At 53.5% G+C, this 141,117-nt stretch overlaps 1 protein-coding gene across 2 annotated transcripts; it reads left to right on the top strand.

Moving 5' to 3' along the window:
• Positions 1-40,626: 40,626 nt before the first annotated feature.
• On the top strand, positions 40,627-138,592 carry FBLN1 (fibulin 1). 2 transcript variants are annotated; one of them, XM_072742435.1, is made up of 17 exons: positions 40,627-40,832; positions 57,542-57,647; positions 63,539-63,674; positions 65,716-65,887; positions 69,955-70,014; positions 71,410-71,511; positions 72,091-72,228; positions 73,430-73,567; positions 78,826-78,969; positions 79,776-79,904; positions 80,585-80,710; positions 83,277-83,396; positions 84,161-84,292; positions 85,892-86,015; positions 115,587-115,729; positions 117,688-117,819; positions 137,792-138,592. In XM_072742435.1, exons 1-17 carry the CDS (start codon positions 40,757-40,759, stop codon positions 137,929-137,931), a joined length of 2,118 nt encoding a protein of 705 aa, XP_072598536.1. In that variant the 5' UTR covers positions 40,627-40,756; the 3' UTR covers positions 137,932-138,592. The 2 variants fall into 2 exon arrangements, with proteins under 2 accessions (XP_072598536.1, XP_072598537.1); XM_072742436.1 differs by lacking the exons at positions 115,587-115,729; positions 117,688-117,819; positions 137,792-138,592 and adding an exon at positions 107,919-108,378.
• The last annotated feature ends 2,525 nt before the right edge of the window (positions 138,593-141,117 follow it).

Genomic DNA, 141,117 nt, shown 5'->3' with positions numbered 1-141,117 from the left:
TTCTCTCAGATTAAATCCAACCAAAGACAAGCTCACACAAACATACAAAACATGCAAGCAAACAAGCCGCCACAGGTAAACATCAGTAGAAACCACCATTCAGATTTGATCTCCCTAGAACTTTAGATAATGAAGTTATAGAATATAGGTATTTTTTAAGTCTATTGGTCTTTTACATCCAGCCTTGATGAAGTAACTAGGACTGGACTATCCCTCCTGCTATAAATAACAGAAAACTGGACAGAATAAACATAACAACCATTTTTAGACATTGACGACAGACAGGGCAGGACTGTGATCTCTGGGAGAAGGGGAACAAGGTGAGCTGTACAATTGCCCAGCACTTCTTCCTGAGGGCATCACTATCATTGGCAGAAAGGGGGACCCCAAGAAGAGTAGTACACTAATCTCACTGAGCTGAGGAAGAGCTCAGAGGCAGAGAAGTGAGGCAGCGGGAATCTGTGGAGCAGAGTGACTGTATGACCCAGCAATTCCATTCCTGGTTATATACCCAAGAGAGTTAAAAACATATGTCCCCCCAAAACTTTGTACACAAATGTTCAGAGCAGCATTATTTACAACAGTCAAAAGGTGCAAATGATACAAACATCCATCCACGGATGAATGGATAACCAAGATGTGTATGTATATATACACAACGGAATAGAAGTACTGATACATGCTACAACACAGATGAGCCTTGAAAAAATTACACTAAATGAAGGAAGCCAGACACAAAAGGGCACATATCATGATTCCATCTATATGAAATGTCCAAGATAGGCAAATCCATAGAAACAGAAAGTAGGTTAGTTTATTTTCCAGGGACTAAAAGATTCAAGGTTTCTTTCCGGAGTGATGAAAATTTTCTGAAATTATATAGTAGTCATGGTTGCACAATTCTGTGAATATAATAAAAACCACTATATCCTTTTAAGAGTGAATATTATAATATATGAATTATATCTCAATTTTTCAAAATCCCACAAGATACCACACTACATGGCCACTGGAATGGCTAATATTAAAAAGACAGACTGTACCAAATAATGACCAAGATACAGAGCAACTGGAACCTTAATCCATCACTGGCAGGGAAACAAGCAGTTTTTACAAAGCTAACCATATATTTAGCTATACATTTAACCATGCACTTAACATTAAGCAAAAATGGCCACACATTTACCTCGTGACCTAGCTATTCCTAGAGAAAAGAAAGCACGCATCCACAGAAAAGACTCTTACAGAGATGTTCATAGCATCTGTATTCACAGTAGCCCCAAACTGGGATCAACAACCGGGATGCCCACCAAAAAGTGATATGGTAAACGAATACCCTACCTGTACCACTCACCAGTTACAAGAACAAACCACTAGAATGCCCCCCAAATGGTTGAATCAGAAACATGACCGGTAACATTGTACCAGACCTAAAAAGAGTACATAAATCCAATTCTATATATGTGAAGTTCTAGCATCAGCAAAACTATTCTATCAGTGTTTGCCTGGGACAGGGTGATGACCACAAAAGTCATAAGGCAATTTTTTTGGAGTGAAGGAAATGTACAGGAAAAACAAAAACAAAACAAAAAAACCCAAAAAGACTCTGTGCCCTCACCCGCATCAAGTAAGCAAAGGCAGGGGCCCTAACCCACCTGCTACCGGATTCCGGAGGAATGAGCGGGGCGGCTGTCGGCCGTGCCTCTGTCCACCAGCAGGTGGCATTGTGTCTTGCATGCATCCACCCTTTGCGGGCCATCTTGTTTCCCTGCGTGCCTCCCGTCTCCCCAGGCAGATAGACGAGGCTGGTGCGGAGGCTGTGGGTATAACCCACTGTGACAGACACCTCGCAGTGCTGCTGCAGAGATGACTGATTCCCACGCCTCTTACCTGGCCACAGACCGGAGCATGACGGGTGGAGTCGAGTGAGAGGGCCTTCTGAGCACTTTTTCCCAAAGAGGCTTCTTCCCGACCTGTGATGTGTCCACATGATGATAAGACAATGATGAAAAGAAGCCTGAGGAAGCTGAGAGAGTGCAAGACCATGAACTATGTGGACCTATGTAGCCTTCGTCTTTGCTTATCTCCTGCTCAGTGAAGGTCCAGGTGTCGCCCTACATCCTTGCCCAACAGCCCCCCATGTTCACGCTGCCCCATCCTGGAACCTAGCCACCCATCTGCCAAACCCTGGCAAAGTCAGTTTTGCCCATACTGGGTCTGGTAGGTCCTCCTTCCTTCTTTTCTTTTGCCAAATGAGTGTTGAATCCAAAGCCCCAAGGGCCAATCCCCTGCTAATACTGGTTACGGCTCCAATGTGGACATGGGTGGGAATGTGGGGAGATGGAATGCCTGTGATTTAGTGGGTCTTTTCTTCTTACCAGATGTTCTAGAATGCTTTTGAAACACACTTGTTTTGACAGTGCCAAAACTGACTTCAACCCTATTGTCCACAATTGTTGGGGATGGAGCATTCCAAAACCCATTGGAGAAAGAAGACATAGCTCAGGCCATCTCTTCCACACCAGAATGAGCTGTGAACTCGTGACCCCGTAAAGTTCCCATTGGGCCTCTTGAGCTCAACAAATGTGCCTTTGTTGACTGGATGTCCAGTGGGAACTCGCAGAGCCTGAGGACAGGACTGACCCCTCCCCAGGATGAGCGCTGGAGCCAGCCAGCCACCATTAAGTCTCTCAGCAGGGTTACTCTGTCCTTGGTTTACTCATGTGGAAAGTGGCTCAGAAAGGTCTTTCAGCTCCAGGGTCACCTGGATCTGTAATGCGTGATGGCCAATTTTAGTTCCCAGATAAGGAATGGAAATTTATAGGATAGCATTAACTTTTCCAAGGTGGAGCTGGACCCCAACTCCCAGGGTGCCCAGAAGGAATGGTCGCAGAGCCCCAGGTCATGAGGATGGGTGACAGCTCTCGAAAGTGTGTCTCTAGCCTGACCTTTGGCCTGGATTCCATGCTCAGCATCAAAGGCCCACTTGATAGCTCCACTTGGGTATCTAACAGAGTTAATGCACCCAAACAGAACTCTGCCCCAAACCCGGTCCTCCAAATCTTCACCATTTCTGTCAATGGCAATCCCATTTTCCCAAATGCTCAGGTCAAAAAGTTGGGTCTCATCCCTGGGTTTTGTCTCTCACACATCCCACATCCACTCCATCAGCAAATTCTATTGACTAGATTTCAAAATATTTTCTGACCACTTCTTACTGCCTTCTCGGCCCTTTGTCCAAACTGTTCTCTCCTGGCTGACTGACTTCATTAGTCTCCTCACTGCTGTCCCGGCTTCTCCCTCCATCCACACACATTCTTTCTCAACAAAGAAGCCACAGAGACAAAGTTAAAATGTAAGTCAGGCTGTCTTTTTGCTCAAACCCTCCAGTGGCTCCCAACTCGCTGGGAGTCAAGCCAGTTGCCTTCAAGGCCCACGTGACCCCATTCCCTGCCCCACGTGTCTCTGACCTCCTCTCCTACTGTCTCCTCCCTGCTTACTCTGCTCCGACCACCCTTGTGTCCTTGCTATTCACTGAGCCTGCCAACCTCATTCCTGCCCCAGGCCTCTGAGCTCGGTATTCCCTCAGCTTCTAAAGCTCTTTCTCTGGATATCCACGTGGCCAAATCTATCCTCTCCTTACAGGCTCAGTTCAAAAGTCACCTTCTCAGTGAGGCTCTTTCCTGACTCCCACATCCAATGACAACACCCCTCCTCCAGAGCACTCTTCCCACCCTGCTTTGCTTTTCTCCATGGCATCCATCACCTGATAGGTATGCTTATCATCGGTCCTCACCTGCCACTAGGAGGTAAGTTCCATGAGGGAAGAGGCTCAGCTTTAATCACTTCTATTCCCAGAGCCTTGAACACCACCTGACATGTATTTGTTGCACGAATTAATGAACTGTGTGGTGTGACTTTCACAGCCGGAGCTGGTCCACTCAGCATTCAGGCTCACTCAGGGCATGTCCCGAGAGCAAGTGGGATGAATCCACTGGGGACTCATTTGTGTGATGATTGAGGAGCTGCCAGGGAAACACTCACCCAGGGGGAGAGGACAGTCCCAGCACACAGTGTGTCCTATTTATAATTGCTTTGTTGACAACAGAGAGTTGTGGCTCAGTTCCATGGGACTCCTGTTAGAGAGATAGGCAAGGGCGCCAGGGGTCCAAGGACCAGTGTACCCATGGGCATGGGGAATACCAGGGAGCATGACCCAGAGTGGTACCAGGGAGGCATCCCAAGGTGTCAAAGAGTGTGACCAGCCAGCCTTGGTGGGGAGAACATGACACCCACCTGCCGAGTAGGTGATGAGGTGGTGATGAGGCAACCACAAGAGGTCCATAAGGTGCCAGGCATGGTGGTGGACCCTGGGCTGCAGCAATGAACAAGACACGCAGGTAAGAGGAGTGGAAGTACACAAGCAAACAGACACATGGACAAGATCAACTCAAGTGGACATGAACGCCACCAGGAAAACGGCCACAAGAGCCACTTTGATTTATCCAACATTTTCCATGGTGATGTGGATGGAAGCTCTACAAAAAAATACACTCCTCAGGTGGTCAGATGAGAAGGGTGAGAATCGGGACCCACACAATCCGGAGTGCAGCAAAATGGGATTTACTGGTAGCAAGTTGTCAAGATCTGGAAATCAGGTTCCCCAAACTAATTACACTGACTCACAGTGTCAGAGTCCACAAGTCAAGGACAGCACGGCCTGTCACTCATTCATTCAACAAACTTTGAGGGGGTGCTAATAGTGCTAGATATTGTCCTGGGCAGTGAAATTAAAACAAAAGAACACATAGGCCTGTCCTTGTGGGGCTCACATTTGGGCGGGAGGACGGACAATGAATAAGATGAACAAGTAAATGTGTGAGTGAGGGTAGGGATGAGCACTAATGAGCGGAGAAAGGGGGTTAGTGAGCATGTGTTTGAAGAGGCATTCTGTACTTTTCGGTAGGGTGCCTGGTGTCACTGATGCCCTGGGAAGCAGACTGATGAGGACATTAGTGCACAGGGGTTACTCAGGCTGGGCGGTTGGGATCAGCATGTGTGGGAGGAGGGGGAGAAGACAGGATTGGGCAGGGGGAGAAGCTGAGCTGTGACAAGGCCCGACAAAGACATCAGCCAGCCCTGCATGGAGCTCGGGACACGGACGAGCCTTCAGAAACGTCTAAATTAGGCCTTTATACTTTGTGTGGATCAGCTGTTGGACAAGCCTGCCCCCAGAAGGAGACGTGGCCTTCCTCAGCTGAGACAATTCTCGAAGGGGGCGAGAGCAGCCAGGGTTCAGGTCTTCCATTCCTGAAGAGGAACCTGGGCCATGCATCCCAGTGTCCACTACGCCAGGGAAAGCTTCGGCGAGGAGGAGATGTAGAAATGAGAACCTGAGGGCATGAGGGCCAAAGCCTCTCCAGACAGAGGGGACATCAGATGCAAAGGTCCTGGGGAGGGACAACACTTGGGAGTTCTAGGAGGCTGGTGTGGCTGGAGCTGAGTCAGTGTAGGAGTGGGGGGAAAGGGAGAGGGGAGGAGCCTACAGGCCTTTGCAAGGATTTTAATGTTCCCTGGGAGTAAGACTGGTGATTTGGAGGATTTTGAGCATGGGGCAATTTGACTTGCATGTGGAGACAACTCTGGCTGCTGCGGTAAGACTGGTGTGTGGGAAGGAAACGGAGATGAAGCAGAGGACAGGAGGGGAGCCCACAGGATTTATCCAAGTGGGGGTGATGGTGGCCTGGAGCCAGATAATGCTGCAGACATGGGGAAGGTTATCTGCTTCCTTTTATTATTTTTTTAAGATTTTATTTATTTATCCATGAGAGACACACAGAGAAAGGCAGCGACACAGGCAGAGGGAGAAGCAGGCTCCATGCAGGGAGCCCAATGAGGGACTCGATCCTGGGACCCCAGGATCACGCCCTGAGCCGAAGGCAGACGTTCAACCACTGAGCCACCCAGGGGTCCCAAGTGATCTGCTTATAGACCAACGTACAGATGCAACAAACAGGCATGCCGGCACACGGGTGTGAAGGGGGCAAGGGTGACTCCAAGGTTTGGAGACGGAGCAACTATTTGAAAGGAGTTTCTGTTGCAAAAATCAACACCTTCTCCTGGAACGGCATATTGGGCCGAGTGTGCCACACAGGGCCTGCTCTGGGCATTCAAGAGTCAGCCCTTCTCCAGGGGGCGCCTGGGTGGCTCCATCGGTTAAACATCTGACTCTTGGTTTCAGCTCAGGTCGTGATCAGGGTGCTGAGATGGAGCCCCACGTCAGGCTCAGAGCCGGGTGTGGAGCCTGCTTAAGATTCTTGGTCTCCCTCGTCCTCTGCCCCTCCCCCCATCTCTCCTGCTCTTAAAAAAAAAAAAAAAGAAGAGTCAGCCTTTCTCCAAATCCTCTGTTTCTTCTCCTCGGGTTGTAGATGCTGAGCAACAGGTGGTTTAACCAGTGAAGTGAGAGGGCTGTGCGCTCAAGGGGATCTCACACAGTTGAGGGGTGTGGACAGACCCCACCATCCAGCTGAGTCTCCCCTCCTCTTCCGGGACACCTGTAGGAAGGGCACTGAGAAATTAATGGACTGAGTAGCAAGACCGGCTGACAGACCTAGTAACTATTGCAATTTTGGAGCAGTGATGGCTATTAACTGACGACAGGTCCCAGGTGCTGCTGATACTCCTCTGGAATGCTCTTCGTAATGGAAGGAAATGCTGCATTTCAGTGAAAGGTTGTTTGAAATAATCTTCCCCGTGGATCTCTCAGGATTCAACGGGCCCAGGCGAAGAAGCCCCGTATAATGCTAATATTGCTATTGGGATGCAGACACTGAGGCCCAGAGAGGTGAAGGGCTTTGCTTGAAACCACACAGCGCTGAGCCCGGGTGGGGGACCCGTGCTGTGGGGCCTCAGAGCCCACCTTCGACCTGCTCTCCATCCTGAATTGGAGAAAAGCCTGCTTGCTTGGCTGGTCCAGGCAGGGGTCCATGCAGGATCCCGTCACTCCTGGATCCATTGACTACCAGGCAAGAATGGGCTCCGGGGCTTGCCCCACAGCTGGCAGCATCCCAGATGCTCTTGGGGCCCAGTTCTCTCTCCTGGGCTGCAAGTTGGCAGGCTAAGGGGTAGGTCCTGGGGTCGGGGGGGTCACGGAGCTGTGCGGTCAAAGAAGCACCACTGGGGAAGAGAGAGGTTTTCCTGACCTTGACTCAGTCCCGCCAGGCAAGCAAGCCCCAGAAGGGGGACAGAATTCAATCAGCCTCCTGATTCCTTCCATATGGAAGCGTGCATGAGACCGGGTGGGGAGGTGTCCCCACCGACACAGGAAGGCCTCGGTGTTTGGTTAGGGGCTTCCTCAGTGCAGAATTAGCTACACATAGCCGGTTTTCTTTCTTTCTTTTTTTAAGATTTTATTTATTTATTTATTTATTTATTTATTTATTTATTTATTTATTCATGAGACACAGAGAGAGAGAGAGAGAGGCAGAGACACAGGCAGAGGGAAAAGCAGGCTCCATGCAGGGAGCCCGATGTGGGACTCGATCCCGTGTCTCCAGGATCACTCCCTGAGCTGAAGGCAGACTCTCAACCGCTGAGCCACCCACACAGCCCCATAGCCTGATTGCTTTTGCTTTTCTCCAGGGCTCGCTGAGCCATGCCTGGCTCGTCCACAATTGCACTGGGGCCCCAGAGGGTCCTGGGGGTTCCCGGGGCTGAGGCCCTCCCCGGTCAGCCTGCACACCCTGGGGGAGCTGGATGGAGACACCTGTTGTGTGACGGGACCCCTGTGAAGTGATGGAGTCCAGAGTGGAGACCTGGGGCCTGTGGGAAGACAAAGGTGCACACTGCTGTCCCTCGGATGCGGGTTCAGGCTCTGTCATTTCACGTGACTTCACACAAGTGGCTTTACCTCTGCGAGGCTCAGTTTCCCCAGCTGCAAAATGGGATCATAGCACTGACCTATCTGTCAGAGTTGCCAAGAGGAGTAAGCGGATGAATGTCCCTGGAGGCGTCATCCCACCACCTGTGGCTTATCATTGGCACACAGAAGCAGTCGGAAACTGTGGGTACGTGGGCTGCGGAGTCACATTCCCGGGGCTCAAATAGCAGCTCTGCCTCTTGCAACCCATGTGCCCTTGGAAAAATGACCTTCCAAGGCCTGTTTCCACATCTATAAAATAGAGATAATAAGCATATCATTGGCCCAGAATTGTGGGAACTAAAAGACATGGGTCACTAAAGTGCTTGGCACATAGGATAAACGTCATAAATGTTAGCTATTATTATGTAAGGATATACTTGACTAGTATCCTCTCTCTCTCTCTCTCAAATAAAAATAAATAAATCTTTTAAAAAGAGGATGGGGAGGCGCCTGGGTGGCTCGGTTGGTTAAGTGTCGGACTCTTGGTTTCAGCTCAGGTCATGATCTCAGGGTCCTGGGATCGAGCCCCACGCTGGGCTCCATGCTCAGGAGGGGGTCTGCTTGAGAGTCTCTCCTGCTGCCCCTCCCCCAGCTCTTGCACTCTCTCTCACTCTCTCCCTAAAATAAAAATAAATCCTTAAAAATACGCTGGGGGATATCCAGGGTTTGTGAGCGAGCGCTATATCAGTAACGTCACTGAAAGGGCCCAAACCATTGAATATTATAGATTTTGACCGAAGCAAGGAGAAAGTTCTCCATCCAATTTCAAAACTCTGTAAACACTTTTCCATTTCTGTCTCGGAGAAGCCACCTCTCCTTGTAAGAAGCCCTTGAAACCTTTGGAAGGAAATTTCAAATGAGAAAAACTAGCCTGTCCTGACTTGTGAGGCTCAGTTGTTCCTTTTCTCGGTCAGCAGGTCCTCAGGGAGTACTGTCCATGTGCCTGGCTGGGGACGCCAGGAGACAATGCCCAGGCCCTTGTCCCTACGGGACTCACTGTCGAGGGGCCTCCGGGTACAAGCTCAGACAGACCGGCTGAAATTTCCTGAGTGGCTGGCTGTCTTCCACGCAGAATCTCACCGAAAATGGCCATTCTGGAGGCGTGATCCAACAACCATTTCTTGGAATCGTAAATGTCTGAGGGTTGCTGTAAGACTCTCGATTATCTTGTTTTCTTCACCCATCAGAGCCAAGATTCTAATGCTACATCTGTGTGAGTATCTTTCGGTAATAAGAACCAAATGTTGTCGGTGGGAATGACTGGAAATTACACTGAGGATCAGAATGTGGGGTTTTAGATTCACTCTTGGAAGGCAGTGCTGAGAAACAAACACACAAGACGTTTTCCCTATAAATCACCTCGGGATGTTGCAACACTCGGGTCTCCTGCCTCCTCCTGTCTCCAGGCATCCGGAAGACTGGGGTGAGGCGCCTTGGGGGAAGGTGTCCCCCAGCTGGTAGGAAATGTCCTGGAGTGCAAATAAAACCTCTAGCCCCCACTTCTGCTCTGAGCTTCTTTTTCTGCTACTAGAAATCTCCACTCAGATGTCCCATAGGCACCTCAGACTCAATGTGTCCAAACTGGATCATCATTCCCCCCAGATCTGCTCTTCTATCTGCCAATCCCACGTTGGAGAAAGGTACCCCCTGGTCCTGGTCCTGGGCAGGAGATCTAGGACTCTCTCCTGATCTGCCCCTCCACCACCCATGTCACATCCACGACAACCAAGCACCGGTCCCCTCTTCTCCATCCCCATGGCTCATGTCCTGGTGTGTGTGTGGGGGGTCCTCTTGCAGAATCTGGACCATTACATCAGCCTCCTCTTGTCCATCTCCGACAGCTTGCTCCTGCCCCTCCAGCCGAAGGGATCTTTGGAAGAATCCAGATCCCACTTGGCTGTGGCTTTTTTCAAGACCTGAATCTTTCGATGTCTCCACTTGAATTCCACCTTCTGAGAAAAATGTAAAGAACAACAATATACTCTTTTTTGTAACATTTTTTTTAATCTTTATTTATTTATGATAGTCACAGAGAGAGAGAGAGAGAGGCAGAGACACAGGCAGAGGGAGAAGCAGGCTCCATGCACCGGGAGCCCGATGTGGGATTCGATCCCAGGTCTCCAGGATCGCGCCCTGGGCCAAAGGCAGGCGCCAAACCACTGCGCCACCCAGGGATCCCACAATATACTCTTATATAGAATTTAGTGTAAGGGTGGAAGGGAGCTTCCAGAATGGCCCTGAGAGCAGGACACCCCCATCCCCCTGTGAGACTGTGCCTCTTCCTCCTTCCTGTGTGCTGCATCCTAGATGATGGAATTGATGGTCTGGTCTGGTCTGGTCTGGCACCTACGCTGAGCAGGACCCAAGACGCGGAGATGACCCAGATGGGTGAAGGATGTATAGGTAGGAAGACTGAAAGGAAAGTTTCTAGGAAGAGGGATCAGAGGCAGGCAGAACCAGCTTGAGAAGAACCTTGAGCCCTGAGGAGGCCAAGAGGTTGGGCTGATGCCTGTGGGCTGGGGAAGCCAGCAAGCTTTAGCAAGACGGTGGATGGGCCGAGCTGAGCGGTCGACAGGTAGGCCCAGCCACAAGCTCCCCCACGGCCCCTCTCCGAACATCCATGGCCTTTCACTTGGGTTTTGTGCTTTCGAATCACGAGAGGGGACAGAGACCACTCTGCCCAGGGTGATCTCTGTCTCCCACCACCTCTCACCTGGGGTGGGCTGCCGGGGTCTGGGCCAGCATCTCCCCGGTGCCTCGAGGCTTGCTCGCTGCCAGCCTCCAGGAGCTCTGATGAGTAACAGATTTGTATGATTTGCTTTGTTCCTAGAAGGCAGCCAGGTAATAAATATTTGCTGGGTGAATGCATAGACCCTACCTTCCTAAGATAGCTCCCCAACCAGTCTGCCCTGAAAGGTAAAATTAGGAAGAAGAGCTCTGTGCGGGTTTTGTCAAGCAGAATTGGGATAGTAGTTGAGGCTCGCTGAGTCCCTACTTCGCCCTCAGCCTGGATTATCCCGTGTAATCCGGACGACAGCCTGTGAGCTCTACGCAATGCCCCCGCCCATCTGCGGGTGAGAAACTGAGGCTCTGGTCAGCGACGTCGCTGGCCCACGGTTGTGCCCTCGGTTGGTAGAGCTAAGACCTGGGGGCGGGCAGGCGGAGGGCCAGGAGGACCGCGAGGGCAGCGCTGCCTCTGCGCCCAACCTAGCCAAGCTCAATGCGTGGAGCGCTCACTGTCTTACTCTCCCACCCCCACCCTCGCCCTGGTGAAGGCTTGGGCTAGCTGCCCCCACCGTGCCTGTGAGCATCCTAAGTCTGCCCTCGAGAGAGAGGTTTGCTGAGAAGATCACAGGGATGCATCCTCTGATCTGACGCCAGCCTCCTCCCCCGACAGCTCCCATTGCCCCAAGCCCTGCCCTCTGCCCCCAGCACCTCCCTTGGCCCTCAGGGAGCTTCAAACAGCTATGGGGGGGGGAGAGGCTTCACTCTCCGTTCCTCTAACATACACAGACCCCCCCCCCTTTCCGGGGGCCCCGTCCCCCGGCAGCTCCCAGGAGCGGCCTGCGTTGCAGTCACCAATTTGTCGAACATCCACGGGATCGTTCGCCCGTTTCAGTGAACTCATGATCAACAACGTGTGGTTTTCCTTCGGGAAGGCAGGCATGGGCTCCGGGCCCAGGCGGGTCACAGAACTTCGGGGGGAACTAGGGGGGCTCCTAAGGCGCCCACTTGTAGCCGCCTCGACCGGAGCCCTGGCCTCCTCTGCGGAGCCCGGCCTAATTGGTTCTGCATGGTGTTGTGATGGCCTGTGTCGAAATCAGAGCGAAGGAATTCGGGGGGAATGCTGCTGTCAGAGGCCAGGCTGACTCCCCGCGGACGCTTCTGCTCACCTGGTCCCAATTAGGGGCCTCCCGGTTGTCTGCGCGCCTCCGACCAGATCCTGTCTCTGCGGGCCCTTCGTGGGGCTGTGCTCACTGGGGGGTGCCTGGGTGGCTCAGTGGTGGAGCATCTGCCTTCAGCTCAGGGCCTGACCGCGGGGTCCTGGGATCAAGTCCCTCATTGGGCTCCCCACAGGGGGCCTGCTTCTCCTTCTGCCTGTGTCTCTGTCTCTCTCCCTGTGTGTCTCGTGAATAAATAAATAAAATCTAAAACAAACAAACACACAGACTGAGACAAGCCCCATGGAGCTGAGAACTTGCAGTTGGGCTGCTATACTGGATTTTTCGAGAAGGGACGGAAACTTGCCGAGCCCTGTCTCTCCGCCCGCTAGGTGCCTAGCACCCAGGTTCATGAGGCCGACGCTCCTCAGCTGGATGCTTCCAGAAGTGGCTGCCCGGCTGGATTCAAGAAAGAGCTGGACGGAAAATTTGGGAAGAAGCCGTATTTTCCTGCACGGCTCAGGCACCATTTTTGTGTTCTACAAAAATACACTTTGCTATATTTAGGCAGTGCCATTAACAGGACTCTCTCTCTCTCTCTCTCTCTCTCCTCAAGAATGTTTGTCAGTTTGTTTTTGCCATTCGATATTTTGTCCTGCCACCTGGGGAAATCATCAAGCACTTGCATTCCTGAATCAACTTTTCCTGCTGTTAGCTAATTAAAATAAACCTCTGGCCAGATCACAACCTTCTAGCGGTGTCAGTGGAAAGTACTGGTGCATGTTTTCCCCGCCTGGGGTGGAGAGGTGTTGCTGGAGTTTCTGGCATGTCTGCTGTGTGCCAGGCACTGTGCTGGTCACCATCTGCGCTTTTGGTCACTTGGGGCTCCTGTCCGCCGTGCGTGACGGGAGCAGCGGTCACTGTCGCCCCAGGTTCTAGAGGACAAAACCAAGACCTGGGGGTCAAGCCACAGCTGCGGGGGGCGTGGGGACACTGAGATCGAATGCAGGTTTATTTGGCTCTAAGTTCTGTATTGAACACAACAGTCAGGTAGAGCTGGAGAGACTGATGCTTACGTGGGCACTCGCTCCCAAAGGTCTAAGGACATTATTTTAACGTGGAATTCCATGAGGCATGTAACTGCTCCTGGAAGTGCCCTCCATGGAGGGGGCCCTGTCCTGGGGCTCCAGGGAGTGGCCCTCTCTCTCCCAGTGGTCCCGCACCCCACCAACACCACAGTGAGAAGTCCTCCTGGCTTCTGGCCCTCAGACCAAATGGAAGGGACAATGAAGTCGCCCTCGCTGTTCCCAGGGGCCCCGGGACTACAGTTGTCAATTAGAAGAAGCCCCCAGGTCCTACTCCCAACACAGAGCTTGGTAAGTTGGGAAAAATTGCCTGCTCCCTGGACGGGCGTAGTCCCTTGCCAGCTTGCAGAGGGTGGCATCCGGGCCACCATGCACCCTCAGCCTGGCATCTGTGTGCAGTCAACAGCTTTGCACCGTGCAGTGCTGACTTCCCTGAATAAGGCGGCTGTCAATCACAAGAGCACAGCCACGTCTTCCAGAACCTGCCCTTTTTAATTTTATTTTATTGATTTTATTTATTTATTCATGAGAGACACAGAGAGAGAGGCAGAGACACAGGCAGAGGGAGAAGCAGGCTCCCTGTGGGGAGCCCGATGCAGGACTCGATCCTGGGACCCTGGGATCATGCTCTGGGCTGGAGGCAGACGCTCAACCACTGAGCCACCCAGGCATCCCAGGACCTGCCCTTCGGCCTCAGGGCCTGACAAATGACAACAGAGACACAAGGAAATAGGTCGTGTCGTCCTGCTCTTACAGTGTGCCAGGCACACAATCTTGTTTAGCCTGCGCCACCATCCTAGGAGGTAGGTTGTGTTATTATTTCCATTTAACGGATGGGGACACCGACGATGTCATTGGAGAGTACAGAACCGTGGGTCCAAGGTTCTATTAAAAACACAAATCTGACTCCATGACTGTCTCTGCCCTTCTGGGCATCAGTGCAGCCAAGTCTCCTGGGGCCCCCACACCCACACTGCCCCAGTGGCACTCAGAAAACCCTGTCATAGCTCTGAACCTTGGTATAGGCCGTCTGTCCCCCAGACTATCCCTCTCCATCTGGTCTACCTGCCAAACGCCTCTTCTTCATCTTTCAATACCTATGTCAGGAGTAATGGTTTTGATCTTTTCCAAGAACAGCTCCCTCCTTCCTTCTTCTGGGCCCTGAGCTCCGGCCACACACAGTTGTCCAGGGACGTCTTGCAGCTTCTCTGTGTTCACCGTCCTCAGTCAGTGGTGGGTCCTGAGATCCCGGGCACATCCCAGAGGAGGTGTTGCATGTGTGTGTCTAGGTTCAGAGGGAAGGGCTTGGTCTGAGCTGTGAATCTGGGAGTGAGGGACAAAGAGATGGTAACTGGATCTGCAGGAGAGGAAGAATGGACTCAGGAGAGAGAGTGGGCAGGGAAGAGAGGGGATCCAGGACCCAATCCAGGTCCCACCCGTGGCCAGTGGGACAGGAGAAGCCCCAGGGGAGGGGGTGTCACAGAAGGGACCACCAGGAAGGGGGTGCTGCGAGGAAGAGGGAGTGGTGCCCATGTCGAATGGCCTCCTCGTGGAGGCGGAAGCTTTTTTTCTACCTGCACTGTGCCCTTCCACACACTGGTGCCCTTCCATGCACTAACAATGGAAACACAGAAATACCCATCCAGTTTTCCTAAAGCAGGTGTTAATTTGTTTTCGGGATATCAGGCCACTTTCTGGGAGTTAAACATGGGTGAATGTGTCTGAATGCAAGAGGCTCATGCGGTCCCCAGGGGATCTGTGGCAGCAAACAACTGTGAAGTCAGATGAAACACCCAGATGTGCTGTTCTACTTGGAAGTGGGGAGAAAAGCCGGCTGTGCTCGCTGTGGCTTTGTTTGGCTTTTAAAAACACTGATTGGTCAAAGTGAGTGATGTTTTCCAGATGTTCCCATCTCCTCTAGCCTGGAGTCCGGCTGGCCAGCTGGGCCCCCGCCGTAGGCCTCTCCTTTGGTCCCCTCTCCCGGGCAGCCAGACGGCCTTCCCCGGGCCCACTGCCATCCGCCTCGCTGTGGCTGCGGCTGTGACCTCGCTTCCTGCTGTAAAGGAGGGGTGGGCAGGTGGCACCCATGGGCACTTCCAGCTCTTGTGCTATGCTTGTGTGCCCCCTGGGCTGGTACTCACCTCAGAATCAAAGGCAGGCACTCAAGGACCCCCACTGGGTTAGCAGTAGCAATGACTTTTGATTGAAGAGTGCTTCATAATCTTTATTTTATTTTTAAAAGGTTTTATTTATTATTTATTTGTTTGTTTGTTTATTTATTTATTTATTTATTTGAGACACAGAGAGGCAGAGACACAGGCAGAGGGAGAAGCAGGCTCCCTGCAAGGAACCTGATATGGAACTCGATCCTGGATCCCAGGATCATGCCCTGAGCCACCCAGGTGTCCCCATAATTTTTTTTTAAGATTTTTATTTTATTGTTTATTTGAGAGGGAGAAAGAGAGAGAGAGAGCACATGAGCAGGGAGAGAGAGAGAAGCAGACTCTCCACTGAGCAGGGAGCCGGACCTGAGGCTTAACCCCAGAACACAGGGATCATGACTTGAGCCAAAGGCTGACACCCAACTGAGCCACCCAAGTGCCCCAAAAAGTGCTTCATAATCTTCAGAGACACCACCCACAGGTCTGTCCCGAGCTGCCTGTCCGGCCCCGTCTCCCTGGGCACTGCCGGTGCTGTTCACGGTCCCGTTGCCTTGGTAAACCCACTCCCACCAAAGTCGGTCCCATGCTTGCCTTTTCCTCTGGGCTGCTGTCCTTTGGAATTTATCACACATCGACTTCAATCAATGGATAGTTTTCTTCTTTTAGAGTTAAAAAAAAAACTTTCCTAGATTCTGGTACTTGAAGAAATTAGTGAGACACCTATGTTAAAATTTCTTTTTAACCTTTTCTTTTGAAATAGTCATAGAGTCACAGGAAGTTGCAAAAATAGCACAGAGGCTTTTCTGCTTCTGGGAAGATGGAGTAGATATGCTTTTCCTTATTCCTCCCACTAAGTACAGTTAAAAACTGAACATTTTATACAAGATGATTCTAAACGATGGAGAGAAGCAGGAGGCCGACAAGGGGCCTCAAGACCCAAGAAACAATACGGGTAGCGAGTTCCCTGCATTCTCTTTTGCCATATCCTAGACTTGGAGCCGAGGAAGCTGCCATCTGGAAATGCCAGCAAGCCCAGACAACCAGAAGCCCAACAAAAGCCTGTTCTCTCTAGCCAAAGGACCGAGAAGAGGCAGCCCAGCAAGACAGAAAACTTTTAGACAAAAACTGCCCTACTTTAGCTAAGCGCACAGAAGAAAACATGGCCTTGCGCACACACCCACCCCAGGCTGCAATGAGGGGCCTCAATATCCCCACTGGGCTGGTGTCAGAGATGGCTGAGTGGGGAGCCAGGACTGCCATCCCTGCCAGCTGGTAACGAGGCCCCTCTCCTGTGGTGTCAGTCTCAACGTCTACCCCACCTTGGCGGGGCCAAAAGCATTTTTCCTCCTCCCCATGTGGCTTTTGTCAGAGGAAGCCAAGTAGAGTTAGGACCTTCACCATGTCCCAATAGTAACAGGTCACCCACCCTTTACCCCAACCCGGGCTCCAGGTGCAGAGAGGTAACAAAGCCTCTCTATCCGTCCCAGCCAGGGAGATTTCAGGGGAAGCTCAACAGGGAGCCAGAACGCCTACCCAACCCCCCAGAGGGGATGGGAAGCCTCCACCTTGGGTGTCAATGAAGGCTGAGTGGAAAACCAGGATGTCTATCTCCACCTGGCAATAATGAGGCAGGGCCCCTGCTTCCCCAGCCAGAATGGTATGAGAGAAAGCCAGCTGAAACAGAAGGTTTAAATAAGACCCTGAATTGCATACGTAATATGAGAATGCCCAGGTTTCACTTGAAAATCACTCATCATACTAAGAACCAGAAAGATCTCAAACAGAATGAAAAAAGACAATAAATAGATACCAACCAGGGGCACCTGGGTGGCTCAGTGGTTGGGCATCTGCCTTTGGGTCAGGGCGTGATCCTGGAGTCCTGGGATTGAGTCTTGCATCGGGTTCCCCACGGGGAGCCTGCCTCTCCCTCTGCCTATGTCTCTGCCTCTCTTTCTGTGTCTCTCATGAATAAATAAACAAAATGTTTTTAAAAAATAGATACCAACCCTGAGATGGCAGAGGTGTTACATTATCTGGCTAAGATTGCAAAGCACCTATTGATAAAAATGCTTCAGCAAGCAATTATGAGTATGCTCAAGGCAAATGAAAAATAGTAAGTCTCAGCAAAGAAATAGGAGATAGATGAAGGAAAGAATCTGTGAGGTCCAAATCATCTGATTTGGACAACTGAGGGAGAACAGATTGGAGGGGGGCGGGAATGAACAGAGCCCCAGTGATCCATGGGATTATAACAAAGATCAAATACTGTTACATAAGAGTCTTGGAAGGGGAAGAGAAAGAGGGTGGGGTAGAAATAATAACTGAAAAGTTCCCAAATTTGGCAAGAAATATAAACTATAGCTTCAAGAAGGTGAGCGAATTCCAAATATGATAAATTTAAAGAAATACACACCAAGACACATCATAGTCAAAATTCTGAAAAGTAAAGACAAAGAAAAAATTCTTGAAAGCAGCAGGAGGAAAAGGACATTCTACCTGTAGGGGAAACCATTCCAACAACAGCAGACTCCTCATCAGAAATCACAAAGGCCAGAAGAAAGTGACATGATATTTAACAGGACTGAAAGGAAAAATTCAGAATTCTGTACACAGGGAACGTATTCTTGAAATGAAAGAGAAACCAAGACATTATCAGACGAAGAAAAACTAAGAGGAATTTTTCTCAGCCAACCTGTCCTAAAATATTTGCTAAAGGAAGTTTTCTAAACTGAAAGGAAACAAGAAAATGAAGAACCTTCTAACACAGGGAAAGCAAGCAAAGGGATGGGAAAATACGATGAGTGTTCCTTCTTCTCTTGAGTTTTCTAAATTATGTTTGACACTGAAGCAAAAACTGGCTAATGTGGTTTCAAATATATGTAGAGGGAATATTTAAAACAACTATAAATGAGAGAGAGAGAGTAAAGGAACCTGAAGGAAGGTACAATTTCTACACTTCACTCTGATCAAAGTGAAGTGATACCAATATAGTTTGTGATGAGCCATGTATATATAATGTAATACCTAAAGCAACTACAGAAACAGTTATACAAAGCAATATATTAAAAAACATGATAAACAATTGAAAATGTAACCAAAAAATATTCAAGTAACTCACAGGATGATGGGGGGAAACAGAGAAATGAAAAAATAGAACAAATATAAAAGAAAAACAAAAGGGAGACATAAGCCCTAATATGCCAGTAATTAGATCAAATGTAAATGGTCATTTACCATGTGAAGACCACTAATGGACAGAAATAGGCAATTAAAAGATGAGAGTAGCAGAGTGGATTTAAAAAAAATTTATTTTATTTTATTATTTGAGAGAGAGAGATTGCGGGGAGTGGGGAGCAGAGGTTGAAGGACAAGTTGAGGGAAAGAATCCCAAGCAGACTCCACACTGATCTCAGAGCCCAAAGCAGGGCTCAATGCAGGGCTCAATCTCACTACCCCAAGTCCACAACTCCAGCCAAAATCAAGAGTCAGAGGGTCACCCAGGCACCTCAGCATAGTGGATTTTTTTAAAATGACCTAACTATATGCTGTCCACAAGAAACTCACAATGGTAAAGGCAGGTTAGAATCAAAAGGGTGGAGAAAGATCCTGTAAATATTAATCAAGGAAAGCAGATGGCTGTATTTTTTTAAAAGATTTTATTTATTCACGATAGACATAGAGAGAGAGAGGCAGAGACACAGGCAAAGGGAGAAGCAGGCTCCATGCAGGGACCCCAATGCGGGACTTGATCCCAGGACCTCAGGATCGCGCCCTGGGCCAAAGGCAGGTGCCAAACCGCTGAGCCACCCAGGGATCCCCCAGATGGCTGTATTAATAATATCAGATGAAGTAGATTTCAGAGCAAAGCAAATTACTGGAGATAGAGATTATATGATGATAAAAGGACAGATCCAACAACAAGAGACACCAATTCTGAATGTGCTATAACAGAGTTGCAAAATATGTGAAAGAAAAATGGATAAGATTGAGAAAAGAAATAGATAAATCTACATTTATATATTTGGGGACTTCAACATGCCTCCTTAATGATTGATAGAATAGCCAGACAAAATATCAACAGAGATACTCAATGACACAACTGACCAACAGGAGCTAAACAACATTTATAGAACAGCCTACCCAGCAATAGCAGGACACACATTCTTTTAACTGCCAGGAAACATGCAACAAGACAGACCATATATCCTGGGCCATAACACAGACCTCAAAAAAATTAAAAGAATTGAAGCCATAGGGTGTGTTCTCTAATCACAATGGAAGCCAACTGGAAACAAATGACAAAAAGCTAAAAGGAAAATCTCCAGACACTTGGAAAGGAAACAACATGCTTCTAAATAATCCATAGGTCAAAAAGGAAGTCTCAAGGGAAGTAAAAAAAAAAATACATTGAGCTGAATTAAGATAAAAATATATCAAAATGTGAGAGAAACAGCTAAAGCAGTGCTGAGAGGGAAATTTATAGCACTATATGCATATGTTAGTAAAGAGGAATAACCTTGAATCAATAATCTAGGATTCCACCTCAAGAATCTATAAGAGGAAGAGAAAAAATAAACCCAAAGAAAGCAGATGTAAGGAAATAATAAAGATCAGAAATCAGAAGACAGAAGAAAAAAATTGAAGCAGAGAAAAATCTATAAAACAAAGAGTTGGTATTTGAGAAAATAAAATAACTCAGTAAAACTGACAAATTACAGAGAATATACAAGTTGCCAACATCTGGAATGTAATAGAGACTATCACTCCAGAACCTGCTTTTAAGGGTTAATAACGGAAATATACGAACAACTGTACACAAGTAAATTTGGCACATTAGATGAAAGGGGCCATCTTCTCCAAAAACACATACTAATCACAAATCCTCAATATGAAACAGATCATTTGGACAGCCCTATAACTATTAAGAAAAATGAATTCATTGTTTTAAAATTCTTAAAAAAAAAAAAGAAAAAGAAAGAAAGAAATTTCCAGACCCAGATAGTTTTACTGAAAAGTACTACCAAATGTTTGAAGAAGAATTAACGGGACGCCTGGGTGGCTCAGTGGTTGAGCATCTCCCTTGGCTCAGGGAGTGACCCAGGGATCCTGGGATTGAGTCCCACATCCGGTTCCCTGCAGGGAGCCTGCTTCTCCCTCTGCCTGTGTCTCTGCCTCTCTCTGTGTGTGTCTCTCATGAATATATAAATAAAATCTTTACCAAAAAAAAAAAAAAAAAAGAAGAAGAAGAATTAACACTAATTCTACACAGTCTCTTCCAGGAAATAGAAGGAGGAACACCTCAAATTTGCTTTTTTGAAGTTAGTATTATACTGATATCAAAACAAGGTAAAGGACAATAAAAAAAAAAGAAACAAAAAAATTATGGACCAAATATCCTTCATGAATTTAGATACAAACATCCCTAACAAAATATCCCTAAGTAAGTAGAATTTAGCAATATAAAAAGAATTATACACCATGACACATGGGGTTTATAACACATGGAGTTTATTTCAGAAATGAAATCTGGTTCAATATTTCAGAATCAATGCACAAACTAATGAGCTAAAGAAGAAAAATAATATGATCATATCAACTGATGCTGAAAAAGCATATGACAAAATTCAACCCCATTCATGAAAGAACTCTCAGAAAAAAGAAATAGAGGGCTTGATGAAGAGCATCAACTTGATGAAGAGCATCTACAAAAACCCTGCAGCTAACCTCAAACTTAAGGAAGGGGTACCAGACTGAATTCAGTACCAGACTGAATGCTTCCCCCCTAAGGTCGGGAACAAGGCAAGGTCTGCTCTTACCATTCTCACTCACCATGATATTGGAAGTTCTAGCCAGTATATTAAAGCAAGAAAAGGAGTAAAGAACATTGCAGATTGGAAAAGAAGAAATAATACTGTCCCTATTCACAAATGGCATAATTGTCTACATAGAAAATTCCAAGAAATCTGCAAAAAAAAACAAAAAACAAAAACCCTAGCACTAATAAGTGAGTTCAGCAGTATCTCAGAATACAAGATAAATACACAGAAATCTATTTTTCCTGTGTACTAGCAATGAATATGTGAACACCAAAACTAAAAATACAGTATCATTTATAACCACTCAAAAATATGGAATACATAGGTATACACCTAGTAGAACATATACAGGGTGAAATTTATATAATGCTGATGAAACAAATTACATAAGAGCTAAGTAAATGTAGAGACATACCTTGTTCATGGATTGGAAGACACAACACAGTAATGACGTCAATTCTCTCCAAATGGACATACATGTTTAATGCAAGTCCTTTTAAAACCCCAACAAGATATAGACAATTTATAGATACAGACAAGATTGTTCCAAAATCTATAGGGAAAAATTAAGAAACTCGAATAGAGAAAACAGTTTTGAAAGGGAAGAATAAAGTGAGGGAGAATCCACATACCCAGTTTGAAGACTTATTCTACAGTTAAAGCAATTGAAACTATTTTATCAACAGAGGAAAAGACACATAGATCAACAGAACAGAATAAAGAGCCTAGAAATAGACCCATTCGATTATGTCCAACTGACTTTTGATAAAGGCATAAAAGTAATCCCATAGAGGAGAGATAGCCTTTTCTACAAACGATGCTGAAGCAATTGGACATCCATCAGCAAATTATTTTTTTAACATTTTATTCTTTTATTCATGAGAGACACAGAGAGAGAGAAGCAAAGACATAGGCAGAGAGAGAAGCAGGCTCTATGCAGGGAGCCTAATGTGGGACTCGATCCTGGATCCTGGGATCATGCCCTAAGCCAAAGGCAGATGCTCAACCACTGAGCCACCCAGATGTCCATCTCTCAGCAAACAAATAAACAAACAAACATCAACCTAGGTTTCCCATCCATTAAAAAATTAACTCAAAATGGACCACATTTATGTGTGAACTTATGTGTGAAACGTAAAACTTTAAAATTTTTTCCCCAAATTTTTCTTTAAATTCTAGTTAGGTAACACATAGGGTACTGTTGGTTTCAGGACTGGAATTAAAGTGTAAAACTGGGCAGCCCAGGTGGCTCAGCAGTTTAGAGCCACCTTTGGCCCAGGTTGTGACCCTGGAGACCCGGGATCGAGTCCCGCATCCGGCTCCCTGCATTGAGCCTGCTTCTCCCTCTGCCTGTGTCTCTGCCTCTCTCTCTCTCTCTCTCTCTGTGTGTGTGTGTCTCTCATGAATAAATAAATGAAATCTTTAAAAACTAAATAAAGTGTAAAACTTTTAGAAAAATGCATGGGAGAAAAATCTTTGGGATCTGGGACTAAGCAAAGAGTTCTCAGAAGTGAAATCCACAGCGTTATTCAGTAAAGGGGACGTTCATAAATTTGACTCATTAAAATGTAAAAGTTTTGCTCTGTGAAACATCCTGTTAAAAAGATAAGAAGGCAAGCTACAGACTAGGAAGAAATATTTGCAAACCAACAAATTTGCATATCCAACAAAGGACTAGTATATAGAAGATATCAAGAAATCTCCAAAACCAAAACAAAACAAAACCACCTCAACAATGAACAAACTCCAAACAATTCAATTAGAAAATGAAGAAACATTTCATCAAAGAAAATATACATAAAACAACTAGGCATATGAAAAGATGGTCGATATCCTTAGTCATCAGAGAAACACAGATGAAAACCATAGTGAGATGGTTCAGTACACAGCTATGAAAATGGCAAAAACAACAACAACAACAACAACAAAAATAGTGACAACACCAACTGCTGGTGAGGATGTGCAGAAACTGCATTACTTGTACATGACTAATGGGAACGTAAAATGATATCACCAGTCTGGAAAATCATTTGGCATTTTCTTTAAAAATTAAATATTCAACTACCATATGCACTCCTGCAAGCAATTGTCTTCCTGGGTATTTATCCCAGAGAAATGAAGATTTACATTCACACAAACACCTGTACCCCAATGTTTGTAGCACCTTTACTCTTAGTGGCCCAAATTGGAATAACCTGGATGACCTTGTGCATTCACTGAGCATGTCAATCTGTATGGAGGACCTTTAACAGATTGAGGGGCTCCTTTCCATCCTGAGTTTGCTGAACCTTTTTATCATGAATAGACATTGAATTTGTGAAATGCTTTGTGTGTGTGTGTGTGTGTGTGTGTGTGTATACATATATATATATATGAATGATTATATAATTTATGTCATTTGGTGAATTATACTGATTAGTTTTTAGATGTTAAACATGCATTTCCATGATAACTCCAACTTGGTCATGATGTATTGTCCTTTTTTTATTTTATTTTATTTTTTATTTTTTAATTTAGAAGGACGGAGGGGCAGAGGGAGAGAGAGAATCCTAAGGAGGCTCCATACACTCAGGGTAGAGCCCCAGGCGGGGCTTCTCCTTTTATAATGTCTTCATTTAAGTAGTTTTTTTTTTTATCATTTAAGTAATCTTGACATCCATTGTGGGGCTTGAACTCACAATCCCAAGATCAGGAGTGGCCTGCTCCACCCACTGAGCCATCAGGCGCCCCGATGTGTTAGCCTTTTGATACCCTGCTGGATGTGATTTGACATATATTGTGAAGGATTATTTATGTCTGTATTCATGGGATGTCCAGCTGCAATTTCCTTTTCTTCTATGATTCTTGTCTGGTTTCAGCAAGAGAGTGATGTTGGCCTTTTAAAACGGGTTGAGAAGTATTCCCTTCTCTGTTTTCGGAGTTTGTGAGCAATTGGTGTCATTTTTATCTCAAATGTTTTTAATCTTTGAATCTCCCCTCTAACCATCGGTCCCTCTACCGATATGGTACGTACTCAGCACATGCAGAATGAATGAATTTTGCTTCTGGATCAATGGTTACAAATTGGAATGGCTTCCAGTCTGCACCAGTGAGATCAACAGGTGGAGCAGCTGAGTCTGTAATAGGGAGTGGTGGGGTCTGTGGCTAGAAAGCAAAGCATTCGAGTTCAAACTTTTAATTTTATATGCTTTTAAAATATTTCATTTATTCATTTGAGAGAGAGAGAGAGAGAGAACAAACAGGGGCAGGGAGAGGGAGAAACAAGCTCCTCACCAAGCAGGGAGCCCAATGTGGGGCTTGATCCCAGGACCCCGGGATCACGACCTGACCTGAAAACAGACGCTTCCCCAACTGAGCCACTCGGGAGCTCCACCCCAAATTCAAACTTTTAAAGAAAACTTCTTTGTGGATCTTGGCTGCAGACCTTTGGTTTGCAACCCCTATAAGCAATTCTAGTTCCAGTTTTGCTAAGACTTGGAGACGAGGAGAGAGAGCACTTTGCGAGCCCTGAGTCATACTCAGAAATTAAAAATGTGTACACATGGCTCTGTCTGTTGCCTTCTTTGCACTGTCTCACCCTGTTTCTCTGCCTCACTCCTCTCTCTCTCTTAGGGCCCTGAGATCACAAAGTTCCAATAAAGCATTAGCATGTTTTAAACCAAAAGAGAGGGACATCCTGGCTTCATGCAGCCGCTGCCCAGCAAAGGTGTAGCTACTTGTCCCAAGGTTCAGGCGGCTGGGCGACACCTGCTCCCATTCTCTCCAGTACAGGTCCCGGTAGGAGTCCCGCCGGCAACACGCGGTGTTTGGGCCGCATTTTGTGGCTAGCGGGCCAGGCGTGTGTAAGAGCTGGAGTTCTGGGTTCCCCTGATGCCTCCGTTCCACACCCCCAAGTGTTTGGGGGAGCGGATCCACTGAGGAGTGTTCACAGAACTTGGGGTCATTGGTCCAAGACTGCTGGGGCCCCTCTCCCCGTCTCTCCATCTTCTTCTGAGTTTCACTCCTGGAAAGAGTCAATCAGCAAACTCTTAGTGTGTGTCTGTCTGTCCGTGGGGAGCCCATGTTCTGGGTGCTCAGGGATGAGCCAGACACAGCCCTGCTCTCTCTCTCTCTATTATTTTATTTTTGTTCACGAGAGACAGAGAGAGGCAGAGACACAGGCAGAGGAAGAAGCAGGCTCCATGCAGGGAGCCCGATGCGGGACTCAATTCCAGGACCCCGGGGTCACGCCCTGAGCTGAAAGCAGATGCTTCACCACTGAGCCACCCTGTGTCCCCACAGCCCTGCTCTTGAAGACAGACGACTGTGTCCCGTCATCATCAGGATCAGAAACCATCAAAGAGAAACATAACGAAATAGGCTCACACTCCGTTTTTAAAGGCAAGGAAATCTATCGTACGTGCTGACAATCTCTCCATTCGAAATTGTCAAAATAAAAAACAAGCTTGTCCCCCGAAGGGAGCAGCGTCAAACCCGGGGATAGCGGCTCATGTGGGAAAGCCAGTTCTTTCCCAAACACCCTCGATCACTGAGTGGTTAACTGTGCGGTGTTTTTCAAGGGAGGTTGGGAGGTTCTGGGACAGCACAGAGGTCACACTGGCAGCCCGGCCCCTCCCTTGGGGTCTCAGAGGTGATGTCACCACTTTGAAACGATTTTTTTTTTTTGATCGGCTCTAAAGTCTTACGAATTGTGGATCACCATGAACAAATTTTGACTTGGGTCTCGAAAGTAGGGGTCGTGTCTGGACGGGCTGTTTCATTTTTCTATTAACGTTTAAAAAGTATATTTCGCATTTCCCTGGCTCAGAGGGAAGTCATAAGATCTCAGAATTGCCAACAGATGCTCGCTTTCTAGAATGTGAGCGTGTGGGGAAGTTTTATTAAAGTGATTTTCGTGTGCAGAAAAAGATTAGGCGTGTATAAAACCTGCCATAAAATATACGCTCATTCTCTGGGGGGATGTCTCAGATTCGATTCCAGGGTTCAGTCATGCATAGATGATGATGGCCTTTAATATATGCGCATATTTTTTTCCATTTTTGGTTTTGGGCTTGTTTTTTTGTTTGTTTGTTTGGCCTATGTCCCCGCTGTGACTTCAAATGGCTAAAACTCAAACCTGGGAAACTGGCATTTGAGATTAGGCATAGAATTATACCTCCCAATTTTCTCATGCGTTTTGGATGGCCTCAGCTCCAATGTTCTTGCACGCCAGTAACGAACATGTGCTGGGAGCAGAGCAGGTTGTTAAAAGTGCTTGCCAAATGCACTTCTAAAGCTAACCCCATTAGGGGAAAAAAAAGAAATAGCATTACAGCATATTGGCTCGAAAGCAGTTTACCCCATGGTTGGCCCCCAAATGTTTCTCATTAAGGATCTTCCCCCAAGGGCAGGCCCAGGACTCGTTTCTACCTAATTTCCAGCCCCGAGTTCAGTGTCCAACAGCATTAGGTGCTCAGTCAACATCGGCTAAAAATGGATTCTTTGAAAATGTTCAACACCAAGAGGTGTGTTAAATGGACAGGTCCCCATGGAGTGTGATCCATGCCTCTGGGCAAAGGACACCATACTGCCTTTCATTTTTTTTTTTTTTTTTAAGATTTTGTTTATTTGAGAGAGAGAGAGAGAGTGAGTGGGAGGGAGAGGGAGAGAAAATCTGAAGCAGAGTCTGCACGGGGCGCAGAGCCCGACGTGGGGCTCAATCCCACAACTTTGAGCCGAAACCAAGAATTGGATGCTTGCTTAACTGACTGAGCCATCCAGGCACCCCTGCCTTTCATTTTCTTCTTTTTTTTTTTTAAGACTTTATTTTTATTTATTCATAGACACACACAGAGAGAGGCAGAGACACAGGCAGAGGGAGAAGCAGGCTCCTTGCAGGGAGCCCGATGGGGACTCAAACCCAGGACTCCGGGATTGCGCCCTGAGCCAAAGGCTGATGCTCAACCTCTGACCCACCCAGGCATCCCTGTCTTTCATTTTCAACTATAACTTTTGGAACTCTGAGCAGACAGGGCCTTAAAATCCAAAAAGCTGCTTTGCTCAAAGGGAGGGATTCCAGAGAGGGAAGGAAGAGAGCTCTGATGCTGCCACGTTCCTGGGTAGGGTCTGCGCCCCACTCCCCTTGCCTCTGTCAGGACTTGCTGGGGGGCGACTGACTCCCAGGAGAAGTCTGGGGTAATCCTGAACGACAGGAACCTTGCCTTCTGGGAGGCCCTGGGCTGTGGGCTGGAGGCCGTCAGGAAGCCGGGGCAGGGAGGCTTCTCTCTAGAATGTCCTCTTTTTCTCGGGTTGGTGGTTCTCACCTCTTCTTCAGGACTCCAGTCGGATGTCCCATCTGTGGGGGGACTGCACAGCCCCAGACTGGGTCACATGTCTCCTTTCCTCGTCTCCACCTGCCATGGACAAATCTCTAGGGACGGCAATCCTCTGCTTCACACCGGCCTGTGAGCCCCTCCAGGAGCAACCACGTCTTCGTGTCTCTGGGATGAGCCTGGGCATTCTTCATGTCCCCACTGCTCCTTCCTCGGCCATCCTCATTGCTCGGGGTTGTTGGGAAGATAACGTTTTTCCCCTCCCCTTACTCCCACTCGCAGCTGCTTTTGAGATTTTTATTTACGTTTGTTTTTCAACAGTTGGACCATCCTGTGCTTAGAATGTGGTTTTTCTTTGTGCTTCTCCTGTTTGAGGTAAACTGAGCTCCTTGAAACTGGGGGTTGACAAGATTCTTCCCCTTGCTTTCGGGAAATCCTTGGCCATCATCTCAGTACTGCTCTGCCCCTCCCTTTTTTTCTGGAGCTACAATTACATGTATGTTAGACCTTTTGACTTCATCCCATAAGTCTTTTAGCCTTTGTATTTTTAAAAATCTATTCTTCTTTCTTTCTAGGTTTCGGTTTACATACTTTTTACTGACTGGTCCTTCCGTTCATCTCTCCTGTGTTGTGCTGTGCCTAACCCGTTGTTAAGCCTTTCCATCAAACACTTAATATCTCAACTCGAGAATGTCCACCTGCTTATTTGCTTCTTCCTCTCTAAAGATTCCATTTATGTTGTCATTGTTGTTGAAAATCTACCTTTTGTTATTTGGCCCACATTTTTCTTTATTTCCTTTGGCATTGTTATTTTCAATCCTGTTGTCTAGTTTCAGTATCTGCATCAAGTCTGGTAGTGCATCCTTTGTCCACGCTTTCTCTTTTTTTCACTCTTTTCTGTGTCTTGTGAGTTTTTTTTAAAGATTTTATTTATTTGTTCATGAGAGACACAGAGAGAGAGGCAGAGACACAGGCAGAGGGAGAAGCAGGCTCCCTGTAGGGAACCCGATGTGGGGCTCGATCCCAGGACCCCGGGATCACTCCCTGAGCCGAAGGCGGATGCTCCACCACTGAGCCACTCAGGTGCTCCTACTTACTTTAATTTTTAAAAAATAGAAATAAAATATCTCCTACATAGTTTATCCACATATTTACCTTTTAAAAAATATCATACTTGGGGCATCTGGGTAGCTCAGTCGGTTGAGCATCTGATTCTTGATTACAGCTCAGGTCATGATCTCAGGGTCCTGGGATTAAGCCCCTTGTCAGGCTCTGCATTGGGCTTGGAGCTCAGCGGGGAGTCTGTTGAGGATTCCCTCTCTCCCTCTCCCTCTCTGCCCCTTCCCCTCCTTGTGTTGCCTCTCTCTATAAAATAAATAATATTTTTTTAAAAAAAGAATTCTCTCTCTCCCTCTGTCCCCCCTATCATACTTATGTGAAAAAAACCTAAATATACAATCATATCTATGCCATGACTCCAACTATAAAAATCCACCATAAAATGAACGAGAACTGGAAAGAAACGTGAAAAATAAGCCTAATGGGTTGCGGTGGTGGGAGTGTCTGTTTTCTCTATACTTTTGATTTCCTTTAATGTGATTAAAATGTGGCTTACGGAATTGTTTAAAATATCGTTTTGGAAACCAGGCTTGGGGATGTGGCTCTGCCTGAGGTCTGCTTGCCCGGCAGTGTCCCAGGTTCTTGTAAATGGGCCACCGCCCCTCGGCTCTATTCGTTCTGAGTCACCCGAGGTGATCCCTGCTCTTCCAGAGAAACCCCACGCTTCATCTGACCCCTGGCTTCCTCCTCACTGAGACTCTTTTAAAAGCGGGGGACAATTAACCATATTGACCTGAGTCTCCCATTCATTTTCTGGTGCTTTAGCTCTGGACTCAGAGCCTGGAGAGCCGGGGAAAGGGGAGCAGCAGGCTCGGCCTGTGGCTGGTGGCACAGCATCTGGTGAGCCCCTGGCCTTCCTGAGCCCCTGCTTCTCTACCTGTAAAGTGGGCACAATATTCTTACCTCACAGGATGGTTTGAGGACTCCAGGCCATGCTGTGTACAGCTTGCCAGAGCTTAGCTAAGTCTGCCTTTGAGCCATGGAGTCAACAGGTGGGAACAGAAGCCTCAGGCACAGAGGCTCAGGTCACCAGCAGAGGGACACAGGCATGGCCAAGGCACACTGGGCTGGTCTGATTAGACACACGAGCTAGGCCCATTCATTCATTCCCCACCTTTCCACAGGACACTGAATGTAGCTCAATGCAGGACCAATGTGCACTTTGCCCGGGCAAGCTCTGAGCCGGAGGCCCAGATGAACAAAAGGCCACCCTGCCCTGTGGTGCGAGAGATGGGTGTGTGGTCCACCCAGCCTGGGCTGGTGAGTGTGAGGTTCAGGGGAGCAGGACCGCGGAGGCGCGTCCCACCCTTCCGCCACAGACCACCCTACTGCACCCGATGTCAACCCCAAAATCCCAGGGGGGAGTTGAAGGTGTTTGGGGTCTGAAACATGAGAGCATGTAAAATGTGGTCATAAATGAAGTCAGCCTTGTAAATTGTGAAATCCCAAACACAGGCCGACTCCTTCCATGTCAGGGTAAACACTGCACATTTTATATTAAGACTGAGACTAAGACCAAAGATAAGGTCCGAGCCCATCCCGCGGTGGGGTACAACGCCCCATGTCAGATGCGCCTCCCGGATGGTGAAGCTTCTGCGTGTTGTCAGGACGGGTCAGCAGGGCCACTGCCAAGACGCCTTCCCACGCGCCTGTCCTTAGACTGCCCCCCGGGGACTTGGGGACAGTTGGGGGCACGTTAGAAGGATGAGGATGGCTTTGCCAGGATGGGAGGGCTTTCCCAGGTGAGAGCATGGGCAGCCCCAGGCAAAGGAAGGCTATCTCACATCTGAATGGAAATTCCGTGTCCCCACCTGCCGCCCCCACCGTGCCAGCTCCAGGGAGGTAGGCAGGGTTTTGTCTGTTTGGTTCACTTCTGCGTCTACAACAGCACCTGGCACATAATAGTTGTGCAATAAAATACCTGTTGAGCAAATGGGTGCATGAGCAATCCACTAAGTGTGCCGACAGGAGCGGCTGAAGATAAAAACTGGAGGAAACAGGCGGGACCTCGCGTGGCAGCCTGAGGTCCTGGATGTCATCCTGCAGATGGCGGGGGTGCCAGGGGGGGTGCAGCAAGATCCCTGGGTATTGTCCAACTGCCCAGGCGCAGTTGGGGTGGGGGCAGGTGTGGGGCCGCCGGACCCCGGCAGGGTCACAGCCACAGCCACAACCATGGCAGCCCGCCAGGAGCGCCCAGGGCCTTGGCTGACTCTTGCTGTGAAGTGTGTGTGCGTGCCAGGCTTCTCCTGGCCACACCGCCATGTGGCCACGTGGCGGCAAGAGGACGGGGAAACGAACGGCAGCAAAGCCAAGGGGCGGGAGGGAGGGTGAGGGCCAAGCAGACAAGAGCAAGACCCCAAGAGAGGGCCGCCTGGTGCCCGGGGAGGAGGGCATCGTGCCACCGTGCCGACCTCTGTTGAGTGGCCCCCTCCCAGCCTGCAGGGTTCTAGAAAGACCATATGAGCTGATGAGCCCACGCCCCCACCCCCCCCCCCCCCCCCCCCGTGCCATGACGCTGGCCCTCCGTCACGGCTCCATAAAGACACACTGGGATATTGCAAAATGCGACGGAAATGCCAGGCCACCCGGGGAGGCCAAGGCCTCTGTCCAAACCTTTGCTGTGCTTTCCGCCCCAGGCGCCGCACCCCCAAGTCTTCACCCTCTTCCCAGGTCGGGCTTCAGGGACCTCCATGAGGTCTTTTAAGATCAGCGCTCCCCACACATCCTTCTCCTCCCCTCCTTCTTCTTCTCCATCACAGCTGACACTCATCGGACAGGCTCCCTGTGCCATGCTCGGGTCCAGAAGCCTCATGCGTGTGACCCTCCTTAATCCCCCCAACACCAGCATGAGGGTGATGCCAATATCCTTTATTATAAAGAAGCCACTGCAGCTCAGAGAGGATAAGTGACTTGCCTAAGCCCACCCGGCCAGTCACTGGTAGAAGCAGCATTTAAACAGAGGCCGTGAGGACAACGCTTGCTCATAGCCATCAGGAGGACCTGCTGGGTGCGAGACGGGTGAGTCGAGACAGGAGAGTGTGGTCTCAAACACTGGTGCTCTATGTGTATAGAGGGAATCCTGAAGGTTTTTCCTTTGGGGTTAGCTTCACACGCTTGTCTCCACCCAGGAGACCAGGGGCCGAGGTTCTTGAGAGCCAGGCCCACACCCCACTTGCCCAAATTCACCACGCCCTCTCCTCCCGCGTTTCCTCCTTTCCTTGCACACCTGCCATGCTTCTGTGAGCAGCCCTGAGCCACCCCTCCCTGCAGCCTGCCCCTTGCCAGGCCTCCCATGCCTCTCCCTGGTTCTGAAATGGCTGCTGTAGGTCTCCCCCAAACTACGAGCGCCCCAAGAGTGGTCCTGGCACAGGTCTGTGCTCAGCGTTTGCGGAGTGAATGAATCCCATGCAACGTGGATTGATTCTGAAGTGGCCCTGGGATTGGAGGGACTAGATGGAGAGTTGGTTTTTGCTACGGAATCACCGTGGACTCTCAGGGCATGTCCCCTCGCCCGGGTGAGCCTCAGTTTTCTCATCTGTAAAATGGGGACAATTTGAGGAAAAAAAACATTTGATAAACTGAATTGGGGCGTGGTGGTAAGAAGGGGTGATGGCAGTTCCCAAGCCAGCTCCAGGGAAGGGCTGCTGGGCCCACTCCTTGCTAAGACGGAGACACTCTCACAGCTAGGTGGATGTTTCTCAAGCACGAGTCGATACAAAAGACTGTTGCGTTCCTTTTAGGAAAACACTACCTGCGGAGACTTCTGGCACTGACCACTTGGTTTAGCGGGTTTGCTCTGGTTGCAGAGACCCCGGCCGCCCATCCCCCCTACACGCAGCTGGAACCTAGTGGGGAGCTTTGGGCCTTTAATTAGAACCATTTGTCCTTCCAGCAAACGGCAGGTGACTCGGCCAGCTTAGAGAGAGATGCTCATTGGAGCAGCATGTGCCCTTTGAGCCATTCGTCTGACTTCTGGGAATCTGTCCTAAAGAAATAATCCCGAATATGAAAAGCCTCATGAGCAAATAAACGGTCTTTGGAGTATTCCTTATATCAGCAAAGAAACTGGAATTAACTCAAATATCCAATAGGGGAATGAGTTGTTTCCCCAACTGGTTGGCGTTTTATTGCCCACCGAGGAGGAATGGCTATGGAGGCTTTGTAGCCACACAGAGCATGTTTATGATAGAATGTTAATTAAAGAAATCGGGTTACAAAACTATGTACCCTGAGATGAGCTATGTAAACTATGCATACGAAATACGGGAAACAAATGCACCACAGTTCTACTTGTGTCAGGAGGGTGGGATCGTGAATAATTTTTTTTGCTCCATTTTCCTGGTTTTCTGCAATGTGGTTATAGTTAAAAGTATATTATAAACTAAGGAGTCAAAACAAAGAAACAATGGCTGGTTTTCCTGGGGTGGAGATAGAACTCCTGACTTTGTAAAAACAAGTTCTGCAGAACCACTGGCATGGCTTAGTTTAGATTTTATTTTTCTTCAGTGAAAAAGTAATGCACGTGGAGGATAGAAAAATATTCAGTGCAGAAAGATTGAGGAATGCCACCATCCTAATGGAATGGCGTTTTTTTCTTCCAATATCGCTCCATATTTATACATATTTTAACAAAGCCTAGTGTATTATATACAATATAAATATACAATTTTAAATTCTGCTTTAATTTTTAAAAAAGATTTTATTTATTTGAGAGAGAGCAAGAGAGCACAAGCAGGGGGAGCGGCCGTGGGAGAGAGAGAGGGAGTAGCAGATTCTCCGCTGAGCAGGGAGCTGGGCAGACGGACATGGGGCTCGACAGGTCAGGTCATGATCGCAGGGTCCTGGGATCGAGCCCCACATCCGGCTCCCTGCTCAGTGGGGGAGCCTGCTTCTCCCTCCCCCTCTGCCGCTCCCCCTGCTTGCATTCTCTGGCTCTCTCTCTTTCTCTCTTTCTCTCTGTCAAATAAATAAATAAAATCTTAACAAAACAAAACAAAAAACCCCAAGCATCTCCGTTGCCGCAGTCTTCATCTTTGTAAATTTAAAGAGTTACATGATATTCCATAGCGGGGATTTGTCGCAGATGGACTTAACTCGCTGTCTCCTACACCCTAGTTGTTAGGTTTCCATTTACGCTCATGTTTCTATTATAAAGCTCATGGCCATAAAATATAATTGCACATGATGTGCATAAAGTTGTGCAGACTGGATACATAAAATCTTACCACTTTCCTTTATATCGGCAGCAACAAAGTAGAAGCCACAATGGAAAACATATTCCATTTGGAATGTCAATCAAACATACAAAGCCCTTCGAACTAAAGAAGTAAGGATGTTGTAAGATTTTTTCCTTCCAAAAAATGCAACATGTTAATAAAGGATGCAGTTGTCCAAGAGGAGGGAGTCGAGCGGGGTGTGATTCCCACGCTGCCCACATTGGCTGCTCTCGGGGCGCTAACATACCCTCCTTTCCCTCTACTCTTTCTCTATACATACGACCTTGTCTTTGCTGAACTCAAGCCCGCTGTCTTGCATTCGCTACGAACCCAAGTTCCTCCCACCAGAGGCAACCAAAGTCACGCTCAGGTGTTACATTCAGACACGCCATGACATCGGAGCCACTCTTCCCACTGCCACCGCTCTTAGGGGGATGCCCATTCCTCCTTCTCGTCACAAGCCCAAGTGTCAATCGGGACTCTCAGCTGCCACCAGCTCTGGTCGATATAAATGGAAAGAAGTTCATTGCAACGGTCCTGGGCAGCCTGGGGAATGATCAGGAACAGCACAGACCAAGCCTAGAAGCTGGGCTAGACCAGGGACATCTGGAGGGAAGCCAGGCCACAGCCAAATTCAGGCCACCAAGCCAGTCAGGTGATGTCACCGCCACCCACCGTGGAGCCCCTCAATGCCACGCTTGCTCTGCTGCCAGCATGGAGCCCAGAAATTCCACATTCTTGCTGCTGCTGCTTCTGTCAACAAAAGGGATTTGCCACCAACCAAGCCTCTTTCCGTTACCAGCTCCCACTACAAAGTCTGGGGCGGGTGTGGGTGGTTAGCCCCCCTAGGTCACGAGCCCGCACCCCGGTTTCAAGGAGAAGTATGAGCTTAGGCTCCGTAGCGGGAAGAGAGCAGGTCTGCCTCGTGAGGCTCTTCGGTGGGGTCTTCCTCCAACAAAGAGGGAGCACATGGTCGATATTGTTGTAACCCTGCAACTCAGACTAACAGGGAGGCTTCGAGATCCCCATTCTGAAGCAATGTCTCTGGCAAACAAAGAAAGACATGTGGATCTGTGCTGGAACAAGCAAAAACCCCAACAAAAGGCAATCCAAGTTTCCACCACTGTCCCCAAAGCATCGGGGCAGCTTCTCCAGAACCCAATCAGTTTAACAAGATTTTATTTATTTATTCATGGGAGACACAGAGAGAGAAAGAGGCAGAGACACAGGCAGAGGGAGAAGCAGGCTCCATGCAGGGAGCCTGACGTGGGACTTGATCCGGGTCTCTAGGATCAGGCCCTGGGCCGAAGTTGACACTAAACCACTGAGCCACCCAGGCTGCCCCAGATCCTCTCATTTTTGTTAAAATAAAATGACATCTGCTTCAGCATGTAAAGCTTCCTGCCCGCCACCCCCCTGCCCACAACCGAACCACAGGAGCTCCTTGCTTTTCATCTTTTTGACTATCATTGTTCCTTCTTCCACTTAACTACTTTTAGGACAGCCCAAATACTTTGCCTGGTCCCCCAAAGACAAAATCTCCTTGGCTTTTCTGTTCGCTGGACTTCTTTCCACTTTGGGGGGCACTGCAGCTCCAGTCTTCAAAGCAGAGCACAGCCCCTCAGGACCTATGTGTTACCATATAAAATTAATGATTATGGTTTCATGTGAATTTGCCTTGATCATGCTGATCCACAGTCCCAGGACAGCTGAGGTTCTAGAATGCTCTGAAACATTGTATGCTCCCCCTTCTCCTTCGCCCTCCCTGGCTCCAGTGTCCATTTACGACGTCCCAAGACCATGACAAATACCACCTCTTCCTCACCCCTCTCTCTCTCCCTGTAGCAGTCTGCTAAAGCTGCATAACAAAGCACCCCAGACTGTGTGGTTTGAGCAACAGAAATATATTCTTTCACGGTTCCAGAGCCTAGACCCCTGGGACCAAGACGTGAGCAGGGTTGGCTTCTCCTGAGGCCTCTCTCTTGGAGATGGCCTTCCTCTCATGTCTGCACATGGTCATCCCTCTGTAAGTGCTCCTGTACTAATCTCGTCTTATAAAGACCCCACTCTTAATGGATTGAGGACTGCCCTAATGACCTTGTCTTACCTTACTTACCTTTTTAAAGGCCCACCTCCAAATATGCTCACAATGGAAAGGTACTGGGACTTAGAACTTCAACAGATGCAGATTATGGGGGGCGGGGGAGACCCTAATTCAGCGCCCAACACTAGCCGACCACCTGGCACTGTGCCGGGCGGGCACGGTGGGGTAGTTAGGCACACCTGGGAGGCCTCCCAGCCCTGCTGCTGGTCCGCATGAAGCCGGCAGCTTCCTCCATGATCGTGCCTCGCTCGCTGTGAAATAGGGGTCACACAATGGGGGACACGCCTTCCTCTCGGCTGGCTGTGTGAGTGAAATCAGGTCGAAGGCCTGAGGCTCGCTAGGGCACTGGACGTGTGGAAATTAATATTGTGAGGAGGTGTCATAGGGGACAGAGAAGCATAAGAAGCCCTGGTCAGGGGCTTCCCTGGTCATGGCCTTCCCTGATGACCTGGAGTTGTCACCAGACGTGGAGGCACCCAGCGTGGGCTTCTCCAAGAGCGGTCACTCCCCTGACCGTGAGAGCAAACACGCATCCAGGAGAGCCTTGATTTGGTGCCCCACCACATGGGAGTTCAGGAGAGAGGTGTTTGCTGGGGGCCCCGGGGAGGCCGGGGGTCCTCCGTATCTTGTGTGTCATTATTGGTTGTTTATGTATATTTGGCATAATTGGGAATCTCTGATTTTCTGCAGCCTCATCAAGGGGAAAGGACTGGTTTCTCATTTGTCACTCTAGTCACGCCATTGCCCCTAGGACCTTCCCAGTAAGGAACAGACCCCGGGGTGAGAGTGGAGAAGGGACCCAGAGAAGCTGGGGAGGGGACCCAGGGGTGCAGGTGGTCAAATGGCAGCAGGAGCCTGAGGAGAACAGAGCCCAGGGAGCCACACGGGGTGTCAGGGGCTCTGCCACCTTCCAGGCCCAGAAGCCTGGGGATGCCAAGGGCAGCCAGTGGTTCCAGGGTGGGGCGCCCCTGCAGGAACCACAGGAGGCTTGTCCTCCAGAGTCAGGGCAGCGCCAAAGCCATTTGTTTTCTGACTTGGAGAAAAACAGTCCACATGTGCCAACAATGATCTTTCAAACAAACGGAGAGCGATTTGTTATGGGCGGTGGGGAGCAATGAGTCCTCTGGCTTCTCTGCGATGACGGGAGAAAGCTGGGCTGTCACAGTGGGACATGACGAATGGCTTCCTGCTTGGAGCAGAATCTGGGGTGGGGGTGTCATCTTGCCCTGGCCCGGGGTGGGGGTCAGGTGGAGGGGGGACTACCTGGTCCCTAATCTCCCCAGTGGAACCTCTCTGAAGACCAGTCCCATCTTCTGCAAACTGCACGCAACATCCTGCTTCTCAAGTTTTTTGACTTCTACATAGAGATCCAGAGGGAAAATGGTTAGAACTTAGGGCCAGAAGAAGCTCGTCTCTCCTGATGAAAGGGTGCATGTTCTTTGGTCACAAAACAGGAGTTGTTTAAGTGCTCATATTTTAAATTTTACTTTGCTTGCCCAAAAGTTACTTTGGTTGTCAAGTTTCGGTAGGTATAGGGATTATACACTCCAGGTTTCTGGTACAATTATTCTTTTTTTTAATATTTTTTAAATTTTTTTATTTATTTATGATAGTCAGAGAGAGAGAGAGGCAGAGACATAGGCAGAGGGAGAAGCAGGCTCCATGCACCGGGAGCCCGACGTGGGATTCGATCCCGGGTCTCCAGGATCGCGCCCTGGGCCAAAGGCAGGCGCCAAACCGCTGCGCCACCCAGGTACTGTTTCCAAAAAAGAGAAAGAAAGAAAGAAAGAAAGAAAGAAAGAAAGAAAGAAAGAAAGAAAGAAAGAAAGAAAGAAAGAAAGAAAATTTAAATAAGAAAATTTTCACTAGTAAACACAATATCCAATTTCTTTTAGTTCCCTTTTGATCTTTAGCTACATGAATATAGCTTTTCTAGGGTTGTAATTGCAGGCTGGAGCCATACACTCACACTCAATTTTGTTTTTTGTTTTTTGTTTTTTTTGCTGCTTTTGTTTTGTTTTGCTTGTTATTTTTACATAATATTAGTTCACAAAGATCATATTTCCACTGGGGCATCCTATTCAGTCTTTTCCACAATGGTGCAATATTCTCCGGAACCACGGAATATCGGTAGAGTTGAATCTAATCCTATGCACCATAAATAGGCTATTGTCGGACATTGCATTTTTTTCTAGATCGCTCACTGTAATAAACAATTTTGTTATTACAAAAACAAATGAGCAAAGGTTATGAAAGAAGTCACGAAGAAAAGAAATACAAATGGCTAATAAGCCCATGAAACATGTTCAAGCTCTGGGGTGATACATCAGACAATGATTGATGATATATTGAAACAGTAAGACGCCCTGCGCTCTTGCCCGTGGACAGAGCCCAAATTAAACAAAGATGTTGCTCAGTGCTGGAGCTGTGGTGGAGAGACTCCGGGCTTGGCTGTGTCCCTCCCATTCACAGGGATGTGAATCGGTCCATGTCTGGGGGCAGCAACTGCTCTCCTAGGGCACCCTCTTCTAGGCTAGATGCTGAGCCTACAACATACAGGTTTCTTTTTTTTAAAGATTTTATTTATTTATTCATGAGAGACACAGAGAGAGGCAGAGGGAGAAGCAGGCTCCATGCAAGGAGCCCGATGCAGGACTTGATCCCAGGACGCCGGGATCACTGCCCAAGTGGAAGGCAGACGCTCAACCACTGAGCCACACAGGTGTCCCAAACACGGGGGTTTCACTCATTCATTAAACACTCCCCCCTGACCCCCCAATTTAAATGCCCTGAATGTCCAATCCCCAGGGGAGTGGTGAAGCACTATTCAGGGGTCCGGTGAAGGACTATTTAGGGGAGTGGTGAAGCTAACATGTGTCCGGTGTTCACACTATTCACTCACTAGATGTGTAATAAAGGTTTCTTAATACGACAGGGAAATGTTTGTGCTACAGTGTTGGGTGACACACCGAACCTTGATACAAGTCGCTCTCAGACCAGCCCAGGACTGGGACTCAGCCAGCCTGGTTTCAAGTCCTGGCACTGCCCATCACCTAGTTGTGAGCATTTGACCGGTGACCTCGCCTCTCCAAGCCTCAGTTTCCTCATCTGCAGAAGGTGAGCACTAAGGTCTCCTATGGCTGTCGTGGTAACAAAACAATGTGTCGTGTGCACGGCACATGCTGCACCTTCTCTGAACTATAAACTCTCTCCGGGGTCCTCTTATCCTCCCATGCCTTAAAAAAGAACGAAAGCAAAAACAGAAACACAAATCTTCAATGTGTCTCCAGCTCAGAGCTCCCCACCCACTCCCGTCCAAGTGCCTGCGGGACCCTGCCACGCGCGTGTGCCTCAGACACTGCCCACCACTCAGTCCTGCCAAGTGGCCCAGGGCAGGGAACCCTGCTCATCTGTCAAAGGCCAATCCCAAGCCACCTCTTTTGGGAGGGGTCCTTAGCCTAGGAATTAGCAAGTGACCCCCTTTCGGGAGCATTCTTAGGCTCTCTGCAAACCTCCAACTTAGGTTGGAGGCATCAGTGAAGACGTGCTCAGGCACGGAGCCTGAGCGAACAGCTGGATAAACTGTCACATGGTGAACCCAACCTTGTAACCAACACCAGGATTTACAAAACAGATCCCAACCAGGCCCCCCAAAGGCCCCCTTGTGCTCCCCAAGGACCATCACTCTCCTGACTTCTAAGCCGTTCTCGTCCTTCACATAGACGGAATCATGTAGAATGTTCTCTAGTGTGTGCCTCCACGGCTGCCCAGTGTCTGTCAGGCCCATTCTTGCTGCAAGAACCCCTCAGCACCCACTTCCCAGAGCTGTGTGGCCCTGGGAGGTGCCACTGCCCCAGGATGTTTTCATTCTAGGGCTGGGGATGTCTGGCAGTTCCAAATTAGAAGTTGTTCTGAATAGTGCTCGTGCTGTTATCAACACCCTACTACCTGACTTGCCGTGCACACTTACACCTGTGTGCATTTTTGCTGGATGTGAACGTGGGAGTGGGGTGACCGGATCAGGGGGTCCATACATTCAACTGAGTGGTGTTCTCATGGCTTTCCTCTCATCGCTCCACACCTTTGCTTGTGCTAGTTTTTTGTTTTCTTTTTTAACACAAATGCATTTATGGTCCTACTGGACTAATGCTCCTTGGGTCACCACTGCCTGGTTGCAGCCATGAATTCCCACACAAAGAGGTCACTCCTGCAGGCCCAGCTCAAAGGCTGCTTCCTCTCCTTCCTCTCTGCAAGTCCAATCTCTTCCTCTGCGCTTGGGGGGTGGGGAGGGCTCCTGGGTTCAACGCGTTCCCCTGGGGTTGGGATGCTGCTGCGAGTTCCTCTGGCCGGACGGGCGGCCTCATGAGGGCAGAGCCAGGTGGCAGGACGGCAGGACGCAGCTGGGGCAGCCGGGGGCTTGCAGGCCGCGGGGGCATCCGTGAGCGCAGCGCGGCCCAGGGCGGGAAGCGACCACTTGGGGGTGCGGGGCTTTGCTCGGGGAGCCCCCCTCCCCCTGCCTCCGAGGGACACCGTCCTGTGTCCCCCCCAGAAGGCGCCTGACCCCTGGGGACCCCTCGCCACCTTGGTCCCCGACTCCCCCCACCGCCGCCCTTTCCGCGGAGCCGGGAGGCGCTAACCTTTGGTACCCAGCGCGCCCCTGGGCCGGCGGGTGGGGAAGGGATCGGGTTTCACCGGCGCCTGGGGGGGAGGGGACGGGGAGGGGGAGGGCGGCCGGGATGGGGTGCCCCCCTCCTCGGCTCCCACCGGGGAAAGGTTAGGGGGTCCCCGCTCCCGCCCCCGGCCGCGGCCCCGCGCGCCCCTCGGGGGCCGGGGTGGCTGGGGTGGCGGGGGCCCGCGGGGGGGGGGGGCGGGCAGGGAGGAGGGGAGAGGGAGGGGGAGGGGGAGGGGGAGGGGGAGGGAGGGGGAGGGCGGGCCCCCGGCGCCCCGCGGCCCCGCCCCCGCCGCGCCCTCCTCGGGGCGGGATAATTGAACGGCGCGGCCGGGGCGCAGCGTTGGCTGCGGAGGCCCGGCCGGAGCGTGGAAGCCAGCAGCCCGCCCCGCGCCCGCGCCCGCGCCCCGCGCCCCGCGCCCGCGCCCCGCCTTTGTCCGCCGCCGCCCGCCGCCCGCCGCCCGCCGGCCCCATGGAGCGCGCCGCGCCGAGGACCGTCCCGCTGCCGCTGCTGCTGCTCGGCGGCCTCTCGCTGCTGGCGGCCCGAGGTAGGGGCGCCCCAGCCCGCGAGCCCCGAGCCCCAGCCCCGAGCCCCCGAGCGGTGGGAGTGTTGGGCCGGGCCGTCCTGGGTGCTGCGCGCCGGCCGCGCCCTCCCCGCGCCCCACTCCGGGCTCTGGTCCCAATCGCCGTCACCTGGGCCACTTGTTTTAAAGAAGCCGTTTCCTCCTCCCGGACCCATCCTCCGCCTCCTGCCCCCCCCCCCCCGCCCCCCCCGCCCAGTGCCCACCCATCTTCCCACCGGGGCGACGTTGGGAGGTTAGGGAGAAGCCCTAGCTGGTGGTTGTGAGCCCCTGGGTGCCCTGCTCTGCGGTCGGAGCGCCCCGCGCCTCTGCTTGGCCGCCCCCACCTCCACCTCTCCGTAGGGGCTGTTGTACCCAGCTCGTTGGTGAGAAAACTGAGACCCGGGACAGTAGTTTGTCCAGGGGACAAAGCCAGTCATGGGTTAGGGGGTGGGCTTGAAAAATCAGAAAGGAAGAGCGCAGTCTGCAGATTTTTATGGTGATAGCCAGTGTGGGGAACCTCTGCCTGCCCTCCTGGGACATAGAGGGCCTCAAGACGGGGGCTGGGCAAGGCTACACACAGCTGGGGCTGGGGACAGGCCACTGCCAGACCCACCCACCCAGAGCAAGGGGCCAGAGTGCTGCACCCAGGACTGGCAGCGTGGGGATGGCCCTTGGCCCTTCTTTCCCCCTTTATCCTCAAGGCCCAGCTCCTGGGGGTGGGGGTGGGGGTGGGGTGACCACTGGGCCCTGTGGATTAGAGCCACAGTGGGTGAGCCCGAGCCATGGCCTCTGACCTCTCTGCTGACCTGTGACTCATCACTCATTAGTCAGGCCTCCCTGCCTGGAGGCTTTGTTCTTCCTGGGGCCAGGCCCAGACAAGAGCCCTGACCACCTTCACAATCCCAGATGCTTTATCTCGTGCTTAGTTTTGTTTCTTTGCAAGTCTCCTGTGACCACCCTCCTGCTTGGTCAGAAGGTCACCGGGGAGAGGTTGGGGGCAGAGGGCAGAGCTCTGCAGGGGTTTCTTGGCTTGCTCACTGCTTGCAGTAGGTCCAGGAGCTCTGGCTCTGGGGAGGCAGGCATCTCATGGGGGACATGGCATGGGAGGCACAGGGCTCCAGCTTGGCAGAGAGAGCCATTCTGCCCCCCCCCCCGCCCACACACACACACACTCTGGGCTCACAGGAGGCTTGTTGAAAGAGATGGTGCCTGAGCAGGAGCTGGTCAGGCAGGCAGAGGGAGGAGGGGCATTTATCACAGTGGCTGGAGTGAAAGCCCCAGGGGGGCTCTCTTTGGAGGCCACACAAGACTCTTGTTGGAAGTAGAAAGGGCCCCAGGGCCCCTGTGTATTTTACAGACGGGTAACTGAGGCAGGCCCAGCGAGAAGGCATGGTAGAGAGAACTCTCTCAAGCCTGAGTGCCCCCATCCCCCACCACGGTGCTGTCCTGCCCACTGTGTGAGCAAGTTCCTCTGTGGCCTGGTGGGGGCCTGGCAGCGTCTGCCTCGGAAGGACTCAGGCTGGAGGGGCTCCCATCTTCTTTATCCAGAAGGCCCCTGACTTCAGGCCTCTGTGCTAAAGGAGACCTGCTAAGTGCACACCCGGGCTGGCGTGGCCTTCTGTTTCTTTTGGGGTGGCCCCCTCTTTTGAGTTTGGCATGGTCTGGGGAGAGGGAGCTGGAGCTCATGGGTCTGTGTCTGGAAGCCTGGAAGCTGTCAGGTTCCCTGCGGTGACACAGTCCCACCCCCCCCCCCCAAGGGCCATGGGGGGCATGAGGAAATGTCATTGGAACCGGTCTAGGTCACGGGGAAAGGCCATCCTGTGGGGAGCCCTGTAGCTGAACCTCCCTTGGCCTGGCCCCCACGATGCAACAGGGTGCTGGTCTTCGGTGCCAAGGGACAGTGCCGAGCCACCGCCTGTCCCGTGTCTGTCTGTCCTGTTGGCTTTGCCGATGGTGGGGTGGGAGGGAGTGGAGAGGAGGAGGGCATTTGGGAGAGACAGCCGCGCTTTCTCCAAGACTTTCTTGGCCTCTGGCTGCAGCGGGCAGCGTTTCCGACTGATTACAGAGCAAGGCGCTGGGAGGGAGAACAAAGACGGGAGAGGGCTTGGCTTGGAAGCACATGGCCTGCGCCGCTGCTGGAACTTTCCCAGGCTAGTGGTGGGGGCCGGACAGGCTGGAGTGGGGGTGCTGCTGGAGTGCTGAATGCGTAGAGACGAGACTCGGGGTCCCCCAGGGTGGGGGGCAGCCCTGCAGCCTCTCGTGTGGGGGTGTCCAGGTGACACCTTCTCCTGGCACTGCCTGGGACCCCCCGCTCCCCCAGTGCAGGACTCCGTTTGCCACCCCTTCTGGACAGTGGTGTGCGGGGCCAGGGGGGATGCGAAAGCCTGGCTCCCTCATCTTGGGGTCCCAGCGGGCCGGCACAAGCTTCTGTGGGACGGGAAACAACTTTGCCTGTATCCGGTGGTTTTCTCATTTGTAAAATGAAGATAACAGAAACCTTCTTCGGGGCCTGCCCTGGGGACTGAGGGAGAGACAGGGGGCCCTGCTCGCCGAGGCAGCTGGATTAGTATCACCTGGTATTTGCGTGGCCCCCTCCCTGGGTAAGACAGGGTTCTTTCCCTCCAGAGAGCTCTGAAAGTCCTACTGAATTCCCCGGGACGGCTCGGATCCAGCAGCCGTCGAGAGCCAGAGCCAGAGCTGTGCTGGGGAAGGGGACGCGGGTGGCCTGGGCCAGCCTCCTCCGGCATCCGTGCGCTGGGTATCTGCTCTGTGCCAGACGCTGTTCTAGATCGTGGGGAGACGGCCAGGAAGAGTTGAGGCCTGGCCCTTCTGCCCGAGGGGCTCCCACCCCGCTGGAGGGCCAAGAGTCAACAAGTCATTAGGAACCAACCCCATAGGCCGAGAGGGAAGAGTCAGGGAAGATCTCCCGAAGGACACAGCCTGCAACTGGCAGGTGTAGGAGGAGCTGACTGGGTTTCTGGGGAGCATGGCCAGGAGGATGGTGCTCCGGGCGGAGGGAAGCACACGGGTAAACACCCAGAAGGCGACAGGGCACATGGACACATGTCCTCTTCCCTCCGGTTCCTTTGAAGGCAGGACTCTGAGCAGCAGGCACAGTGGGTGGCACAGCCTTGCGGATAAAGTCACATGAAAACAGGCCCACTAGCATCCCAGCCATCTCGCCAGTGTGTTTGATACAAGGAAAGCCTCGCCTTTGCAGCACATCACATTATAACAATTTGATTAATAAAAGCTTTTGCAGACTCCAGTGTCCTTGTAAGGACCTCAGATGTGGCCACCTAACCAAACGGGGACACCCATGATGTCAACTTTCCTGGGATCGGCGACCCTTCGCCTTCGGCCTGGAGGGAGCTTGGTGATGAGAGGGTGTGGCGGGGCGGCTGGTGAGGTCATCGGCCCAAAGTCACAGCGGGCTGGGCGCTGTAGACTGGCCCTTGTCCTCCTGGGCCGCCTCCCTTAGCCCTCGGGCTGGTCCTCACGAGGCTCTGGGTCAGGATGGAGTCAGGTGCCTGTTGTTCCAGCTGCCTGCGTGTTATCAAGAGGTGGGGGTGGGCCCTCAAAGAGGTGAGGAGACTGGTCCCAATTCCGAATGTGACCCATCCAATGCTCTCTTCTTCTGTTTCCTGAAGTACAGAGTGAGAACACACCCTGCTCTAGGAAATTATTATAGTTGACCTATTTTTACATTAGTCTCTAATTTAGTCCTCTCAACAATCCTATGAGGAAGGTGCTGTCCTTATTTTCATTTTAGGGACATATAAACGAAGGCCCAGGGCAGTTAAGTAACTTGCCTGGGAAACCCAGTGGTGAATGGAGGGCCGGGATGCAGGACCCCACGCTCCTGACTGCTCGGCTGTCTTGCCTTAAACCTAACGGTGGGGGGTGGGGACAAAGCAGGTGGGACAGCACTTGAATCCCATACACAAGTGCATGCGTGATGGGGTCCTGAGGAAGAACAGGTGTTTCCCATACATGGGAACCATAGAACCCTTGCGGGGCTCGTGGCTGGCTTGGTGTAGGACATGATCCCCGAGGTGACGGCACCTGTCTTATTTCAGGTTAGTGGACAAGCCTGTTCTGCCTGTCCTGTCCTGGGAAGCCAGTGGCCGTGGTGGTGGAGGGCTGTTTGCTCCGGTACCCAGCCCAGGGTCTGGCCATAGACCTGCCTCTCCCTTGGATGTGGCCCAAGCCAGGCCCTCCTTGCTGCCATCTCAGGGTGGGCTCAGGAGCCCACCAAGGAACCTATGTTGGCCATGCTCCCCCTGCTTCAGGGGGAGGCGGTGCACGCAGGGATGGATGCCTCTGGCCACAGAACACTGGGTGAGGTCTTGAACTGTCCACAGGGTAGAAAGTCGCCCCTTTCCTGGCATCTTTATAAAGGAAAATATTCTTGGCTGGTCCTGGGTTCCAGACACAACAGGGCGGGCCCGACATCTGGAGAGGACGGCCCTGGAAATTGTTTAGGTCATTTTCCTGCTTAATCTGGCCCCAGGCTTGCCAAGCGATCCAGCCAGAGGGCTCTGCTGACACGGCCAGTGCCGGGAGTGGGGATGCTGGACTCCCGCCCACCCTGTTGCTGACTCTGGGGGGACCCACCTGCCAAGGGCCCGGGTTACTGCTCCTGAGAACCAGGGGCTGAGCCTTCTTTTCTCCACATGGCGGGTCTGTGATGTGTATAGTTCCCTGCACTGCCAGCCTCGGGCCACTCAGGGGGGACACCACGCAGCTGGCAGTCTGGGCCCTTCAGGGGATCCAGAGAACCAGCCTTGGGGGCTGATGGGAGCCCGGGATGGGCTTTATGGTGGGCATTTGAGGAGAATGTGGGAAAAACAGTTTGCCTATCAGGACATGGAAGCCACGGGTCAGCTGGTCCACTCCTTGTATAGGTGGGGGAACAGGCCTAGGAGGAGAAGGGAGGGGATAAGTGGTGTCATAAATCCGCTCAGTTCTTGTCAGCAGATGTTTCCTGAGTGTCCCTCATGAGCCTGGCCTAGCCCCTGAGGAGCTCTTCATAATGCCTCCATCATTTGTCAGTTCTCAGCAAGCTCGAGGCCCCAGGACATGGGACAGACATGGTCCCTGCCTCGTGGAGCTTGTGTGCTGTGTGGGTCTCATGTGGCTCCAGAACAAATGACTGCAAACCGAGCAGCTTAGAGCAACAGAGGCCTAGCCACTCACCGTCCCAGTGGCCACAAGTCAGATATTACGGTGTCTGCAGGGCTTTGTTCTCCACCAAGGCTCTGGGTGGGGGGGGGGGTGTCCATCCTTGCCTCTCCCAGCTCCTGGGGGTTCTTGGTGTGCCTGGGCTCATGGGTCCCTCTTTCTTCACGTTGCTTTTTCTTCTACCGTGTGTCTCTTCTAAGGATACTTGTCATGGGATTTGGGGGTCACCCACATGATCCGGGAGGATCTCATCTTGAGATATTTATTTATTTTTTTACAATTTTATTCAGTTATTCATGAGAGACACAGAGAGAGGGAGAGACACAGGCAGAGGGAGAAGCAGGCTCCCTGTGGGGAGCCTGATGTGGGGCTCAATCCCAGGACCCCTGGATCACGCCTTGAGCTGAAGGCAGACGCTCAACCGCTGAGCCACTCAGGTGCCCTCATCTTGAGATCCTAATTACACCTGCAAAGACCCTTAATCCAAATAAAGCCACATTCCAGGGTTAGGACGTGGATATATCATTTTAGGGGCCACCGTTTAAGGCATCGCACATACTAACAGCAAACCCAGAAACACATGCCCTCCCGGGGCTGTATCAGTAGGAATCAGTGCTGCAATGACCCTGACATGCCATGACGAGGACAGCAGACAAAGGTGCCTCTCAAGTGGGTGGATGGGGAGGTGATACCTAGCTGAGGTGTGAGTGGTGGGGAGCTGTCTGCAAAGACCTGAGAACAGCGTTTGGACAAAAGGAGCAGCTAGCCCAAGGCCCCAGGTGTGATCAGATGTATTGGAGGGACCAGAGGGGAGTGTGTGCCCCTGGGAAAGAGTTGGGGGACCAGAGGGTGGCCGAGATGGGAGGGTCTTAAAAACTAGGATGCAGACTATGGGTTTTATCCAAAGTGAACTAGGAAGCTGCTGGAGGATTTGAAGCAGAGGAGTGACACTGACTCAGGTTTCTAGAAGTCATCTGGACTGCCACTTGGTGAGTGGACTATGGGCAGATGAGTGGGGGTCAGAATAAGCCAGTGTGGGGGCTTCTGCAGGGTCCCCGGCTAAAGCTGCCCTGGGTGGAGTGATAGTCAGGGGGCTGCTGGGAAGTGCAAAGATCTAGGGTGCCTGGGAGCTCGAGTGGACAGGACTTGCATGGGATGAGCATGGAGGGTGAGGGAGAAAGGATGGTTCAGGCTGACCCCGTTACTGTGGTGTGAGCAGAAGGGTGGGTGGTGGTTGCTAATAACTGAGCTGGAGATATGCTTCTGATTTTGACATGGCGTCTCTCTGCAACCTACTCCTGTCATTTCCCCCCCATTATCCATGAAGGGGGATGTGAAGCGACCAAGGCCCAAAGAGGCCAAAGTCGCACACCTGTGCTGCTGAGTTGCACCACCAGGATTCAAACCTGGAAGCATGGCTCTCAAATGTGTTCTTTTTTTTTTTTTTTTTTTTTGCTTTAAAGATTTTATTTATTTATTCACGAGAGACACACAGAGAGAGGCAGAGACACGGGCAGAGGGAGAAGCAGGCTCCATGCAGGGAGCCTGATGGGGGACTCGATTCTGGGACCCCAGGATCACACCCTGAGCCGAAGGCAGACGCTCAGCCATGGAGCCACCCATGGGCCCCCCCCCAAATTGTGTTTAGGAACAGCAGGGCAGCAAACCTCCTCCTCTCTCTTGCTGCCTGGAAGTCTTGATTCTGGAAAGTTCTGCTCCGGCGGCAGCCAGTTTCCTTCCGCGTGTTACCAGAGTGTGTGTGAGCTTTAGAGTCCGAGCCAGACTCCAAGGCCACCTCTGTGTTTGCTCTGTGGCCTCAGGCGACTTGCTTAATCTCTCCCTGACCCCCTGTTTCCTCGAGCTGCCAGGATGCCATGAGATCATTCGTTCTTTTACAGGAATCGATTGAGAGCCTGCTCAGAGGCCGGCGTGGGGCAGGGTGCAGAGCTTGTCCCAGCCCTCGTGGCACTAAGTACACACGCAGTTAATCATTTGTGCTGGTGCTGGGAAGTTCGAGGTGCACAGAGACCATGGAGCATGGAACTACCGTGTGTGTGTGTGCGCGCGCACGCGTGTGGAGGGGGTTAGTTGGGGAAGACTTCTGGAGGAAGAGACCTTTGAACCGACGTGGGTGTGAATGAGCTGGTCCCAGGAAGGGAGCGGACACGGGACCACCCAGCTCCAGCTTCCAAAGGCCAGGTGCAGAGGACACATGACAGGCGGCCAGAGAGTGCAGGGGGCAACCAGGGGAGACGGCCCTGTAGGGTGGGCTGCCGTAGAGACGTCAGGAGGTGAGGACGGCCCCCGTGTCCGCTGCCCTTGGTTGCTCGCAGGAGGTTACTGCCTGGAGGGAGCGATCTGGGAGCTGCCTCTCCTCTCCTTCCCAGAGATGTGCCTTCTGGTCCCTCTCTTGTGCTGCCTCCTGTTGCTGGTTCTCTGCCCGAGACCCCTGTCTGTCTGTGACACGTGCTGTGTGTGATGGTTTGAGGCACCTGCCGCCCTTGTGTGGAGCCCTGAGAGCAGACTCCAGCATCCCCCCCACCCCACCTTCTGGGCCGGTCAGGTGCCCCTGAAGGGGGAGATGGCTCTGTACTTATCCTAGACCTGCAGGGGATGTGGAGGTACCAGGCACCAGACCCCAGTGACAATTACCTGGTGTCTCCCTGGGCTGTCCCTATGAGGACAGTCGCCTCCTGCCTTTCCACCTCTGGATCCCTCTCCCCAAGCCACAGCCTGCACATGGAAGGGTCATAGAGGGGCTTTTTTTCTTTTTTCTTAAGATTTTGTTTTTAAGAAATCTCTACACTCAACGTGGGGCTTGACCTCACAACCCTGAGATCAAAAGTCATGTGCTCTACCAACCGAGCCAGCCGCGGAGGGGCGTTTTGAATGCACAGAGGATGTGGGACAGCATGAGAGCAGTGGCCAAGGGTTGGGGAGGGCCCCTGGCAGGGGTGGGCTGAGCCTTCCAGGGTTTTCTGTTTGGTCGCAGTTTCCTGTTGATGCCGCACCTTCTCCCCCTTCTCATTTATGCACCAGAGCTTGTCACTTTTTTGTTTTGCCAAACAAGACTGTTCAAATAGAAAGCAGAGATCCAGCCAATCACCACCACCACCATTCCATATACATACAGGATGTTTGGAGGGGCAGGGTCTCTGAATAAAAGAAATAAATAAAAGACGGCCTTTTAAGTGGGATCAGGCTGGTTTGTGGGAAACCTCCCTTGGCCATTTCCTTTCTCTCCCATTTTGTTGCAGTCCAGTGGGAATTTTGTCAGACTGGTGTCCATATGTGTGGCGAGGTTTGGAAAGCCTTTGCTTGACTGCAGGCTAACTTCTCTCCACCCAGTTTATAGATGAGACTGAGGCCTGGCCTTGTGCCAAATGAAAGGACCCTCATTAGTGGAGCTGTGACCAGACCCCGGGGCCTCTGCAGCTCCAGCCCTGGGCATGTCCCACCATAACGCCCCACACGAAGCAACTTGGCTTACTTCTCACTTGCTCATGGTCCAGTCCAGCGTTGCCCAGAGCCCCTGTGATGATGACAATAGATGGCAGGCTGACATTCTGGAAGCTTCCACCCAAGGAGCAGTATAGAAGCCCTCTAAGTGTCAGCCAGTATCTGTAGTGTTGGGAAGAACATGCATGTCTTTACCACTCGATGAGAACATGTGCTGCTCTAGACCGTGAGGCACAGTGTGGCCCCGAACACTTAGCATGCCTTTGGCGTCCATCAAAACCACCAGGACTCACAGTCTGCCCTCTAGTCTTTACGAAGCCCTAATTCACCCAGAAGAAGTTTTAGCTGCTGTCTCAGGTGACAGGTGGTATCTGAAGCTGGTGAACCAGCCTATGTCCACATGCTCATCAGTTATTCTGGCAGGTGTGGCTCTTCCCTGAAGGGAGGTGGTGGGGTGTTGGCCACGAGGCGATGTGTCGGTCTGGAGGGGCGTATGATTCCCGTGAAGAAGAACGCTCTTCCCATTCCCATTCCTGGTGCAGTAACTCGTGTGACTGTATGATTCCATTTCGAAGACTCTTTCTGTGGTCTGACCCTGATGTAAGCATTTTGCCTGGATTATCATATCCAGCCTCCCAGCCCAACACTGTAACCTCCCCACTTGACAGGTAGGGAAGAGGAGGCTCAGCGAGGTGGAGGCCGGTCCAGGGCTGGGCAGTTTTAACCCACACATCACCTCCCTTGGAATATCTGAGTCGAAGGCTAATAAGATTTTGCAGCAGAGCTTATTCTTCGTTTATATTTAGTGTAATGCTTTGTGGATCCAATTCACAGTCGGATTACAAGGAACCAGAGGTTAAAAGTGTGCTCCATCGAGCTTCTTCTCAGAAGGGAGGGAAGTGGTCCGAGAGAGAAGATTGCAGACTGCCGGAGGCCCTGCTTCTCTTAAGAGCACCTGCGGCCCAGCATTGGGCATGCATGGGCCTCCAGCGTGGGCTCACCTGAGGGTGATGTCATTGATATTGGCATCGCTCCCAGGAGTTAGGGATAAAAGAAGCCTCATTTGCTCCATGTGGCTGAGGGCTGTTCAGATGTGGTGGGGTCTCTGCATGGGATTTCTGTGAATCGATGTCCTTCTGGAAGGGTTGCCAGCCAGTCTATGACTGCTGGTTGGCCTGATGCTGTCCACCGCCGTGAAATCCTTGATGGTTGGTGCCGGTGAGATGTGGTGTCCAGTGGGAGGTGTCACCCTGTTCTCTTCTTGCTTCCCACCCCCCGGCCCCCTGGCCCAGCTGTATATCCCCTGTCCGAGCAGACCACTGCCTGGGCTCCCCCTCTCTCTCTTTCCCTTGCACTGACAATGCTGAATTCTTTTTTTTTTTTAATATTTTATTTATTTATTTATTCATCACACACACACACAGGCAGAGACACAGGCAGAGGGAGAAGCAGGCTCCATGCAGGAAGCCTGACGCAGGACTCGATCCCGGATCTCCAGGATCACGTTCCGGGCTGAAGGCGGTGCTAAACTGCTGAGCCACCCGGGCTGCCCACAATGCTGAATTCTTAATGTATGTGGTTGGGGAAGTGATGCCAGAAGGATGGCCTCCCTATCACCCCCCAAAAGCCTTCCCTAGGCTCTTGCTCAGGGTAGAGAGTGAGCGCTGCCCTCTGCTTTCTTTCCTTAACATTTCACCTCTTCCCTGAGGTCACCTGGCTCGCTACGTACAAACCTGTAGCCGCCACCAAACTGCTACAGGGGGAACTGTCTCTAAATAGTATTTTTAACTTATTGTTATTTTTAAAAAAGATTTTATTTATTTAAGAGAGAGAGAGAGCACAAGAAAGGAGAGCAGCAGAGGGAGAGGGAGAAGCAGGCTCCTCACTGAGCAGGGAGCCTGATACGGGACTCGATCCCAGGACCCCGGGATCACGACCTGAGCTGAAAGCAGACGCTTAACCGACAGCCTCCCAGGTGCCCAAACACTCAATCAATTTTTTTAAATGTGTGTGTTTTTTTTAAATTGCGGTAAAATACACATAACATAAAATTCACCATTTTAAACGTTTTTAAGTGCACGGTTTGGTGACATTAAGTACATTCCCATGGTTGTGCAACCATCACCCCGTCTGCCCCCAGAATCTTTTCATCTCCCCAAACTGAAGCTCTGCGCCCACGGAACAGCTCCCACCCCCCACCCTGTCCCGTAGCCCCTGGTGCCCACCATCTGTTTTCAGTCTCTGACTGTGGCTCCTCCAGGGACCTCGTAGGTGGAGTCTCACAGGCTTGATCCTTTCCTGACCGGCTTAATTCACTGAGCACGACGTCTTCAACAACCAAATGTTAAACGGAGCATTTAGTTCATAATTAGGCTCTCGGCTTTTAAACCATCGTGGGGAAGGCCAAGGTCATTTTAACGCAAAGACACCTGTGTAGCCACTATTCTGCAGGCACGAGGAAGGGTAAGCAATGGTCCAGACTGTCGTGCTCTATGTGGCTTTAGTAGAACAGGAAGCTGGGGTCTCTATCATCTGAACACGGTGCGTAGCAGGTTTTCAGACTATCTATGCAGGTTACGGCAAATGTTTTTTTTTTTTTTTAAGATTTTATTTATTAATGAGAGACATATAGAGAGAGAGAGGCAGAGACACAGGCAGAGGGAGAAGCAGGCTCCACGCTGGGAGCCCGACGTGGGACTCGATCCTGGGTCTCTTTATCTTTTTTTTTTTTTTTTTTAAGATTTTATTTATTCATGAGAGACAGAGAGAGAGAGAGAGAGAGAGAGAGAGAGGCAGAGACACAGGCAGAGGGAGAAGCAGGCTCCATGCAGGGAGCCTGACATGGGACTCGATCCTGGGTCTCCAGGATCACACCCTGGGCTGAAGGTGGCACTAAACCGCTGAGCCACCCGGGTGGCGCATGGCAAATGTTTATAGTGACCGCTCTTCCCTTGCTACAGAGCAGGGACAGGCGGGGACACCAGCCTGGGCTCCCTACCTAGCCGTCCTTCCCTGGGCCACCATGCCTCCTTTCTGCCCTAATGTGATTTTCGTCCCCAGAGTAAAGCTTGTTCACGGCAAAGGGGACAAGGATGAAAACAGCAAAGACAGCTCGGAGTCCCTATCGCGATGGGTCTTGGAAGAGGTGTGTCGGGGGTGGGAGTGACATTGGCCTTGGTGCTTTAGAGACCCTGGGCCCGCCCCAGGGAAAGGAAATGCTTGGGAAGAGCCCAGGGGAAGGTGGCGGGGGGGGGGGGGGGGGGGGGGGGGGGGAGCTTTTTTGTTTCAGAACATAGGTTAATAACAGACCTTCTCTTGGACGGGATGCACATGTCCGTGAAAGACCAACCTGCTGCAGATGCTCCCTGTTGACACCTTGAGCCGTGACTCTGGAGAATTCTGCAGGGGGTTCCCCTCTGTCTGCGAGACCCCTCCTTTCCCTGCAGCTCTGATGGGTTGGGGGGCAACTGTCTCTAAGGCCAATAAAGTGGTAATTCTGGAGTCTCAGACCCATGGCCCCAGCGTGTCCCAGGCTCTCAGCAGCCCCACACTAAGGGGTAGTAGGCCCCAATCAGTTGTTATTCCGGGGAGTCATTGACTCCCCATGAAGAGGTGTGTTTGCAGTCGAACCTTGTACTCCAGGGACAGTCTTGCAGATCCGGCCTGGTTAAGATGCCTGTGGCCAGTCTGTCCTGTTCAACTAATACTGAGCCTCACTGTTTGTGCCAGGTGTGGGCGGATGCTACAGGGTCACCGGGAGGACAGAGGTACCATCCCTGCCCCAGAGGAGTTCCTAATTTGCCAGGAGGCAGACCAGACCAGCTTTGGAGGCTGTCAGAACCAAACCTGATGCCTGGCTTTGCCACTCACCTCCCCCAGCCGTGTGACCTTGAGCTAGTTCCTTAACCTCTCTGAGCTGCAATTTTCATACATGCAAAATGGGGGACATAATGAACTGGCCTCACTGGGGGTCTTGTGAGAGTCGAGGTAAGTGGTGGGCCCAGCACACAGTGAGCACTCAGCGACAAGCACTCACTGAGCAATGGCAGTGATGGTGGGGAGGCATGATGATGAAGGATATCCCAACAGAGCTCGGTGATGTCTGGAGGTGAGCGGGTGATAGGGCTGGACGGAGAAGGACCAGAGCCTTGAGGGGCCAGAGCCCAGGCCCAGGAGCAGTAGAGCGAGAGGTTGGCCTGGAAAGCATCGGGGATTTTGAGTGACAGCTGAGCGCTCCCCCTGGTGTGGGGAGGGCAAGGCATGGTCCCGGGGGGGATGAGGACACCCTAGCCTTTATGTTTCCATCCCTGTGTGGTGACTTAGCTCCATTTGGCTTCTTCCGTTCGTAATTATCTTTGAAGTCCAGGTTCCATACCTACAGCCACCGATGGTGACAAAACACTTAAGGCATATGTTTTATCTTTTTTTTTTAAGATTTTGTTTATTTATTTTTGAGAGACAGAGAGAGAGGCAGACACACAGGTGAGCCCGATGCGGGACTCGATCCCAGGACCCCGGGATCACACCCTGAGCCAAAGGCAGACGCTAACCGCTGAGCAACCCAGGCGTCCCCCACAGCATATGCTTTAAAGACAGTGGTGAAAGGGTTAGAGGAGACACAGGAGTAGGACAGTCCCTGGCTGCCTTCTGTGTGCCGGGCGCCCACAAGAACCATGTGACTCAGTGGTCCAAGCCCCATTTCACAGATTGGGGCGCCCCTGTGAGGTGCAGACAGTTTCAGGAATTTGCTCCAGGGATGGTGAGCTGCAGAGTGGGCTTGGGGGTGGGGGGACAGGGGCTCGAACCCCCATCTGCCTGATGTTGCCCCTTCCTCCCCACTGCACTGCTGCGCTCCGGAGGGCTTGATAAACAGGGGCTGGCAGTCTCCCTCTGGTCCCTCTGACTTTAAGCCCCAGCTCTCAGCTCATCCTGATGTCAGCACCTCCGCCTTGACCAGAAACCCATGAACTTTGGCCAGTTAGCCCAGCTCTCAAGGGCCGTTGGCCACCGGTGCTGGCCCTATACCCTGGTCGCGGTGCTCCAGCTGCGGGGCTGGCAGGGCCATGTAAGCAGGGAGGCCTTCAGGACAGCTGTCCCCTGCTTGTTCGGAGAGTCTGGAGAATGTCTTCCCTTTGATCCAGCTCCTCTCCTCCCTCTCTGGCCTAAGCAAATACTCAGGACTTTAGGAATGACAGTTTATGAACAGAGATGTCCAGCCCAGAGCTGTTCATTCCTTGAGAGTAAAATATAGGAAGGGATGGAGGTGCCAAGAGAGGGGGCATGGCTTGGAAAAGATGCCTCCTTTGCCCGGCAAGGTGACCCCTTGTGCCCTGCGTGGTGGCATAAAAGGGGAGGTAAGGGCTCCTGGGGGAAAGAGATGGTGAATCAAAGAAGCTCATCATGTGTCAGGGCTGCCTGTTACAATGAGGACAGTGACACCCTGCCGGGTCTGGTCCCCGCACCCCTGCCTTGTCACCATCCAGCCCGGCCATGGGCCCTGGCAGACTCTCCGTTGCCCATCTGCTGGGGCTGTGTGAGAGCTTCCCTGTGGCTGATGGGGATGCATCCCCAAGAGGGATGAGCTGACCCCAGAGGGCTGTGAGGCTCCTGGGGGGAGGGGGGGCGGTGCATGCTGATCCCCACTCCCCCTCCCTGCCCCAGACGCGGCCCCCAGGCGGCTCTGCTTTGCACAACTTCCAGCTTTGTGGCTGCTTGGAGCATTCCAGGGACATTCCAAATTTCTGGACTGAGCAAAAGACTTAATATTTTTATCGTCCTGCTGAGAAGAAGGTTCAAAGTGCTCAGGTTCCCCAGCGAGAATCATTTCCAAATGTTTCCACAGCTCAGGGCACAAGGTTCCCACGCTGCTAAGGCGGCCATGGGAGTCTGAGCCTCCCCGGTGCTTGCCTTTCCCAGGGCCGGAGGGAGGCTTTGGGGGTGCTGCTCATCCCTGGGGGCTTCCGCACCCCAGGCGGGGGCCGCGGCCCCTGAGAACCGGGGAACCAGGCCAGCAAATCCCTGGGTGCTCAGACCTTTAGCAGCTCAGCATCTCTCCGGAGGCGCTTCGAGCCCCGTCTTCACCACCGAGGGGGCTGCGGCTCAGAGACGGGACGTCGCCAGGCCAGGGTCACAGAGCAAGGACGAGCCGGAGGTGGGGTTGGAGCTGTGACCCCAGCAGCTCGTGCCCTTTCTGCTCAGCCCTGAAGCTGCTCTTGCCAGCTCTGTGCCGACGGACCGAGGACAAGAGACAGGCCCAGCCTGCAGGATATTTGGGGCGGCCGGCTGCAGGAGTGGGGGCACCCAGCCAGTGGGTGGGCGGTGCTGGAGACCAGAGGGGCCGTGAGAAGCCCGAGGGTGACACCTCGTAGGGGAGGGCTGGGTGGGCCCAGCTGGAGCCGGGGTGGCTGGGGAGCTGGGCTCGGCAGCTCGAGGGGTGTTGGGGGATCAGCCTCCCGGCTGGGTCACACTCATGAACAACAGGCCGTACTTTACCTCCAACAGGTAAGGTCCTGTGTTTCACGAGCACTTGCCTTAAATGAGAACGAAGTGAGAACGAAGGAACGGGGGTGGGGGTGGGGGGTGCACGAATGGGAACACTGGACACTGTGCCCCTTACCCTGCGGCTTCCTGTCCCGGGGCTGGGCTCCTGCTGTGGTGCTGGGAGGCCTGAGATGCCAGCCCTTTACCTGAGCCCCAGCCCCATGGCCAATCCCTCACGTTCGGGGGGCGAAGAGGGGGCAGGGAGGGGACGAGGGGCTGGGTGGCAGCGGACTGGGTGGTATGTCACTCTTCACCAAACCAGCTTGGACTCGCTCTGCCAGCCCAGGGGAGCCCCGGGAGAGTGAGGACGGGCCGGGGTATGTCTCTCACTGCGGGGAGCAGCTCCGAGACCCCCGGGAGCCCTGGTTCCAGGTGACACCCCTCTTCCTCCGGCCAGCCTGGGGACTGGAGGGCCGTTGTCCGGCTGTGTGTGCATGGGCCTGCTGCTTGACCCGTGTGGACCCTTCTGCTGCCCTTTTTGTGGACGGGGACGGGATCTTGTGCAAATCAACTGTAGGATGAGGACTGACGCCTTGCTAACTAGGAGTTACAAAAATTAAAGCAGAGGGGCACGTGTGGGGCTCAGCCGGTGAAGCGTCTGCCTTCAGTTCAGGTTGTGATCTCGGGGTCCTGGGATTGAGCCCCGTGTCAGGCTCCCTGCTCAGGCGTCTGCTTCTCCTTCTCCCTCTGCCGGCCACTCACCCTGTTTGTGCTCTTTTTCTCTCGCTCTGTCAAATAAATAAATGTAAAAAAAAAAACCTTTAAGGAGAGAACGTGCATGTGGCTCCCAGAAGCTGGTCTAGAAATGTTGGCTCTTTCCTCCTCACTCGAGGGGCTTGTGAGGCCTCCATTTCCATCCTGTCCCCTGAGCCTTGCTTCTCCTCCCTGGTGTGAGCTCCCTGCTCACCAGGCAGACCTTCCCTCAGGAGGGGACCCCCCTGGGTTGTTCTAGTATCCAGTATCAGCCTGCTGGGAACCTCCTGGCCACCTCCATCCCTGACCCTCGAAGGGTCATCTTGGTGTTACCTGTACCCCTTTGCTGCCCTCCTGACTCGTCTGAGCAGGGCTCCCCCAGTCTGGGCAAGGCCTCCCTCTGGGCAGGGTCCCCCTCTGGGCAGGGTCCCTGTCTGGTCAGGTCCCACTTTGGACAAGGCCCCCCTTTGGGCAGGGCCCCCCTCTGGGCAGGGTCCCTGGAGCATGGCTTGAGCAGGGATTCAGCCTGGGGGAGCATGGATCCCCAGCATCGAGCTGAGCCCCCTGAATCAGGCCTGGATTTGGGAGGCGTCGAGCCTCTCTAGGAAGGAGTGGGTGTGAGTTCTAGCTCAGGACCCAGTGGGTTTTCAGTTCACATTTGTGGAGTGACTGCCAGGTGTGTCCAGGCCCATTCAGACCGGCCTGGCCCGTAGCAGGGGCCGGAGGCAATGGGACGGGGGCCACACATCAAAGGGGCCCTCACGTGGGCCCATGGCGAGTCACTCCCCGACCAGGCACCCTGCTCTCTCCCCACACAGTGGCCGCAGACACCGTCATGGAGGCTTGCTGTGCCGACGGACACCAAATGGCCACCCAGCACAGGGACTGCTCGCTGCCGTACACCTCGGAATCCAAGGAATGCAGGTATATGTGCCAGCGGTCACCGTTCTCCCCGCGCGGTGTTCCTTTAGCAGAACAGGGGAGGAGGGACAGCGTGCAGGCCACGTCCACTCACACTGTGGGAGGCGTGGGGGGTGACCCCCTCCCCCTTCCTCTGTGCTCCCAGGTCCTCGAGCGGGACTGGGTTCCCCCTGCCTGGCTGCCCTGTGGTGGCCAGGGCATCACTCCTGTCCCTGGGCCACAGAGTAGGGACGTCCAGCCTTGCCGCTCTCTCTGCCGCTGCTGGGCGCTGTGGCCCAGTCAGGTTCCTCCTAACACAAAGCGGCCTGTTGTAGGGTCGGGTGAGATCATGTGCCTGGCAAGTCAAAGTAGGGGCTGCCTTCAAACCCGGAACACACAGACAAGCCCCAGATGCTTGTTCTTCTCACGCAGTAGACAGCGCCTGGATCCACCATTCCTCTTTCCTTAAATTAACTGAAGCTCCCTCCAAGTTTTGGGAGAATGTAAACTTAGGGTACGCGACAAAGATCGATGATGTCAATTGTCACTGTAAACGTAATAGTAAAAATAGTAGCAAGCCTGTATGAAGTGCTTCCTTTGCACCATGTATTTGTTGCATGTTACTTCATTTAACCCTGTTGTTAATCCCAGTTTACAGATGAGCAACGTGAGCTCCCCCAACCCCCCTGCACACACAGCGGGTAGGTGACGGCAGTAGGATTTGAACCCAGATCCGCTGGCCGGGGGAGCCAGCATCAGGGAGGCGAGGGCACAACAGCAGTCCCTCGCTGGGTAGTTCGAGGTCTCCTCCCATCCCACGCTAAGCCGCGCCACCCTCGGGGCCGTGGGGAGCTGGCCGGAGAACTGCCATGGAAAGAATGTGCAGGGAAGGCTTGTCCGCCTCGTTCTGGGCTTTTGCATTTATGTTGGCAGCGAGCATCGCGTGCAGTCTGCCAGCATGGCCGGACGATGTAAATCTCGATTTAGGAAATTCTTGAAAAGTCAAGAGTGTTATAGACCAAACAAAGGAAGAGAAAATGGGACACAAGGCCGGTTGAATAGAGTGGGAGGCCACGCAGTCAGGATGTGCGGGGCATCTGACGGGTGAGAGCCGGGAGCTTGGCTCCCAAGTGAGGCTCAGCGCTGCAAATGTCAGAGGGGCTGGTGCAAAGCCAGTGGTCAGAACCGAGCCTTCTGTTTGCTGACTGCCCACGAGGAACAGCCTGGTCCCCTGGAAGCTGGATGGAGCGGGGCTGGATTCCTGGCTGTGCCACCTGAGCCAGCTCAGAGCCTCAATTTCCCCAACTGGGAAAGGAGGACTGTGATGCCATCCTTTCAGGGTAGGGACATTGACAGAGGGAAAAAGCCAGCACCACGAAGCCAGACAGTGTGTCAGTCCGCCCGGGCTGCCATCACAAACACCACACAGACTGTGGGGCTTATGGTTTCCTAGCTCCGGAGCCCAGAAGTCCAGCACCATGGTGGGTGCGGGGCTGGTTCCTCCCAAGGCCCCTCTTCCGGGCCTGCAGACGGCCGTCCTCTCCCTGCGTCCTCGCAGGCTCGACTCTCTGTACGTGCATCTGTGTCCCGATCTCCTTCTAAGGCCCCTGGTCGTACAGGATTAGCGCCCACCCCAATGGTCATTCACCTTTAGTTACCTCTTTACAGACCCTCTCTCCAAATACAGTCACATTTGAGGTTATGAAGGGGTGAAGATGTCCACATAGGATTTGGGGTGGTACTAGGGGGGGAACCCAGTTCAAGCCATAACAGGGAGCCACTATTATCAATACTTCTTGAAATCAGAGACTTTCAAAGTGAGGCATCAGCCAGCCGAACCTCTCCACGCCCAGGTGGGAGGGACTCAGGTCAGAGAGACCTAGAAGCCGCTGAGCCCTCCTTGTGAATTTGGATTTCGGTCATTACTAAATTTATTAGTGACTTCTTTTTTTTTTTTTTCCTTAAAGATTTTATTTATTTATTCCTGACAGACACAGAAAGGCAGGGACACAGGCAGAGGGAGAAGCAGGCTCCCTGTAGGAGCCTGATGTGGGACTCGATTCCGGGACCCCAGGGTCACGGCCTGGGCTGAAGGCAAATGCTCAACCGCTGAGCCACCTGGGGGCCCCTATTAGTTACTTCTACCAACCAAAGTCTTTAATATGTTCCAGAGTTATCTTTAATCCCCAATGGGCCCCAAATGACAGAGTAGATACCTTCTTAGCTACACAGAAGGTATTGGTTCATGATCTATGTTTTGCTCAACGGTAAATTTCGAACATGCCTCAAGAAAAATCCTGACATGTAGGGAATACCATCTGAACAGCTGCATTTCTTCTCTCTGTGGGAGATGTAGCTGCAAATCCAGGTTCCCCGACCCCCGACTTATTGCTGGTGGAGTTCACCTGGTCACGGGGGCCTGCAGAAATCCTGGTGGGCAGTGTACATTTCTGCATCACCATGTCCTCAAAACGTGTTCTTGAACTCCCAGGACACCACTTACGGGTCCCTGATGGGCAGTGACCAGCGTTTTGTTTCACGGAGGCTCAAGGAGGCTGGTGAACTCAGGGGCCAGGGCCCCTTGATGAAGTGTTAGTATCAAGCTGCCTGGCTCTTACCGGGTCGCCATCTGCTCCCCATCCAGGCCTCCCCTGCATGTTTTCCCCTTTGCTCAGTTAACACAGGGGTTTGAGCCCCACATCGTCTGTAGAGGTCAGAGGCTGAGCCTGGGCTGTTGGCTCAAAGGGAGATGTCATTCAGGGTGGGATGAAATAACAGAGGCAGGAGAGCCTCCTGGGCAGAGTCGGGGGAGGAGGTCCTAGGGGCTCTGTGGGGTCGGCTTCCCTTGGTGGGGAAGCAGAGACCCCAGAGGACCTCAGAGGAGCTGAGCCTCCTGCATCCGTGGGCTCTGGCCGAGTGCCTTCAGCTTCTGCTGGAGCCTCTAACACGAGACACACTTGGGGGGAGGCAGGGGACAGCTGCTCTGATGCTTCCCCAAGGCGCATGTCACCTTGCACCCTGCCCTGAACTAAGGGCCAACGTTCCTCAGTATCTAAATGTAAAGTTGCGGGATGCCTGGGTAGCTCAGTGGTTGAGTGTCTGCCTTTGGCTCAGGGCGTGATCCTGGGGTCCTGGGATTGTGTCCCACATCAGGCTTCCTGCGGGATCCTGCTTCTCCCTCTGCCTATATCTCTGCCTTCTCTCTCTCTCATGAATAAATAAATAAAATCTTAAAAATAAAATAAATGTAAAGTTGCCTAAAGCCTCGGGCTGAATGTAGCCCACCGACTGCTCAGAGGAATTTGAATACGCACTGAATCCAAGGCTGAGGTTTTTCAACACAACTGACGCACCTGATGCCTTCGTTTCTTACTCTTGCAAACATCTGCACCTGCTAGGTGCCAGGCACTGTGCTCCAGGAAACGGGGATAAATTGGGGAACAGAAAAGAGAAAATCTCTCCAGAGAGGACACAAATGATAAAGTAATAAGTTAATTATATGGTGTGTGAGGAGGTGTCCTGTGTCATAGGAAAGGAAAAACGGGTACGATAGACAGGTTCTCCTCCTGGTTGGGGCAGGCTGACGATTGTAGACTGAGTGGTTGGGAAGGCCTCACGGAGGCGGCACATTGGAGGCAGAGCTTGAAGGAGGCCAGCAAGTGAGCCAGGTGGGATTTCAGGCCAGGTCGCTGCTCCGAGTGGCTGGCAGCTCAGGGAAGCTGGGGATCTGGATGCCGCTCTGCAGATGCCCCACGCCAGGCTCCTCCTGCCACTGGCCACCCTGGGACAGGGCCTAGGAGCCGCGGCCACCAGAGCCCCTCGGTGCAGGAGGCTGTTCTCCACCAGGCGACACCGCTCCGGGTCCCCGAAGCCTCGGCATGGGCCTGGCCCACAGCAGGGACACAGTCAAATTTCTTTTCATTGCAGTGAGATACACATAACATAACTGAGCATCTGAAGCGGTTTTAGGCATGTGGTTCAGCACGCTCAGGCCAGCCCTCGCTGCCACCCATCTCCAGAAGGTTTTCATCTTCCCAAACCGAACCTCCATCCCAGCACCCGGCCACCCCCATTCTCTTCGGTCTCTGTGATTTTGAGGACTCTGGGTTCCTCACCCAAGTGCACACATACGGCGCTTGTCCTCTCGTTACTGGCTTATTTCACTGAGGATGATGTTCTCAGGGTCCATGCATGTGGTGGCAGGTGCAGGATCTCCTCGTTGGTTCAGGCTGAGTCGTGCGCCACCATAGGGATGGACCCCATTCGGCTCAGTGCTCATTGCTCAGTGGACATGGGGTTGCTTCCGTCTTTTGGCTGTTGTGAATGATGCTGCCGTGAATGTGCGTGTGCAACTATCTCGAGTTCTTGGTTTCAGCTCCTTTGGCTGTTTACTCACGAGAGGGATCGCTGGATCACATGGCAGTTGTGTACTTAATATTTCAAGGTGCTACCCTAGTGCTTTGCATGGTGGCCACTCCCAACGACAGTGCCTGAGCCTTCTGATCCTCCCTAACTCAGCTTTTCTGTGCAGCCACTGTCTTTGAACATGCGTAGACAGGTGCCCGTCTGGATGCTGTTGCTGGCAATCTGGTGGTATACCTATTATTTGTAAATTCACCAAAAAGCACAAATGCAGTTTGTGGTATCACAAGCGTAGGTGAGTCCATCCCGGAGCCCCAGGTGGTTCTGGAAGCACATGGGAGGCCAGGTGCAGAGCTCCAGCCCCGCAGGGTGGAGGGGGGGTAGGACCAGCTGGGGGGCTGCTGCTCCCCCTGGGCAGGGGAGCCTGGCTGGTTGGCAGCATAGCGAGGCTGGGTACCCCATTCTCTCTGGACTGGCGTGGTTGGGCGGCTCGTCCCGCCCTTGCTGACGTTGGCTTGGGTCTGGTGGGAGCCGTACCTGGGCCTCACACGCACCTCCTGCCCACTCACCTGCCGCGGCCCAGCCCGCCCTGCCCAGAGCCGTGTCCGAGGAGCCAATTCTGGCAGGTGATGGTCCTTCTGCCGACACGAGCCTTTATGCTCGGGCGTCCTCTAGTTTGCGAGGACCTTCTTTCCGGAGCCCCCGGCAGGGCCAGGACATGTGGACGGCCCCGTGTCATGGTTGCCGCCATCCCTTGCCGCGTGGCCTCAGGCAGCTCCTCCACCTTGGGAGTGATTTCCTCTGAGTCTGGAAGAGACAGATGAGTGGTGAAGGGTGAGGGTGTCTGGTCCAGCATCAGCAATCGGAAGGGGTGGCTTTTTAACTGGGTGGGAACATTTTGTAGGGCGACACTCAGAGACAGGAATCGGGGTCTCCCAACTCCACCCCCAGACACCACCTGCTTCGGTCTTTCTAATTATACGCTTCTTGAGCACCTTCTGTGTGCCAACTACTGTGTGTGTGTGTGGGAACGAGTGTGTGCACTGTGTGTAGGGATGTGAGTGCATGGCAGTGTGTGTGCACATAGGAGCAGCATGTGCAACAGTGTGTGTGTCCGCACTGTGTGTAGGTGTGTGAGTGCACGGGAGTGTGTGTGCACATAGGAGCATGCATGTGCTCCAGTGTGTGTGTGTGTGCACGTGCATGGGAGCGAGTGTGAGCACTGTGTGTAGGTATGTGAGTGCATGGGAGTGTATGCATATCGGAGCATGTGAGTGTGCACGAGTGTGTGTATGTGTGTGGGAGTGCACTGGTGTGTGTGTGCACAGGAGTGTGTGCACGAGTGTGTGTGCACGCACGGGAACGAGTGTGTGTATGTGCAAATGTGTGTGCCCTAGTGTGTGTGAAAGTGGGAGTCAGTTGAGAAGGGGAGGTGCCCAAAGATGACAGGGCTCCCATCCCTGAGGGGCGACTGCTCCCAGGCCCTGTGTGCCCCCCACGGGACCCCCACCCTTCCGGGCCCTGCCCTCAGCCCGGCCGCTCTCCTCCCGCAGGATGGTCCAGGAGCAGTGCTGCCACAGCCAGCTGGAGGAGCTGCACTGCGCCACAGGCATCAACCTGGCCAACGAGCAAGACAGCTGCGCCACGTCACACGGGGACAACACCAGCCTGGAGGCTACGTTTGTGAAGGTGAAGACCTGTCCTGCCGCCAGCAGCGCCGTCCCCGGCGGGAGGCCTGGCTGCCCTCCTGCCTGCAACTCCTGCCCAGGCCTGTCCTTTAGAGCAGCAGGAGGGCCCAGGGGCCTGTCCGGTCCCCCGCCCCCTGCGGTTTAGTCAGAAAACCCTGGATGACACCAAGGAGACGGGGAGGAAGGGACCCAGCCTTGCCCCGAGGACCTCCAGTGCCCGGGCTTCCAGCAGAAAGGCTGAAATCAGGGCAGAGGTTACCTGGGCTGGGGGGGGCGGGGTGGACCCGAGCCTCTCCAAGTTCAAGGCAGGCCCTCCAGCTTTCCTGCCCACCCGGAGCCCAGAATGGTCCCCCCCTCACTCTGTCCACCGGGACCTCTGAAAACACGGGGCCTCCATAGCTGCCCTAGAAGAGAAGAGGGAGGTTCAGAGAGGCCCATGCTCCGCAGTGGCCTGGCTGGGGTAGTGTCAGGACCAGCAAGGGCAAGCGTCCGGCCAGGCAGGGCCCGGTGTGGGGTCGTTTGGCCCAGGGGGAGGTGAGCTCTGCGAGGGTGATGTCGTCCACCCCGGGTCTGCGCTGGGCCCCTCAGGGCCTCTGTCCCCGTGGAAGGTCTGTGTCCTGGCGTGAGGGAGGAGGAGCCCCTGACAGCTTCCCGGGGCCTGCAAACCGCACATTCACTGGGCTGTCCCGCCCTCACCACCCACTGAGAGAGAAAAACAAGGCCAACCAGGAGGAGCTGGACACTTAACCTGGTCAGCTGGGAGCCTCTGGAGGTGCATTTCCAGGAAGATTTCCCATTCCCACTCAGGAAGGCCGGGGAGCCATTTCACGGAGCGTGAATGGGAATGAAGTCTGGATTCCTGGAGGGGGGTGTGGGATCCTTTCTGGGGATCCTCTCTTCATGCAGACTAGGGTGGAGGGGGCTTCCGCGTGGGAAGTTGGGGGTCCGGAGCCCCTCCACCCACCCTCAGCCTTTGGGGGCCTCCATGGGAGGAGGCTTCTGGCATGAGAGAGCTGGGTGGGGTGAGGGCAGGGAGGGCTGGTCATGGAGGGGGACCCCGGAGCCAGGAGCCAGAGCGTCCAGCGGCTGCCTCTACGGGCAGGGCCGGGGCTCTGCAGACACTGTCTGCCTGCCAGACAGCTCTGCCCTTGTCCCCAGACTAGAAAGAAAAGGGAGGTGGAGAGAAGGCTTGGAATATTCTAACGGGAGGAGAAACAGGCTACTTTGGCAGATGCGTGATTTGTGTTTCCGGGAAGGATGACTCATGCCCTGGAAGGTGGAGGCAGTAACTGATGCCTCCCTCTTTCTGGCGGGATGGAAGCCCCATCAGCCCCCACGGAAACGCAAGCAGAGCCCCACCTCCTGGCTCTCCCGCTCTGGACCTTTTGGGAAGTTCAGTGCCTTTCCTAGGATAGGACAGTAAGGACTAAAATGGGGCTTTTCATAAATCAGGCTAAATGCTGTCCGCAGAACTCAGGCATCACTTTCAGGATCACTGGGGGTCCAGGTGACGGACAGTGACTCTGGGCAGTGACTCTGTCCCTCGTTTGATGACTTGTCCTGAGGGTCTCGTGCTTTTCAAATGTGCGATGCACCTCCTGCTGCCCAAACCACCTGAATCGGAGGGAAGAGACCAGTGCATATTCATTTTTCTGCACCTGGAGGAGAAATCTTAGCCCCCACACAAGGAGTGGACCTGCAGGGGGCTCTTGTGTGACCCTCACAGGGTCCCTGTCATGGCTAATTCCTCCTGGAGGTGTATGAGCCAGACAGAGCAGAGGTGTTGAGTGGGACAGGCTGGTGGTGGGGCATATGTTGGGTGCACCCCCTTGAAGGCTGCTCCCAGCACCAGGACCTGTGAGGTTTGGGGGCCAGCATGCCCCGGGCTTGGCCTGCTGAGCTGCTTGCTGCCAGCATTTGGAAGAGATAGCCAAGCCCCAGCAGTGTCGTTGTGCAGGCCGAGTGGATACTGGGATCCGAGAGGCCGGGGGGCTCTGCTGTGTTGTGTGGCTTCTCCATTCGGTGTCTGCCTGTGTTTGCAGAGGTGCTGCCACTGCTGCCTGCTGGGGAGGGCAGCCCAAGCCCAGGGCCAGAGCTGCGAGTACACACTCATGGTCGGCTACCAGTGTGGGCTGGTCTTCCGGGCGTGCTGTGTCAAGGGCCAGGAGACAGCAGACTTTGCCCCCGGGGACATTGGGGACCTCCAAGAAGCAGGTAATCTCCCCCTCTTCTCCCTTTCGGGCAGTGCATTAGTCGGGGTTATCCTAAAAAACCCAAGAGGATGTGTGTAGATATATATACAGAGAGAGAGGAAGAGATTTATTTTAAGGACTTGGCTCACTTGTGGGGGCTGGCAAGTCTGAAACCTGCAAGTTGGGCGAAAAGGCCAGAGACCCAAGGGAGAGCTGTTGTTGCGGCTTGAGTCCAAGGGCCATCCAGTGGCAGAATTCCTTCTTGCTTGGAGGATGTCAGTCTTTCTCTGAGGGCCTTCATCCGATTAGACGAGGCCCACCCACGTCATGGAGGGCAATCGGCTTTACTCAAAGTCTGTTGATTTAAATGCTAATCTCATCTAAAATACTGTCACAGTAAACACAGACTGGTGTTTGACCAAATATCTAGGTACTGTGGCCCAACCAAGTTAACACGTAAAAGGAACAACCACGGTGGTGTGCGTACACACGCTGACCGTTCGTTGCCTTAACTCAGCGGAGGCTGGTTCTAGCCCTCGGAGCAGTTTCATGTTGGTTACCTCCTCTGAGAGCCATGGCCCTGGGGTGGAACTGAAGGCTTGGGATCTGGGATCTGGCAAATCTGGGTCCATGTCCCTGTCTCGACATGCATTTTAGGTAAACTGACTTGTGCAGACCTCAGTTTCCTCATCTGTGAAATAGGGATAATTATAGTCCTGCTTCATATATGGGAGAGTGAGTATAAAGTGTTTGGGGTGACTCTGTAAATGTTTGCCATCACGACCTTTCCGGGTCTGTCCCACAGCCCCGTGCAGCGTGGTGGTGGTGGCTGGCGTTGCTTCCATTCCGCGGATGAGGGCCTGGTGCTTGAGGTCACTTGGTGACACACACGGGAGGGAGGATGCTAGCCCTCTGCCCCCTGGCCAGCACCCTTTCTCTGTCCGTCTGGTGCCAGTGATGTGTCGAGAAGAAGCAGGGCAGGGGTATCACTCATTACTAGCCGGCTGTGCTCTTTCAACTCGTACTTATTCAGCAAAGGGGTGCGTGACCCCAAGAACAGCTTCAAGGGTGCTCCCAGCTGTGCGTCCACCACCTTCCATCTGTCTAGGGCCAAGACGAATCCTGAAGCCTCTGGCCGTGGCTCAGTTACACGATTCAGGAAACTTCTTGTCTGTCTAATAACCTCTTCCTCTCCTGCGGTGGTTTCCGGGGCCGTAATGGAGATAACCCTGGAAACTTTGTGGGATGTGCCGTGCCCCGGGCTTACCCTGTGACTTTGGGCTCCTTTCCCGCTTCCCACCGTGGTGGGTAAAGGGCAGGAAGGCCTTTGGACGGAGGAGCTCACAGACCCGTGCTCCCTGTGTCGGACTGTCCATCACCTCGGCCTCATGACCCTCATGGCTTTGTGGCCCTGGGTCGAGTGGACCGAGTCTCTCTTTGTTTTTAATTTCTCATGGATGCCGTGGTGCTGATTTCAGATATCTCAGTCAGAAAGAAGGCCTGGAACCACATTCTGGCTCCCTCCTTGACTTTTGAAACCAGGGATGACATTTTCACTTTAAACAAACCCAAACTGTTCATCCTGGTGGAGAATTTCTCCTGTGTTTCTGGGGAGGATTTTTGTTGATTTATGTCTTGTTTCCATAACGATCTCTGAGCTTTTTTGCAGCTCCAGATGTCTTATTTCTCTGCTGTCTTCTATCTGCCTCAATTCTTGCACCAGACTTTTCTCAAAGGCCCTGTGAGGACTCCCTCACAGACTCCCTCCTCGCAGACACAGACATGACTTCCTTCCAGGAAGGTTTATCACGGGCCTACTGTGTGCTGCCGCGGGGCCACACAGAGGGTCCCCAGATCACTGCCGGCCTCTGCCAAAATAAGTAGAGGAATTCAGTGTAAATCTTTAGGTACTTGTATAAGCACATGATAGCGTGACTTAGGTCTGTTTCATCTACGTGGGGGCTAAGATGCCCATTTCCATTACTTAGTTTATCTGGTAATGCATTTATATTATGTGTTATCAGAGTATTGGCTTAAGATGGGGGAAAGAGCCCTGTCCCTTTACCGCAGAGAGTTTGGGAGGAACCGTGCTGGGACATCGACTGGTTACCCCCAGTCTATAGACCAGAAGATTGAGGCTTGGGAAGCCCACGTTCGAGATTTGCTTTCTGGCAGGAATGGTGGTGTCTGTGCCAGGCTTGCTGGCTCCCACAGAACACCGTGCAAGCCTCGATGGCCTCATCACCCCGGCGAGAAGTGGCTCCTTGCAGGTCCTCCTGGCGGACGCCCCCGGCCTACACCTTGGCCTGGACCGAATAATGCCTCAAGCGAGCGAGGAGTCCCTGAGTTGAATAACCTCAGCAAAGGCGCTCCCAGCCCCCTCACCTGGGAGAGCTGATTCACACTCTCAAAGTCTTTTGCTTAGTTCCTGGCCAAGTGAAAAGTTTACGTAGGGACCCTGGCCGCAGTTTAACGGCCGGAAAAAAAAATGCCTTGTACATCATGTACATAGGTTACTTCCCATTGAATATTTTTAAAGGTTTTATTCATGAGAGACACAGAGAGAGAGAGGCAGAGACACGGGCAGAGGGAGAAGCAGGCTCCCCACGTGGGACTCGATCCCAGGACCCCAGGATCACGTCCTGAGCCTAAGGCAGACGCTAACCGCTGAGCCACCCAGGGGTCCCTGCCGTATTGAATTTTATAGCAGAATTGCTAATGTTTCTTCTTCATGATGTTTATTTCTCTGGTGTGGGTGTGTTACACTCTCACTGAAGATACAGAAAGCAGAGGGAAAAGGATGTGACACTGGGAGGAATATTGTTTCCATGGTTTCCATTAGGTCGCCTTTCCTTTCCTTGTTTTTCTTCATTGGGGTACGCTCTGATTTACGCTTTCCCACCCAGGGCTGTCGCATCCTGCTGTCAGCTCGTGACTGACTTGTGATCTCCGTCACCTTTGCCTGCAGAAGGGTCTTCCACTTCCCAGGGCACGGCTTTCGGGGATTTGTAGGGATCCCTCCCACCCTTGGCTGTATGTGAGCTGAAGGGACTAGTTCTCTTCCCCCAGAACTAACGTGGAAATCCATGCTATTAGATCACATCAGGGTACCCCACTGCACCCCGTGCCCTCACCATCTCCCGGTGCCCTGTTGAAGGCTCTGCCGAGTGCTTGGCCCGCAGAGCAGAGCTCGGGCCCCTGTCCGAGTGCACCCAATGAGTCCCTGCTGATGCCCGGCTACTTCGCAGTGCATTTCCTGGGGCTCCGCAGACTGGGGTTGGTGTGGGGGGAGCTTAAGCAACAGAAATGTTCTGTCTCCCGGTCTGGAGGCCAGATGCCCCCGATCAAGGTGATGGCAGGGCTACGTCCCTCTGAGGCTGCAGATCCAGGCTGGGCTCTCCCGCCTTCTGGTGGCCTCGCGTGCTCCTTGGCTGGTGCATCTCCTGCCTGTCTTCACGTCATTGCTCCTCCGTGTGTCTATCTCCGGTTTCCCCTTTCTTTCTTTTTTTTAATTTTTTTATTTTTAAAGATTTTATTTATTCATGAGAGACACAGAGAGAGAGGCAGAGACACAGGCAGAGGGAGAAGCAGGCTCCCTGCGGGGACCCTGATGTGGGACTCGATCCCGGGACCCAGGGTCACACCCTGAGCTGAAGGCAGCCGCTCAGCCGCTGAGCCACCCAGGCATCCCTCCTCTTTCTCTAAGGACACAGACATGGCCTCTCGGACCCCGCCCTAACACCCCTTAGCTCTGTCCTCTGCAAACACTCTGCTCCACGGGAGGGTCACAGCCACAGGTGCTGGGGGTTAGGGCTGCAACATCTTCGTGGGGGGAGACCCCATTCAACCCATGACAACAAGCCTTTACCAGGTGCACCGTTGAAGGTCTGGGAGCCGTGGCTGCATTTGCTGAAATAGGCAAGTGAGGCGGGTTGCCTGACCCCCATGCCGTTTGGGCACCGAGCTCCCCAAATGGGCACGACTGCCTGCTATTTATAAGGAGGGGGAGTATTTATTCCGGGTTTCTGCAGAGACGAGATGAGACACCGCGTTTGGGTAAATGTCCCTTTTGCCCCTCTTTCCCCTCAGCCAAGATTTCGGAGATCGAGGAGGAACAGGAGGACCCGTACCTGAATGACCGCTGCAGAGGTGAGGCCCTGGTACCCGTCCCCCACCCCAGGGGACATGTCACTAATCCCACTGGGAGCTTGACCTCTTGTTTCACTCGAGTTCTCCTGGGAAGAGCCCTTTGGCTTGGAGTCCGCTGAGGTCCCTCTGCCCCACCACCCCCAGCACTCCTGGGCTCCCCACCTCCTCCTTCCCTCCAAGCCGGGGACTGGTGGGTGCACAGGGAGGAGGCCACGTGGGAAGCGGGCATCACAAGCCTCCCCACTACGGCACTCCCCTAAACACAGGCTCCGGGGAGGGGGACCATCTGGGGAGGGGTGAGTATTGCTTGACTTTGTGTCCTGGAGCCCCAGCAGTGCCAGAGACCATGTCCACATATCCGTGTCTCGCAAGGGAGACGTTTGCAAACGTAAAGTGAGCACAACGGGCCTGGCAGATTTGTTTTTCAGATGATAAAACTTTATTTCTCTTTCCCGGAGCATTCCCACATGTCTAGACTGGCAAGTCGTCTCCAAAGCTTCATTCGGAGCCTTGCCCTGCCTGTGGTTGGAGTGTTAATTGGGAGCCAGTGTAATCACAAAACGATGTGGTCAGCGCACAGGGACAGTTGGCACAGGGGCGGGGTGGGGGGCAGGGGTGGGACTGGTGGAGGGCAGAGAGCCCAGAAAGCTCCCTGAGGGTGTGGGGGTGGGTGAGAGGGTCTTCTTGGGGGAGGAAGTAGCTGGTTTGCGACGAGTGAGGGTGGACGGAGATTTGGGCAGCAGGAGCGGAGATGTGCACACCCAGACCCACCGCAGCTGGTGGGCCATGGTGCAGGGAGGGGTGCGGTGGGGGCGGAGGGACAAGCTGGGGAGGCGGGCCGGGGTCATCGGGCCCCGGGCAGTGGTCAGAACTGTGGTAGCGGCTCTAGCTGGTGGAGGTTTGTCCCGGGGAGATCTGCTCTTTGAGCATCACTTAGCTGCCCCGTGGGAAGCATGGGTGGAGGGGAGGTAGCAGGGCCACCCAGGAGGCCATCACAGCTCACCTCTGCAGGGAGGGGGGGCCTCACGGGACTGCCCCTCCGTGTCTGTGCTGGGCCCGAAGCCAGCAGTATCGCTGGCTTCTCCACCTTGTCCCTCCCAGCCTCACTACAACCGGCGGGGATGGCCCTGCATGCCACCAGCTTGTTGGACCAGGGCTCAGACCTGAAGCAGCAGCCCTGGGGTTGCCCAGGGCCGGATCCTGGGGGTCTCCCGTGAGAGGGGAGAGGTACGAGGCCAGAGAGGCTGGGCTGCACGATGGGGAGCCTGCCTTCGTATGTTGTCCACCCTGAGTGCGTTTGCTCTGGCCCAGTCCAAACAGAACCGGAAACCCAGAAGGTATCTGGTGTGCGTTGGGCTCCTGGCTGACATTTGCTCTGATTTGCTCTGATCCCAGGCGGGGGGCCCTGCAAGCAGCAGTGCCGGGACACGGGTGAGGAGGTCGTGTGCTCTTGCTTCGTGGGCTACCAGCTGCTGCCTGACAGCGTGTCCTGTGAAGGTAACGGTCACCGAGCTCCAGCGACAGCACGACGGCACGCAGCCGCACTGGGAGCCTCCGCCTCCAATTGACACCTGGGCAGGCCCCACTTGGCGCACGTCAGGGCCCCATCTGTGGGTGAAGAACAGCATTCCCTGGAGTCTACAGCACGTGGCGCCCAGCCACGGCTCTCCTCCAGGAACATATGAATACAGTGTCGGGAAAGAGGGTTGGCTTTGGGGTCTGACCAGGCTCTGGCCCTCAGCAAGTCCCTCAGCCTCTCTTGAGGTGGGGGAGATGGAGGCAGGTGATCGCCTCTCCTAGGGGAGGCCTTTATGATCACATGACTCCAGTTTGGGGCCTGGCATGTGTTTAGCAGGTGCTCAGAGGGAGCAATAGATCTGAGACGTAGCAGGGGGAGGATGCCATTGGTAATGAGTGCCCAGGACCCCTTCCATCCCTAATATGCACGTGGCGGAGGGCACTTCACAGATGCTGGGACCCAGTTGCCCCATGCCTTCTGGTACATTCCTTTTGTTAAAGCTCAGGGGGGGCCGTGGTTCTGGCTGGTTACTCCTGCTTTGCCTCTGTCTCTCCTAGATATCAATGAATGCATCACGGGCAACCACAACTGCCGCCTCGGAGAGTCCTGCGTCAATACGGTGGGCTCTTTCCGCTGCCAGAGAGACAGCAGCTGTGGGACTGGCTATGAACTCACAGAGGACAATGACTGCAAAGGTATAACATGCTCTGAGCCTACACACCTCAGCTCCCCAGGAGTAGATAGGATGTGCTGCTAAAGGCAGCACCAGGCTCCCAGGGCTCTGGGCTCCCTTGGCGCCCCAGGGCCCCAGGACTTCCTGGGGGGGCACTGGCCAGCTATATTGTTAATAAGATTTACCTTCTTTACTGTAAGGTTGAGTTAATGACAAGGGTGAGTTTGCACTTCTGAAAAGGTTCAGGGCAGGATCATTTCAAAACAAGAGCAGAGGTGAATTCCAGGTGCTCACATGGACTTTCTACCCACCACGCAAAAAAAAAAAAAAAAAATTTTTTTTTTTTTTTTTTATACAACAGCTGCCTTCCATCTGACTTCAGGCTTCCTTGAAGTTCAAAGCATAGTCTCTTCCGCTGCATAAAAACATGACATTTCTGGCTGCTGGCCTTTTCCCCGCCAAGCCATAGATGTTATTTGGCAGATAAGGCTTTGATGAGGATCTATTAGAACATAGTTTTCTTCTGAGGGTTTCCAGCCCTTCAGAATGACAAAACCACTTGTGTGAACATTCTGGTTGAGTTACGAGGGTAGCTCAAAAGCCAGGCACACCCTCCTGACGTCTGAGGGCCTTTGGGCCGGCTCACTTTGCACCACCCTCGCTGGGCGGCTTGGGCCCTGAGAACCCAGGGACCCAGCCAGCGGAGTATACACTTTTGAACATTTGACAGCCACGAACTTCAGGGGAAGAGCAGCCAACATGTCTGATCATGACAATCCCCATTGTTCACATTTGAAAAGTTGTGACAATTTCAGAATGAATAAGTTTATAGGGACCGCGTTTATTGCCACTAAGATCATTGCTTATTATCTAAACTAAACATGCACTTAACCTAAAGTGCAAAAAAAAAAAAATCCCATATACTGCCAGGAAAATGCCTGGGTTATTTATTATGTAACAGAAAGTTTGCCTCATAAGAGCCTTGGGGGAATAAAGAAAAAAAAAGAGTTTTCAATCTTTAGCATTGTGAGCACTTATTTGGCTAACTAAGGCTCTTTTTTTTTTTTTTTTTTTTTTAATTGTGACTTCTCTATTGGAATGTTTTGGGTTGTAGTCTGAGTAATGAGCATTGAAAGAAGAAAACTTTCTTGTGATTTTTAAATGTTGTGAGATGCTTCTGGCAGGACTCTTGCTAACAATTTCCTTTTTTTATGATGTACCAGATATTGACGAGTGTGAGAGTGGTATTCATAACTGCCTCCCCGATTTTATCTGTCAGAATACTCTGGGATCCTTCCGCTGCAGACCCAAGCTACAGTGCAAGAGTGGCTTTATACAAGATGCTCTAGGCAACTGTATTGGTAAGACACTCGCCAGGGCTGCCAGGGTCCCCCAGGAGGGGCAGACGCTCCGGTGCCGGGCCACGTCTCTAGAACGTGGGGGGCTGCCGAGCAGAGATCATCAGGCGTACCCCCTAAGGGGCCGGGGAGCAAATATTTAGGCCACGTGGGCCATCTGGTCTCTGTTGCGGCTATTCGGCTCTGCTTTTGAAGCTGGAAATCGGCCACAGATATGTGAACGAATGGGCCGTGCTGTGTCCCCATGAAACTTCATATATAGACACAGGGAGAGAGGCTGGGGTCGCCCCAGTGCTAGAATTAGGAATTCAATTTTAGAGTCACAGACACCTGGTTTAAGATATTTTTTCTTTTTTAAATTCATGAGAGAGACAGAGAGAGAGGCAGAGACACAGGCAGAAGGAGAAGCAGGCTCCCTGCGGGGAGCCCAATGCGGGACTCGATCCCAGGACCTGAGCCAAAGGCGGATCCCCAACCGCTGAGCCACCTGGGTGTCCCAGAGACACCTGGTTTAGAACTGAATGATGTAAAGCGATTTACTTCCTTCCTCTGATCCTGAATTTCTGTCTTTATAAAATGGGAATAATCATATCTGCCTGCGAGGCTTGAGGCAAGGATCGAACGAGATGGTAGCGAAGTGCCTGGGATATTAGCTGTAACGAATACTCCGTATTAGTAGTCAGGTTCCCAGAGGTGGCATGGAGAAGGGGCGGAGCTGGGGGGGGTGCTGGGGCAGGGGCGCGGGGAGCCGGTGTCTAGGGGGCGGGGTGTCAGCCAGGAAAATACAAACGCGGCCTGGTTGGATGGTGGGGATGGTCGCTCGACAGCGTGAACGTAGTTGATGCCACCTGTCTGCACTGTTAAAAATTGCAAAGATGGCAGATGTTATGTCTCCCCACAAACACACACGACTACTGTGTTGGTGTCAGAGGAAGACTGATGTGGAATGAAGGAGAATCCGGTGTGGACGCTGTGGATTAGTGGACGCGGGAGGTGCGGTCAGACACTCGGCTTGGAGAAGCAGCGCGGGAGGGCGGGGAGCCGGGCAGACACGGTGCCTGTGCTGCACCCGGCAGGTGGCTCCTCTTCCTCCTGGACTCACCCCGGCTAGCCACCTGCTCCGTCACCGTTTGCCGTGGGCATTTGCGTCCAGATTGGCCGGCCTGGCCTTGGCCTCTGCTCAGCAGAAGCTTCTAGGTCCTGAGAGTGGCAGACGCCACCAGTTAGAACCCAGCCTCCCTGGCGCTGCCCCGTTTCCCGCCCCCCGCGAGAGGTTGGCAGCTCCGTGACCGTGGGATGGGGGGCTTCTGTCTTAGGTCCAGCCTGTCCACTCTCAGAGAAATCGGTATTGATTTTTTTTTGTTGTAAAGATTTTATTTATTTATTCATGAGAGACATAGAGGCAGAGACACGGGCAGAGGGAGAAGCAGGCTCCATGCAGGGAGCCCGACGTGGGACTCGATCCCGGGACCCCAGGATCATGCCCTGAGCTGAAAGCAGATGCTCAACCACTGAGCCACCTGGGTGTCCCTCTGTATTGATTTTTGATTTGAAATGGTAGTTTGGACTCGTTTTTTTTTTTTTTTTTTTTTTTTTAATTTTTTTAACCACCCTGGGTTAAAGACAAGTAGAAAAAAAAATAAAGACAAATAGAACAGTGACCCCCCCACTTGGACAGGGGTCTCCTGAGAACCCTACCCCAGCCTTCATCTTTAAAGCTCCCCTGTCACCCGGTGCGGGGAGGGTGGGGAGGTGTTGGAGCCATGGGGGGAGCTCTGCTTAGCTGGGGTTGGTCCGTGGCCAGCCTCCTGCTGGCGGGGCTGTCATCACCCAGCTCAGGGGACCAGTGAGCAGGAGGCTGATGGCCCTCCCTGGGGCCAGCAGGGAGGAGGGTCCTGCCCAGACTTGTAGGGCCTTGGAGGGGGCTCCGCGAAGGAGGCTGGCATCTGTTCGGGACGGAAACCCTGACTCATGGCAAAAATCAGCCCAGATTTCCACAAAGAGGGAACATTTGCAAGTCCCGGCGTGCCCCCCCACCTCCCCCTCCACAGGGGTGCAGACTGTGCAGGGACAAGGTGTGAGATACGTAGTGGGAGGGGACAGTCCCCTCGGTGTCCTCCCCTAGATGCAGAGAGAGCCTGGGAGAGCTGAGCAAAGCCCCGAAGAAGCCCCCCTCACCCCCTGCCAGTATCTGGTTATTTGGAGGGTCTGCAAACCAGCCATGAGGTGCCCCTCGTCTCAGCCCTGGGGCGGCCCCCCTTACATCACCCACAGTCCTTACAACCAAACTCAAGATTCTTTCTTTAAATTTTTTTGAAAGTTATATATATCTTTATTTACAAAAGTGCAAGCAAAACCCAAAGTGCAGAAGTGCACTTTGCTAAGCAGTGTCTGTGCCCTTCTGGGCTCCTGCTCTCCCAAAACTTTGTTTCTGATGACTATGGGACCAGACTGGGACGCCTGGGAGGCTCAGCGATCGAGGGTCTACCTTTGGCTCAGGACATGATCATGGGGTCCTGGGATCGAGTCCTGCATCGGGGTCCCCACGGGGAGCCTGCTTCTCCCTCTGCCTGTGTCTCTGCCTCCCTGTTTGTGTCTCTCATGAATAAATATAATCTTAAAAAAAAAAGAAAGGAAATGGGACCAGACTGATTTGCCACTTGTTTCCTCTCATCCCTTAGCAACATACTTCGACATCATTTTATGCCAGTACCTTTACATCGTCTTTTTAAAAATAAACTGCCTCATCCCAAATACTTCTTTATGAGGAGACAGTGTCAAGATAGAAGGCTGGTTTCACTTCCCCTCCTGTGTGCATCCTGGTCTTCTGCTTGCACACCTCCGCCAACGGCACCCTCACTCCCCCCCACCCCCCCCAGAACAGTGTGATGTGCTGGGAAGCTGTGACCTCACAGGTAGCCAAATCCATCTTCCTGGAATTTCCAGGACCGCCCCTGGTGCCCCACAGGCCTGCTTGTTCCCCTCCAGCCACCAGCAGCCAGCCCGGCAGCTGCAGAGCTCTGCTCAGGGGGGCCCGCACCAGGATGGCCAGCCTCTGAGAAGGCAGAGCCCTCTTTCCTTATTAGAAGACATAGAATGTTCTAGAACCTTGAGGTTTGGTTGCTGAGGTCCTTGAGGCGATCCTGTCTTTTCTTTTTCCTGTTTCTTCAGATTTTCCGATCGGTGCCCACCGTCTTCCTTTCTGTGTTAAGACAACAGAAAGGGCCAGAGCGGGGGCCTCCCGCACGTGGCCCACTCTGTCTTGGGACACTCACAGGTCCTGGGGCAGAGTTTGGGAGCTATAGACCTGAAAGGCGAGTGCAAGGCTTAGAGGGAAGGCAGTCCCATTGCTGCTAAACACTGTATTTAATCTCTACACAAGTTTTTTTCTGTAAAGGGCTAAATAGGACCAGCCTCGTGTGCTAGAGGGTCTCTGGCGCAGCTCGTGAGAACAGCTGTAGACAGTATGTAAAAGAACGAGTGTGGCTGGCTTCCAGTAAAGCTTTATTGACAAAAACAGGCAGCGGCGGGGCTGGATTTGCCTGGCAGCTGTAGCTTCCCGACCCCTGATTTGAGGGCTGGACTCACGGTTCTAGAGTCGAGTGGGCCCTGAGCTCACCCTCATGCTTGCGGAGTTGCCTTGTGTATAAAATGCAGATAAGAATCCTGGCCCTGGGCAGCCCTGGTGGCCCAGTGGTTTAGTGCCGCCTTCCAGGGTGTGATCCTGGAGACCCGGGATCGAGTCCCACATCGAGCTCCCCGCAGGGAGCCTGCTTCTCCCTCTGCCTGTGTCTCTGCCTCTCTCTCTCTGTGTATCTCATGAATAAATAAATAAAATCTTTAAAAAAAAAAAAAGAATCCTGGCCCTGCCTGACTCGCAGGCCAGCTGTGGCAGGCGACGGCAGGCAGAACCGAAAGGCTCATGTAAACTGTTAAGTGCTGCACCGGTGCAAGAAGGCTGACTGGAGGGGGGATGCTGCTGGTCATGGACCGTCCCAGGAGGGTGGGGTGTGGCTGGGAGGGAGGTACAGCTGATCCTTGTTTTCGACTTCAGCTCAGGCCCTTGTACCATCGCTCGCTCCTCTTGGTCCCCTAGAGGCCTTGTAGGTGTCTGAGCAAGGGGACTGTTAAAAAGAGCAGTCCTTTGAGAAGTCTCCCCCTAGTGAGAAGTTCAGCCTCTGTGGTTTTTTTGTTATTGTTGGTTGAGAGAGAAAGAGGGGGGTGGAGACCCTGAGCAGGGGGCAGGGCAGATGGAGTGGGAGAGAGAGACTCTCAAGCAGACCGCCCTGCTGAGTGTGGAGCCTGAGTTGGGGCTCGATCCCAGGACGCTGAGATCATGACCTGGGCTGAAGTCAAGAGTCAGACGCTTAACCGACTAAGCCTCCCAGGCGTGGTTTTGTGCCACGAATTGGAACTGGAGCGAACGGTTATCCTCGTGTGTGCACTGGTTGGTGCTCGCTAGCCGTGTGCTCTGCAGAGGTGAACGCCCCACCCAGGCAGGTGCAGTCACGGAGGGAGAGCGCTGTGCCCTGAACGTGGGGCTGGCAGCCCCTCCCGGGTGGGCCCGGGTCAGCTCGGGCCTAAGGGGCCCAGATCGGGGGCCAGGCAGGAAGGGGTCTCGAGGAAGTGGCACTCGAGCTGTAGACGTGTTTCCCAGGGAGACGAGGCACATGGCTTCCCAGGTGGGGACCATGAGACGTGGGGCCCGGGGGGCCTGCCCAGGAGCCGTGGGTGTGCTGTAAGGGCCCAAGCCTGGCTGCAGGAGCTACTGGCCAGAGTGAGGCCGTAGCCAGGCGGGGCTGGGCCAGCGTCAGAGGAGCCCAGAACCTCGCAGGGGCAAGGGTGTGGCCACCTCTGTCTCCCTGAACCCAGCACGCACCCCGCGTGGGAGTGAGTGAATACAGGGTGGTGCCCCAATTGCCAAGTCGGTGGTGTAGACATTGAGTCCTGTGAGATGTCCAATGTCCAGTGTCAGAAGGGATGTAGCCACGTGATCGTGGGCAGGCCTGAGAGGAGGCAGGCGGGCGGCCCCAGATCCCGGGGCAAGGAAAGAAGGTTTAGGAGCAAGGAGGTGGCCCAGGCAGGTGGTATTTAAGCTGGCGTGTGCGGGCGAGATCCGGGAGCAAGTTGGGAGGCCACGTATAGTGCCTCTGTGTGTGGTTTTGCAGCGAGGGGGGACATGGGGTTTTTTGGAGATCCAGTGGTTGGGTTTTGGAGGTCCTCCGTGTTTAACCACGTTGTCTCGATCTTCCCCGCTGTAGATATCAATGAGTGTCTAAGTATCAGTGCCCCATGCCCTGTTGGGCAGACATGCATCAACACGGAGGGCTCCTACACATGCCAGAAGAACGTGCCCAACTGTGGCCGTGGCTACCATCTCAACGAGGAGGGAACCCGCTGTGTTGGTTGGTATTAAAAAAGGAAACCAATCTGAAATCAGCCTTTCTGACTGCTCCCAACGCACCCCTCCCTTCTCTGGACGGGGAGAGGAGGCTCCCCAAAGCGAAGCTGTTTCCACCTGTCCATCCGTCCCATCGCTCATCTCCAAGCATAAACCCTTATCATCCATTGCTTGGACTATTGCAGTAGGATGCCAGCCTACCACTGCCCCCTGCCTTGTCCCTTTCATTCTGTCTGAGGTGTCCTGAGCTGCAATCTCCCTTGTGCCCCCCAGCCCACAGTCCCCACTGGCGAGAGACAAAGCATAGAAGTTCTCTGCTTAGAATTTAGTTCCCTGAGGTGGCCCCAACTTCACAAACCTTATAATTCAGATGACATAGGCCTTGCTGCTCCTTAAATGAGCCCTGCCCTTTCCTCTCTGGGTGGTTTTCTGCGTTTCCATCATTCCCTCTGCCCACCTGCTGCTACATTCCTTTCCATCCAGATTCCTGCTAGATCCAGATCCCTGCTAGTGGGAAGGAGTCTTTCTCCCTATGCCTCCCAGATCACTTCCCTAGCATCTCCCCTGGTCACTGGGCACTTCCTGCCTTAGCTAGGGCCACTGCTGGCCACCTGGAGCAGGAGGCTCCCTAGGGTAGGGGCTGCATCTGGGTCACACAGTAGGCACTCTGTGACATGCTGAAGAATAAATAATGCTGCTGTCAGTGTACATCTCAGTTTGCTGCTTTCTTGTCTTCCTTTCTTATCATCTTCGAGGGGAGGGGGGAACCCCACACTAAACGTTTTTCAATGTGTCCTTTTCTTTTGCAAGATGTGGACGAGTGTGCGGCACCCTCTGAGCCTTGTGGGCCAGGGCACCTGTGTGTGAACTCCCCTGGAAGTTTCCGTTGTGAGTGCAAGGCTGGATACTATTTCGATGGCATCAGCAGGACGTGCGTGGGTACGTGGGTTTCCCCGAAAGCCAGGTGGCCCCCCTGGGGTGACCATAGTCCGTGCCTCACCTGAGAAGTCCTGGCACGGCAGCCCCAGAGAGCAGATCCCATGTCACAGGACGCCCCCCCTTCTGGTTCCAGCCCTGCTGCTGTGCCCCCAGGTGTGAGCTGCCTCCCACCTGTACAGCAGGTGCTCTGCTTGACCCAAGACCTGCAAGCCTGCTCTACACATGTCCAGAAGCATTAGGGATTTCCCAGAGTCACTGCTCACCCCCAGGGCTGGGGGCTGTGTGTATAGCCCACGACAAAAGAACCAAAGGTGGTATGGTGGCCTGACCTCCAAGATCAGGGACAGAGGCCGTGCTGGCCGGCACCTGCCATCCCCAATCCAGGCTTCTCGGGAAGGCTGGCAGCTGCCCTGCCCACCGCCCCAGAGCCCCGTGTCAGACCCCAGCGGACCCCCCTTTTGGGGCTTTGGGGTAGAGAATGGGCAGGTGGGCACGTCAGGTGGACAGGGAGGTCGCGTGTGGCCCCGGCTCCCCTGCTGACTTGCCACGGGCTTGGGACAGGTCACTCTGCCCAAGGTGGGGCCACGGGAGGTGGGGGATGGAGGTGGCGAGCAGAGGCAGTGGGGGGCACTGCAGCGGGTTGGGTGCTGCCCTGAGCCAGCCCGCCTGCCCCATTACAGACATTAACGAGTGTCGGCGCTACCCCGGGCGCCTGTGTGGCCACAAGTGCGAGAACACGCCAGGCTCCTACTTTTGCAGCTGCACCATGGGCTTCCGGCTTTCTGCAGACGGCCGGTCGTGCGAAGGTGAGGCTGTGCAGGTGGGATGGGGGTGCCCAGAACCCCCTTCTGGGGAGAACCACCGCTCCACCTGCAGACACATAGGGACAGACTCGGGTTCGTCTCCCAAGGACATACTATGTGACACCTGGTGGGGGAATCGCCTGTAAAAGCTGGCTTGTCAGCGACGACTCCTCACTTGCCGCTCCCGGCCCCCGAGTGCCTGGTGGCACATGCCCAGGGCCGCACACGTGGGGATCAATAACCCAAAGAGACTGTGTGGGCCGTGGCTAAGAGTGTGCGATCTGGAGGCACCTGACCTCCCACCCTGTATTCACGTGACCATGGGGAGTGGCTGCCCCTGTGTCCTAACAGGAGAAATGGGGTTGATAGGTCAGATTTTCAAGTAAGTTGGAAAGTCGGGTTTTCCTCCTCGTTGCAGTCACAGAGAGACGTCAGTGTCAATCCATCTCAGCCGTGCAGAAGCCAAAGGCAGGAGGCTTTTTAGATGCTGGGGCGAGCCGAGGGGAAGTGCAGCAGGATGCCAAGTGGGGCGCAGCCTGTTTAGGCCGGCTGCACCTGCTAAGTGACTCCTACCCTCCCACAGAGACTGGGAGATGGGGGCCTACCCTCCTTGATGATCGCACCTCCAAGGCATGGCGCCTGTGTCCCTGGAGAAAGACTCTTGGGTGCAGAGGATGCATCTCAAAGGGACAAAGAAACGCTTTACATTTGCAAGTTTTCCAAAGTAAATACTTGCAAGAAACAAGGGAGGCCAGGGTGTGTAGTCAGGTGTTGGCTGGAGCGCCGAGTATCTTTGGGCAGCGCTGACCTTTCCCAGTCGGGCCTCTCAGGGGTCTGAGGTCATCATCCCAGGCACCCCACTCGGGCCGGTCGAAGCCGTAATGCTAAAGTGCGGTCGGGTCTCTCTGGCTGCTGGGCGGGGGGTTGGGCAGAGTTGTTCAAGCAGAGTCTTCGGGTGATCACACAGCACCAGCTTCCTCTGGGGTTGGACTGAGCTGACATCATGTGCATTCAGCACAGGGCCTGGCATGCAGTAGGTGCTCAACAGGTGTCACATGTTCTACGGGGATGAGGTTCTGAGGTCAGAGCTTTGACAGCCCTCAGCAATCCCCTCCCCCTGTACACTTGGCAGGACGATCACAAAAGTCCGATAGGCCCAGATGCACCCAGACGGGAGGGTGGACAGTATGACGGGATCCTAGGCCCAAGAGTCCCTCCAAGTTTAGAATCTGTCCCCAAGAACCAGACCCAATGCACACGTATCAGCAAGGAAACAGATTCACGCATCGGGGGGGTGGGGGGGGTGGGGGGGGGTGGCGGTCTCCCTAGAGCTTGGGTTCAAAACCCTAGCTTGGGTTAAGAAGTACCTCGGTGTTTCTGGGCCCCAGTGTCCTCATCTGGGACCCCAGTCGGGGTGGCAGGACCCATGTTATTGGGAGGCATGAGGATGAAGCCTGTGAAGAGCTCATCCCAGTGACCTGCGCTGAGACAAAGTGCCAGCTGTGGAGACCACTGGTGCTCTTGCTGTAATCGTTCATGGCTTATGCTGTTTCTCGTCACTCCTAAGTGACTGGAAAGGACACACTCACGTCTACGTTAGCAGCAACAGTGAGGACAGAGAACCAGGGCCTGGCCAGCTGTGCCCTGTCATTCCCTTAAGCATTTATAAAGCACACCCGACAGGGTGTGTAGTGAGAACGTGGTTCCTGCCTTCAGGGAGTGTCTAGGCTGTGGTGAGAAGCCACACGGGGTCAGAGGTGAGCAGGGAACCGGGTGAGCAGCTGGCAGCCAGGCTGGGCACTGGGGGTGCAGCAGGATAAAACATCGGGTGAGAGGCCAATGGACATTCTCAGCTGCTCGCCCCTCCTGCCCTGCTAGGGGTTAGCCATAAATGCATGTGAGTAGGGCCTTCTAGGCCAGAGGTTGGCAAAAAAAAAAAAAAAATTCTCTAAAAGCCACATAGTAACTGATTTTGGCTCTGCTGGCTGCAGTCTGTCGCACCTACTCACCTCTATGGCTGCAGTGCAAGAGCAGCCACAGATCGGGCTATATGAGTGAACGTGGCTGTGTTCCAATAAAACTTCATTTACAAAACCAAGCGGTGGGCCAGATGTGTGCTGATCCCTGCTCTAAGGGAAGGGAACAGATGAGCCGAAGCCCAGAGCTGCTGAGTAGCCTGGCGAGCGCCAGGTATTGGAGTGTTGGAAATATTGGCACATCGGCTGCTTGCCCAGGCCTCCCTCTCTGCAGAGGTGAAGTGGGGAGGGCTGCGATTGGATCTCCATTTGAGGGCCAGAACTGACCTGGCAGTGGCCCCACAGGACCCTGCTGGAGGAACCGAGACGAAGGCTCTACTGTCATCCTGATAAGAGGTTCCAGATCCATCAACCACAGGGGACTGAGAAGGAAGCTCTTTCCTGTGGGGCGACCCCAGACAGGCCCCCAGCCCCGACCTCAGGACCTCTGGCCCTTCCTCTATGTTAGCTTGAGGGAGGTGCTGTGCTTACAGCCCTGCCAGGGGCCAGGCTGGGTCATCGGGCGGTGACCTCGGGGACCCTCTCGTTTTCAGACGTGAATGAATGCAGCAGCAGCCCTTGCAGCCAGGAGTGTGCCAACGTGTATGGCTCCTACCAGTGCTACTGCCGGCGAGGCTACCAGCTGAGCGACGTGGACGGGGTCACCTGCGAAGGTGAGGGTGCCCCACTCGGCAGAGGGGAGATCACCCACCCCCTTCGACTTAACGCCTTTCCAGGCTGGCGGGTGGTGAGGGTTTTTCCCTGTCCAACTGAGATTTGTTTGGATACAAATAAGTCATTGAGAGTGAGGTTTAGGAAATAGCAGACACGTAACTGGGGATCGAAGTGCGTGCCAGGACCTTGACCTGCACGGGGCAGGAACCACACGTGATAGAGCCTGGTGGTGGTGACCCGGGCACAAGGTGGGGGCTCAGGGCCAGCCGCAAGCGTGACTCCGGACTCTGCTTGTCCTTGGCTGGGGCTATCCCTCCCCTGCTGTCTGAGGGCTGACTCCAGACCCACCAGGCTGTCAGAGGATTAAACCAGGAAAGCTTTGTATGGTTCCAAGTGCACCGTAGGTGCTTCAGGGACACCTGCTATTGGGGTTCCTATCTTTTCCTGGCAGGTGTATTTTTTATTAGCACATTTGTCCTATTAGCTCTCCTGAAGCCCTGGGCCTTTCCCTCCCTCAGCCGCCAGTCTGCCTCCTTCCCCACCTCCTTCCTGTACTTCACACCAGGAACTTGCTGTGTGACCCTAAGCGAGGCCCTTCCCTTCTTTGGCGTAAGGGCTTCCGAGGCCGCCCAGCACTTTGAGGCTTCCCGTGTCCCAGGTGCCCCACTTGACTACCCTCCCAGGCCCCGACCTGGCCCCCTGTTGGGAATGTAGCCCGGCCGGGGTCCACACAGGACACTAAGGGTGGGCTCTGCTGTCACAGACATTGACGAGTGCGCCCTGCCCACTGGTGGCCATATCTGCTCCTATCGCTGCATCAACATCCCTGGAAGCTTCCAGTGCAGCTGCCCTTCATCTGGATACAGGCTGGCCCCCAACGGCCGTAACTGCCAAGGTGAGCACTGTGGAACCCCTGGGGGGTCACTGGGGCAGCCCCCAGCCTGGGGAGCTGCACTTCCCTGACCCAGGGGCCACACCACAGATGGGGTGCAACTGGGAGGGGGAGAGGAGGCCTCTGCATCCCACGTGTGTTCTGGGGCCCACACACCCCTGGTCTCCCAGACCTGGCACATCTGTCTCCAGCGGGTTCTGACTCCCCGGCCAGGCCCTCGGCAGCCCCCTGGGGACCAGGACAGCCTTTAGGGAGATGCCAGCCTAGGAGGAAGTGGGAACTTGGTGCCCAGAAGACCCCATTCCACAGCACGGAGCTGCTTGTTCAAACTTTCACGCACCCACTCGACTTGCTGGGAACCAGGCCCTGCCGAGAGCTGGGGGCAGAGCAGGGCCCAGGCAGGGGATGGGTGCGTTCTGGTGGGCAGCAGCCCTGAGTCTCTGTAGTGCTGAGCTCTGAGGCCATGAGGGCCCTACTGGGGCTGTGGGTCGGCTCCAGTGTGGGCTAAATAAGGGGGCCAGTGGCAGCCCCCTGTACCCCGCTCCCAGCACTCTAGGGGGCATCCCGGGCCCTGTGACTGAGCCCTTCGATAAGCGAGAGGGGGTGCTGAGTAGATACTCGTGTGGATGAAGGCCCTGGGACGGATCTGGGGAAGACCCCAGGAGCTCAGTCACGGAGGCTGGGTCTGTCAGCCCCTTCCTCACCAGCCCCTGACACAGGACCGTCGACCCAGAGGCTCCTGAGGGCCTGGGATCTGCACTTGTCAACACTGGTAGTGAAGCAGGGGACTTTGATCAAAGGCAGGCAGGAACTGTGGCCCTTCCTGGGAGGGACCCACTCTGCTCGCCCACAGCGCTGGATGGAAGTCACTTTGTTTTCGCCTTTCTGGCAGAGGAGATGACTTTCTTGCTCCTGGCCGGCCTCCCTCACCACAGCCTGGGGTCCTGCCAAGCCCTGCAGAAACACATTCCTGAACCTCAGCCTTTGAGATTAGGAGTGTTGTTTTTGCCACCAGGATGAGGCATCTGGCATCACTTCACAGATGCTTCCCAGGCTGGGTGGCATCCCCCAGACCCCAGCGTGGGGCTGCTCCCGCTGTCCTCGGTCCTCTCGGGACGGTGCCCCCAGCTTCCCCAACCCTGGGCCCGAGCACACCGTAGAATCCCGGTCCCCTCCCCTGTACTGTGGGACTGGTGGCTTCTGCTATGTCCCCACTGGGATGTGTCGAGTCCCACATGAGGGGAGGGTGTGCTGACCCTGGCACCAGCCCCCATGGGTTCAGCGCTCGACTCTGCCGCTTACAGAACATGTGACCTTAGGAGAGTCACCAAACCTCTGTGGGCTCCTTCCTAAAATGAGACGATGATAGCATTGCCCATTGAAGCATTAGGAGAAAGGACAGGACTCCTCGAAGCACTTCCAGGGCCGTTCTTGTCACCCTCATCCCACGAACTGTGAATAATAAGTGAAAACTCTATAAACACTGACAGATCCTGGGGGTGAAACAGCTGGTGCGGTCCTGTGGGTGGGAGGCTCCCCGTCTGCAGATGGGGACATGCAGGTGGCCTCGGCCTTCACTGGGCGCCTCGGGGTCTCTCACAGACATCGACGAGTGTGTGACCGGCATCCACAATTGCTCCATCAACGAGACCTGCTTCAACATCCAGGGGGGCTTCCGCTGCCTGGCCTTCGAGTGCCCCAAGAACTACCGCCGCTCCGCAGACACGTAAGTCCCATGGGCCCCACCGCGGTCTGCCTGCGTCGGCCTTCCGGGGAAGGGGGCACGGCTCTGGGCCGGGGAGGGCGGTTCATGATCAGTGCCCTCCCCCGGGGGTCCCGGGAAACTGGAGGACCCTGAGTCTCCAGCAGCCTGGCTGTAGAGCCACGGAGTGACATCAAGGTGGGTGGGCCTGCCCTGTGCGTGGAGGGAGCCCTCAGCCCTCTGGTTGCCCAGGATAAGACAGAGCCGCGGGGCAGCGCTCTGGGCCTTGGCTTCCTCACCTGCAGGACACAGGTGTGGGGACATGCTCTGACCCAGATGAGGGTGATGCTGGTTCTGGGTGAGCTGACGTGGTTGCCGGGGTGTCATCAGTAGGCCATCCCCCCCATACCACCTCCTAGAAGCCGGATTCTGTTCACATTCTATGTCCCAAACCTGAAGCTATGTGTTGTCATGTCACTGTAAGGTCCCTCCCTCCCAGGCCGCTGGGATGGCTGCCGGAGGGTCCAGGAAGCCCCTTCCTCAGGGCCTGGGGAGGACCCTCTGGTCTCACTCCAGGCCACCCTGCCCCTACGTTTATTCAGTGAGTTGTGCTTGGTGCCGCGGTCAGTAGCTGCAGGAAGAGCTCTCCAGGGGGGCAGATTCCGGAGCACGGAGGGGTGAGCCCTCCCTCCGCCCCCTGGAAAGCTCCAAGCCAGCGAGGCTGACCGCCACTCGGCCTCTTGACCTGCAGTCTGCTGCTCCTGCTGGGGGTCAGGGCCTCCTTGGCTGGTGCCCCTGGCCTCGCCGTCTGCTTCCTCTGCCTCGGTGCGGGGGGGGTGGTTACCCTGGCCTGTGGTTCTGGCCGGGCCTCCGGCTTGCTGGATGCCAGAACGGGAGACGCTCTGAGAGCCCATCTCCCCGGTGGCCCTTTGGGCCCTTCCCGGCGACGGCACGCTCATCCTCGGGCCTCGCTGTCCCCGCGGGCCTGCTCCGCGGCCCCAGTGCGGGTGTGTCCGTCCTCCTGGAAAGCCCACAGCTCAGGTCCTCCCTGCGCCCGGTTAGGGAGGGGCCCCTCCAGAGCTGGGTATGCGGGTGTGCGGCCTTCCGGAGACCTCCCGGGTCACACAGAGGTCCGGAGGGTGGCAGGGACAGTCCTCTGACTGCTGGGAAAGTTGTGTCCTCAGTTTGAGGCTGGGCTGCTGTTCCGTGTTGTGACCCTGTGTCTGCGTCTGGGTTTGAGGGCTCTGGAAAACCAGCTGGCCCTGGGTGTGGACTTGTAACTCACGCACAGCCACGAGACCCACGTGGGAGGCAGCTGCCCTGGTGGCGTCTGCACACCCCCTGAGCCCAAGGGCTGAGGGTGGGCGCTGTGTGCCGAGGCCACAGCCCAGATCGGCAGACCCACCTCCTCCGTGCGTGTTGGTGTGTGCCGTGGAAGGCTCTGCTTCTCGGTGCTGGAGAAAGTCATCTACTTGTTTGGGGACCGCGGGCATACCATGTGCCGGAGTCTGGGCGCACAGTGGGCCCACAAAGGCCCCCCATCCCCTGCACTGAGCCCAGTAGGAGCACAGGCCAGAACAGCAGAGGCCCCCAGGTACAGCAGGGCCCCCGGCTGGCCGGGGTTGGGGGCGTGGGGTGCCTGCAGTAGGCGATGCTAGAGAGAAGGGGAGGGAAGAGCTGAGTTGGGGGGGGGGAGACATGGGGGGGAGGATTGAAGTAGGCCTGTGGACAGGGGCGGGGTGGCGAAGGGCTTCCAGCCAGGATGCGGAGTGTTTCCGCAGGGAACCTGGATCTGCGTGGTGCTCACTTAGGGGGTTGGTGCTCCAGGGCTCCATCTGTCCCCACCCCTGTCCCCGGGCCTGATATCGAGGGGGCTCGTCACTTTCTGTGAGTCAGGACTGGGATTCAGGCACGAGGGGGAGGATGAGGCTCCAAGCCACCCCTCCCAGGAAGCTGGCCAAGATTAATGCCCAGTCCTGCTCGCCAGCGCCCCCCGGTGGTGAGAGCAGAACAGAGAGCTGCACGGAGTCTGCCCCAACTCCTGTTGCACCAGCCCTGCTGACTGTTCTGGAGCCTCGTGGGGATGCTGGGGCATCCTGGGAAGATGCTGGCTTGGAGTCGGGTTCCCTTGGGTTTGCCTTCCCGCTCAGTCTATTCCGGGTCTCTTGACTTCTTAGGACCTCCACACTCCAGCTGCAAGGAGGGTGGTGACGTCTCAGGGTCATGGGTGCTGAGCGGTGATGGTGGGGCAAAGCCCCCTCGTAACACTCACGCTGGGTTCTGCCCCGCTAGGGTGTGGGTAGACGGTTTTTATGGATGAAGGGAAGGTGGGTGATACCCCTGGTGTCCGGGTCCCGGCATGGCCTGAGAGGCTGCATAGAAAGGGGAAGAACTGGGGCAGGGATTCCAGGTTTCCGGCCTCGCTGTCCTGCTCCCCGGCGCTGCGGCCTCAGGTCAGTGGCTTGGCCACCCAGGGGCCTCTGTCTGTCTGCAACACCTGCTCGGTGAGGCCTTGAGGATTAGCGAGGATTAGTGGTAACGAGCTCCAGGCGTCCAGCCCAGCGCTGGCCAGCATGCAGTCGATGCTCAGAAAAAGTTGCGGTGAGGATGCTCACTAGCCACGCCATTTCTCTGCCTCGGGGGCACCGCAAAGCCAACACGGAGGTTCCTTGGGGTGACTTTGCTGTTCTGGCTCTGCCGCTTCTGACTGTGCGGCTGGTGGAGTGGTCGGGCCCTCAGGCGGGTGACGGGATACGGGCTCCTGCAGGGCTGTGTGGTTGGGGCCGTCACTGCTGCACACACGAATCCATCTGGTTGCAGTCTTGTCCTTCGCTGCTCCCCGTGGGGCATCGTGGGCCAGCCAGGAGCCCAGCATAGGAAGGGGGAGCTGGGCTGGAACCCCAAGTTGAGTGGCCGTAGGAGGATCTTATCCCAGCTGCCCCCTCCTAGTGAGGGGACCACAGGGAGCTTCTGGCCTAGTGTGAGCGTAGTGACAAGCCTCTGAACCAGCTTGGGCAGGATGCAGGCCAGAGCTCCAAGCAAGGACTGGCTAGTCCCAGCACTGCTAACTGCTCAGGCTGGACTTTTTGTCTATTTTTATAGCTTTTTTTCCTCCTCAAAAATTCTCCTGAAGAATGTCTCATCTGACCTTCAGAAAGCAATTTGTAAAATTCTAAAGCGCTGTATTAGGAAAGACCCAGGAGCCGGCACTTCTGAGGTTAGTGTTTAGGGTGCCTTGAGAGGGAAGATTTAAAGCACGCGCACACACACATTTGTGTGCGCACATTCTCTCTCTCTCTCTCTGGGCCTCAGCCTTCTCTTTCTCTCCACACCGTCTCCTTCTGGGCAGTGTCCCTGGCAGCCAAGGGGCAGTAACTGGAGCATGACCCAGCAGGCTGGGCCACAGACCACAGGGCTGGGACGCGTGGATCCTCCAGGCTATTAAGATCCTGACCACACGATTCCCTCCGACCCGCAGGAGGAATGTCAAGTGTTCCAGGGCCTGGGATGGGACTGAAAGCATCCTCTTTATCTGCTCAGCACGCCCGAGCCCTGAGACTCATGGTCTTGGAAGCCAGAGCGAGGCTGGGTAGCCTTGTTTGGCACGGCTCTGGGCCTGAGGGTGTAACGCGGGTGGACGGAGGGGTGGAGCCCCGCCTGGGCCTGTTCCTGGGGCATCTCTCCAGAACGACGAGAGCATGGCAGTCAAGGAGGTGCCAGCAGGGAAGGCTGTAAGCATGGGACAGCTTGGGGATGGGTGGCCGGAGGGGCCGGGCCTCCCAGAAGCAGGGACAAGGCCTGGAGGACATTCTTTTTCTGGCGCGTGGCAGTTTTCAATAATTGCGTTTTCACAGAAAATACAGTGTTCCGATCAAACGGGTTGAACAGAGAAATTGGGGCACGTTGTTGTCTTGTACATGATGAGACAGAAACCAAGACATGCGGTCCCGGGAACCTGGTGCTTCTCTGAGCCCCAATGGCCCCTCCTCAGTCCACGCGTACCGGCTAACAAAGACTTTTATGTCTGGCACAGTCAGGCAGGCAGGTGGCTTGCCAGAGGCAGGAGTTGTGATTTCTGTGCTGTTTCAGGAAATTTCGGGTAAAGCAGGATAGAAGGGCTGCAGTTGGAACTGAGCAGGAGAATCGGGGCCGTACTTAACCGTGCACATCTTCTAAAGCATGTAGCAGGTGTCGAGCCCATGCCAGGTACTGGAGGTAAAGCCAAGGAGCCCTTGCCCGGCCCCTGGGAAGGGAGTGCTCTAGAAGGAGCCCGGCTCAGAAATGCCTAGTGTGGGAAAGAGCTTGGAGTGCTCTGGGTTAATGACTATACCCAGAGCATGACGCACACCTCGCGTTCGCTCCCTCCACACACGCCGGGTTAATGCTTCTCCCCTGGCACATCACAACCGTGTCCTTGGACGGGGTACAGGCCACACAGGACTGGGAAAGCCGGTGTCACATGAAGGAGACTCTAGTGCCACCTGCTGGCCAGACCCACCAAGCCCTTCCTCGAGCAGCTGGGGTGTGGATGCACGCGCACGCGCAACCGGGCTTTCAAGTGAGGCCAACTTTGCGTCTACCCCTCACTACAGACTCTGGAGTCATGGAGGTGTCCTCATTGAGCTTTGATCTTCCCGCCAATAGAACAGGGGGACAAAGTGGGACAGGGACGTGAGCTAATGGAAGGAGAAACCCCGATGCACCCGGCATGAGGCCAGGCACCATCCCGTGGTGTCTCCCAAATGGCCTGGAACGCTCCCATTTGGCCTGGACCTAGGGTCTCTGGGGGTAGGCCGCCCCTCAGCAGCACCCTTCTTCTGCTTACCTCCTGTCCTCTGTCCCCCCACTGCCCTCGGGGCCCCTGCCATGCGTGACTCCTCACCCACCCTGGAGGCTCATCCCCAGGGAGGACCAAGGAGCTCGCTCCCAGGGCTCTGAGTGCTCCGAAGGTAACTGGCCAAGTAAACGAAATGGTTCCTACCAGTCCTGATAAAAAGCTGGAAGTAGGACGTAGAAAGAGACCACACGCACAGTAAATGCCGAGTGCAGGGGAGTCCAGGGGACCAAGCACGAGGCGTGGAAACTTAAAGAGCTGAAAGGGATGGAAGATAGGATGGGACGTGCTCCGGGCTAGAGCATCCCAACAAGGTCAAAATGGCAGAACTTCCTGGGACGTGCTCCGCAAAGTCCCAGATGGCTCTGCACTTTGGCTGCACCTCCTATGGCAGCTGCCGTCCGAGTGGGAAGTCCTGGCGTTCGGGAGGCATGAGATAGTTCGTGTCCCCGTCGTCTCGCAGGAGGTTACAACCTGCCTGCATCTCCACTACAGGAAGTTAGGAGCCATCATCTCCTGTCGGAGGAAGTTAGGCGCTCTCGCCAACCTGTCACAGGAAGGTGGGACCTAAACAGGAAGTCAGAACTCTTTCCATCCTGTCACAGGAAGTCAGAACCTCTGGGAATCCCTGAGTGGCTCAGCAGTTTAGCGCTGGCCTTTGGCCCAGGGCGCAATCCTGGAGTCCCTGGATCGAGCCCCGCGTCGGGCTGCCAGCATGGAGCCTGCTTCTCCCTCCTCCTGTGTCTCTGCCTCTCTCTCTATCATAAATAAATAATCTATAAATACTAAATAAATTAAAAAAAAAAAGGAAGTCAGAGCCTCTTTCCACCCTGTCACAGGAAGTCAGAAACTCTTTCCACCCTGTCACAGGAAGTCAGAACCCCTTTCCATCCTGGCACAGGAAGTCAGAACCTCTTTCCATATGTCACAGGAAGTCAGAACCTCTTTCCACCCTGTCACAGAAGGTCAGAACCTCTTTGCATCCTGTCACAGGAAGTCAGAACCTCTTGCCACCCTGTCACAGGAAGTCAGAACCTCTTTCCACCATGTCACAGGAAGTCAGAACCTCTTTCCATCCTGTCACAGGAAGTCAGAACCTCTTTCCACCCTGTAACAGGAAATTAGAACCTCTTTCCACCCTGTCGCAGGAAGTTAGAACCTCTCGACCCTGTCACAGGAAGTTAGAACCTCTTCTCCATCCTGGCACAGGAAGTCAGAACCTCTTTCCACCCTGTCACAGGAAGTCACAACCTCTTTCCATCCTGTCACAGGAAGTCAGAACCTCTTTCCACCCTGTCACAGGAAGTCAGAACCTATTTCCACCCTGTCACAGGAAGTCAGAACCTCTTTCCACCCTGTCACAGGAAGTCAGAACCTATTTCCACCCTGTCACAGGAAGTCACAACCTCTTTCCATACTGTCACAGGAAGTCAGAACCTCTTGCCACCCTGTCACAGGAAGTCAGAACCTCTTTCCATCCTGGCACAGGAAGTCAGAACCTCTTTGCATCCTGTCACAGGAAGTCAGAACCTCTTTCCACCCTGTAACAGGAAATTAGAACCCCTTTCTACCCTGGCACAGGAAGTTAGAACCACTTTCCACCCTGTCACAGGAAGTCACAACCTCTTTCCATACTGTCACAGGAAGTCAGAACCTCTTGCCACCCTGTCACAGGAGGTCAGAACCTCTTTCCATCCTGGCACAGGAAGTCAGAACCTCTTTGCATCCTGTCACAGGAAGTCAGAACCTCTTTCCAACCTGTAACAGGAAATTAGAACCTCTTTCCACCCTGTCGCAGGAAGTTAGAACCTCTTTCCACCCTGTCGCAGGAAGTCACAACCTCTTTCCATACTGTCACAGGAAGTCAGAACCTCTTGCCACCCTGTCACAGGAGGTCAGAACCTCTTTCCATCCTGGCACAGGAAGTCAGAACCTCTTTGCATCCTGTCACAGGAAGTTAGAACCTCTTTCCAACCTGTAACAGGAAATTAGAACCTCTTTCCACCCTGTCGCAGGAAGTTAGAACCTCTTTCCACCCTGTCACAGGAAGTTAGAACCTCTTTCTACCCTGGCACAGGAAGTTAGAACCACTTTCCACCCTGTCACAGGAAGTCACAACCTCTTTCCATACTGTCACAGGAAGTCAGAACCTCTTGCCACCCTGTCACAGGAGGTCAGAACCTCTTTCCATCCTGGCACAGGAAGTCAGAACCTCTTTGCATCCTGTCACAGGAAGTTAGAACCTCTTTCCAACCTGTAACAGGAAATTAGAACCTCTTTCCACCCTGTCGCAGGAAGTTAGAACCTCTTTCCACCCTGTCACAGGAAGTTAGAACCTCTTTCCACCCTGTCGCAGGAAGTTAGAACCTCTGGACCCTGTCACAGGAAGTTAGAACTTCTTTCCACCCTGTAACAGGAAATTAGAACCTCTTTCCACCCTGTTGCAGGAAGTTAGAACCTCTTTCCACCGTGTCACAGGAAGTCAGATCCTCTTTCCACCCTGTCACAGGAGGAAGTTAGAACCTCTTCCCACCCTCTCACATGAAGTAGAACCTCTTTCCACCCTGTCACAGGAAGTTAGAACTTCTTTCCACCCTGTAACCGGAAGTTAGAACCTCTTTCCACCGTGTCACAGGAGGAAGTTAGAACCTCTTCCCACGTACTCACAGGAAATCACAACCTCTTTCCATCCTGTCACAGGAAGTCAGAACCTATTTCCACCCTGTCTCAGGAAGTCACAACCTAGTTCCAGCCTGTCACAGGAAGTAGAACCTCTTTACATCCTGGCACAGGAAGTGAGAACCTCTTTCCACCCTGTCACAGGAAGTCAGAACCTCTTTCCATCCTGGCATGGGAAGTCAGAACCTCTTTCCACCCTGTCACAGGAAGTCACAACCTCTTTCCATACTGTCACAGGAAGTCAGAACCTCTTGCCACCCTGTCACAGGAGGTCAGAACCTCTTTGCATCCTGTCACAGGAAGTCAGAACCTCTGGGAATCCCTGAGTGGCTCAGCAGTTTAGTGCTGGCCTTTGGCCCAGGGCGCAATCCTGGAGTCCCTGGATCGAGCCCCGCGTCGGGCTGCCAGCATGGAGCCTGCTTCTCCCTCCTCCTGTGTCTCTGCCTCTCTCTCTATCATAAATAAAAAATCTATAAATACTAAATAAATTAAAAAAAAAAAAGGAAGTCAGAACCTCTTTCCACCCTGTCACAGGAAGTAAGAACCTCTTTCCACCCTGTCGCAGGAAGTTAGAACCTCTGGACCCTGTCACAGGAGGTTAGAACCTCTTTCCACCCTGTCACAGGAAGTAAGAACCTCTTTCCACCGTGTCGCAGGAAGTTAGAACCTCTGGACCCTGTCACAGGAAGTCAGAACCTCTTTCCACCCTGTCACAGGAAGTCAGAACCTCTTTCCACCCTGTCGCAGGAAGTTAGAACCTCTTTCCACCCTGTCACAGGAAGTTAGAACCTCTGGACCCTGTCACAGGAAGTCAGAACCTCTTTCCACCCTGTCACAGGAAGTCAGAACCTCTTGCCACCCTGTCACAGGAGGTCAGAACCTCTTTGCATCTTGTCACAGAGAGTCAGAACCTCTGGGAATCCCTGAGTGGCTCAGCAGTTTAGCGCTGGCCTTTGGCCCAGGGCGCAATCCTGGAGTCCCTGGATCGAGCCCCGCGTCGGGCTGCCAGCATGGAGCCTGCTTCTCCCTCCTCCTGTGTCTCTGCCTCTCTCTCTATCATAAATAAATAATCTATAAATACTAAATAAATTAAAAAAAAAAAGGGAAGTCAGAGCCTCTTTCCACCCTGTCACAGGAAGTCAGAACCTCTTTCCATACTGTCACAGGAAGTCAGAACCTCTTGCCACCCTGTCACAGGAGGTCAGAACCTCTTTCCATCCTGGCACAGGAAGTCAGAACCTCTTTCCAACCTGTAACAGGAAATTAGAACCTCTTTCCACCCTGTCGCAGGAAGTTAGAACCTCTTTCCACCCTGTCACAGGAAGTTAGAACCTCTTTCCACCCTGTCGCAGGAAGTTAGAACCTCTGGACCCTGTCACAGGAAGTTAGAACTTCTTTCCACCCTGTAACAGGAAATTAGAACCTCTTTCCATCCTGTCACAGGAATTTAGAACCTATTTCCAACCTGTAGCAGGAAGTTAGAACCTCTTTCCACCGTGTCACAGGAAGTCAGAACCTCTTTCCAAGCTGTCACAGGAAGTCAGAACCCCTTTCCAATCTGTCACAGGAAGTTAGAACCTCTGCCCATCCTGTCACAGGAAGGTGGGACCTGTAACAGGAAGTTAGCTCTTTCCATCCAATTACAAGAAGTTACGATCTGTCATTATCCTGTCACAGGAAGTTAGAACCTCTTTCCACCCTGTAACAGGAAGTCAGAACCTCTTTCCACCCTGTCACAGGGAGTCAGATCCTCTTTCCATCCTGTCACGGGAAGTCAGAACCTCTTTCCACCCTGTAACAGGAAGTCAGAACCTCTTTCCACCCTGTCACAGGGAGTCAGAACCTCTTTCCACCCTGTCACAGGAAGTCAGAACCTCTTTCCACCCTGTCACAGGAAGTCAGAACCTATTTCCACCCTGTCACAGGAAGTCACAACCTCTTTCCATACTGTCACAGGAAGTCAGAACCTCTTGCCACCCTGTCACAGGAAGTCAGAACCTCTTTCCACCTTGTAACAGGAAATTAGAACCTCTTTCCACCCTGTCGCAGGAAGTTAGAACCTCTCGACCCTGTCACAGGAAGTTAGAACCTCTTTCCACCCTGTCACAGGAAGTCAGAACCTCTTTCCATCCTGTCACAGGAAGTTAGAACCTCTGCCCATCCTGTCGCAGGAAGGTGGGGCCTGTTACAGTAAGTTAGCTCTTTCCATCCAATTACAAGAAGTTACGATCTGTCATTATCCTGTCACAGGAAGTTAGAACCTCTTTCCATCCTGTCACAGGAAGTCAGAACCTCTTTCCACCCTGTCACAGGAAGTGAGAACCTCTTCCCACCCTGTCACAGGAAGTCAGAACCTCTTTCCACCCTGTCACAGGAAGTCAGAACCTCTTTCCACCCTGTCACAGGAAGTCAGATCCTCTTTCCATCCTGTCACAGGAAGTTAGAACCTCTTTCCACCCTGTCACAGGAAGTGAGAACCTCTTTCCAACCTGTCACAGGAAATTAGAACCTTTTCCACCCTGTAACAGGAAGTTAGAACCTGTTTCCACCCTGTCACTGGAGGAAGTTAGAACTTCTTTCCACCCTGTAACAGGAAGTTAAAACCTCTTTCCACCCTGTCACAGGAAGTCAGAACCTCTTTCCACCCTGTCACAGGAAATTAGAACCTTTTCCACCCTGTTACAGGAAGTTAGAACCTGTTTCCACCCTGTCACTGGAGGAAGTTAGAACTTCTTTCCACCCTATAACAGGAAGTTAAAACCTCTTTCCACCGTGTCACAGGGAGTCAGAATCTCTTTCCACCCTGTCACAGGAAATTAGAACCTTTTCCACCCTGTCACAGGAAGTTAGAACTTGTTTCCACCCTGTCACTGGAGGAAGTTAGAACTTCTTTCCACCCTGTAACAGGAAGTTAAAACCTCTTTCCACCGTGTCACAGGGAGTCAGAACCTTTTACACCCTGTCACAGGAGGAAGTTAGAACCTCTTCCCATCCTGTCACCGGAAGTTAGAACCTCTTTGCCTCCTGTCACAGAAAGTTAGAACGTTTTTCCATCCTGTCACAGGAAGTTAGAACCTTTTCCACCCTGTCACAGTAGTTAGCACCTCTGCCCATCCTGTCACTTGAAGTTAGAACCTCTTTCCACCCTGGTACAGGAAGTTAGAACCTCTTTCCCCCATGTCAGAGGAAGTTAGAGCCTCTTTCCACCCTGAAACAGGAAGTTAGAACCTATTTCCACTGTGTCAGAAGAAGTTAGAACCTCTTTCCATCCTGGCACATTAAGTAAGAACCTCTTTCCATCCTGTCACAGGAAGTTAGAACCTCTGCCCATCATGTCACAGGAAGTCAGAACCTCTTTCCACCCTGTCACAGGAAATCAGAACCTCTTTCCACCCTGTCACAGGAATTTACAACCTCTTTCCCCCGTGTCAGAGGAGGTTTGAACCTCTTTCCACCCTGTCACAGGAAGTTAGAACCTATTTCCACTGTGTCAGAAGAAGTTAGATCCTCTTTCCATCCTGTCACTGGAAGTTAGAACCTCTTCCCACTCTGTCACAGGAAGTCAGAACCTCTTTCCACCCTGTCACAGGAAGTCAGAACCTCTTTCCACCCTGTCACAGGAAGTCAGAACCTCTTTCCACCCTGTCACAGGAAGTCAGACCCTATTTCCACCCTGTCACAGTAAGTCAGAACCTCTTTCCATCCTGGCACAGGAAGTCAGAACATCTTTCCATCCTGGTACAGGAACTCAGAGCTTCTTTCCACCCTGTCACAGGAAGTCAGAGCATCTTTCCACCGTGTCACAGGAAGTGAGAACCTCTTCCCACCCTGTCACAGGAAGTCAGAACCTCTTTCCATCCTGTCACAGGAAGTCAGAACCTCTTTCCACCCTGTCACAGGAAGTCAGATCCTCTTTCCATCCTGTCACAGGAAGTTAGAACCTCTTTCCACCCTGTCACAGTAAGTCAGAACCTCTTTCCATCCTGGCACAGGAAGTCAGAACATCTTTCCATCCTGGTACAGGAACTCAGAGCTTCTTTCCACCCTGTCACAGGAAGTCAGAGCATCTTTCCACCCTGTCACAGGAAGTGAGAACCTCTTCCCACCCTGTCACAGGAAGTCAGAACCTCTTTCCACCCTGTCACAGGAAGTCAGAACCTCTTTCCACCCTGTCACAGGAAGTCAGAACCTCTTTCCACCCTGTCACAGGAAGTCAGACCCTATTTCCACCCTGTCACAGTAAGTCAGAACCTCTTTCCATCCTGGCACAGGAAGTCAGAACATCTTTCCATCCTGGTACAGGAACTCAGAGCTTCTTTCCACCCTGTCACAGGAAGTCAGAGCATCTTTCCACCGTGTCACAGGAAGTGAGAACCTCTTCCCACCCTGTCACAGGAAGTCAGAACCTCTTTCCATCCTGTCACAGGAAGTCAGAACCTCTTTCCACCCTGTCACAGGAAGTCAGATCCTCTTTCCATCCTGTCACAGGAAGTTAGAACCTCTTTCCACCCTGTCACAGTAAGTCAGAACCTCTTTCCATCCTGGCACAGGAAGTCAGAACATCTTTCCATCCTGGTACAGGAACTCAGAGCTTCTTTCCACCCTGTCACAGGAAGTCAGAGCATCTTTCCACCCTGTCACAGGAAGTGAGAACCTCTTCCCACCCTGTCACAGGAAGTCAGAACCTCTTTGCATCCTGTCACAGGAAGTCAGAACCTCTTTTCACCCTGTCACAGGAAGTCAGATCCTCTTTCCATCCTGTCACAGGAAGTTAGAACCTCTTTCCACCCTGTCACAGTAAGTCAGAACCTCTTTCCATCCTGGCACAGGAAGTCAGAACATCTTTCCATCCTGGTACAGGAACTCAGAGCTTCTTTCCACCCTGTCACAGGAAGTCAGAGCATCTTTCCACCCTGTCACAGGAAGTGAGAACCTCTGCCCACCCTGTCACAGGAAGTCAGAACCTCTTTCCACCCTGTCACAGGAAGTCAGAACCTCTTTCCACCCTGTCACAGGAAGTCAGATCCTCTTTCCATCCTGTCACAGGAAGTGAGAACCTCTTCCCACCCTGTCACAGGAAGTCAGAACCTCTTTCCACCGTGTCACAGGAAGTCAGAACCTCTTTCCACCCTGTCACAAGAAGTCAGATCCTCTTTCCATCCTGTCACAGGAAGTTAGAACCTCTTTCCACCCTGTTACAGGAAGTTAGATCCTGTTTCCACCCTATCACTGGAGGAAGTTAGAACTTCTTTCCACCCTGTAACAGGAAGTTAAAACCTCTTTCCACCGTGTCACAGGGAGTCAGAACCTTTTACACCCTGTCACAGGAGGAAGTTAGAACCTCTTCCCACCGTCTCACAGGAAGTTAGAACCTCTTCCCATCCTGTCACCGGAAGTTAGAACCTCTTTGCCTCCTGTCACAGAAAGTTAGAACGTTTTTCCATCCTGTCACAGGAAGTTAGAACCTTTTCCTCCCTGTCACAGTAGTTAGCACCTCTGCCCATCCTGTCACTTGAAGTTAGAACCTCTTTCCACCCTGGTACAGGAAGTTAGAACCTCTTTCCCCCATGTCCGAGGAAGTTAGAACCTCTTTCCACCCTGAAACAGGAAGTTAGAACCTATTTCCACTGTGTCAGAAAAAGTTAGAACCTCTTTCCATCCTGGCACAGGAAGTAAGAACCTCTTTCCATCCTGTCACAGGAAGTTAGAACCTCTTTCCACCCTGTCACAGGAAATCAGAACCTCTTTCCATCCTGTCACAGGAAGTCAGAACCTCTTTCCACCCTGTCACAGGAATTTAGAACCTCTTTCCCCCGTGTCAGAGAGGTTTGAACCTCTTTCCACCCTGTCACAGGAAGTTAGAACCTGTTTCCACTGTGTCAGAAGAAGTTAGAACCTCTTTCCATCCTGTCACTGGAAGTCAGAACCTCTTTCCACCCTGTCACAGGAAGTTAGAACCTCTTCCCACTCTGTCACAGGAAGTCAGAACCTCTTTCCATCCTGTCACTGGAAGTTAGAACCTCTTTCTACTGTTTCAGAGGTTGTTAGAACCTCTTTCCACTTTGTCACAGGAAGTCAGAACCTCTTTCCATCCTGTCACAGGAAGTTAGAACCTCTTTCCACCCTGTCACAGGAAGTTAGAACCTCTTTCCACCCTGTCACAGGAAGTTAGAACCTCTTTCCATCTTGTCACAGGAAATTAGAACCTCTTTCCATCCTGCACAGGAAGTTAGAACCTCTTTCCATCCTGTCACAGGAAGTCAGAACCTCTTTCCACCCTGTCACAGGAATTTAGAACCTCTTTCCCCTGTGTCAGAGGAGGTTTGAACCTCTTTCCCCCATGTCAGAGGAAGTTAGAACCTCTTTCCACCCTGTCACAGGAAGTTAGAACCTCTTTCCACCCTGTCACAGGAAGTTAGAACCTCTTTCCATCTTGTCACAGGAAATTAGAACCTCTTTCCATCCTGCACAGGAAGTTAGAACCTCTTTCCATCCTGTCACAGGAAGTCAGAACCTCTTTCCACCCTGTCACAGGAATTTAGAACCTCTTTCCCCTGTGTCAGAGGAGGTTTGAACCTCTTTCCCCCATGTCAGAGGAAGTTAGAACCTCTTTCCACCCTGTCACAGGAAGTCAGAACGTCTTTCCACCCTCTCACAGGAAGTCAGAACATCTTTCCATCCTGGTACAGGAACTCAGAGCTTCTTTCCACCCTGTCACAGGAAGTCAGAGCATCTTTCCACCCTGTCACAGGAAGTGAGAACCTCTGCCCACCCTGTCACAGGAAGTCAGAACCTCTTTCCACCCTGTCACAGGAAGTCAGAACCTCTTTCCACCCTGTCACAGGAAGTCAGATCCTCTTTCCATCCTGTCACAGGAAGTTAGAACCTCTTTCCACCCTGTCACAGGAAGTCAGAGCATCTTTCCACCCTGTCACAGGAAGTGAGAACCTCTTCCCACCCTGTCACAGGAAGTCAGAACCTCTTTCCACCCTGTCACAGGAAGTCAGAACCTCTTTCCACCCTGTCACAGGAAGTCAGATCCTCTTTCCATCCTGTCACAGGAAGTTAGAACCTCTTTCCACCCTGTCACAGTAAGTCAGAACCTCTTTCCATCCTGGCACAGGAAGTCAGAACATCTTTCCATCCTGGTACAGGAACTCAGAGCTTCTTTCCACCCTGTCACAGGAAGTCAGAGCATCTTTCCACCGTGTCACAGGAAGTTAGAACCTTTTCCACCCTGTCACAGTAGTTAGCACCTCTGCCCATCCTGTCACTTGAAGTTAGAACCTCTTTCCACCCTGGTACAGGAAGTTAGAACCTCTTTCCCCCATGTCAGAGGAAGTTAGAGCCTCTTTCCACCCTGAAACAGGAAGTTAGAACCTATTTCCACTGTGTCAGAAGAAGTTAGAACCTCTTTCCATCCTGGCACATTAAGTAAGAACCTCTTTCCATCCTGTCACAGGAAGTTAGAACCTCTGCCCATCATGTCACAGGAAGTCAGAACCTCTTTCCACCCTGTCACAGGAAATCAGAACCTCTTTCCACCCTGTCACAGGAATTTACAACCTCTTTCCCCCGTGTCAGAGGAGGTTTGAACCTCTTTCCACCCTGTCACAGGAAGTTAGAACCTATTTCCACTGTGTCAGAAGAAGTTAGAACCTCTTTCCATCCTGTCACTGGAAGTTAGAACCTCTTCCCACTCTGTCACAGGAAGTCAGAACCTCTTTCCACCCTGTCACAGGAAGTCAGAACCTCTTTCCACCCTGTCACAGGAAGCTAGAACCTCTTTCCACCCTGTCACAGGAAGTCAGAACCTCTTTCCACCCTGTCACAGGAAGTCAGACCCTATTTCCACCCTGTCACAGTAAGTCAGAACCTCTTTCCATCCTGGCACAGGAAGTCAGAACATCTTTCCATCCTGGTACAGGAACTCAGAGCTTCTTTCCACCCTGTCACAGGAAGTCAGAGCATCTTTCCACCGTGTCACAGGAAGTGAGAACCTCTTCCCACCCTGTCACAGGAAGTCAGAACCTCTTTCCATCCTGTCACAGGAAGTCAGAACCTCTTTCCACCCTGTCACAGGAAGTCAGATCCTCTTTCCATCCTGTCACAGGAAGTTAGAACCTCTTTCCACCCTGTCACAGTAAGTCAGAACCTCTTTCCATCCTGGCACAGGAAGTCAGAACATCTTTCCATCCTGGTACAGGAACTCAGAGCTTCTTTCCACCCTGTCACAGGAAGTCAGAGCATCTTTCCACCCTGTCACAGGAAGTGAGAACCTCTTCCCACCCTGTCACAGGAAGTCAGAACCTCTTTGCATCCTGTCACAGGAAGTCAGAACCTCTTTTCACCCTGTCACAGGAAGTCAGATCCTCTTTCCATCCTGTCACAGGAAGTTAGAACCTCTTTCCACCCTGTCACAGTAAGTCAGAACCTCTTTCCATCCTGGCACAGGAAGTCAGAACATCTTTCCATCCTGGTACAGGAACTCAGAGCTTCTTTCCACCCTGTCACAGGAAGTCAGAGCATCTTTCCACCCTGTCACAGGAAGTGAGAACCTCTGCCCACCCTGTCACAGGAAGTCAGAACCTCTTTCCACCCTGTCACAGGAAGTCAGAACCTCTTTCCACCCTGTCACAGGAAGTCAGATCCTCTTTCCATCCTGTCACAGGAAGTGAGAACCTCTTCCCACCCTGTCACAGGAAGTCAGAACCTCTTTCCACCGTGTCACAGGAAGTCAGAACCTCTTTCCACCCTGTCACAAGAAGTCAGATCCTCTTTCCATCCTGTCACAGGAAGTTAGAACCTCTTTCCACCCTGTTACAGGAAGTTAGATCCTGTTTCCACCCTATCACTGGAGGAAGTTAGAACTTCTTTCCACCCTGTAACAGGAAGTTAAAACCTCTTTCCACCGTGTCACAGGGAGTCAGAACCTTTTACACCCTGTCACAGGAGGAAGTTAGAACCTCTTCCCACCGTCTCACAGGAAGTTAGAACCTCTTCCCATCCTGTCACCGGAAGTTAGAACCTCTTTGCCTCCTGTCACAGAAAGTTAGAACGTTTTTCCATCCTGTCACAGGAAGTTAGAACCTTTTCCTCCCTGTCACAGTAGTTAGCACCTCTGCCCATCCTGTCACTTGAAGTTAGAACCTCTTTCCACCCTGGTACAGGAAGTTAGAACCTCTTTCCCCCATGTCCGAGGAAGTTAGAACCTCTTTCCACCCTGAAACAGGAAGTTAGAACCTATTTCCACTGTGTCAGAAAAAGTTAGAACCTCTTTCCATCCTGGCACAGGAAGTAAGAACCTCTTTCCATCCTGTCACAGGAAGTTAGAACCTCTTTCCACCCTGTCACAGGAAATCAGAACCTCTTTCCATCCTGTCACAGGAAGTCAGAACCTCTTTCCACCCTGTCACAGGAATTTAGAACCTCTTTCCCCCGTGTCAGAGAGGTTTGAACCTCTTTCCACCCTGTCACAGGAAGTTAGAACCTGTTTCCACTGTGTCAGAAGAAGTTAGAACCTCTTTCCATCCTGTCACTGGAAGTCAGAACCTCTTTCCACCCTGTCACAGGAAGTTAGAACCTCTTCCCACTCTGTCACAGGAAGTCAGAACCTCTTTCCATCCTGTCACTGGAAGTTAGAACCTCTTTCTACTGTTTCAGAGGTTGTTAGAACCTCTTTCCACTTTGTCACAGGAAGTCAGAACCTCTTTCCATCCTGTCACAGGAAGTTAGAACCTCTTTCCACCCTGTCACAGGAAGTTAGAACCTCTTTCCACCCTGTCACAGGAAGTTAGAACCTCTTTCCATCTTGTCACAGGAAATTAGAACCTCTTTCCATCCTGCACAGGAAGTTAGAACCTCTTTCCATCCTGTCACAGGAAGTCAGAACCTCTTTCCACCCTGTCACAGGAATTTAGAACCTCTTTCCCCTGTGTCAGAGGAGGTTTGAACCTCTTTCCCCCATGTCAGAGGAAGTTAGAACCTCTTTCCACCCTGTCACAGGAAGTTAGAACCTCTTTCCACCCTGTCACAGGAAGTTAGAACCTCTTTCCATCTTGTCACAGGAAATTAGAACCTCTTTCCATCCTGCACAGGAAGTTAGAACCTCTTTCCATCCTGTCACAGGAAGTCAGAACCTCTTTCCACCCTGTCACAGGATTTTAGAACCTCTTTCCCCTGTGTCAGAGGAGGTTTGAACCTCTTTCCCCCATGTCAGAGGAAGTTAGAACCTCTTTCCACCCTGTCACAGGAAGTCAGAACGTCTTTCCACCCTCTCACAGGAAGTCAGAACATCTTTCCATCCTGGTACAGGAACTCAGAGCTTCTTTCCACCCTGTCACAGGAAGTCAGAGCATCTTTCCACCCTGTCACAGGAAGTGAGAACCTCTGCCCACCCTGTCACAGGAAGTCAGAACCTCTTTCCACCCTGTCACAGGAAGTCAGAACCTCTTTCCACCCTGTCACAGGAAGTCAGATCCTCTTTCCATCCTGTCACAGGAAGTTAGAACCTCTTTCCACCCTGTCACAGGAAGTCAGAGCATCTTTCCACCCTGTCACAGGAAGTGAGAACCTCTTCCCACCCTGTCACAGGAAGTCAGAACCTCTTTCCACCCTGTCACAGGAAGTCAGAACCTCTTTCCACCCTGTCACAGGAAGTCAGATCCTCTTTCCATCCTGTCACAGGAAGTTAGAACCTCTTTCCACCCTGTCACAGTAAGTCAGAACCTCTTTCCATCCTGGCACAGGAAGTCAGAACATCTTTCCATCCTGGTACAGGAACTCAGAGCTTCTTTCCACCCTGTCACAGGAAGTCAGAGCATCTTTCCACCCTGTCACAGGAAGTGAGAACCTCTTCCCACCCTGTCACAGGAAGTCAGAACCTCTTTCCACCCTGTCACAGGAAGTCAGAACCTCTTTCCACCCTGTCACAGGAAGTCAGATCCTCTTTCCATCCTGTCACAGGAAGTGAGAACCTCTTCCCACCCTGTCACAGGAAGTCAGAACCTCTTTCCACCGTGTCACAGGAAGTCAGAACCTCTTTCCACCCTGTCACAGGAAGTCAGATCCTCTTTCCATCCTGTCACAGGAAGTTAGAACCTCTTTCCACCCTGTTACAGGAAGTTAGATCCTGTTTCCACCCTGTCACTGGAGGAAGTTAGAACTTCTTTCCACCCTGTAACAGGAAGTTAAAACCTCTTTCCACCGTGTCACAGGGAGTCAGAACCTCTTTCCACCCTGTTACATGAAATTAGAACCTTTTCCACCCTGTCACAGGAAGTTAGAACCTGTTTCCACCCTGTCACTGGACAAGTTAGAACTTCTTTCCACCCTGTAACAGGAAGTTAAAACCTCTTTCCACCGTGTCACAGGGAGTCAGAACCTTTTACACCCTGTCACAGGAGGAAGTTAGAACCTCTTCCCACCGTCTCACAGGAAGTTAGAACCTCTTCCCATCCTGTCACCGGAAGTTAGAACCTCTTTGCCTCCTGTCACAGAAAGTTAGAACGTTTTTCCATCCTGTCACAGGAAGTTAGAACCTTTTCCTCCCTGTCACAGTAGTTAGCACCTCTGCCCATCCTGTCACTTGAAGTTAGAACCTCTTTCCACCCTGGTACAGGAAGTTAGAACCTCTTTCCCCCATGTCAGAGGAAGTTAGAACCTCTTTCCACCCTGAAACAGGAAGTTAGAACCTATTTCCACTGTGTCAGAAGACGTTAGAACCTCTTTCCATCCTGGCACAGGAAGTAAGAACCTCTTTCCATCCTGTCACAGGAAGTTAGAACCTCTGCCCATCATGTCACAGGAAGTCAGAACCTCTTTCCACCCTGTCACAGGAAATCAGAACCTCTTTCCATCCTGTCACAGGAAGTCAGAACCTCTTTCCACCCTGTCACAGGAATTTAGAACCTCTTTCCCCCGTGTCAGAGAGGTTTGAACCTCTTTCCACCCTGTCACAGGAAGTTAGAACCTGTTTCCACTGTGTCAGAAGAAGTTAGAACCTCTTTCCATCCTGTCACTGGAAGTCAGAACCTCTTTCCACCCTGTCACAGGAAGTTAGAACCTCTTCCCACTCTGTCACAGGAAGTCAGAACCTCTTTCCACCCTGTCACAGGAAGTTAGAACCTCTTTCCACCCTGTCACAGGAAGTTAGAACCTCTTTCCATCCTGTCACAGGAAGTTAGAACCTCTTTCCACTTTGTCACAGGAAGTTAGAACCTCTTTGCATCTTGTCACAGGAAGTTAGAACCTCTTTCCCCCATGTCACAGGAAGTCAGAACCTCTTTCCGTCCTGTCACAGGAAGTTAGAACCTCTTTCCCCCATGTCACAGGAAGTTAGAACCTCTTTCCACTTTGTCACAGGAAGTTAGAACCTCTTTCCATCCTGCACAGAAGTCAGAACCTCTTTCCCTCCTGTCACAGGAAGTCAGAACCTCTTTCCACCCTGTCACAGGAATTTAGAACCTCTTTCCCCCGTGTCAGAGAGGTTTGAACCTCTTTCCACCCTGTCACAGGAAGTTAGAACCTGTTTCCACTGTGTCAGAAGAAGTTAGAACCTCTTTCCATCCTGTCACTGGAAGTCAGAACCTCTTTCCACCCTGTCACAGGAAGTTAGAACCTCTTCCCACTCTGTCACAGGAAGTCAGAACCTCTTTCCACCCTGTCACAGGAAGTTAGAACCTCTTTCCACCCTGTCACAGGAAGTTAGAACCTCTTTCCATCCTGTCACAGGAAGTTAGAACCTCTTTCCACTTTGTCACAGGAAGTTAGAACCTCTTTGCATCTTGTCACAGGAAGTTAGAACCTCTTTCCCCCATGTCACAGGAAGTCAGAACCTCTTTCCGTCCTGTCACAGGAAGTTAGAACCTCTTTCCCCCATGTCACAGGAAGTTAGAACCTCTTTCCACTTTGTCACAGGAAGTTAGAACCTCTTTCCATCCTGCACAGAAGTCAGAACCTCTTTCCCTCCTGTCACAGGAAGTTAGAACCTCTTTCCCCCATGTCACAGGAAGTTAGAACCTCTTTCCACTTTGTCACAGGAAGTCAGAACCTCTTTCCGTCCTCTCACAGGAAGTTAGAACCTCTTTCCCCCATGTCACAGGAAGTTAGAACCTCTTTCCACTTTGTCACAGGAAGTTAGAACCTCTTTCCATCCTGCACAGGAAGTTAGAACCTCTTTCCACTTTGTCACAGGAAGTCAGAACCTCTTTCCACCCTGTCACAGGAATTTAAAACCTCTTTCCCCCGTGTCAGAGGAGGTTTGAACCTCTTTCCCCCATGTCAGAAGAAGTTAGAACCTCTTTCCATCCTGTCACTGGAAGTCAGAACCTCTTTCTGTACTGTCACAGGAAGTTAGAACCTCTTTCCCCCATGTCACAGGAAGTTAGAACCTCTTTTCACTTTGTCACAGGAAGTTAGAACCTCTTTGCATCTTGTCACAGGAAGTTAGAACCTCTTTCCACTTTGTCACAGGAAGTTAGAACCTCTTTCCACTTTGTCACAGGAAGTTAGAACCTCTTTCCACTTTGTCACAGGAAGTTAGAACCTCTTTCCACTTTGTCACAGGAAGTTAGAACCTCTTTCCATCCTGCACAGAAGTCAGAACCTCTTTCCCTCCTGTCACAGGATGTTAGGAGCTCTCACCAACCTGTCGCAGGAACTTATAACCTTTTCCATCCTGTCACAGCAAGTTAGAACCTGTCTCCTTCTCCGTTCCAAGCCCTGGGTGACCCTGTGGACACGCAGGAAGCTGGGCTTGGAGCACCAGACTCAGTGAGACGATGGGGCGCAGACCTCAATCTGGTTTCCTCCCTCCCTCTGTGGCCTCAGGAAGCCCCCCCCCCCACTCTTTCAGCCTCGGTCTCCTCATCCGAAGACTGGCACTGCGGGCAGTGTCCCGGTGCAGCCACAGTGATCACACTAGAGAAGGCTCAGTGACAAACGGCCAAGCGCTTGATAGAGGGCCGCAGCTGTGCCCACTGGTGGCGGACAAGGTCACTCCCAGGGTCGTCTCCGTGACCCCACCGCCAGCCCCGTGTGGCCCTGAGCACTGTCTGGGTGAGGGACCAGCGCCCGGATGCCACTCCGAGGGCAGGGCGTGCCTGGGGAGTGGGGCCTGGGCTGGGGCCCGGCCCGCAAGAGGGGTCGCGCCTCACTGCCGCGGGCCCTAGCCCCCCAGCAGCCGTCCAGCGCCCCCTGAGGGTGTTGGAAGAGGCTAGTGCCTGAGTCAGCGGCCTGGAGGTCCTCGGCACCTCCCGCAGGTGAGTGAGGGGTGTTCTTGCTGGTGGCCGAACCCGGAGGGGGGCGGGAGGCCCCGCACAGCGAGCCCCCCCTTTCCCTCATGCTCTCTTGGCCCTGCGCTTGCTGAGTTGGCGCTAACCCTCTTCTTGTCTCTCTGTCCACTTTTCTTGCAGCCGCTGCGAGCGCTTGCCTTGCCATGAGACTCAGGAGTGCCCCAAGCTGCCTCTGAGAATAACCTACTACCACCTCTCTTTCCCTACCAACATCCAAGTGCCCGCGGTGGTTTTCCGCATGGGCCCCTCCAATGCCGTCCCCGGGGACAGCATGCAGCTGGCTATCGTCGGCGGCAACGAGGAGGGCTTTTTCACCACCCGGAAGGTGAGCCACCACAGCGGGGTGGTGGCCCTCACCAAGCCCGTCCCTGAGCCCAGGGACTTGCTCCTGACCGTCAAGATGGACCTCTACCGCCACGGCACCGTCAGCTCCTTTGTGGCCAAGCTTTACATCTTTGTGTCCGCAGAGCTCTGAGCACTTGCTTTGGGCCGCCGGGGGCTCCCTCCTGTCGCTTTCCTAACCCTCCCCTCCAGGATTTTAATAAAGTTGTAGCGGGTGATCCCTACCCAGCATGCCTCACGTGCCTTGGTCTTATTTCGCATGGTTGGGGTTCCGTGCTGTTGGTCACCACCCTGGGGTGAGCTGGCACCTGCCGCGGTGACGGAGGGGTGTTTTTTCACACGGTAGTGGATAGTATGTATCTGGGGGGGGGCCCTGTTGCTGGAGGTCACCGAACACCCCACCAGGGAGCCCCGGGGGTGGGGATGAGGAGGCTCGTGTGTATCACTTCACATGCGTGATCTCTTTGTGTTGAGCCCAAAGGAGGAGGCTATCCCCACAGAGAGATCATTGAGCTCCTCCCTCTCTCATTTTAGAAATGTGGGGACACCAAGGCCCAGAGAGGGGGAAGGGGTGTGGCCAAGGTTTGGGGGCCTATTTGTGGCAGAGCCGGGCTCCCCGGGACGGGGTCCTCGGATTCCGCGTGGCTTCCCTGCTGTGTCACACGGAGCTGACATCTCACGGCGTCAGAAAAAAGCTCTTATCCTGAGAGTCACGCCTCTCGCTGTTTGTCTTGATGAGAAGCCTGCACTTGTGGAAAAATACCGAAAGGTTGCCGAAGCTTGGAGACAGCTCTTGCCTGAATAAGGTTAGTTGCCTCCACTGGGGCCTTGCCCCCGCGTGGGAGGCGGCGAAGGACGACACAACACGTGTGCCACTCCTGGGAACTGCTGAGCGCACTTCGGGTTCGGTGGGTGCACGGCAGGTGTCCATCCTGTAGACACTCAGAGAGGCCAAGCAGTTTGCCCGAGGTCACACAGCTGGTATTCGAACCCTGGCTTGCTGACTTCACAACTCTGACTATTCCATCTACCACAATACCTCCAACCTGGGCCTCGACCCACCTACCTCTCTTTGTCTTCTCTGCCGTAATTCCAGCCAAACCATTGTCACAAGTCCCCATAGTGCCTTTTGAGGTCCTGTACTTCCAACTGTTCTCCCCTTGCTCATTTCCCTTGAGCCACACTGCTGAGGTCTTTGCTGCCCCAGGCCCTTTGCACGTGCTTTGCGCCCTCGTCTTGGAAGTTGGCTAAAGCCCAGCTTAATTGTTCCTTTCCCCCGTGAGGCCTTCCTCAACACCTTTGCATTCTCTCCCTTGTCCATCTTTCCATTGACGCTTCTTTGTTAAGCTTATCGCAGTTTGCAATTCCCACTGATCTGTGTTTCCCATCTCTCTTCCCGCCACCCTGAAGGCTCTGTGACGGCAGAGACCAGTCCGTCTCCTTCCCTAGCTCCTGGCCAGGTGCCCAATGCACCGTAGGTGCTCTGTTGAGGGGATGGATGACTTTGTGCCCACCCTGGCCTCTGTCACTAGCATTTCTGTGGCTGCTGATGCTGTTTCCGAGCAGAAATGAGAGGGGAAGGCAAAGCGCCACAGAGGAATCAAGTAGAGGGTGTTGCAGGATCCTCAGATCCTTCCTACGCTTACGTGTACACTGCTGGGGGAGAGTGTCCTGGCCTTGCTGTCTGGTAGGGAAGGTGGACCTACGGGAAACTCTCCACCTTCTACTTTTTGACAGAAGCAGCAGTTAAGTTGCCATGGAAATGTATACACTTCTAGTTAGCCAGCCACCTCAGGCCTCCCACTCTGTCTCCCCTACCTCTCTTATCATGTCTGGTCTGGACCAGTAGCTCCCAGTCTCCCAGCTTCCAGTGCATTCTCCAAGCTGCAGCTGGAGGACCCCTCTGAAGGGCCAGTCCGGTTATGTCCCTCTCTCGTTAGGACCTTCTTGGTTCTCTTGTACGAGCAGATGAAGTCCAGCTCCCTGGAATGACATTCAAGGCCCTGCCCCATTTAGCCTCTGCCCCCTCTTTCAGCTCCATCCTACTCATCCTTTTTGTTCTAGTCACGCAGAGATGCTTCCCCTCCCCTGAATGTGCTGCCCTCGGCTTTAGCATGTGCCCTGCCAACCCTTTGCAGACTGCTATTCTCCCTGAAGTGTTATCTCAAAGGTCACCTCCTCCATGAAGCCTTTCCTTCATCTGAGCTCACGTTGCCCTGGACATATTCCATCCAGACATTTTCTCTGTTATCTTCTGGTTGTTACTTTTTATTATCCCTCGTGCACTGGGGCCTTTTTGAAGACAGGGGGTTATGTCTGTATTCTCTATAATTTCAGAGTGTTTGGCCTGTAGGAGTTCAGTAAGCATCTGAATAAACATATGAATAGACAAATGGATGGACAGATGGACGGATTCATGGATGGATAGATGAACAGGTGGATGGATGGACAGATGGATGGTATTTTCAAGGCTTGGTTCAAATATCACCTCTTCTGTGAAGTCAGCAAGTTAAAGCAGGGATTAGTTACTGTATTCAGTTATTCTTTCATCATGTTCCAGATTATTCTGATTGAAAGAAGCACTTTTTCTTCATGTCCATAGGAGTATCAGGGCTTTAGAGGCCATGCAGTGACCTTATAGAGTTTGCCAGAGTCCCCTGTACAACATAACCACCAACTGACCATTCAGCTTTGCTTACCCGCTCCTTTGTTTGTGGAACTCCTCTTGAGGTGGCCGATTCCATTTTAGGACACCCCTGCTGTCTCTGTGTGTGTGCCCGAGTGCACACGTGAGGCTCTATCCGCATTACGTGCAGGCTCATCTCTGCCCTGCAGTTTGTTGGGGCTACATAGTGCTGCTGAGATCATGCAGTGCAGAAAAAAATAAAAGTTTGAATGTCCTCCTTACCATTTACTAGTTGTATGACTTATCCAAAGTCCTAGATAAGTGCCTTTCAGATCTTCATGACCCCCTCATGGATTATTTTGAAGATTACATGCAATTGCGGATGAGGCACTATGTGGTATATATAGTAGGCAGTCAATAAGTGTTGGTTTCTTCACTCATTAGAAGGAACGTGAGTGTTCATTTGGATCTTGAATTAAATGGGGAATGAAGGTTCATAGGGTTTGGATGTGTCCAAGGTCACTGCCATTACCTCTGACCTCTAGGCCTCTGCTCTTCTGACTTGATCACTCTACTAACCCCAGCTCCCAAGGGCAAATGATAATAATCATGATTGTCATTAGTATAATGATAATGATCATAGCTGTGATAGCTAACACGTGTACTGCTTACTGAGAGCCAGGCACTGCTCCAGGCATTTAACTCAATTAACCCTCCCAACAACCTTGTGAGGAAAATACTATTAGGATCCCCATTCCACATGGGAGACATGGAGGCATAGAGCGGATGAGTAACCTGCCCAGAGTCCCACAGCTGGTATCCGGTGGGGCTGGGATTCAAATCCAGGCAGCCTGGCTCTGGAGTCTGTTCTCTGAAACCCTGCCCCCTGCTGCCTTGAATGCTGTGAAGGGAGCAGGATTGCTGGGATGAGTAAGTGCTTGGTAAGAGCTGGTCGGATTGTTACTCTTGCCTCATCTCTGAAATCACTGGATACAAGCCCTATTCTATAATTCCGAAGTATAGAACAGGACATTTTATTAGCTAAAGAAGGAGGCAGTATAGTGTAGAGGGAAGAGCTGTGGAGATTAAGTGAGACAATGGGTGCAAACTCTAGCACAGAGAATCTGGGAAGATGAAGCAGCATAGTGTTTGAAGCTCTCTGGATCGCAATCCAAAACACGCTGATGGCTGGACAGAAAATTGTAAAGTCTGTGGAAAACATGCCCAACTAAACAAGGTGACATGACATCCCTATGAGCCCCAAGATACAGTTTATGTCCACTTCCATGTTATCAGCACCTGTGCAGCAGGGAGCAGTGGGAGACTCCAGAATAGTCAACAGCTGCTCCCTAGTAGAAAAATTTCAGAGCAGCATCTGAAGCTGAGAAAGATTTTACTCATTCCATTCCAGTGTTTGCAAGGAGCTCGTGGAAGTTTTGAGGGAATGGCCCCATCTAGCCTCTAGGAACTCTTGAAACTAACCCAGCAGGACTTCCCTTAAGGTCATGGTTTGGAGAAGCTGCTGGAAGTGAAATGCAGAATTGAGTAGGAGAGAGACAATAGACCACGGATAATGAAGGTCCAGGTAAATGTAGAGGACTATCAGAAAGCAGGCTGCCCAAAATGTCAGATAAGGAAGCTCTGTGAAGTCAGGAAAACTTCTGTGAATATGCCTTTTTCTAAAATGTCAAGAAAGTGAAATTTCAATTTCACTTGAAAATGATCAAAAAGCATCAATGTTGAATCTCATACAAAATTATTGTAAGAGGAAGGATAATAAGAAACAGAATGACATCCTTCTGGATAATGAAAACACACCAGAAAGATATGCTCAGAGTCTAGATCAAAACTGTGACCTATATCAAAACAAAGCAAAAGCACTAAGAAAATGATCAAAATGGAAGAGAACTGCAATTCAGAATGAACTAAATTGAGACATGAAGTGACAGAACCCAGGAAATAATTTAAAATTAAAACAAAAAGCAATCGCAGAAGTAAATACTTGAGAGAGAGCATGACCCAGAAGAAGACAAATTTTATAAATAAGGAAATAGAAGAAATGAAAAAGCTTGAAGTGACAGACACTGAAGACCCAACATACGGATAATAGAAATCTCTGAGGAATGAACCCACAACAAAGGAAAGAAATAAGTAAATGATTAACTCAAGGAAGTTTCCAGAAATTAAATTAGAAAAATCCACATTGAGAGAACACACAGCATACCTGAACATATCTGCTCAGAGCAGCAAATACCGAGACATAGTCTCATAAAATTATCGGACTTTGAAAAAAGAGGAGCCAAACATCCAGTGGGCATCTAAGCAAAACCAGGAACAACATTTAAGGGGAAAAATTATATTGCCATCTGACTTTTTCACAGCAAAACTTATTTTGGAAGAAGGCAAATACTTAGGATCCTCAAGGAAACGTGAGCCAAGGATTGTCGACCCAACAAAAGAGACTTGTGTGTGCAAAGGATACAAGGTATTGCCAACACACACAAGTATCAACAGGCCAACATCAGGCATCGTTACTCATCCAACTACAACTGAGTGTTATAAGGAAAACATATATTATGAATTGCTGTATGTTCAAACAATGTAGAATCAGCATATCTATTAAAAAATGCCGGTAGAATAGGGAGGACATATCCAAACAAACATTAGTTTTAAAAAGATTTTATTTATTTTTTTCATGACAGAGACAGAGATTGAAGCAGAGACACAGGCAGAGAGAGAAGCAGGCTCCCTGTGGGGAGCCTGATGCGGGACTTGATCCCAGGACCCTGGGATCACACCCTGAGCCGAAGGCAGATGCTCAACCACTGGGCCACCCAGATATCCTCAAACAAACATTATTTTAAGTAATTGTGTCACTGGTGGCAATTTTACTATTGCTCTCCTGAGACTACCATGTCAGAATATGGAATTAACTACATCAGTAATTACAGGATGTTCTATCCTCTCCTGTGTTGCTGAAAACCAGGATTCTGATATGGAAGAAAAGAGATTCCTTTGTAATATAGAAGAGATTAAAAGTCTGTGTGGTTCTTGCTTTGAGTCAGAAATATCACTAGGAACTCATGATGAAGTTTACCTTTAAGCCTGTCCACTGAAGAGGCCTGGAAGCAATGGCCAACCCAGCAGCACCTACCACATTGGGCATCTAGGCTGTGGTCTTGAAATACCATTTTCCACTTTAAAAAAAAAAAAAACAAAACAAAACAAAAAAGAAACAAACAAAAAAAACAAACCCAAGACTTCTTGGAGAAGTAACTGGGGCAGGGGAAGTATAAGATGAGGCTGGACCACCCTGTTGTTCCAGAGAGCAGGAGAGCTACTGACGATGGCTGGAGCCATCCTGATCTGTCCTCTGGCCAAAGATGGGAAAGCTCAACATCCAACAAAGGATAATGATTGCCATGGATTGAAATCCATCCGATAGTTTAAATCCATGAGTTGATACTCATATTTTAAAAAAATCAACTGGTAACCTCTGGATGATGATAGAGAGCTAGTTCATGATCCTGAAACACTTGTAAAAACAAGGCAAGAAATCAGGCATTGATCTGGCTTTTCTTCTATGAACGATACCCCGTGGTAACCAGATAGTGTATGAGGGGAAGCACCCTTTACAGAAGTGTTCCAACTAACACACTAAAAAGAAATGATAGAATCCAACTACCAGCATTTTGCAATCCACGATGAATCACTGGATCTAGGTCCTGAGCATCAACAGCTGCTGACGTCACTGAGAGAAACAACCAGATACCAAATGCCCTTCGATGGATGACATACTACCAACTGTCATCTTGCCAAAGGGACTGGGCCTTCATCGGCTCAGGTCTGGATGCGGCAGCCAGCATGCCAGAAATGCAGAGGATGGGGGAACACGCATTGCACCACGAGGATGTAGTCGGCACGTCCACATGGAGGAAGCTCTATCTCTCAGAGGCTTCCAGTTCCTTAACAGATCAACTGTCTGGGAAATGAAGGGATAGAGAGGGAACCTGTAGATTAAAAAGGGCTCAAGAGACAGCACACTTTTCTCATGGACAAATCTAAATGATGGTGTCTCAGGGTGCACACTTGTGTGATACGAGCTATAAAGAAACCCAGGTAGGCGGCTTCTGGAACAGTCGGGACAGAGGTCTGAGGGGTGGGAGGGGGAGAAGGGTGCAGAGACGGGTATGGGCACATGAAGGGGCCTCGGGTGGCGGATGGAAGATCTCTTTCTCAACCTGAGTGGCGATTATAATACTCACTAAATTACATCGTTGTTCTGGGTAGGTTTAGCATCTGTGTTTTATTTTACAATAAAGAGGATTCAAAACATGTCTAGCTAAAATGCTCCCCCGTCCTGGTGTGTGGCATGACACTGTGGGTTTGACCTCTTTGTGCTGGGCACCGTGCTGAGTGTGGCATATACGCTCCCTCACTTACTACCCCCGAGACCCACCTGACCCAGGGCTCCGGGGAGGCAGGACCACGTGTCCCATGTTTGCTTTGGCGTCCCTGGCGCCTCGCACCCAGCAGGCCTTCAAAACACACTTGTTGAACGAGGGAATTCGTCTACAGTTATAGAAACTGATGCCCGGTCCGTACAGTTGGGCAAATAGCAAAGCTCCACTTGTCCCTAGACAGGGCGGATGGAAAGCAGAGCATGGGTGCCGGCCGGGTCTGCAGGGAGGGCTGCGTGGCATCCCCGCCGAGCAGCCGGGTCCACCTGGCCCACCTGCTGCTCCTCCTGGGACCTGGGTCTCCGTGGGAGTGGCGATTCCAACTTTCCCATCCACCTCTTGTGCTATGGTTCCCCTCAGGCTCCGCCAAGAGAAGACAGACACTGTCCGCTGCATCAAGTCCTGCCGCCCCAACGACGTCACCTGCGTGTTGGACCCCGTGCACACCATCTCCCATACCGTTGTGTCGCTGCCCACCTTCCGCGAGTTCACCCGCCCTGAAGGTGAGTGGCTACTCCCACGGCTACAACTGGCATGGGGACCCCAGGGCAGGTCGCATCTGCTAGACAGACATCCCTGCGAGGCAGCCGCCACTGGGGCCTCCTGGTGCTTGAGCCGAGAGCTCGGCCCCAAGGAACTCCTCCCTGGTAAGAAGTAGACTTGCCTCTGCATCTCCCCGGTGTCCCCAAGAGTACACGGCCTCATGCCGGCCTGTTCCTGGCTCAGCTCAGGAGGCCACTTCTCATGGGTCACAGCTGCTCAGCAAACGGCTATTGAGTGCTGGTTCTATGCTGAGCATTGGGGCATCAGGGAGGGCTTCTGGGAGGAAGTGACTTCCACGCTGGGGCCTAAGTGGTCAGTAGGAGATAAGTAATGAAAATGGGGAGCAGAAGAAAAAAAATAAGGAGCGGGAGAGAGGAGGAGCAGAACTCCTCTGGAAAGGTCTGGAGGGGCACTGGGTCTTTGAGGAACTAAGCCAAGTTTTGCTGGCTGGAACAGTAGAGTCTTGGCAAGAGCCTTGACTTGGGGTTGGGGCTTCCATTCCAAGGCTTCTGGGAGCCATCACAGGGCTGCACCTGATGCTATTTGTGGACAGAAATGTCACCCTGGAAACCGAGGCACTAGACTGGACCCAGGTAGCCCAGGGGTAAAGCAATGTTCCCAGCCCCACCTTGCAGGCGGCTCCTAGCCTGCTGTGTAGACCTGCCATCGTGGCACCCTTTCCGCCAGGGTGGGACCTGGGACACAGCATCCTCCTGGCCCCTGGTGGAAGGCTATACGTGGGGGCTGTTCTGCATGCCTTGCTTCGGGGCATGCAGCCCCCATGCTGAGGCTGCTGTGGTCTCCAGCACCCCCTCCTCTGTGGGGTCTTCTTCTCTGCCTTTGGGAGGAGCTCACCATGAGGGATTCATGCAGCAGATGTTGCCTGAGCCACCTATGTGTCAGGCTCAGGGCCAAGCTCAGAGGCATAATGATAAGAAAGAGCCCCCTGACCCTCTGAGGGAAGGTGTCTGAGCCAGCACGACTAATCCCACATTTACATGCTGTGCAGTGTCCCCTGGGGTAACACAGGAGCACATCGGAACATAGCACCCGGTTGGGGGGTTGGTGGCAAGGGCAGGAGAGGCTCCCCGAGGACGTGGTTGCCTGAAAGGGCAGGTGGCCCCCTGCTCCCCTACCCACTAACTCGTTCCTCTGGAGAGAGGAGGCACAAGATCCCTGCAGGGTGGCATGGACGTGGGTTTTAGAAAAATCACTGACTAGTGTTTGCCTTGTGCAAAATGACAGTTTCCACCAAACCACATACAAATCCTTCCCAAACCCCTAATGGCCGCTTGTGTGGCCTCCCGGCCACTGCTGCTGTGTGAGTTGATTCTGCAGGGAGTCGAGTGTGGCCAGAGATGCCCCTTAACATCTCCGGCCCAGGAAATCCTGACCTTGGCCTTTAGAGGGAGGGCACTAGTGGTCTGCCCCCTTCCCTCTGTAGATGGGGAAACTGAGGCCCACACAGGCGCCATGTCCAGATCGCCCAGAGCCAGGGTAGGATGGAGGCCTGGTGATGAACACGGCCACCGAGCTGCCCAGCCCACCCCAGGAAGGGGCTTTTCTAACCCGCTTTGCCCCAGGGGCAGGAGACCAGCCTGCTCTGTTGCCCTTGCTGACCTCTGTCCCCTTGTCCCCGCATCCACTTCGCTCCCCCTTCTTTGCAGCTTCGTGAAGATTTATGACTAATTCCCGATTGCTCCCTGGCCCCCGCACCTCTATCCCTTAAGCTGCAGGACCTCAGGGAAGATCCAAAACCAATGCAGGCCTCCGTTTCCCGCTGATTGGAAGGGGGGTAGGCCATGACCTGTGAGCCCTCAGGACCCGGCCACCCCGTCCATACAGTGCTCCCGGGCACTGGGCTCTCATGACCCGAGGGTGCATCGCCGGGGTTCCCATGCCGTGCTTCTCTTGCCAGAGATCATCTTCCTCCGGGCCGTCATGCCCGTGTACCCTGCCAACCACGCCGACATCATCTTCGACATCACAGAAGGAAACCTGCGGGACTCCTTTGACATCATCAAGCGCTACATGGACGGCATGACTGTGGGTGAGTGGCCGGAGACATTCAGGTCCACCCGGACGCCTCCTCATCCTCCCAGCCAACAGCCTCGCGGGGGACCGTTTGGCTAGGCTGCTGGGAAACCTCTTTGGAGCAGCTCAGGTTGCATCTGAGCCTCCCTCCTCACACCCTCCCGTCCTTCAGGGACAGCTGGACCCCACCTGCCCCTGCCCCCCAAGGCCATCACCGGCGAGGAGGGGGATCTGCTCCTGCCTGTGCCACCAGGCCTCCTGCCTGCCAGTGGGTGATTAAGTAGATCTCTGTGTCTCATGGCTGTGAACTGACAATATGACACAGGGGAGGTGCTTGTCTCAGGGCCCAGGTGGTCCCCGGGTCAGTGGGACCAGACCCGATAGGATTCTTCTTCTTGTGGCACAATAGGAGGGATAGCAAACGGGGAGTCAGAGCCGGTGCTCTGGTCTTGGCCCCAGACCGCTCACCTTGCCGTGTGTCCTGTCGTCCCTCCTGACGGGTCACCCACACAGCCCTTGGGCGAGGAGCCTGCTGGCACCTTCTGTAGAGGGGCAGCGCCCTGGAAGCACAGACCAGGGCTGGGGCCGAGCTCTGGGGATGGGGGGGCAGGAGGGGGAGGCGCCATGGAGGCCCCGGCAGGGAAGCAGGTGAGTCTGGGGGACTGGGTCATAAGCCTCTCCCGAACTGTCACTGGGGGGAGGGTGGTGGTGCCTGGATTGGAAACCATCGCAGCTCCCATTCGGGACTTAGCTTCGGACTCTGAGTATTTTTCAAAGCAGCTGAGCATCGAGGGCCAGGCCCTGCCCTCACGTGGGCCTCAGCTCCTCCATTGCGAATGGTAGGGGGCGCATTGGGCCCCGTGCTGTCCCAGGCCCTGGATTCTGTGAGCTGGTGACCAGAAGGAGCAGCGTCCATGCGGGTGGCCCTGGAGCAGAGCGTTTGGGAACGAGGTCTCTAGGTGGCGCTGTTGGATCTCAGAAGCCGGGTCCCTGTGCCCCCGCCGTCCTCGACCGTTGTTAAACCGGCAGCTGGAGACAGGGGATCGTTATTCCCTTGTTGCCAAAGAGCCATTTATAGCGACTTTACAAGCTCTTAAATGGGTTTGCATGTTGTAAACATGACTGAGTCATTTAGGGGCTCCCCACCCCCAGCCGCCTCCTCCGCTAGTTGGCAGCAGGAATAATTAGTTAATTACAATTAATGGCACATTAGTCCTCGCTGGGATTCCACGGGGAGGGGAGGGCGTGCAGTTTGGCTGTCAGCAGCCATAAAACCTGCTGCTTACCCTTGAGTCACTGCCCACCCCGGGGCTGTTTCCCCCATGCTGGATGAAGAGGCCTGGGGGCCTGGGGATGAGGGCAGATGGTGGGGGGCTGGGGGCACAGGGTCAGGCTGTGTCCTGCTTGGGCGGGGGTGGTGGTGAGCCACCTGCAACGTGGGCATTCCTGCCAGCCCTGTGCTCGATGCTAGGCCGGCGGGCATGGCTGCGAGCGGCCTTGCGGGGTGAATCCTGGCCTGGAACCCCAAGAGCTGGACTCAGAGCCCTATGCTTCCCTCATTCACTCTCTCCGTTTTGCTCCTTTCCCGAGCCCCCATCTGTTGCTGGACATTCTTGGGGACAGAGGTGAATGAGCACCACGCAGACCCTGCCCCGAGGGCTTTGCATTCCAGCGGAGGAGAGAGGTGGCCCCACAAACGCACCCAAGGGGCCCGCGGGGGCTCCTTGCAGGGCTGGCACCTTCCGTTCCCAGCTCCATCCCTCCTGGGTGACCCGAGTCGGGCCTGGGCAGCAGCTGGGCCCAGATCCAGTGCCCACCAGTGCATTTTTCTAGCCACATCCATGCTCCAGACAGACTTCACCTGGGAGCCTCTGTCTCTCGGCTTCCCATCCACTGGGGCAGAAAATCTCGGCGTGTCAGAGCCTGGAGGCTCCTGGAGACCATCCCTTCCTGCTTTTCTGTAGAGGGGTAAATCGAGGCCTGGAGAGGGAGGAGGGTGTGCCGGGTTTCTCATGGTGCCTCAGGGCAGAGCGGGGCACAGCGGGGAACCCCTGGGAGGAATGTGGGTAAGGCCACAAAGACTGAGTGGCTGTCCCTCACTGCACCTGGTCACGCGTGCCCTGGTCTTTGGAATCTGGGCTGGTTCTGCGTGGAGGGGGGCCCGGGGTGGCCCTGGAGGAGTCGTCCTGCTTCCAGGTAGGCCCGGCACCCCCTACCCCTCAGTCTATTGCAACACATGCATCTGACCAGGGTCCCAGAGTTTGCCTCCTGCCAGTGTCATCCCCCAAGTAGAGGCCGGAGGCCAGAAGAATCCAGATGCCAGGGTCTCGCAGAGGTGGGACTCGGGGCCGTGTTTCAGGTTGGACTCTCATCTCCATGCCCGCCAGTCACTGCCTTATTTCTCTGCTCAGGTCTCTTCCCTTTTCCTCCTCTGTCCCAAAGAACTCCTGTGTCCCCTGGGAGCTTCTGGGCCCCGGGGGTAGCTGGGCTGGCATTGCTGGCGCTGGACACGGGCACAGCTCTACAGCGACAGGCCTGTCCACCTGCCGTGGCTGGTTCGCTGCTGGACTTGAGCCCAGGCAGGAGCGGCCTGCAAGCCACAGCCAAGCATGTTTACCTGCACCCCACTCAGCTCTCACAAGTGCCTCCAGGGACGGGTGTGATTGTCGCCCTGGGGCAAAGGAGGGAAGGCAGATAAATAACCACCTGAGAGGAGCCTCTGAAACACTGTGGGGCCTGGGTGTTTGCAAACTTGTTTTTGGTGGCTTGGTTCTCATTTCAAGCAGTGCCTTAGACAGAAACGCTTTATGTCAGTGGAAGGGGAGAAAATGTTTTCCAGGGTCACTCAAGCCTCTGTATCTGCTGTGCCTGGCAGGATTTAGGGGGCTCCTGGGCCCCGCGAGAACCAGTGTGCAGCCCCATGCTGCCTGTAGCGCCTGGGAAGGGACCCAGACCTACTCAGAGGTGTTGGCTGAACACCTGCCTGCTGTAGGCCTTGCCCCGTACAGGCACTGGACACTGAGGTCAGGAAGGCTCCGTGGAGGAGGTGAGGTCTGAGCTGAGTCTCCACACATGTGTTTCCTCCCCGCCACAACCCTGTGGGAGGAAGGGCCAGAGACAGCAAGAGGCTCGTCCTCCGCTCCTTGGCGTTGGGGACAAAGTGGGCCAGAGCTGGATGCTCCCCAAACACCTGGAGCCCACCGACTGCTCGGGCTGACTTGGGCAAGGTGACTGAGGGTTTGGGTCCCAGAGAAATAAAGCGTGTACAGGCTGCCAGGACCCTGAGGCCACGGAGCTCATCCTTGCCCCAAATAACAGCAGAAGAAAGTGCCCCAAGTCCACTCAGAACCTAAAAGGGCCAGGCCTTCCCCTAATGTATCCTTGAAAAGCCCATTCTTAGGGGGGATAAAGGCGGCTCTGCGGCAGGGCCGAGCCTGCTGTCTGCAGAAAGCCCAAGCGGCCATCCTCTTGCATTCCTCCTTAACCAGCTGTCAGTGAAAAATGAAGAAAGCATTTTTAGCTTGTGCAAAAATGCCCTCTTAATGCCTCAGGTATTCTGGGGCCACGACAAAGCATCCTGCATCCAGCCCCGGATTCGTGCCTCGCTCTGCGGGCTACTGGCTGCAGTTAGGGGGTCCTACAGGTAATAGCTCGGGATGGGGGGGCACCCTGGCTGAGATGGGCATGGGCGGGGTCCCGTCAGCACCTCCACACCCACTGCCGAGGGCCACCCCCTCCCCAGGCCACTGGGCCACGGCTGCCCACGGAGCCCCGGCCCTCCCTGCCACCCTCCCTCCAAGGACAGGAAATCTGTCTATACCAAGGGTCAGTTTTGCCAGCATTTCTGTGAAGACCTCCCCGCCCTGCAAAGCCAAGAGGAGCTAGTTGCTTTCTAGACTCATCTTTCAATTGTGTAGAGGCCCGCGTGATCCTTGGCCCGCGGGAGGTGGACGGGGGACCTAGCGGCTTCTCGAGAAGCATCCCCACCGGCCACACACCCGTCTCGTGCACTGAGGGTCCTCGGGGAGCCCGAGCACCACGGGGGCTGGGACCCCGCTTCCCCATCAGGCATGGACATACAGTAAGCGATCGACTACCCAAGGCCCCGCTGGAAAGACAGGAGTGCCCCGGCTCGCTCCGTAGGTCACAGCCTCCTGTAGTGCGGACCCTCCCTGGCAAGAAAGGGCCACCAGGATGTGACCGAGCCATGATTCCACAAGGTCCACCCTGGGTCATAACATCTCACATGTCCTGTTCTTACTGGAATCCTTCACGCCGGCCCCTAGTACATGAGGTGAGATTCATTCTGTATAGCACACGTCCCTTATAAATAATAATAATAATAATTCAAATGAGAACAGTCCTAAAACTACTAGGTAGTTAGCTCTCCCAGCCTCTGAAATGAGCTGAAATAAAAGAAATGGACTTGCTAATTGTTCTCCCCCGGTAGAGTGGGGAGTTTTGTTTTTGAGTCTTTGCATAATTACCAGGAAGGCTCTAATTTTGCTAAAAACGGGCACGAACCCAAAAGAACAAATCAGCGTCGGCATTCCCTGCGGTGTCAGCCTCGGGCCTCGTGAGGTTTTCACCAGTCTTTCCCCTTGACCTGGGCCCTGAGCGTCCCCGTCCCACGGCTTCGGAGACCCTGGAAGTAAATGATGGCGTGTAGCTTTCCCGCAGGTGCGAGCAGCAGCTCCCCACGCAGGCTGCTCCCCTGAGCTGCCCACGTGTCTCTTCCAGCAGCCGTCCTCCCTTCCCTCTGATCACATCGAGGAATCTGCAAGGAGCCAATGTTGGCCGCGCCAACGTGGCTCCCTGGTGCCCGGGCAGCCTCAGGACCAGAGTCGGGGGGTTGGCAGTGGGCATCACCGGGGTAGGGGCACCGGGAGTGAGCAGTTAGCTGTCTCCCCCACTCCACAGTGCTTCTTGAGCACCTACTATGTGCTGGGAGGGGAGCACGCAGTCTCAGCCTCTAGGGAGGCTGACCGTCCCTAGATAGTGGCAGGAGAGCGCAGAGGTGCTGTGGGGGCAGAGCCTGGTCACCCCACTGGGGCAAATCTTTGCATGCTGCATGGAGGAGGCGGCCCCTGGATGGTGCAGCCCTGGCTGGGTGAAGCGTCACGGCAGGCTGCCCCAGGACCTTGTCTCCTCCCTCGGTGGGGTGGTGTTTTAAACATCCTGACCGTATATATATATACACGTTTCAAGGGGGTGGGTGTGGTCTTAACTCAGAAAGTGTGGCCCTGAAGCTTCAAGACAGCCTCTCCCACATGAGTCTTGGGCTGTCTCCGCCCAGGTATCACTTGGCGGGGCGCCGTCAGTGTGAGCGCAGGGCAGCAGCTCTCAACGGTAACCCCTGAAAGTTCTGGGGTTTGCAATAATGTCACACTCTTCACAGACCAAGGCACCTGGCAGCACAGGGGCCAGATGCAGGTCGGGTTTTGATCCCCGGTGACCACACACCTGCACATGCGTGCACACGCACCAGCTCTCCCTCTGCTGCCCACCGAGTGTGTTGTACCTGGAGGTCTCGCCGACGCCGTCGCCCCACCACCAAACCTCCCACGTAGCCCAGGAAACACGTGGAGGCCTCCTGTGGCCAGGCCTCGGTCGACTCTAGGAGCCTGAGGTAGTTGAGAGGGACACATCTCATACCATCTGCTTGCTCCCAGCCCGAGAGGGAGGCAGACACCAAACCAGAGCCTTCCCGTACAGCGTGGAATGTGCTGGACATGCAGACGAGAGGCAGCCCAGCTGGCCTCGCGGAGCAGTCAAGGGAGGCTTCTCGGAAGAGGTAACGCAAGCCTTGGGTCTTGAGAGCCGAGTAGGGGTGAGCCAGGCAGAGGTATTCCTGGCCCAGGGGCAGCACAAGAGGCAGTAGGTGGGAAGCACCCTGCACAGCCGGTGCTACCAGAGTATGGAGGATAAACTACAGGAGCAAGAAGAGAGGTGGCAAGGGGTCCCAGGGCCAGGCCTCCACGGACTTCTGTGGCCAGCAGGGAGCTACTAGAGGTCTGCCATGCTCCTTGGGAGGCTCCCACTGCCCGCAGTGCTTCTAGATCCCTCTGCAGCCTCCTGCAGCCAGAGCTGGTGGTTGTCCCCACTTCGCAGATGAGAAAACTGAGGTCAGGGGAACTAGGCTGCTTGCTTGCCAGGGCCTCTCAGCTGGGGAGCATTTGAGGATGCAAGTTAGACCTGAGCCACCTGTCTCCAGGGCCTCCCACCCCTGTGGACCTCATGGCACAGCCCTGTTTTCGTCTGGTCTACACCAGCCAGCATCTATACCACTGGCCTCTGTCAGTAGCAGTCAGACGGGGTAGGTAGTGAAGCCTCTCCTTTTGAGCAACAGCGGTGCTCCTGGCCATGGGGTCTTGGGCCTCGGGCCACCCCTTTGTGAGTAAAGAGCCCCCCTCCCACAAGCCCAGGTGGTCAAGAGATGAGGTTTGACCCATGCTGAGGGAAGGGAGCAGGCTTCTCTGCTTCTCCACCTGCACGGTCCCAACTCATTCTTGTTCCCACAGGTGGCCACACCAGGGGGCCACTGCTTGGCACCCTTGGGCCTGCCTCTTCCCCATCTGCCCACAGGGGGCAGGTGAGGGGGGTCCAGGGCTGTACTGGGGGGCCGCTCAGCCCAGGGCTAAGCTGCACCCCTTATGGGCACTTGCAGCGAAGGGGGATTGTTGGTGGACTGGGCAGGACGCTCTGGCTGGAGACACGTGTTAATTATAACCTACGAATCTGAAGACAAATTCGGACCCCACTCCATTTGTGAATTTGTTCCTGGGAAAGCCCTCGGGTCCGACAGTGTGTGTGCACGTGCAGCATGTGTGTCTGGGGTGTTGTGAGTTTAGGAGTGAGTGTATGCAGGTGTGCGTAGGCATGGGTGTGGCTAAGGGTCAGCATGAGGATGCAGATGAGCGTGTGGACGCACACGGGGTTTGATTTCCAGATGTTTGGTACTGGCTGGAGGAGGGATAACACTGTAACATCAAGCCTCGGCCTCCCGTCCCCGATGCAAGGCCACCCTGAGCCCAGGGGCAGGATCTGGAGGTTTTGCTGGGGAGTGGGCAAGTTGCCTGGTGCCCCCGTGTGCATCCCCTCATCCCCACGCACAGAGCCCACCGCTCGTGAGCACCCCTTGCGCTGCCCTGCAGGATGGTGTCGCTGCTTCTGTAAGAGAAAATCAGAGGGCTGGCCCTGGGGCCTGCATCCAGTGCTTCAGAGCTGCAGCTCCCAAGCAGGGGGGCCTGCCCCAAGGTCCTTGGCCTCGTGGGCAGCTCTGAGGGCCCCAGGGTCCCCCGAGAAACTGAAGCATCCCTGTTCTTGCCCTGGGCACTGTGGCAGCTAGTCCTGTGCTCCGCAAAGTCTGAATGAATGGAGGATCACGTGATTGTCCCACTCACCTTAGAGATGGTTACCTATGTCAGGAGTAGAAGGGATGTGCCCTAATTATAGACGCCCATTAACATAATTAGGCGAAATGATTATGTGAAAGCTCCTAGCAGCGCCTGGTGCACAATGAGTGTGCAGAAAATGAGTACTGATGGGACCGAAACTTCTCTGGGAGATTTTTAATATATGTAAGGATTATTACTGGTTCAAGTTTACCGTTCACTCTGTTTCAAGGTTATCTTTTGAAAGATAACCCCCCTAGTAGTTGGGGGTGGCCCTCTTGGGGCAAAATGTGATGGAGTCTCTGTGGCCGCAGTGCGAGCGCTGGACGTTCTGGGCTTGATTCCTGCTTCACTGTTCGCAGCTGTGTGACCCCAGGCAGTTCGCATAACCTCTCTGAGCCTCAGCCATCATCTCCGCAAAATCGCCGTAATACTTGCCTTGCTGGGCTAACGGCCACCCATGCGTATTTGAACACAGCTGGGTGGGTCGTTAGGGGATCCATGAGCGTCAGCAAGGAAGCCCTTTGGAGCTGGAGCTGGTGAGAGCTCGGTGCCCCCTGAGGGGACGACAGGCCAGGGTGAGGCAGCGCCAAGAGCGTTCACCCCAAAGCGGCTCCGGCTCCCTGGGAGCTATCCTGGCGGCCTGGGCGGGCGAGGCAGGCCAAGCCGAAGCGGGGTGCTGGAGGGCCTGCCTTCCAGGTCGTGCCATCCTCGACTTACCTCGCTCACTCAACAAAAACATCCCCGAGTTCCTGCTCCAGGCTAAGCCCTGGGCTGGGTGCCCGGCGGCAAACTGACACCCAAGCCACAGAGCCACTTTCATGAAGCTGCCTCCTGGCCTTCCCAGTATCCTGCCGTCCGAGCTCCTGTAGGCTCCGTACCTGTTCATGTCTCAGGGAGAGAGAGAGAAGTGGGGCGTGGCAGGGCCTCCACGTCCAGCTGCGTGTGTTGTGCACTGCCAAGCCCTAGCAGGGTACCGCGTGCAGCCTCTTCCATGGGCAGTGCGCAACATACAGACTGGCACGCTGCAGCCCTGCTACAGCTGGTGAGCGAAGATGCCACCTCTCGGCGCCTCTGCCCCCTGCCAGAGGAGGCCTCTTTCAGAGCAAAGTGCTGGTTTGCCCAGCCATCCGGCTTGAGGCCACCATCGCTGGGCCCGGCCGGCGGGGCGCAGATCCCCTCTTTAAAATCATCACCCCCTAAGGGGTTAACCATGTGCGGCTGACCCTGTCCTGCAGCCTGATTCAGAAAGCTTGGCCCGGGATCAGTACACATTACAGATGACATTCAGAAATTCCACCTAAAAACAACAGCGCGGCTGTCCCTGCCGGGTGACGAGTGATTGGCCCTCTCCTGGCTTTCACGGCAAATCCCGGGGATTAGGCGCCCTCTCTTCTCCCGGAGGCGCAGCCCACCCGTCACCCCGGGCCACACCCTGGCCAGCAGCCAGCGTGCTTCCCGGGGTGCCGGCCCCGCCGCCTCTGGGCCTGGGATGCGCCGCGGCCTGACTTCCCCCTGAGGGTGGAGGGGCACGGAGGGCAGGTGGGAGGGTCCCTACGAGGGGACAGGGGACCCGATGAGGGTGAGAGGCAGCTGTGAGCTGGGGGGCCTGGGGCCCCGCGCGCACCTGACCCCGCAACCCTGCGGAGCTGGAGCCCTACGGGGAGGGCGCTCGCCGCCAAGCTCCCAGGCACAGACTCTCACAGCTGATGATGCCTCCAGGCAGCCCCCTGGGCTCACGCTGGACCCTCCCAGGGCTCAGCAGGGCTCAGTGCTTTAGAGTCCACCCAAGTGGCACTGGCAAACCTGCTCCTGCCCTGGCTGCCCCAACGGCCCGAAGCATCCCCCCTCCCTCTGAAGTTATGCTTCCAGGTCATGGCAGACGGTGCTCTAACCACTCGGTTCCTAACACTGCAGCCAGGGACCCTCTGCCATAGCTCCCCTCGCAACCCTACAGCCAGCCGTTGCTGGGACTGCTGGCTGCCTGGCCACAGAGACATCCTCAGCACTCTTGTCCCTTCTTTCCCTCCACTGCGCTCCAGCCACACCAGCCCGTGCCTCAGGCCCCTCTTTTCTCCTGGACATTAGCTATGATATTCCCCTCTTCCTCCTCTGGGGAGACTCCTATGCACCCCTCAAAGCCCAGGTCAGTACCATCTCCTCTTGCCTGCCCTCCACACCCCCACAGGCGGAGCATTCGGCTCCTCCCCTGTGTTCCAGGCACCCTGATGGGCCTCTTTAGGGATTCTTCTCATATCCCTTCTTCTGGCAAACAGTGTCTGTGCCCTGCAGGGGCAGGTCCTGGCCCAGGGGACATAGCAGGTCAGACAGACAGGCAGGCAGGCATGAATCCCTGCCACATACACATTTTATTCCAGAGGGCAGGAGCAGACAAGAAACGAGTAGAATGTGTTCATGGTCAGGGGAGGGGAGTGAGAGCAGAGGAGTGGCTATATTTTTTTATTTTTATTTTTTGAAGATTTTATTTATTTATTCATGAGAGACACAGAGAGAGACAGAGAGGGAGAGACACAGGCAGAGGGAGAAGCAGGCTCCATGCAGGGAGCCTGACGTGGGACTCGATCCCGGGTCTCCAGGATCAGGCCCTGGGCCGAAGGCGGCGCTGAACCACAGAGCCACCCCGGGCTGCCCAAGGAGCAGCTTTAAATTTGGTCGTCGGAGACAGTTGTCCAACACCCAAGGGTCCTGAGGTGAGGTGTGCGATCACCTAATGCTTCCAAGGCTCCCTCTGTGTGCAGGCCCGAGGCTCTCGTTGCCGGCTAGGCCGAGGTGATGGTGGACCCCATGTGAGTCCAGCAGAAGGGGTGACAGGGAGACAGATTTGGGCATCACTGGGAGGGAGTGCCACGTTTTGCTCTGAGCTGGATGTGGAGCAGATAACCACACAGTCTTTGGTCTGAAAAAGAGAAGACTGGCGTTGCCATCTGCTGAGGCGGGAAGGCTGTGCTATGGGAGCTTTGGGGAGGCCAGGAGTTCAGTTTGGACTCCAGGATCGAGGTGCCACGGCCCCACGGTGGTGCAATGTGGAGTAGATGAACCTGGGAGAGGTTAGCGTGGGGACGGTGGTTGGAGCCAAGACCCCACAAGCTCACGAAGGGAGCAGCTGTGGACACAGAGAGCAGCAGCCAAGAGCGGGTGCCACAGGTCGGGCAGGGTAGGAGCCCGGAGCCCGATGTCCTGGAGGAAGGGTCGGCATTTCCTGGAGGACGGCACACCCCTTGGATTCGGTGACACCCAGGCCGCTGGTGACCTTGGCAAGACCCTCCCGGTGGACGGGGTGGAGGGGAGACGCTCCGAGCAGGGTCGCTGGAGGTCCCTTCTAGAAGATCCGTGAACAAGAGCAGAGAAATACTCATGCCCGTGGCCGGGGCGCCGTGCCCGTGGCCTTATGCATTCCTGCCAGACTTGCTCTTCCACAAGTTGTGAATTCCTTGAGGCAGGACCTCCATGGGCTCACCTGTGCAGCGCCCTGCTCCATCACCCTGCTTGTTTTCCTTTCTTGCACACGTGCATGCACACACCCACCACACGCACGAGGAGGTCACCCAGGCCCGGCCCCCAGCCCGCTGCAGAGCCACACGCACCTGCTGACTTCCAGTCACCATGGGGTTAACGTGAGCCCAGAGCAGAGGCTCCGTGTTCCCCCAGGGTGACCGCTAACCCTCCTACCGCTGCTGCGGTCACCCACCTTTGGAAAAGCCTTTGATATCAGCGGGCACATTCATAAATCATTCTTTATTAAAACAAAACAAAAAACGAACTTGTTTTAGCCAAAGAGCAGTAGAGGCATGTCCTGCAAACTCAGAAGGAAAGAAAAATTTGATGATAATTCGGGTCTTCCAGCAGCCTCACCTGATGACCGTGAATGTGCCAGGGACCCAGACACTCATCGTCCCCCCCTCATCAGGAAGAGAGTTTTCCAGCCTCGATGTCGGGTGTTTCCAGACGGACTCTGCAAGGAGCGTCCCCTCGAGGCGGGGACTCGGGACCCCAAGTGGCGTCCTAGTCATCAGACTAATAGCTAACCCTCCAGGGCCCTGCTGGGTGCCAGGCCCTCTTCCAGAACATTAGAGATGCTGCCTGTAGCAACCCGGCAGATGATTCTCCCCATCAACAGAGGAGACACTGAGGCACGGGAGCAAAGAAATACTCATGCCTGAAGCCGGGGCACCGTGCCCGTGGCCTTGTGCATTCCTGCCGGACTCGGTGGCATGCTCAGGAGTGTGTGCACGCTGTCGGGACCCCATGTGGGGTTCCTGTGCTGTGACCTTACCGTGCGACCCTGGGCAAGGTGAAGGCCTTACTCGGGGGGTCCAGCCGGGTCCTCTGCACATCTGAATTTCTGAGCACCCCCTGCCCCTGGCCCCCGCGCTGTTCTTTCCAGACTAACTCCCTCTCGAAGCTTCCGTGGGCTGCAGTGTCCGGTCTGGGGTGAGCACTTGTCCCAAGCTCCACTGAAGCTGCTCTCCTTACTCCCCAGCCTCTGCTGCCACACCATCCGCAGGAGGTGCTCAGGTCGGTGTTTGTCACCACGGCACCCAGCATAGTGCACGCCCAGACCGAGGGCATCGTGCTTGCAAAGGAGGGAGAGGGCACCGTGCTGCGGTTGGGACCTGGGGTTCGGGGTGCCCATGCTGCATGCCTGCACAGAAGGAGGGCCCTCTGGAGAGTGGAGGGCGGGACCTGTCCCTCTCTGGCACCCCCAGGTTTCTAACTCTAAGTCAGGTTGACAGCAAGGTGAGCTCCACCTGCTGTGAGCCGGGGGCCATTGTGGGTGAGACGTGATTTTTTTTGGCAGAGCCACACCACACCCCCAAGGTGCGACCTTTGGATTCGACCTGCGTTCTCGAAGCCTGGGTGCAGCCACAGCAGGGCAATGGGCCCTGACCTGAGCAGAGCGGGGCCGGGCCTGGAGCAGATGGGGGGTCTGCAGAGTCTGGCAAATGGAACCCATCTGCCTCCGTGGTGACTGAGCGGGAGGGATGGAAGCCGGGGGGTTCCCAGTTCTCTAGAGTTGGAGGACAGCAGCTTTGGGGCAAGAGGCCATCTGGGGAGATGCGAGCGCCGGTGAGCTTGAGTCTGGGCCGCAAGGACCCCAGCAGGCAGGTGGTAGGGGCAGGAACTATTTCTCATCCCTCCCGTCACAGCCACATTTCTGGCCAACTCCGTTAAAGTCGATGGATTAGACGGCGAATCCTTCCAGAAAAGTGCCCGGCCTTCTCTTCCTCTGGTGAGCCATGCAGCTCCGTGGAAGGGGCGGTGGCCCGGGCCGGCTCCCTGATGCTCAGAGTTCACGCACTGGACCCACCGAGCCTGCTTCCTCCTACAGGAGCACACACGACGAGGAGGACGGGCCAGTGGACGGGAGTGGGCGGCCCGAGGACAAAGCACTGTGGAAATGTCAGCTTCCACATGAGGGGGGGGGGGGGGAGGAAGGGAGGCCTAGCGCAGGGCCGTGTCACTCTCCTGGACGGGCAGGGTGGCTGAGGAGCTGCTGTCGCAGCTGCCTGCACCTGCCCCGTCCAAGCTGCTGCAGCTCACGGGGGGCCGCTGGGGGCAGCATGTTTCTAACAGCCCAGGAGTACGGATGGTGAGTTCTGCGGAGACATGTCGAGTGCCACTTGGTATTTTAAATATGCAGCCCAGACATCTGTCCCCCTTCCGTCCAAGCCTGGGTGTTTCTCAGGACAGGAAGAGAAGACGAGGTCTCGGGAGCTCAGTTCCCCTGCCGCCGATTACAGATGTGACTGCTTCATGGCTCCTTTCTCCCGTGCTTGACCCGGCCGAGGGCAGCACGTTCTGGAAGATTCCTGCACATCACATGACATTGTGAGGAGGGAAGAGACACGGTGGGGAGGTGGGAAGAGCTGGCCTTTGGGGTCAGTCCCAGCTGGATGGCATCCAGAGCTGTGCACCGTGTAACCTGGGGCATCAGGCCTTCAGAGCCCCCTCTCCTCCCCCCAGGAAGGGCGGGGATGGCCTGTTCCCCTCTGCACTGTGGTGAGGACTGCAGAAGTGATGGGCGTGGGGGATCCACCCCTTCCCCTTCCCCTTCCTCTTTCCCTTCCCCTTCCCCTGCTGTGTGTCCCTCCCCCAGACCATCCAGGCTCTAGTTTTGTTCTGTTCTAAGTAATCTCTAGGCCCGACATGGGGCTTGAACTCGCAAGCCCGAGATCGAGTCGCACGCTCTTGCCTGAGCTGGCCAGCGCCCCAACTAGTTTTCTGGCTTTTTTATATCAACATACAACATACAGCAGTGTATCTTCATTTCCTCAAGTTCTCCTCTGCCACTCGTCTACGCCCGTAACCCTCATGTGCAGGGATCGTTATTTGTGCCAAAGGAACTTCACTGAGACATGGGCGATATTTTGCTCCTTCTTGGCTCTCCCTCGTCCCCACTCCCCCGACCACCACGGAAAACTCGGTGACCATCGCCACTGTGCGTTCTCTCCCCACGCTCCACTTTCTGGGTGACACTTTTCCATTTTATAAACTGTGCTTTGTGCTTTGGTGTCACGTTCATTCACTCATGCGTTCAGCAAATGTGGGCTGAGGGCCTCCTGTGCGTCCAGTACAAAGTAGGACGAAGGGCCCGCTCTGTGCCACAGACCAGAGACACAGGAGTGGCCAAGAAAGATAGAGCCGTGGGGGGACTGCTGGCCACCAGGAGAGCAAATAGCTCCCTAACCTGGTTTCAAGCAGTGACAGCTTCTCAGTCTTTTTATGACGTGGGCTCGTGACTTTCTTACCTCTATCTTTGCTAAGCCGGGTCTCTCTTAAAAGCACAGTTAATGTCCACTGACATGAGAGAACCACGACGTCTCTTGATTCATCACCTGGTTTCCTAAAATCCTCTCTGACAGCCCCGTTCATGCCAGTATACCTTGTCAGTCGGAATCACAGGACTTCTGGGTTGAAGGCTGAACTTGAGAGCGCACGGCGACTTGCACGGGGTCACACCACTGGTCAGCACGGAACCAGCCCAGGAACCCACGGGTCTCTCTCTCTAGTTCAGCGTCTCACCGTGAGACCCATGCAGACTGCTCCATAGCTGCTTTTCATCCTTGCACACAACAGATGGGCATCGAGTGCCGCGCCAAGCGGCAGACGCTGGGGGATGCCCGGGAGTGCCAGGAGTGCAGACCTCAGACCCCACGAGGTGATGAAGGTCCCCCTGTTGGACCCATGTGCTTTGTGTCGGGTCCTGGATCCGGTGCCTCAGCTGCAATGCACAAAGCAGAGACGAGACGTGAAGGTGAAGTGCCCGAGGGGCCTACATTTTTCAAAGGGGAAAAAAAAGGCTTAATTATATCTTTAAGAGGCACAGACACGCCGAGAAATACCAGCAGCGTCTGAGACCCGAAGCAGAAATGCCAAGGACAAGGATTTGGAAGATTAACGCAGTTGAACTCGGCACCACGGCCTTTTTTTTTTTCTTCCGGGGCTCTGGAGAGCTGGGGAGGGACACACCCCAGCGGTCAGATGGACACGCCAGGCATGATGGAAACGCATTTTGCTGCCAGGCTGGTCATTAAGTACCGTCCTTCGGAGCCTTCGGTGGCTCCTCCTTCCTTCAGGATGGAGTTTTGTCTTCCCTCCTAGGTTGAGGGGGAGCTCAAGCTCTGCTCTTCTTTCTTTCCTCTTGTCTTCTTTCCTCCTCCGCCTTTATCCCACTCAATAATCGTGATGGAGCTCCTACTGTGCCCCGCCCCAGGCCCTGTGCTGGGGAGTGTGGGACAGAGATGAACCAGGTGCAGATGCTGCCCCTGAAGGAGGAGCCAACTGTGTAGCTTCCCTGCCACAGGCAGATGTGGCATTACAGCCAAGGGACACCGGGTATCAGGTACCCCAGGGCTGGGGAGGCTTCATTAAAGAGGACATAAGCAGTCCGGCTGGTCCCCAGTGCCTGGCACATAGCAGATGCCAATATTATATCTGCAGAATCAAGTCGATGGGTGGAACTGGACCCCTGGGGAGGCTTTCCAGCCTCTGTGGTGCCACAGATGGGCAGCACATGTCTCTCTTCCGCCCTCCGTTGTTTCTCAGCAGTAGGAAGGTTGTTGGTGGTTCTGAATGAACACTGGTCTAGAGTCAGTGGTGGGGAGGAAGCCAGGAGACTGCAGACCCAGATTCCTGGTTCTGTGAGGCCCCGGGAGCAGGCTGTGACCACCTCCTTAGCCTCATCTGCCTTTCTCTCCCCAGGATTGACACTGTTCTGAAAACTGGCCTAAACCATCATTTTGGGGGGTTTGTGCATGCCCTTCCTGCTTCCTAGGCTCATAATTATTCTTCAAAATCCAATTTAAATGTCTGTAGAATCTTAACCCTTACCTGTGCAGAATGTTATCTAATGGATGGATGGATGGATGGATGGATGGATGGTGGATGGATGGATGGATGGATGGGTGAGTGAGTAGAGTAGGCAGGTTGATATATGGATAAATGGTGGATGAATGTGTAAATAAATGGATGGATAGATAAATGGATGGATTGGTGTGTGGGTGGATGGATGGGTGGATGGATGGATGGATTGGTGGGTAGGAAAGCTGTAAAGAAGTAATATCAGGAGAAGACCTGAGTTTGGTCAAAGGGAAGACTAGGAGGTGAAATTCAAGCTTCAACTACCTGGGAATGGAGGGAATATGTTCACCCAAACCAGAGCTCCAGGGGAGGCGTGACTGGGCAAAAGAAGTAGCGGTCAGGTCCACAGAATGGGTGTGGCCTGGAAAAGGAGCGCTGGGTTAGCTGGGGTGGTGGTTAGAGGCATTCAGAGCAGAGGAAAGGGGTAGAGAACTCCTTCTCATGAAGTGGGGGGGGGGGGGTGCGGTGCAGGGAGCCAGGCAAGGGACACACTTCTGAGCTATAGACATTCATGCCTTCTTGTTTCACACTTGCAGCACGCGTGTTTGTTCCGCCTTAATCATTTATCTGGTTAAATGCAAGGCCCTGTGGAAACCCCAGCTCTGAATGTGACCTGCATCAGAAGCTGAGCCCACCTCCCAGCGGCCCTCCCAGCACCCCTTTCACTGACGCAGCCCCTGGCTTCTTTCTGTGCCTCTTTTGTCTCAGCACTCAGCTATGGCCAAACAACGAGCCACTGCTTGGCAGAGACCAAACCTCAGAAAGCGCCCAACGTGATAGATTCAGATGCAAGCACTTTCTACACATTCGGGGCTTTCCTTTCAGTACGATTTTAAAATCAAATCCAATAAAAACCCCCAATACTTGCTCTATTTTTCCATCATGCAAGAAATCAGCCATACTTTGAAAATCAGATCCCATTTAAATTGGAATTAGAATGCTTTTTGCTGGACAGTAATCATTTCTGAAGGGGACAGAGGAGTATGTCCTTCTGCTTGTTTTGTTTCTGATTTGGAAGGTTGCTGTTTTTATTTTTTTTATTTTTAAATTTTATTTATTTATTCATGAGAGACACGAAGAGAAAAGCAGAGACACAGGCAGAGGGAGAAGCAGGCTCCGTGCAGGGAGCCTGATGTGGGACTCGATCCCGGGACTCCGGGATCATGTCATGGGCCAAAGGCAGACACTCAACCGCTGAGCCACCCAGGTGTTCCAAGGTTGCTATTTTTAATCCCTGTTTCACAGAAGAGCAAATTAAAATGCAGGAAGGTTAACAAACTCTTCTGGGATCGTACTACTATTCCCTGTCCCCTCTCTGAGCCACGAGGATAGTCCATCATTTCCTTTACATACTTAACTTAGCGCCATGCTTGGCACACATATACATGTCTGGAAACATCTATGGGTCTGAACTGTTCATGCTATTCAAATGTGTGTGTATAATTGTTTTATAACATTTCTATTTTACATATATGTTCATAAGTACATTTTATCTTTTTATATAATCATAAATTTATATAAACATTTATATAACAGATATATTGCAGTTTATATAAATTTAAAATATATAATTACTAATTTTACATATAATACAATAATATTCATATATGTTAGGTTTTAGTATATATATTTTAAAGATTTTAAATAAAATAGTTTTTTGAGAGAGAGAACATATACTGGGACAGGGACAGAGGGAGAAGGAGAAGCAGACTCCTTGCTGAGCAGGGAGCCTGATGTGGAACTCGATCCCAGGACCCTGAGATCATGACCTGAGCTGAAGGCAGACCCGTAACCAACTGAGCCACGTAGGCGCCCCTAATATATTTTTAATAAGTATATTTACATATTTCATATTATGTAGTTATATATTTGGCATTACAATAATAACAAAGTTATTTAGAATATATATCATGCATTGATTATATGCTATATAAATATAATAATGATACATAGAAATACATACTCATCCGACCACAGCATGCAGACGTGTACCCTCCACTCCACTGCTCCTCTGTCCTAAAATAGTTCTCAGGCTCCTGCAGCCTCTCACCTCCTCCTTGGAGACCCGGAAACTCCTCTGAGCACTGGAAGCAGAGTCATGGCCTCTGTCCCCAGGGTGGGTGAAGTCAGAAGGTGACCCAGGCCACTGAGTCTGGTGGGCACCACTGTGGGCCCCGGGCCAGGGGAGGGGAGAGGGTGACAAGAAGCAGAGAGGGGACACAGCAGGGGAGGCACTCCCCAGGAGCGCCCCCTCCCCATGACCCAGCCTGGATTCTGTGCCCAGGGCAGGGCAGGCGGGAGTGGCCGGGTCATGGGGACCGCTGGCAGACGGATGGCCACTGACAAGCCTGTGTCTTTAGCAGTGAGCTAAAGATGTTCGAGGGCGTTCACCCAGGACAAAGCTACAATGTCACTGCCAGGCAGGGGCAGAGAAAGGGTGCTGACAGCCTGCACAATATCTCTCCATCAGAGCTAAAGCCCCTGTTTACTTAGAATAGCCTGGAATTCCACCCCTGCTGCTGGGCATTTCACTTTTGAAACATAAGCCCGGGGAGTGTAAGGGGTGGGGGGGATGGCACACCCAAATTCCCCTTCTGAGCATGAACTCGGTGTTCCTGACCGGGACCCCACGCTGGTGGGGAAGGGCCTTCGTGAGCGGGGGACTCCCCGAGCCCGTGATGCAGCAGAGGCGGGCCCCGGGCCTGGCTGCACTACCCCGTGCGGGGTTCTGGGGTTCCTGGGTTCCGGGGTCGGTGGCAGGGATGTCAGTAGAAACCAGCCTGGAGTTTGCTGCAGTAAACTATCAGTGGTGATCTCTCGGCACATGGTTGTGGAGCTACAGGCCCCAAGCCTGCTCTTTACCAGCACCGTGCGGTGGTGCAGCCAGACAAGGGCCACTGGGCCACTCTTCCCACCCTCGCCTTCAGTGATGTCACCTCGGGGGCTTAAGATCAGCCCAAGAGCCACCCCCTACATCACATGACGCTGGGCAGGCCCTAATATCAGAGCAGGTGGGATGGAGAAAGGACTCTGGACGTCATTCCTCCCTAAACCTCAGCAACTTCTTTGCCCACTCACTAGGGATCAGCCAACCTGCAGACTTGGCTTGCATTGCTTCCTCTGCAGGAGGGGGACCCCCTCCTCCAAGAAGCCTTCCCTGACTCCCTCAGACTCCTCAGCTCTCCTCCACTCTTCCCTGCTGGACTTCTATCAGAACACTGCCCCTACTTAGCTCCTCCGTGGGCTTTGAGCCAGGATTCTGTGATTTTCTCTGTATCGCTGAGAACACCTCGTGGTGCCTACGGAGGAATGCATGAACGCACGTGGAGCTGAAGAGCTGAGCCCTCGGTCTGGGGGGGAGGTGGCCCTGCACACCCAGAGCTCATACCTGGGGCGGATGCTGTGCTAGGGGCCATCTGGATCGGGCGGTGCACAAGGATGGGGTCACATGGTACCATCTGCTCGCTGAGAAATCAGGTCCAGAAAGGGCAGCAGTGCGTGCACAGTCCAGCCGGGGTAACGCCCACCCCAGGAGATGGGTTGTGCCAGTGCCCTGAACTCTGAGCCCTGGTGGAGGAGGCTGCCAGTCCTGGCCTTTGTGTGGTCCCTCCGCTGCCGCAGAACCCCCTGCCTCCCCAGCAGCTACACACATTGGTTTCTGCTTCCCCGGAACCAATGCCTGCCTCCCCTCCAGCACCCTACCTCCTGCCGATCACCCTGGCCAAGCTCCACTGCTCAGGCTGGACCTGCTCTGAGGCTCTGTTGGCAGAGCCACCTCTTGCTCATCTGTTACAATGAGCTCAGGTGTCACCCACCACAGAGGCATGGACTGTGAGGGGTCCAGGGGTATGTGCGGTGGGGACAGCTGTGCTTGGATAAAGGGCTTCCAGGACCCCACTGTGAACTTCAATATCACAGGAGAGAGGATCACGTCTGCTTTGCTTCTTCCCAAGGGTCAGGACTGGGACAGTGGGTGGGGAGGAGGGGGACAGGCGTCTACTGGGCATCCATGCTATACCAGACCCATTTCTAGGCTCTTTCAAATCCTCTGTCAGGTAGATGACCAGGGTGAGCTCACTATCATTTGTCCCTGGAGGTGGAAGCAGAGCCCCAGGGCGACCCCTGGGAGGTAGATGCCATGCAGGGGACTCAAACAGTTGGCTCCGCGTGGGAATGTGATGAGGTCTGAGACGCCTTCTCTTCTCTCCCCAGGTATTGTGCGCCAAGTACGGCCCATCGTGGGTCCGTTTCATGCTGTCCTGAAGCTGGAGATGAACTACGTGGTCGGGGGTGTGGTGTCCCACCGAAACGTTGTCAACGTCCACATCTTTGTCTCCGAGTACTGGTTCTGAGGGCCCGTCCGTGGTGCAGCCACACCTGTGCCTCCAGGCCAAGTCATTGCTACAACAACTATGCCTGTCCCTCTTGACGTTTCTCAAATTAACATATTTGTTTGTAGCGTTAGGCCAACATGTATTAAGCTGGGCCAGATGAATAAGTTCGTCTGATATATTTAAATAATGAGTCCAATTACTCAACTGTTTGTTGAAAACATTGCTTTTTTTTTACGCCAAGGTTAACATTTGCTCTCCTTCTCTGCCCATGGGCTGGGGCATTGCAAGGGACCAAGGAAAGAAAGACATTTTTCGGGGGGCAGCCAGTCCAGATGCCAAGAGAAAACCGTTTCTTGCACTGACTGTATGAAATTTGACATTTGGTACTTTTTTTTTTTTTTTTGCCAGTTGGATGTTGTATGTCCAGTGACATGGCTGTTGTCAGGTAGCAGGTATGACCAGTTCTGCCCAGAAGCAGCATGACACAATGCCTTTGGGGAGCACTTAGAAGGTGCATTACAGTTCTCTGGAAGCAGAAAGAAATTCCTTAGGAAAGACACAGCCTGTTGGGTTTGTGTGTGGATTCTGCATGGTCACCAAGAGAATGGCTGGGTTTTCTCTGCACCCTGCATCCATCTTTTCTTATCAGAGTGGGAAAATAAACAGTTTTGTGATTCTCCTCTTGGCCTGTGCATAAGAGTCTTTCAAGAATGGGGCTCTCCACTAGCACAGCACCTGGGAACGACCCCTCCTGCCTCCTGGGGGGATCCTGGGGTGGGGCCTGGCATGTGTATAGGAATAGCTTCCTACCCGTGTCATTTCTGATGCTGCGCCCACCCTCCAAGAAGTGTGGTTCAGGCCCACTCCACGCCCAGCATCCAGCCCTGCTAAGCAAGGCCTGGAGCTATGGCTCCTGAGAGTATTCCTTATGGGATTCTGGTCCCCTCTAGAAATCCCTGGGGAGAAATAACGATTCTCTTCAGCAGGAAGCAGGGACCACCCGTGCACAGTGAGTCCCCAGGCACTTGGCAGGCAGTACTTCACTTATAGCTCCCAGAACCCCCGTGAGGTGGGCGTGATCATACACAATTTTGAGATGAGCAAACAGGGCTCAGAGAGGAACTCAGCTGCCCAAGTCACACAGCCTTTTAGGGACAAGGGATTCAAATTCAGTTTATCTGACGCAAAACTCCATTCCTCTGTGAAACCCTGCATCAGAAGAGATATGGACAGGCTGGGTTTGTAGGGTGTCCCGACACCCTCAGCATTGGTGGTGGAGCCAGGAGCTCCCTGTGCTCGGAAGCACACTGGCACCCACGAGGATTCGGCCCCAGGGCTCCTCACTTCCTTCCACACATGCCTCTCCTCCGGATCCTCTCAGGGTTTATCCCATCTTCTTAGGCATGAGCCCCACTTGTGGCTCAGAGCCCATCTCCTCCCCTGCTCCAGCTCATCTCCACTGCCTGGACCCTGGCAACAGCTGAGATCTCAGCCCCACACAGGATTTCACCCTTGTTGGGATGTCAATGTGGCTGGTGTTCGGGTCATTCAAATGAGCACTACTCCAACTCTGCAGGATGTGGACTCTGGCCACCTATGGGAGCTCCCTGCGTGTCTGAGGTCACTCATTTGGGACACTGGTCTGTCAAAGCCACCCCTGGGCCAGCCAGGCACAAGACCTACTGGGGCCTGGGCACCTTGAAGTGGTGGGAAGGGGGAGAACAGGTATGGATGGGACTGGACAACCCAGGGAGCCATCTGAGCAGCTCTGGATGCCAGTGAATGAGGTTCTCGGTGGGGAAGGGGAGACCTGGGGTCTCATCACAGGGATGGAAGCCTCAGGATGATGGGCAGGAAGTGAGAAGGCTACTTGGGGTTCTGGTTTCCTGCCTGCATTTTGGGGACAAGTGTGTGGGAGCCAGGCCGTTGCGGGGGCCTGGCAGAGGGAGGTGTCTGGGCTCCCCAAGGCCTGCCTGGGGTAGGGCGGGAGGACAAAGCAAGGACCCCTGGAAGAGGCCTTCTCACTCTCTTTATGGGTGGAGGGCAAGTGCAGAGGGCAGGGAGCTGCTGGGTGGGAATGGAGGGGGAGAGAGCGAGCTGGGCCCTGCCCTGCCTGACTTGGGAAGCCAGAGAGGCCGGGCGGGGGGGGGGGGGGGGACATCACCTAGGCCGCAGCACGGGTCCCTGCTGTCACCCAGCCTTGCTTTCTGCACCTGCCGGAAGCCACGATCTCAACCCACCTGCCGGGCCCTTGAGGGCAGTGCTGGAGGCCGGAGCACGTGAGGGCGCTGTACCTGTCAGGTGCCAGGTACCTGCGCATGACTGTAATTCACTCACTGTTGAAAGTCATGATGATGATGATGATGATGATGGTGATGATGGTGGTGGTGGTGGTGGTGGTGGCGATGCCACTGTCAACCAGGCCATACAGGTGCTCTCGACCATGCGTGAGAGATTCGGGAGACAGTTGTGTAGATTACACACCAGCCCAGCTTTCCAAATTCGATGTCACGCTCCGGCTTGGGCACCTGATGGACCCATAAGTATCCAACCCATTATTCTTGCAAAGTAATTACTGCCAGGGCCCAGCTTCCCCCACATTAGGGGACCAGCTAATGGGGACCGGCAGTGCCTCTGGGCCCCAGGCCACAACAATCCCTTTTTAATTGCGGCCTCAGAACAAAATAATTGAGGGGAATCACTAAAAGAAAAGCAAATTTATAAGCAGGGTGAGAAGGCAAACGCTCACAGACACCAGACCAAATCATTTTTGCTGATTTGGTAGTAGAAGAAAGTTGGAGGGAAGGTTCCAGAAGGTCTGTGCTGTAACTCTTCTACCGAAAAGCTGTGTCTGTTTTGAATGAAGGGAACCTACACCCATGTTCAGAAGAGCACTGCAGCCTTGTGGCAGGACTGCCTGGGTCACTGGGCGTCCTGGAGGGACCAGGGTTAGGAATGGCCGGGCCCAAGGAAGTAAGCCAGCTTTCCTAGGTCCTAGCAAGGTTCTCCAGTTTGTTCAGGTGTGAAAAACGCCTGCATGCACACACATTTCATCCTCAGCCCCTCTGCCAGGCCAGCTCAGGGCCATCTTCTCCCAAGAAGACACCGGTCTCATCCCCTGGGATGATCCTCCGCTTACATCACTCCAGAATTCACAGTGTGACGACTGCCTGTCCTGAGCTCGATATACCAGCCTGTAGCCAC

Source organism: Vulpes vulpes, chromosome 16 (assembly GCF_048418805.1).
Source record: "Vulpes vulpes isolate BD-2025 chromosome 16, VulVul3, whole genome shotgun sequence".
Taxonomy (NCBI): Eukaryota; Metazoa; Chordata; class Mammalia; order Carnivora; family Canidae; genus Vulpes; species Vulpes vulpes.
The sequence above is the reverse complement of the archived record's forward strand: the minus strand, read 5'-3'. Positions and strand labels throughout refer to the sequence as shown.

Bases quoted from the DNA above. Each gene is read 5' to 3' on its own strand.
- FBLN1 (XM_072742435.1), top strand. From the start codon at position 40,757: ATGGAGCGCGCCGCGCCGAGGACCGTCCCGCTGCCGCTGCTGCTGCTC. The intron at 78,970-79,775 runs GTTGGTATTAAA...TTCTTTTGCAAG, and splicing joins GGAGGGAACCCGCTGTGTTG to ATGTGGACGAGTGTGCGGCA. The intron at 79,905-80,584 runs GTACGTGGGTTT...GCCCCATTACAG, and splicing joins CATCAGCAGGACGTGCGTGG to ACATTAACGAGTGTCGGCGC.